Below are 125835 nucleotides of genomic sequence, written 5' to 3' on the forward strand. Positions count from 1 at the left end.
TGCTTGGGGAGCGTTCGGTCACCCCGCTGTCGCCTCTCCCCAACAGCGCACCGTCTAGGCGGACTACCTGCCGCCAAAGGCACCGATCTCCCTCTGCGTGCGGCTCCCCCCCGAGGTAAGTGCACCCGTGCCCCTTTCCTCCTGCCCGCCCTCCCCAGCTGCTCTGGCCCAAGTTGACTGGAGAAATGAGGCGACCACAGCGAAACCAGCCTGCGGCCCCTTACCCTTTCAAAGAGTGGCTCGAGGGCCCGGTAGGCCCTTCGGACGGCCAACGCGATCCCGCTGACCCCGGCCGCATCTGGGCCTGGTACCTCGGCGTTGAGGGGGTCAGGGCCGGCGGGGTCGCGGGTGGGGCAGCGCGGCTTCCCCTTTAAGGCCGGAGCCGCTCGTCGCCGTAAGTGTGAGGGTGTGTGAGTGTGCGGCGTGCGTGTCTCCTCCTCTCCGAGTGACACAGCAGTGAGAAATGCCTATCAGTAACTTAAACCCCCGAAACTCCACCTTCCGGGCGCGCGGCGCGGAGCCGGGCGGTGGGAATGGAGCGAGCGGATTGAGGCCGCCACTGCAGCGCCGCCGGCATGAACTTGGCCACGAGCTGAAGCGGCCGGCGGCGGGCAGGCGCGGGCGCACCGGTCGCTAGCCAGGGGGTGATCTGCAGCTAGGCCGGACCACTCGGCGGGCGTCCGAGGCCAGCCTGCCCTCGCCGGCGGCTGCCCGCCCCTCGGGCACTGCCCCCGCTGCCGCCGCCGCGGGAGCTCCGCAGCACGGTAAGGCCGAGGGCGGGCGCTGGAGGTCCGAGTGCTCTGGGGGCTCCGGGAGCACTTGCGGTCCCCACTTGTGGTCCGCGTCGTAGGGGAGGCAGGGGACCCCAAAGTTTGCTCCGAGCACACGGCCCACCTAGCGCTTCCCGTGGCCGCCTCCGTCTTTGACCAGGCGGGCCGGGCCGGGCTGAGCACAGCCCGCATCGCCCGGGACTGCGGCCTCTGCCTGCTGCCCAACGCCCACCGGGCTTCTGGAATCGGACGAGATCAGTTAAGTACCGGGGAGGGAAGGCAGAGGGGCGCTAGCCACACGGGCTTCCCCGGCCCTGCCGGACTAGGGGAAGGGCTCCCACTTCGACCCGGCGCCCCTCGGGCTGCTTGCTGCCCGGACACCCGCCGCGATGCTGCCTTCCGTTTGCCAGCTTCCTGAGCCCAGGCCAGTCGGCAGTGGGCGCTGGGCACGGGATTTCCCCCACCCTACCCCAACCCGGTTTGCCGCCACCGAGCGGGAGTGTGGAGTGTGTGCGCGCCGAGCCAGCTGCCTTGCGCTCCCTCCCTTGCCAAATCGTTCTCCGGGGAGCAGCTCGGAGTAGAGCTGGCGGCTCGAGGCAGCTCCGACTGGGCTCCTGCCCGGAGCTCCCGGCACTCACGCGCTGCGAGCACCCAGGCCTAGGGGCGGCCTCAGAGCCCGGCGCCGGCCAGGGCGGGCGGGAAGCCCCCCGGAGCGCAGCCAAATACTTTTCGTGGCCAGTTGGCTCGGCCGGCTACGTCCCGATGCAGTGTGTCCGAGGCCGCTTGGAAAGCTGGCTGTACCCTCTTATTTTGATACGCGATTAAATGCGGACTGAGCAGACACTCAGGTTATTAGGATTAGCCTGCTGGTAAACTGCCCTGAAGTCGTCGGAACCTGAGCAAACAGACGCACCTCGGGCCGGCGGCTTCGCCCCGCAGCGCTCCCGCAGCTGGGTGCGGCTCAGCAAGGCGTCCCGAGTGTGGGTGTGCGTGTGTGCACGGGCAGGAGCGCAGGATGGCTGGGGGACGAGGAGAACCACTTGCTGGGATGACTTGTAGTTGCGTTGGGCAGCAAAGGGAAAGCCCCTTGGGGCTCTGTCCCCACGGCGAGCGCGCCGTTTCGAGTAGCCGATCGAGGCCGGCTCCGGGACATTGTGAGGGCGAGCGAGCCGAGCGTACCAGAGGCGGCTGCGCTGGAACAAAGGCGAAAAGTCTCCCGGAGCCCGTGCAATTTCGAAAGAGTTTGGCTGGGAAGAGGGCCGGGGTCTCCCGGGGAAGGCCCCGCAAGAATCGCACCGCCCCCACCGGCCCCGGACCCGAGGCCCAGGCGAGCGTGTTCCCGGGCTGCGGTGAGCCAGCAGGCAGCATCGCAGCGGCACAGCCCAGTTCTAGGCAGGCGCCGGCCGCCAGCCGGGTGCCCACGGGCCGGGCGGGGTCGACCGCGCACCCGCGGGGGCTTCCCGGCCGCCGCCGCCCGAGGCTCCCGGAGGCCGCACAGCTTCTGCCCCCACCCCATCTCTTCTTGTCTTTATAGATCCCCCCTCCTTCCCACTCCCGTCGCCGCTGCCGCCAACAATCCGCTTTATAAAAAGCCCCTTTGTTTCCCAGGAGGCTAGAAAGAGGGAAGGGGAAAGGGACGCAGAGGCAGGGGGCGGGGGCGGGGGCGGCTGCCTCCCAGTGGCTTCACGCCGTTCGGTACTGGAGGGCAAGTGTAGGCGGTGGGGGAGGGCGCTGGGTTTGGAGGACCCTGTGCGGGAGCCTTGGAAGGCGTGGAGAGCCCCCGGCTTGTGGCGCCGCCGCGCCCCCAGCCTGCCGGCGTTGGCACACTGGGCCCCGGTGGCCCGGACGGCTCCGCGAGCGGGCGGGCGCGGAGGCCACAGGCGGCGCACGCTCAGCGGGGTGGGCAGACGCGGCTCGCCGCTGCGCTCGCAGGGCGCGGCCATAGGGGGCGCCCTTTCCTCGGTTTCGCTTTGCAGCCCGTGCCCATCGCCGCCGGCTCTCAAGGCGGCTGTCGCGCCTGCCGGAGGCTGAGTCGGCGGTGGAGACTCTGAGGCTCTCGCCACCCTGCGGCTATACTCCTCACACCCTCCCGCGCCCTTGTGCCCCATCCAGCCCCCCCTCAGGGGTTCAGACGCTCCGCGCGCCCCCTTTGTTTGGAAGCTGGTAGGGAGTCGGAATCACTGCCTGCGAGGTTCGTGCAGCCTGGGCGGGCAGTGGAGACAAGGGTGCAGCTCCAGAGCGCGCGTCGACTTGCCGCCTCTGCACTGACCCAGCGCCGGGCACTTGGGGTGCCCCGGACGCACAGGCTGCCGCCATTCGTTAGACTGAGGATTCAGCGGGCCCGTATTCCTTACACCTGAACTCTCCTCCCTCCAAATTTGTGGGAGCCCGGACTTGCGCGGAGGAATGGTAAACAGTGTGAGAAGTAACCTTTTGCCAGTCTCACAGCCTGCTCCGCCCCCGCCCCCGCCCCCGCCCCCGAGCTGTGAAGTTTGTTCGGAAAGGGAATACTGACAATAAGAAAAATAGACAAGGAGAAGAGGGCGGGGTCCAAACTTGACTGCTGGGTCTTGGAGCGAAGTCGGATTCCTCCCGATCTCTCGCCGCCTCCGCCACTTTATCCCATTTAATCTCATGGGAGCGTATTATTTGTTCCTTTATGCGTATCTTTCCCCTGTTCCGCAGCCCTCCCATCTCTAGAGGTTATGCCTAAGTGTCGGTCAAAATGTTCTCTGGTCTTTGGGATAGGAGGCGAAGCGTTAACTACCCCCCCCCCCCTACTGCATCTCAAACCACAAGAAAGTACTCAGAGGGTAAACCACAGGCTCTGCCTTCTCCTCCCCGCTCCCCCCTTTGTGTTTCCCTTCTGGAGCAAGATCGTTGGAAAATAAAGCTGCTGATGTGCGAGATGGAACATATGGTGCCTCCATAAGAGAAAAGCTGAAATGGCCTTGAACCTGCCGGACAGACCAGCTGTTTGCTGCCAGCCAGAGCAGCTAATGAGCTTCTTCCCCTTAAAGTAACAGCCCTCTTTTCACTTGATGGCCAGCTTGCATTTTAAATAGGATAGCCTCCAGAGGAGAGAGACGTGATGGGCTCCTATACTGCTTTGTGCTTTGGTGGTTCTCCAGCGCCTGACCCTGGCTCTGGGACAGCCTTGGCCTCTCCCCATGCGTCCCTCCAGTGTGTGTTTCCTTCAACACTGATGTAAGAATGTTACTCAAAGTGGTGCTTGGGAAGAAGGAGGCAGGAAAAGGGAAAGAAAGAGGGGCTGAGAGGTTCCCAGATGTCTGAGAGGAAATCTCTGTTTTGTTCCTACTTGGTTTTAGAAAAACTAGCAGTCCTCCTCCCACCCTTAAAAATATCACAAAATGCTGCAGCTCTTCCTTATAAGATCTAAAGCATCGTTCTCTGGTCATGACCATTTTCAGTTTGCCTTCAGTACAGTGTGTTTTGAGAGGGGAAAAAAAAAACAGTTTGGCGTTGGAAGAAGAAAGGCTTGAGGAGATACAAGGAAATTCCATGTTAGGAAATCATCAGCAAAGGGTGACTTTGTCTGTTTTCCTGCCACTGACGCTGACAGTGACACAGATGTGTGGGTTGAAACAGGAACGTCATTGAATTTTTTAACCTCAACCCGGAAATAGCCTGTTGCTGGACTGAGAGTGGGGGCTACACACACTCACTGCATCTTAAGGTAGGAGACTTACTGTTGTCCATCCTTTTCACCAAAGAAAGGGATATTTTTAAAACTTAGCCAGCATATTTAATATCATTTTTTGACTGTTAGGCTGATCACCTAAAGGCTTAAAATGTACCTGTCAAAAGACCATTCCTAGGAAACTCAATTGCTGTTTGGGTTTATGAAATGGGCAGGAACTGATTTCAGACAAGTGATTTCTTCTGACACTTGTTGGCTACTCTCCTTCTTTAAAGGGGCTTCCTATATGCAATAAACCTTTTCTGCTAAGATTCTGAATTTTTTTTCTAGCAGCAATGCATTGGAGAGAGAATTAACCCAGGAGTTGGCACAGTTGTATTCTAGTACACTCTTTCCACTAATTAGCAGAGTGATCTTGGGCAAGTCCGTCCTCCTTTCTTATTTCTTCCTCCCCCCTCCACAACCATAGAGTCTGACTGAGTCCCTTCCAGTTCTAACAAACACTGTGATTTGTGAATGAAATAGTCATTTTTTGGGCAAGTGAAACATCATTGGGAAAAAGAGATCTATAAAGAAATGGGGCTGAAACTTCGAGGGACAGGGAGAAGAAGGAATAAATACTGGCAGAAGGCCAATCAAAACAATATAAAAGTGGGAAGTGTTCCCTCTCTTTGTGTCTTTTGCCAGTGTGAACTCCTAACCCAGAAGCATAGATGTTGGAGGCTGGAAGGCAACCCAGGGGGCCTCTTGTCCAGTCCCCTTAATCCAGTGATCTCAGGACTTGTTGACGGCAGGCCTCCTAATCATTGGGTTGGTTTACAGATACCGGGATCTAAACTCTTTGAAATTAGATGGGCATGTTTCCAAAGGACTCATCTAATATAGAGCAGATTTTCTGCTTTACAGTTACTTAGTAAAGATTTCAAGGACAAAAAGGCTTTCCCTTTACGCACATGTGGCCCACTGTAGTCGGGGCTCTGAGCTCACTGTTAAATCTTTTCTTCCTAGCCCAGCTGGGTGCTTTTTAAAACTCCCGTTTCCAAATTTGAGGATGCAGCAGCCATGCGGGAATCTACTACTGTCCTGCTCAATGTTAATATACTGACTTTTTAAAAAACGGATGGGGGGGGTGGGAACATTATAAAGAAGGACCTTTTATCCTCTGAGCGCTTTGGTAATTATCTTGCTGCCATAAATGTTGATATACATATAATAGATGTAACTTAAAAAGCTCCTTATCCAAGCAGAAAAGGCTGAGCATTCGTTGGAGCAGATAGAATGCTGAGAGTATGAATAGACCAACCCAGATGTGGCTGGAGAGGGAGATAAATGATGGAGGAACAGGAGTCGGTTACTATGGATCAGCACAATAAACCAATTCCCATCATACACCTCTCACAACGCCACCAAGGGGTAACCTAGGCAGCACCAGTCAACTGTACGACAGGAAAAGAAGCCTCGTGAAGCTCGGTTGGAAGCAGTCTGATTTTTTTCAGACGTTCAGCCCTGAAACATCGTCGGGACTTGAGGAGGGAAACTTCATCAATCTGCCTGCAAGTGCCCGGGCTTTACTGCCATGATTATTTCTTGCTTGGTAGTCACTGCTGTCACTTGCTCTGCAGATGTAGCAGAGGGATAAAAGGCCCTGTGCGGCTGTGGGCAGTTAGGGGGTCCTGCGGAGGTGAGGAACTGCAGCTTGTGTTAGACTGCGAGGATGAGAATGCTCAGCCCCAGTGGGGTCCTGCTTCCCAGTGACCTCAGGAGCATTTTCTGCAGGGGGAGGGGATGGAAGCAAAGAGTTGGGTTCCCTCCCTCCTCTACCTGTTGCTTTCTTTTTTCTCCCATTCACAGAGCCTCCCTGATGTCCTTCAGGCCTCAAGACCCCTGAAATCTGACCTCTAAATAATCTCTAAAGCAATCAGTTTTGTCACAACTCCAAAAGTTCCCACTGGGCTAGGCATGTATCGAGGGCCTTTGCTGACTGTGCGTCCTGGAGGAAAGGCTTCCAGAGACAGCGCCTAAGAAGTGGCAGAAGGAAAAAGCCCTTTGCAAAGTCTTTTAGAACTTTCCTTCCCTAGGGGGTTTGCTGGACCTGTCTGGAACCCCAGCTTCAGACTCGACTTCCTCCCTGACCTACACGAGGGTGGACTTTCCTGATCCTGGGGGAGGAGGCTATCCTTTGCAACCCAGTCCTGTCCTGGCTGCTTTCTGACTCTGGGAGCCAGTGCCACTTTCTGCACAGCCTGTGTCCCAGCCTTGAAGTCCCCCCATTTCCTCGGGGTAGGGGGCCCAACCACCTTCCTTTCCCAGTGTACCCTGCTGCTTGCTCTGCCCAGTAAATACCCATTAAATGGGGTTTGAGAAATGCCGTTTTGTTTTGTTTTACATTATTAGATGCTCACCCCAACAAGTGTAGTTAGTCAACATAAAAGGCTGTTACAGAACTGTTAACCATATTCTGTATGCCCTACTTTCATCCCTGTGACTAATTTATATTATGACTGAGATTTTGTACCTCTTTATCACCTTCGCTTATTTCACCAGCCACCTCAACCCCTCCCCAATGGGAGCCAGCAGTCGCTTCTCAGGATCTAGGAGTCTATTATTATTTTATTCGTTTCATTTTGTTTTTAGATTCCACTTAAAAGTGAAATCATATGGTATTTGTCTCCCTCTGCCTGACTTACTTCACTTAGCATAATACCCTCCACATCCATCCATGTTGTTGCAAATGGCATGATTTCTTTCTTTTTTATGGCTGAATAATATTCCATTGTGTATATGTATGACATCTTCTTCATCCATTCATCTATCAATGGATGCTTTGGTTGCTTCCATATCTTGGCTATTATAAATAATGCAGCAGTAAACATAGGGGTGTACATATCTTTTCAAATCAGAGATTTTGTTTCCTCTGGGTAAATTCCTAGAAGTAGAATTACTAGGTTGAATGGTATTTTTGTTTTTAGTTTCTTGAGGAACCGCCATGCCATGCTGCTTTCCACAGCGGCTGCACCGGTTTCCATTCCCACCAACAATGCAGGAGGGCTCCTACTTGTGCACATCCTTGCCAACACTTGTTATTCTTGGCCTTTGGATAGTGGCCCTTGTAACTGGTATGAGGTGAGATCTCACTGTGGCTTTGATTTGCATTTCCCCGATGGTGATGTGGAGCATCTTTGCATGTGCCAGTTCTCAGAGAAATGCTGTTTTTGTAAGGCTGAGAATTGCTTTGTGAGGCCCAGAGGAGGATGGGGCTGAGCCTGCGATTCCATCATGCTAGAAAGGGATCTAGCCAGCTGGCTGTTTTCCCCTTTCTTCCACTTGTGGGAGTAACCTGGACACTGGGCCACAGAGACACATTTCTGCTGATGAAGAGGTCTGCTGGAGGGTGTGGGGCCTGAGCCAGGGAATGGCATTGGGGTCAGACGGCCTTCGTGGCCCCAGCTTGCAGCTTCCATCTTTGGAGGAAATGTGAGGACATTTGGGAACTAGAGGCAGGAGAGAAACTAAATCAAGCCACCCTGGATGCTTTGGGCAACCTCATGTCCTCTATCCAGTTGTCTGAACCCTGCCCACCCCCACCCACCCCAATGAATAGTGCTTTTATATGTTGCTCAGCATTTGAACCTGAAACCCTTACTCCCACCTTCTTTTGGGGGCTCAGTGACATGGAGAGGGTGGGGGAGGGAGACAGCTCCAGCTCTGCCTGCCTTTGTATGGCCCCATTATTTAGTTGACCACAGTTCCTGCACATAGTACACACAGATGCCCAAACTCACCTACAAACTCAGATGCTGAAAGACAGGGAATTTTCGAGCTGGAAGAGTAAATCCCGGTGACTTTATAGGAAAATGACACCCCAGGAGGGGCTTGACTTCCCTGAGGAGACACAGTGAAGGGGGTCCAAAGTACACAGACCCCTGGTCTCAGTCACCTCCTTGGACCTGGGGCACCCACTTTGCACCCATGGTCACACAGACCCCTTTGTGAGGAAGAGCAAGGGTAGTGGGGCTGCAGTGAGATATACTCTGTCCGGTGTCAGTGCAGGCTTTGCTTAGCGTCGCTAGGACAGCAGAGGGGCTCATTCCAGTCAGAACCCAGCCTAGACCTGGCTGAAGAGGGGCCGTTGTGCATTAAGGATGAATCTGGGACCCAGGCATTGGTGCCTCAGAAAGGAGAGCGTCTTGTCTCCAAGTCGCCAATGGCGAGTTGGGCAACCAGCCCCTTGGAGGGCGTGGCTGGGGGGGCTCTGCTGGCAGCTGCCAGGCTTGTGTGGGTTTTGCTCTTAATGAGATCTCAGCGTTCATACCTGCCTCTGGACGTTCCAGCGCCGCCCTCAGAATTTTGAGTGGGGCAGTAGTTTCAGCACGGTTGTCAATGTCACGTGCTTTGAGTGTGTAATTCTGAGAGGCCAGTGTGCATTATGCTGGGTTTGGGGAGGAGGGCACAGTATTTCTAAGCCACTTGTCTGTCAAGGATCAATTTAACCTCTAATTACTACATTTTCTTTGCAGTTTGCTGTACGAAGATGTTGTAACAAAAGCTCAAAGAAGTGCGCCATTTCATTTCACCACCACTCTAAAATTAATTTTGGGGATATGGAGTCAAATCTGACATTCTTGGTGTTAAAATAATTGTGCTGCCATTCAAATTAAAGAGAACAGTCTGGTTGTTTCTAGGGATTCCCCCAGCAGGGGGGTAAAGTGTTAGGTGCAGCCACGGCCCTCAAGATGAGCCCTGTACGTGTGGAGGGCGTCACTGCACTAAGCTCACTGGCAGCCAGAGCGCCCAACTCAGCCCGGGTGTTGCCCTTGGAGCGGGACTGATGGCCCGCGCAGGTGGCGACCTGGGAGCCCTTCCTGCCCTCTGATGGGGTTTTGCTGAGCTCTCATCCCACAGCAGAGGTGAGGCTGTTATCAGGCTGGAGGCTCCCAAGGGCCTGCTCCTGAGGCAGGACCTGTTCAGAACAGGGCTTCAATGAAATTGCAAGATGCACCTAACAGGGAGTCAGCCAGTGGGCTTCCCTTCCTGCATCCCCCAGAGTCATGGCCCCCCGGCAGCCCAGCAGACCTCTTGCACCCACCCCAGCCCCCAAACAGCAGCAGTGGCTGTGGGAGCCAGAGGCCTGTGCCCCGCTCTGGGTAGCTGGGAAGTCTGGCTTCTCAGACCCTGGGCAGGAGCCCTTCACAATGTCATTTGCTTTCTATTTCCAAGTCCAAGGAAGGAGACTTGTGGGATGAGGGTGATGAGCAGGTGAGCGGGGGGCGGGTCTTCATCTCCTCGCTCTGAGCAGCTCTGGAGAGCTGGACTTCGCGCTCACACGTCGCCCCTCTTGGCAGCAGACAAGCAGGAACCCGTTGTTCCCCCAGGAAGGAGAGGCACTTGGCCTTTTAGAGCATGTTTTGCCCCAGGAGTTGAGAACTAGAAGCTGACATTGTCTCTCTTATCCTCACCACATCCCTTCTGGAAGGTGGCACCCAGACAGAAGGCATTAGGTCTGAAGCCCTTGTTTCCCACATAGCAGGGGACAGGCTGTCTGGCCTTTTCAGCCACACCTTTGTTGCTGGCCCTTTGCAAACCAAATTTGGTTCAGTGCCCCCATGTTCCCCTTCCTGGGTCCTAGACCTGCCCCTGCCCCGTATCAGCCCCTCCCCTTACCCAGAATGGTCCCATCTTCAGCCCTTTACCCCTTCATGTGACTCTTTCCTCAGGAGAGTCTGGAACCTGTCTGAATTAAGGGATGCAAGAGTTGCCTTGCCTTGGAGAGCATCTGCTCTTTGGGGCCCTCTTGGACCTCCGCCCCCCACAAGTGGTACCATGCCCTGCATAAAGCTGGTTCTGTTCATGACACTGGGGGCAGCCAGGACCACCTGACTGCCAGGGCTCTTTTGAGCTTGCCCCCAGGGAAGCCGACCTCAGCTGGTCTCCTGAGTCTCAGATCGTAACAAAAATAATTCCTGTCTCTCTGGAGCAGAGGCCCTCTTTGCCTTTTGTGGGTTGTGGACTTCTTTGAGAATCTGATGAAAACTGGGAGTCTTTTCCCTAGACCACTGCCCAAGTATATGCAGTGGTGTGTCTAATTTCAGGGGCTCATAGACTCTTCTGGAAGCCCATTCATGGTTTCCTGGGGGACCCTTTGAGACAGGTTAAGAACACCTCAGTATGGTGCCTTGGGCTGTGCCAGATTGATTGTGCGGCCATGCCTGCTGAGCACGTGGGCCCGGAAACACTGTGATGTGGTGGGAGGAACAGTGAGCTTTGCCTTCGGTACAGGACATGGGCCAGCCGTGGGATTTTAGGCACGTCTGTGAACCTGCCCGAGCTGCAGTTTTTCTTCTGTTGTGAGATGGGCATATGAGCATGCCAGCCCTACCCAGCTTAGCAGTGTCGTGGGAGAGTCCAAAAAGCTGGTGTTGGTGTGGCGGTCTTGCTGACATCTGGCTCGGGGAGCGCTCTCAGGTTGCTGTCTTTAGTGGCACTGGTCACTCTTTGTTTTGCCTTCCCATTTGGCCTGAGAAATTTCACCAAAGAAAAGTAGATCTCTTTTGACATGAAAAGCTCTTTTGTCCCTTCCTTTGACATTGTGTAAGTTACACCCAGGCAAACTAGCATAAAAGAGTCTCTGGCATGCCGTGCGTCTGGGATCGAGACGGTTCCTGAGGCCATGCCTGGTTAGGGGTCCTGCTCACTCAGCCCACAGTGGGGCCAGAGTGTGTGTATCTGGCCCAGTGCATGGCAGAGGGTCCCCGCCTGCCGCCATGGAAGTTAGCAGGTGGGGTCTGAAACACAGATGCTTCCCTTTGGTTTTCCACATTCAAGAGATCAGAGTAGATCCTTGATTCTCCCCCTAAATAACTGAAAAGGTCCAGCCAGCTCCTTGTGAAAACCGGGGGTGGACCTGCCAGAGGACCCGGCTGGGGTCCTGTCCTGAGGGAGCGTCATGTTCTCTTTGGAGAGAAGGCTCAGTAGGAGCGTGTAGGCGCTTTGGTTGGGAGGGTCTGCCCGGGAGGGAAGAGGCTGGCTGGACTCAATTCCAACAGCCCTCCTCCACTGGCCACAGCCACCCTATGTGGGAAGACTTGTCACGGGAAGGCCAGGAGGGCCCATAAATCACAGATGGGGAAACTGAGGCCCTCAGAGGGGGCTGTGCTTGCCCAAGGTGGCTTGACAAGTCGGGAGCTGTGCAAGACCGCAGATGGCTAGAAGCCGTGTCCTGGGCCTTAATGGATGCTCAGGTCCCAAGGAAGCTTGAGAGAGTAAATAACAGGTTTGAAAAGCTGTTTGAACCCTCCAAGGGATGGTCCTGGTCTTGCTGAGCCTGTCGCCATGCAGTGCCATACAATTGTTGAGCCCGTGGCCCCACCTCACCAAGTTAACAGCCTTTGGAAGGCAGTGTGTTGCTAGGAGCTCGGGCTTTCCCCGTCCTTTGTAAAGAGACGAGTGCTGGTTTGCTTTGAACTTGCAAACAGATCAAGGTGTGCCGCCGTGGTTTCTTTCTTTCTTTAGACCAGCCAGATTTGCCAGGGCTGCGTAAGTGGAGAGCATGTTGAAAATCGGTATTCAGTACCGGGTCACTGTGCAGACTGGTGCTGATTCCCATCCTTTATGTCAGAGTGTCCCGGTCTTTGCCTCATTATTCATCTGGAGGGGGAGGAATCGTGCAAGTCACTTGAAAGCAGATGCCACCCAGTAATTCTAGGCGTTGTCAGGTCACCAGCCGGAGACAATGGTGGCCCGCACGTTGGAAGGTGTGGCAGTTGACACTTGCCCTTTGGAAGGTTCACTGTTTGTGGGACCAGCTTTCTGAGTCCAGGAGGGGTCCTTAGTGCTGGAGTGGGGAGAATGTCCACCCAGATTCAGCCTCCATGTCCAGTGCTGAGCCTCAGTTTCCTCATCTATACAATAAAGGAACTGAGTAGGGGCATCTGAAGGACTCCTCCAGCTCTGACATTTCATGATTCTCTGAGTTGCAAATTAAACTCTTTAAGCTGCTTAAAATATTTGAAAAGGATCAATCATAATTTGTTCTTTTTGAAATGACCAGAGACCTCCAAGGGTGGGGGTTTCATTTCGGTTGGTAGGCGGGGGCTGTGGCAGTTACTTAGATGAAAGCAGCCCTAGAAGTCTGGGTAAAGACAAAAAGAGTTGATACATATTCACTTACGACCAAAGAATGGGCAAAGCAGAAGTTCCCTTAGAGACCACCGGTTTGACACGGTAGGTGCTGGAGCTGGGACCGCTGCAAGCCGCCTGGAGCTGAGCTAGCCCCGAAGGCAGGCGTTCCGCCCTCAGCCCCACCCATAGCTCCCAGACCCTCACAGAGGCACCGCCCAGCTACCCCCTTCCGATGGGCCTGTGGCCAGCAGAACACAGGGCTGAGAGATTTTCATTTCCAGCTATCAAATAGTAGCTTATCAAAAAGGAATATTTGTCCCCCATGCCTGCCCCCAACAACCAAGAGTTGTTCTCAACTAAAGTAAATATTTAATTTTGTTGGTCTTGTACCAACACTTAAGTTAAAATAAAACAGACTTTTTAAATAATAGGAAGGGGTGGACCTTGGGGGCTTGTTTTTGGAATTATTTTAATTTAAACATATGGACTGTTTTAAGTTTGACTTCATATTTGCTAATTTTCATTATGAAAAAAAGAACCCAAACCACCCCACCCTTATTTTTGTAGTAAGTTTGCCTTGCCTAAAAGCAGCTTTTAGTTTCTCAACAGTTTGCACCAGCATAGTACTCAGCATGTTTGCTTATTTGTTTATTTTTAAGTCACGTACATGTGTTGACCACCTGTAACTCACAGGGTGCTTACAAAATCTGCCCAGCTCTTCCGCACGCAGCCTCCAGTTCTAGGGCTGTTTTTCTCCGTTCCAGCCCAACCACCTGTTATCTGTGCCCAGCCGTCCAGTCCTGTGGCCTGGAACAGGACCACTGCCTGGGAGGGAGGCAGCCTGGGTGCCAGGCCCAGCTCTGCTGCCTCCCTGTGTGACCCCAGGCAAGTGCCTTCCCCTCTCTGGGCCCCATGGTTCCCATCCCTATGATGAAAGCACTGGCCTGTCGGGTGGAGAGCTCTCTGACATTTCCTCTTACTGGGTCGGATGGTTCTATTTGGAGACTATGATTTTACCAGCAGAGTATATGACCCTCTTTCAAGAAGTAAAATTCAGTGATTGTCTGAATTGCTGAAAAAGGTAGGCAGGCTTTCAGTCCAAGAAAAATGAAATTGACCAGCGCTTTTAAGTGTATCTGCTTCTCTGCCCACGTGGTTCCTGATGGCTGTTTATTTGCCCCTTGGAGAAACATGTATTCCCTCTCCCCCACTCAGATTTGTTAGGGGCTTTGGCCTTGAAATCAAGGCAGACGTGGAGGTGGGAAAGGCACACAGACCCCAATACCCTTCTCTCTGCTGTGGACCTCGCAGGTGGTTAGGCACCATTGGGCTGCCTCTCTTCTCCCCTTGGGACAGGTCAGGGATTGTTATGAAACTGGAGCCCAAGTAATCCACAACTGGAACTTGGGTGCTGGTCAGTTCAGGAACTGGTCAAAAGCCATTCTGAAAAATTGACTCAACATAGATATTTTGTGTGTTTAGTATGTGCCCAGCACTGTTAGAGGATGGATGGATGGATGGATGATGGACAGATAGATGGAAGGAAGGGTAGGCCAGGTACATGAGCACTAAGACATAGCAGGCTACCTAACAGCCAAGGTGGAAAATCTTATGTACATTAAAGATGTGTCAGGGTGATGATACCAGAGTGAACAAAATAGAAACCTCCCATGACAGGTAGCCAGTGAGGCCAGCCAATGATAGACAAGATAAAGAAGTAAAACATACAGTATGTCCTAGGCATTCAGTGCCTCAAAGCAAAATTAATCAAGGAGGGGAGTTGCAGAGTGCCAGCAAGGGGTGCACTTTTAAATAGGGTGGCCAGCAAAGACCTTGCTGAGGAGGTGAGATTGAGCAAAGACTTGAAAAACCATTTATCAATGAGGCCAGTGCTGTCCAGTAGAAATACACTGCAAGCCACACATAAAATACCAAATTTTCTAGTAGCCACATTAAAAAGTAAAAAAAGGAGCAGATGAAATTAATTTAAATAATATTTTATTTAACCCCATCTACCTAAAATATTATTTCAACACGTAACCATCTTAAAGCTTACTGAGCTATCGCACATTTGTTTTATCATGCTAACACTGGTACCAGTTTAATCTAAAGATCTTAATATCAGACTCAGAGTTTTCTGACCGTACCAGTAATATCCTTTAGGGCAAAAGAAAATTCAGGACCATATGGTGCATTTGGTTGTTTAGGCTCCTTAAATCTGGAATGATTTTTCAGTCTGTGTTTTGTAGCATTGATACTTGTGAAGAGTACAGGACCCTTATTTTGCAGGATGTCCCCGATTGTGGGTTTGTCCGATGCTTCCTCATGATTAGATTCAGGTTCTGCACTTCAGGCAGGAATCGCGCAAGAGGGAAGCTGGGACCTTCTCAGTGCACCCTACATCACGTACATGGTGTCTGTGGGCCGTATGTGAGGTACACAGTGTCTGTCTCATTACTGGGGATGTTACCCTTGATCACTTGGTTCATGTGGTGTCTCCCAGGTTTCTCCACTGTCAGATCACTCTGTTCCCCTTTGTAATTACCTTATGGGACTAGATTTTGAAGCTATGTTAATATCCTGTTACTCGGAATGCTGTCAGTCACTGGTGTGGCATCCATGGGTGACCCTTGTCTGAGGCAAGTTTATTATACTGGTTGTCAAATGACTAATTCCATCATCCCTTCTATATTTATTATTTGGCTTTTTCTACTGTCAGTGCTTTCCTTCCCCCTCATTTATTTACTTCTCTATTTATTTATGTCAGGTGACCTTGTGGATTATAATTTCATTCAGTAAGTATCCTTTATTATCATTATTTTAATGCTGAAATGGTCACAGGTTTGGCCAGTGGAAGCCTCTTTACGCTGGCTCTTACTTCTTTTTGGCATGTTCCTAATCATCTCTGACCCTGGCCTTAATTTCTGGCACAACAAGATGCTCCAGACTCATCATGTATATTTTCTGCCAGAGCCCTAAAATTCAGCCATTTTTCAAGGAGCCCTCCTTTCTTTTAGCTGAGAATGGTATTTGGAAACCAAGATCTGGGTACCAGATGTATGCTCATTTCTACAGGAATGTCATTACTAGTAGACCCTCTCAGTCTACAAAGCTAGGAAATGAATTAACTTGCATCTACATTTCATTTTATTATTTTGTTAAATTCTGTCATTATGGTAATTTCTCTGTCTATCCATCTACCTACCCATCTGTCAACCGTGGGTTCACACTGATACGTCCAAATCATAATCCAACATAAAGTTCATTCTATCCCCTTTCCCTATTTGTAACTCCCATTTACAACAGTGAAAAAAACCTATTGTCCATAATATATTTACTCATTTACTGAATCCTAGAATACCAGAAAATAGTTTCAGAATTGCTAGCCCACAACTCTATGAAAAGAAGCCTGTTAACTGGAATACGATATTTGCTTAGAATTATTTTTGTCCTTAACTTAAAGGTATATTGACCAATGGCCATGTTAACAAAGTTACCTGGGCTGGTGCGCCATTCCCTGTCCCCAGTGTGGTCATTTGAATATGGTTCAGTTTACTTGTTTCTGTTCAGATTCCTTTGGGAGGGTTGTTTTCCCATATTTGTTAATTTTAGTTCTTTTCTCTTTTTTTTTGAGCATGTGAAATAATATTATCCCAGAAGTTAGAACTGTATAGAAGGCAACACCTCCTGTTACTTCTATGCTTTCCACTGCATTCCATTCATCCTCTGTAAAAATCAACCTCATTTGATTTCCTATGTTTCTTATTGCACAAATGAGCAGATATCTGAGTATTTTCCTACAGCCCTTCTTTCTTACATAAAGGGTAGCATATTATAGATACTCTTTGAGGCTTTGCTTTCTTTTTTTTTTATTTTGGTATCATTAATATATAAATTACATTATCAACACTGTGATTACTAGATTCCCCCCATTATCAAGTCTCCACCACATACCCCATTACAGTCACTGTCCATCAGCATAGTAAGATGCTATAGAGGCATTACTTGTCTTCTCTGTGTTATACTGCCTTCCCCATGTCTGCTCCCCCACTACATTATGTGTGCTAATCTGTAATACTCCCTTTTCCCCCTTATCCCTCCTTCCCACCCATCCTCCCCAGTCCCTTTCCCTTTGGTACCTGTTAGTCCATTCTTGGATTCTGTGAGTCTGCTGCTGTTTTGTTCCTTCAGTTTTTGCTTTGTTCTTATGCTCCACAGATGAGGGAGATCATCTGATACTTGTCTTTCTCTGCCTGCCTTCTTTCTTTTTTTTTATTTTGTTATCATTAATCTATAATTACAGAAAGAACATTATGTTTACTAGGCTCCCTGCTTCACCAAGTCCCCCCCACATACCCCTTCACAGTCACTGTCCATCTGCATAGTAAGATGCTGTAAAATCACTACTTGTCTTCTCTGTGTTGTACAGCCCTCCCCGTGCCCCCTACATACTATATACATGCTAATCGTAATGCCCCCTTTCTTTTTCCCCACCCTTATTCCTCCCTTCCCACCCATCCTCCCCAGTCCCTTTCCCTTTGGTAACTGTTAGTCCATTCTTGGGTTCTGTGAGTCTGCTGCTGTTTTGTTCCTTCAGTTTTTGCTTTGTTCTTATACTCGACATATGAGTGAAATCATTTGGTACTTGTCTTTCTCCGCCTGGCTTATTTCACTGAGCATATATGTACCACCTCTTCTTTATCCGTTCATCTACTGATGGACACTTAGGTTGCTTCCATTTCTTAGCTGTTGTAAATAGTGCTGTGATAAACATAGGGGTGCATATGTCTTTTTAAAACTGGACTCCTGCATTCTTAGGGTAAATTCTTAGGAGTGGAATTCCTGGGTCAAATGATATTTCTATTTTTAGTTTTTTGAGGAGCCTCCATACTGCTTTCCACAATGGTTGAACTAGTTTTCATTCCCACCAGCAGTGTAGGAGGGTTCCCCTTTCTCCACATCCTCACCAACATTTGTTTTTGTTTGTCTTTTGGATGGTAGTCATCCTAACTGGTGTGAGGTGATATCTCATTGTGGTTTTTATTTGCATTTCCCTGATGATTAGTGATGTGGAGCATCTTTTCATGTGCCTGTTGGCCATTTGAATTTCTTCTCTGGAGAATTGTCTGTTCATATCCTCCACCCATTTTTTAATACGGTTATTTGCTTTGCTTTTTTTTAATGTGGCAGTATGTCCTAGTAATCACTCCACATCAGTTCAGAGATCTTTCTCATTCTGTATTACAGCTGCATAATATAGCATCGTGTGGATGTGCCATAGACGATTCAACCACCGCCTCTGTATAAGCACATAGGTTGTTTCCAGCATTTCGCAATTACAGCCAGTGCTGCCATGAACAACGTGGGCCCTGTATATTTTCATTTTGTTAGAGGTGTGTCTTTCAGGGTAGATTCCTAGAAGTAGAATTGGTGTATCAGAAAGTAAACACATGCACAGTTTGGTTAGGTATTGCCAAATTCCCCTCTTGAAAGGTCTTACCAATTTGTATTCCCTTCAGCAATGTGTGAGGAGTCTTTTTCCCCTAAAGCCTTGCCAGCAAAGTGTTTGCTATACTTTTTAATTTTTGTAAATCTGATAGGTGGGAAATGGTATCTTGGTCATCTTTAATTAGTGTTTCTCTAATTATGAGTGACTTGGAGCATTTTTTCATATGCTGTAAAACCTTTCTGGGGTGTGTGTGTGTGAATTATCTGTTCATGTCTTCCTTTTTCTATGGGGTTTTTAGTCTTTTATCCTCAGATTTAAGAGTTTTTGTATTAAGGATATTAGTTTTTTTAATCTGTGATATGTGTTCCAAGTAATTCCTCCCAATTTGTTTGGTGTTTTTATATGTCACTTGTTTTTCTTTGCCATACAAAAGCATTTTTATACAGTCAAATATCAATCTTTTCTTATATCACACCTGGATTTTGAGTCACAGTTAGAAAGCCTTTCCTCATACCCAGGTTAAAGAGGACTTCACCCAATTTTCTCCCAGGGCTTGCAGGGTTTCAAGGTTTCACATTTAGATTCCTAATCCATTTGGAGTTCATTCTTGTAGACAGTTACACTGTATGGGTCTTGGCTTATTTTCAAATGGCTACTCAGTTATCACGGCCATATTTTTATAAACATCCATCTTTTCCCCAGTGATTTGAAATGTCACTTTTATTATATATTCAGTTTCCACATATATTTGAGTCTATTTCTAGGTGTACATTCTATCCCATTGGTTGATTTGTCTGTTCTTCCTCTAATACCACACTGTTTTAATTACAGAAGACTTGCAGTTTGACTTTTAAAAACTGCTATTTTGAGAACATTGTAGATTCACGTGCAGGAAATACTACAACACGGATCCCATGTACCCTTCCCCCAGTTTCCCCCAATGGTACCATCTTGCACAAATATAGTACACTATCCCAACCAGGACAAGGGCAGTGATACAATCCATCCACCTTATTCAGAGTCCATCAATCTTACATGTACCATGTACATGTGCATGTATTTAATTCAAAGCAGTTTTATCAAATATGTAGATTCACATGACCACTACTATAGTCAAGATAAAGAACAGTTCCATCACCTCAAGGATCATACATGTTGCCCTTTTGTAACTGAACCCATCTCCCTCTCACCCTGCTTCACCCCAAGTCCTGAACCTCTGTGGTTCAGGTGTGCAGTGACAGCTCATTGTCATTTGCATTTGCATTTTCCTAATGCCTAGTAACACTGAACAAATTCTTTACCTTACTTGACATCTGTATATTTTCTTCAATGAAATGTCTGTTCGTGACTTTGGCCCATTTTCTAATTGGATTCTTGGTGGAATTTTTTGTTTTGTGTTGTTTTTACTTTTGAGTTTGGAGCATTCTTTAAATAGTTTACGTACTTGTCCATGGTCCTATATGTCATTTGAAAATATTTTCTTCCAGTCATTAGGTTGTCTTTTTTTCTTCCTCTTAACAGGGTCTTTCACAAGATTAGTTTATGGACCATGCTTTTGTTCTCAAGTCTAAGAACTCTTCATTAAGCCCTAGATCCCAAAGATTTTCTATTATTTTTAAGTTTTATGGTTGTACATGTTACATTTAAGACCATGATCTGCTTTGAGCTAATTTTTGTATAAGGTGTGAGGGTCAGGTTGAGGTTTATTGTTTTGCCCCTGGATGTCTAAGTGCTCCAGAACTCTGTTGCAAAGGCTCTCCCTCCCCCACGGGATTGCCTTTACATCTCTGTCAAAAATTAGTGGGGCATATTTGGGTCGGTCTGTTTCTGCTCCATTGATCTATGGGCCCATTCCTCTGACAATGAGAGTCCTGATTAATGTTGCTACATAATAAACATTAATATTAGGTAGAATGTCTCCTCCCCTTGTATTCTTGTTTTTGAAAATTGTTTTATTCTAGGACCTAAGCCTTTCCATAGAAATCTTAGAAAAAGCTCATCTATGTCTACAAAAAAACGTTTCTGGGCATTTGATAGGAATTGCATTAAAATCATAGATCAATTTGAGGAGAATTGAAATATATGTTGAGTCCTCTAATCAATGTAAACACAGTATGTCTTTTCATTTATTTAGATCTTTATTTCTCTCATAGGCATTTTGTAATTTTCTGAGTACAGATCCTATACGCATTTTATTACATTGAATATCTAAGTATTGCATTTTCTTTGGAGCAATTGCAGTTTTATTGGTCAATATAATTAATATATCATACAGTTCATTTAAAGTGGTTTTTAGTATATTTACAGAGCTGTGCATCCATCGCCACTATATAATTTCAGAGCATCTTAGTCACCCCCAAAAGAAACCACATCCCACGAGCAGCAGTTCCCCATTCCCCCTCCCCCTCAGCCCCTAACAGGCATCAATTTGCTCTCAGTCTCTATGGATTTGCATATTCTGGATATTCCTATAAATGGAGGTGTACAGTAGGTAGCCTTCTGTGACTGACTGCTTTCCCTTAGCATAATATTTTCAAGTTTCACCCATGTTTTAGCATGTATGAGTACTTCATTCTTATTTATTGACAAATAATATATCCATGACCAGCTGATAGAAATTTGAGTTGTTACCATGTTTTTACTATTATGAATAATGCTGCTAGGAACGTTCATGTACAAGATTTTGTGTGGACCCAGCTTTCACTTCTCTTGGGTATATACCTAGGAGTGGGATTTATGGGTCATATGGTAGCTCCATGTTCAACATTTTGAGGAAATGCCAAATGTTTTGCAAAGTAGTTGCACCATTTTACAATCTTACCAACAATATGTACGGGTTCCAATTTCTCCACATCCTCACCAGTATTTGTAATTTTCTGTCTTTTTTATTACAGCTGCTGATGTTAAGCATCATTTTGTGTGTTTATTGGTCATTTGTACATCTTTTTTGGTGAAATGTCTATGCAGATCTTTTGCCCGTTTTTAAACTGGGTTATTTGCCTTTCTATATGTTGAGTTGTAATGGTTCATTATATATTCTGGATACTAAGCCCTTACTGGATATATGGATTGCAAATATTTTCTCCCATTGCCTGAGTCATGTTTCCACTTTCTTGTTAGTATTCTTTGTAGCATGCAAGTTTTGGTTTGGATGAAGTCTAATCTATCTAGTGCTATCTCTTGTGGTTTTGATGCCATATCCAAGAAACCATTGCTTAATTCAAGGTCAAAAGGATTTACTGCTGTGTTTCTTCTAAGAGTTTGACAGTTTTAGTTCTTACATCTTAGGTCTGTCTTCCATTTTGAGATAGTTTTGTGCATAGTGGAAAAGGGATCTAACATCATTCTTTTGCATGTAAATATCTAGCTGTCGCAGTACCAGTTGTTGAATAGACTGTTACTTTGTCTTAACACTCTTGTCAAAAATCATCTGAACATAAATTTAAGATTTATTTCTTGACCCTTACTTCTATGTCATTTATCTATACATCTATCTTTATGCAGTTTGGTTTTGTGTTTGTAATTTCAGTTTCCAGATGTTTGTTGCTAGTATATGAAGTATGTCATTGGTTTTGTGTGTTGATTCTACATCCTGTGACCTTGCTGAACTCACTTATTAGTTCAGGGTGTCATTCTGTCATGTCTTTGGGATTTCCCATGTCTTCAATCATGTCATCTGCAGATAGGGACAAATGTAGTTCCTCCTTTTTCATCTGTATGACTTTTATTTCATTTTCTTGCCTCATTATGCTAACTAGAACTACAAGGGCTTTGTTGAATAGCAGTATGGAAGCAGACATCCTTACATTGTTTCTGATCTTAGAGGGAAAGTCTTTTACCACTTGTGTAATTTTGCTGTAGAGTTTTTGCAGATGCTCTTTATCGAGTTGAGTTCTCCTTTTTTCCTAGTTTTATGAGAGCTATTTTTTGGGTTTTTTTTGTAAATCATGAATGGATGTTGAATTTGTCAAAATACTTTTTCTACATCAATTGATATGATCATGTAGCTTTTCTTTTTTAGCCTGTTAATATTGTGGATAATATGGGTTAACTCCTAAAAGGTGAGCCAGTTTTGCAGTCTGGGGATAAACCCCACTTGGTCATTGTGTATTTATTTTTCCCGGTTTTGATTTGCTAATGTTTTATTGATTTTAAAAAAAAATTTAAGTTCACAGAAGATACTGTAATTTTCTTTTCCTGTGTTGTGTTTTTGGTTCCCTGGTTTTGGTGGAAGAGTAATAAAATGAGTTGGGAAGTTTTCCAGCCATTTCTGTTTTCTGAAAGAGGTTGTATAAAAATGGTACTAATTCTGCTGCAAACATCTGGTAAAATTCTCCTGTGAGACCACCTATGTCTGGCAATTGCTTATTTTTGAGTTTTTACTGCAAACTACAAATTCATCTTAATAGTTACAAGGTGACATGGGTTATATATTTCATATTGTGTGAGCTGTGGTAGCTTGCTAATAATTTCTTAAGGATTTTTCACCTTTATAATGGACTTTGGTCTCTAGTTTTCTTTTTTGTGCTATCTTTGTCTAGTTTTGTATCAGAGTAATACTAACCCCATAAAATGACTTGGAAAGTGCTTCTTCCTCTTTATTTCCTGAAAGAGAATGTGTACAATTGGTATTATTTCTTCTTTAATGTTTAGTAGAATACTCCAGTGAAATCATCTGTGTCTGGTGGTTTCTGGGGAGAAGTTTTTAAATTATGAATTGAATTTTCTTGGTAGTGATAGAGATATTCAAATAATCTATTTTGGTAGTTTGTACTTTGCAAGGAATTAGTCCATTTCATTTAAGTAGTCAAATTTATGTGTGTAGTTTTTCATAATATTCCCTTATTAATCCTTCTGGTATCTGCCAGGTCTGTAGGTGGTAGTCCCTGCTTCACTTCTGGTATTGGTGATTTTATCTTCTCTATTTTTTCTTTCAGTCTTACTTAGAGGTCAATTTTACTGATCCTTCCAAACAACCAGCTTTTTGTTTCATTGATTTTTCTCTATTGTTTTTCTGTTTTCACTTTCAATAACTTCTTATCTTTATTATTTCTTATCTGACGTTGCTTTCGATTTATTTTGCACTTCTTTTCCTAAGTTCCTGAGGTGTAAACTGAGATTGTTGATTTATCTTAGATACTAATTTGAGATCTTTCCTCTTTTCTATTGTATTCATTTACTGCTATACAATAACCCTCTCAGCACTGCTTTAGCTATGTCCTACACATCTTTATAAGTTGTGTTTTCATTCTCATTTAGTTCATTGCATTTTTTATTTCCTTTGAGACTTCCACTTTGAGCCATGGATTCTTTAAAAGTGTGTTCTTTAATTTCCAAGTGTTTGGAGATTTTCCTTATTTTTTTCTGTTATTGATTACTAGTTTGATTCCACTGTGATTAAAGAACATACCTTCTGTGATTTCAGTTCTTTTAAATTTGTTGAGGTGTGTTTTAGAGCCCAGGATATAGTCTATCTTGGTATATATACATATTTTCTATGAACCCTTGAATGTGTCATCCGTTGGTGAGTGGAGGATTTTGTAAATGTCATTTAGATCCTGTTAGTTGAAGTGCTGTTGAGTTCTTTATCTTTGTTGATTCTGAGTTTGTTGTTTCTGTCGTTGTATCTCTTGCTGAGACTGGGGTGTTGAAGTCTCCGACTATAATGTGGGTTTGGCTCTGTCTCCTTGTAGCTCTCTCTGTTTTTGCTTTGTATGTTTTGAGACTCTGTTGTTTGGTGCATACATATTTAGGATCATGCCTTACTAGTGGATTGCTTCTTCAATCATTATGTAATGTCTGTCTGTCTGTCTCCAATAATTTGCTTTGCTCTGAAATCTTTTTTGATACTAATATATGACACTACTGCTTTATTAAAACTGTTTGCATGACAAATTTTTTCCATCCTTTTATTTTCAACCTACCTATGCTGTTGTATTTGGAGTATCTTGTTGATAGAATATAGTTTGGTCATTTAAAAAAATCTACTCTGCCAATCTCTGTCTCTTAATTGGTGTGTTTTTTCCATATCAGGTAAGGTAGTTATCGATATGTTTTATTACTTGTTTGTTTCTTCTGGTTTTTGTTCCTCTGTTTCTCTTTCCTTTCATTCCTCTGGGTTACTTAGACATGTCTTAGGATCCCATCTTGATTTCTATTTAGTGTTTTTAGTATCCTATTGTATAGTTGTCTTAGTGGTTACTATAATACAGTATACATAAGTAATTTATCACAGTCTATAGTACACATTTTGTCACTTTGAGTGAAATGTAGGAATCTTGCTTCCATTTAGATCTGTTATTAAACATCCCTTCCCCACTTTTTAAACATAATACTTGAAACAATTTCTTATATACACACTGAGTATCAGATGAGATAGTGTTAGAAATATGGCTTCATCTATAAAAGGTGAATTAAGAAACTTGTGCAGAGAAGAGTTTATTATACTTATCACTATTTTTTATTAAAGTGTCATTGATATACATTCTTATGAAGGTTTCACAAGAAAAACAATGTGGTTCTTACATTCACCCTTATTATTGAGTCCCCCCCATACCCGATTGCAGTCACTGTCCATCAATGCAGTAAGATGCCACAGAGTCCCTATTTGTCTTCTCTAAGCTGTCTTTCCCGTGACCCCACACACACCATGTGCACTAATCATGATACCCCTCAATCCCCTTCTCCCTCTTTCCCCACCCACCCTCCCCCACCCCTCCCCTTTGGTAACCACTAGTCCCTTCTCATAGTCTGTGAGTCTGCTGCTATTTTGTTCCTTCAATTTTGCTTCATTGTTATACTCCACAAATGAGGGAAATCATTTGGTATTAGTCTTTCTCCACCTGACTTACTTCACTGAGCATAATACCCTCCAGCTCCACCCATGTTGTTGCAAATGGTAGGATTTGTTTTTTTTCTTATGGCTGAATAGTATTCCACTGTGTATATGCACCACCTCTTCTTTATCCATTCATCTACTGATGGACACTTAGGTTGCTTCCATTTCTTGGCTATTGTAAATAGTGCTGCAGTAAACATAGGGGTGCATATGTCTTTTTGAATCCGAGAAGTTGTATTCTTTGGGTAAATTCCAAGGAGTGGGATTCCTGGGTCAAATGGCACTTTTATTTTTAGTTTTTTGAGGAACCTCCATATTGCTTTCCACAATGGTTGAACTATTTTACATTCCTACCAGCAGTGTAGGAGGGTTCCCCTTTCTCCACATCCCCACCAACATTTGTTGTTCTTAGTCTTTTCAATACTGGCCATCATAACTGGTGTGAGGTGATATCTCATTGTGGTTTTAATTTACATTTCCCTCATAATTAGTGATGTGGAGCATCTTTTCATGTGCCTGTTGACCATCTGAATTTCTTCTTTGGGGAAGTGTCCATTCATATCCTCTGCCCATTTTTTAATAGGGCTATTTGCTTTTTGGGTGTTGAGGTGTGTGAGTTCTTTATATATTTTGGATGTTAACCCCTTGTCAGATATGTCATTTACAGATATATTCTCCCATACTGTAGGATGCCCTTTTGTTCTGCTGATGGTGTGTGTCCTTTGCTGTATTACTTTTTAGCTTGATGTAGTCCCATTTGTTCATTTTTCATTTTGTTTCCCTTGCCCGAAGAGATGCATTCAAGAAAAAGTTGCTCATGTTTATATTCAAGAGATTTTTTGCCTATGTTTTCTTCTAAGAGTTTTATGATTTCATGACTTACATTCAGGTCTTTGATCCATTTTGAGTTTACTTTTGTGTATGGGGTTAGACAGTAATCCAGTTTCATTCTCTTGCATTCATTCTCTTGCTGTCCAGTTTTCCCAACACCAGTTGTTGAAGAGGCTGTCATTTCTCCATGTATATCCATGGCTCCTTTATCGTATATTAATTGACCATATATGTGTGGGTTTATATCTGGGCTCTCTAGTCTGTTCCATTGATCTATGAGTCTTTTCTTGTGCCAGTACCAAATTTTCTTGATTACCATGGCTTTGTAGTAGAGCTTGAAGTCAGGGAGCATAATCACCCTACTTTATTCTACCTTCTCAGGATTGCTTTGGCTATTCGAGGTCTTTTGTGGTTCCATATGAATTTTAGAATGATTTGCTCTAGTTCGTTGAAGAATGTTGTTGGTATTTTGATTGGGATTGCACTGAATCTGTAGATTACTTTAGGAAGGTTGGCCATTTTAACAATATTAATTCTTCCTATCCATGAGCATGGGATGTGTTTCCATTTATTGGTATCTTCTTTAATTTCTCTCATGAGTGTCTTGTATCTCATGAGTGTCTTGTAGTTTTCAGAGTATAGGTCTTTCACTTCCTTGGTTAGGTTTATTCCTAGGTATTTTATTCTTTTTGATGCAATTGTGAATGGAACTGTTTTCCTGATTTCTCTTTCTGCTAGTTCATCATTAGTGTATAGGAATGCAACAGATTTCTGTGTATTAATTTTGTATCCTGCAACTTTGCTGAATTCTGTTATTAGTTCTAGTAGTTTTGGAGTGGATTCCTTAGGTTTTTTAAATGTACAATATCATGTCATCTGCAAACAAGGACAGTTTAACTTCTTCCTTGCCAATCTGGATGCCTTTTATTTCTTTGTGTTGTCTGATTGCCATGGCTAGGACCTCCAGAACTATGTTGAATAAAAGTGGGGAGAGTGGGCATCCTTGTCTTGTTCCTGATCTTAGAGGAAAAGCTTTCAGGCTCTCGCTGTTTAGTGTGATGTTGGCTGTGGGTTTGTCATAGATGGCCTTTATTATGTAGAGGTACTTGCCCTCTTTACCCATTTTGTTGAGAGTTTTTATCATGAATAGATGTTGAATTTTGTCGAACACTTTTTCAGCATCTATGGAAATGATCATGTGGTTTTTGTCCTTCTTTTTATTGATGTGGTAGATGATGTTGATGGATTTTCGAATGTTGTACTATCCTAGCATCTCTGAAATAAATCCCACTTGATCATGATGGATGGTATTTTTTATCTATTTTTGAATTCGGTTTGCTAATAATATTTTGTTGAGTATTTTTGCTTCTATGTTCATCAGGGATATTGGTCTGTAATTTTCTTTTATTGTGGTGTCTTTGCCTGGTTTTGATATTACAGTGATGGCCTCGTAGAATGAGTTTGGGAGTATTCCCTCCTCTTCTACTTTTTGGAAAACTTTAAGGGGGATGGGTATTAGGTCTTCACTAAATGTTTGATAAAATTCAGCAGTGAATCCATCTGGACCAGGGATTTTGTTCTTAGGTAGTTTTTTGATACCAATTCAATTTCATTGCTGGTAATTAGTCTGTTCAGATTTTCTGTTTTTTCCTGGGTCAGCCTTGGAAGGTTGTAGTTTTCTAGAAAGTGGTCCATTTCTTCTAGGTTATCCAGTTTGTTACCATATAATTTTTCATAGTATTCTCTCATAGTTATTTGTATTTCTGTGGTGTCTGTAGTGATTTTTCCTTTCTCATTTCTGAGTCTGTTTATGTGTGCAGGCTCTCTTTTTTTCTTGATAAGTCTGGCTAGGGGTTTATCTGTTTTGTTTATTTTCTCAAAGAACCAGGTCCTGCTTTCATTGATTCTTTCTATTGTTTTATTCTTCTCAATTTTATTTATTTCTGCTCTAATCTTTATTATGTCTCTCCTTTTACTGACTTTGGACTCATTTGTTCTTCTTTTTCTAATTTTGTTAATTGTGAGTTTAGACTGTTCATATGGGATTGTTTTTCTTTCCTGAGGTAGGCCTGTATTGCAATATACTTCCCTCTTAGCATGGCCTTTGCTGCATCCCATGGATTTTGCGGTGTTGAATTATTGTTGTTATTTGTCTCCATATATTGCTTGATTTCTGTTTTTATTTGGTCACTGATCCATTGATTATTTAGGAGCATGTTATTAAGCCTCTATGTGTATGTGGGATTTTTCATTTTCTTTGTGTAATTTATTTCTAGTTTCATACCTTTGTGGTCTGAGAAGCTGGTTGGTACATTTTCAATCTTTTTGAATTTACTGAGGCTCTTTTTGTGGCCTAATATATGATCTATTCTTGAAAATGTTCCATGTGCACTTGAGGAGAATATGAATCCTGTTGCTTTTGGATGGAGTTTTCTGTAAATGTCGGTTAGGTCCTAGAAAACAACAGATGCATTTTTCTAATACATTGTTCATTGCCTCTGTGTCCTTACTTATTTTATGTCTAGTTGATCTGTCCTTTGGAGTGAGTGGTGTGTTGAAGTTTCCTAAAATGAATGCATTGCATTACTTATCACTATTTTTACCTATTCTGAATTTCTCCTTTCCTTTATGACATTTCAAATCTTTCTCTGCTATCATTTCCTTTCTGCTTAGAGAACTTCTTTAGCCATTCTTTAATGTTGGATTATCAACAACAATGTGTCTTAGTTTTTCCTTCATCTGAGAATGTCTTGATTTCCCCTTCATTCCTAAAGGATCTTTTTTGCAGGACATGTAATTTAGAGTTGACAGTTCCTTTCTTCCAGCACTTGAAAAATGTTATGCTACTTCCTTCTGCACTGCACGGTTCCTGAAAAGAAATCCCCTGTCATTTGAATTGATAGTGTTCTATGATTTTTTCTTTGTCGTTTAGTTTTAGAAGTTTACTTATGAAGTGTCTTGGCATGGGTTTCTTTGGAGTTTTCCTCTTTGGGATTATCACAGGTTCCTGAGCTTGTAGGTTTATTATTTTTACAAATTTTGAAATTTTTCAGCCTTTATTTCTTTGACCAATTTTTCAATCTCATTGTCTCCTCTTCTCTCGGCCTCCAGTGATACAGGTGTTGGATCTTTTGTTGTTGTCCCACACGTCCCTGAAGGCCTCCTCATCTTCATCCACCTCCTCCTCCACCTCTTCCTCTTTCTCTTCTTCTTCCTTTTTCTTTTTCAGTTTTATTTACTCTCTGGTCTTCAGATTGGCTGAATTCTGTTGATATGTCTTCAAGTCCACTAATTTTACCTTCTCTTATTGCCACTCTACTAAGTAACCCATTCAGTAAATTATTTTATTTTTGTCACTCTGTTTTTCAGCTCTGTAATTTCCATTTGTTTCTTTTTTTATAAGTTTTATTTCTTTGCTGAGACTTTCTGTTTTGTTTCAAGAGTATTCATAATTGCTTGTTGAGCTGACACTACCCCAGAGGGGATTGGGAGCATGCTTAGACTCCTGACACTTCTGGGCAGAGGAACCAGAGCATGACCATCTGCTTACATGAGGCTGGGGGTGGGGTGGGGTGAGGTGGAATATCAACTTCCCACCTTTGCCTAACTGAAACCACAGGATGGTGATGGATTTTGTATCGGTGTTGGGTGGAGTTGGGTAGGAATTTTCAAGAAAGTTTTCTGTCATTTAGGCCACCTTTTCCACAGTCCTTTGACTAGTGGGAAAAGGCTTTTATTGAAGCTTTTTTCCCCTGCTGTACCTGTGAGCAGTTTTTGCTTGAGGCTTCTGTAGCATCTTGTCCCAGATATATGGAAGCCACTGAGAAAACTCAGGAAACCCACAGCTGTGCTCTTCCTCAAGCTTCTAGGTCCCTAGGTTAACCACCATTTTTTTTTCTGCCTTCTAGAGTCTTCCTATTCTTGTTTGTAATATTATGTCTGGGTTTTATTTGTTTCTAAGTTTGCTCTTTTAAAAAATTTCTAATTGTGGTAAAATCCACATAATACGAAGTTTATCATCTTAGCCATTTGAAAGCACACGAAGTATATGCACACTGTTGGGCAATGTGCAGGTGTTTTAGTTGCCAAAGGAAGGACCTGGGAGGAATGGGACTGCTCCCATCTTGGTTGGAACCAGAAATATCCTATAATATGCTTTCCTGACTATTCTTGTATATTTATTTTTCTATATGAAATTTACTACCAACTTATCTGGCAGCATTAAACTTGCTGGTATTTTTTATTAGGATTGCATTTGATATTTAGAAATGAAGTTAGAACAGACAGCCTTATGATGTTGAGTCATCCTATTCAAGAGCAAAGAGTGCTTTCCATTTGTTCAGGTCTACTTTCAAGTCTTCCTGGAGTGTTTTAGCCTTTCCTTTATGGAGGTTGTGTACATGCTTGTTGTGCTTGTTCCCAAGGATGTTTTCTTTGTTGGCTGTTTGGGTACATGAAGTAACCCAGTGACTCTCAAATCTGAATCTTCAGCCTGTCACCTGAGCTCTAAACCCAGATTTGTGACCGTTCATCCCAGCTGCTCACTGGTTAGCCCTCTCACATCTTCAGTTCACTGGGGCAAGGATCAGTTTCTCCTCTCCCCTGCTCACCCAGCCCTCACTCCACTAATGGTAACCCTCACCAGAAACCAGGGAGCCAGTTCAGCTCAGCCATTTCCATCCCCCACCAGCTCCCTGCTCATTTCTGATTCTCTAGCGTTTTAGAAGCTGTAATCATGAAACCTCCATTAGATGGAATCATAAAGTCATCTAGCCTAACCGCACTTCTGATGCCTAAATTCTCTGTTCAGTGTCTCCATTAGGTGGTTTCCCGGCATATGCTTGACCATAACATTTCCAGGGGCAGGAAGCTTCCTCCCTCATGTGGCAATCCAGTTCATTTTGGCCATTTCTGACTGTGTGTATATATAGTCACTCACATTCATCACCTCTTTTCTAAACCCATCACCCTGTTTGTTCAGCACCCTCCCCCGAACCCGTGGTCATTGCCTGGACTGTCACTCCAGCTTGCGTCTTTCCCACGTCACTGTGGACTTCTGATAGGGTGCTCTTACGACACGGTTCTGGCCATTGCTCTGCCAGGCTCCAGTACACGCTGCCTGGAAGAGGAGTGAGAACACACTAGCTTCAAAGGCCCATATCCCCATCGGTTGGGGATATCCCTTCTTTCCCATTCTATCAGTGGAGGGCAAGAGAGCTGGCAGGATCGGCATCTTTAGTAGGAAAGCTGTCACTGATAACTGCGCCAGGGCATTTTCCATGTGGACTCAATAATGGATGCTCGGCAGCCATTTCTTACTCCCTCGAGGCAGTCGAGGTTTAGCTGTCACATAGGTTGCCATCAGGGACTTCTAGGCCACTGGGGGAGACAGGCCAGTGCATAAACATAGCATCAGTGACCATCAATACAAAGCTAACTGTAGAATGCTGCTTCCTTCCTGAGCCCTCCTAGCGTGTTCTGACTTTTCTAGTTTTGCAAAGCATTGGCTGCTTGAAGCCTTGTGATAAAAATAATTATTCCTAAAAGGTTATCTCCTTTAGGGCAGGGGCTGTCCTTGATCCATCTCTGTATCTTCCACTATGTATGAGAAAACATTCACTTGTTAGGGTCCCATCCAGATGCCGCTTCTGGAACCTCTCTCGAGGCTCCTTAATCAGAATTCATTCCACAGACGCTTCTTGAACACCTGCTCTATGCCAGGGACCATGCTAGGCAGTGATAATGAAATGCTGCTGAGAAAGCTGGGCTTTTTGCCCAGTAGGAGTTTGCATCCAGGTCCGGCTTTATCACCCTCAAAGCCCTCTCTTTGGTGTGCCACAGGCCAACCCCTCTCAGTGAACTCCAAGTCCAATGACCAGCCCACTCTCAGTGGGGTGAATGGATGGATGCCAGAAGAGTCCAAACCAAGTGATATTCAGGTTTAGGGAGAGGAGGGGGCATATGGTTCAGAGGTCACTTGGAGTGAAGAAGAGGTCCTGCAGGGCAGAAGCCATCGCCCAGGCAGCTAGGCCTCTGCTTAGGCCCTGAGATGGTGGGTTTGGGAGCAGCAGGGGACCCAGAGGGCTGAAGGCAGAACAGAGAAGGGCTGGCAAATGTGGAGCACTCCAAAGGTCAGGCTTTGGGACTTTCCTTGGAGGGAGTGCGGCACCTCCCATATTTGTGAGCAAGGAAGGTGGTCAGATCAGTGTTTGGGAAAGACCGCTGTGACTGCAGTGTAGAGGATGGATTGGAAAGCAGAGACTGGAGGCAGGGGAGGTCACCTGGGAAGAGGCTGTGGCAGGAGGCCAGGGGAAAGATGATGAGGATAAACCAGGGCAGTGGAAGGAGACAAATCTGACAGACGGCCGAGAGGCAGAAGCAACAGATGGCTATTACTCCAAAGACAGGCTTGACCGATGTTTCCCTCTTACGGAGATGTGGGCTAGAATCTGTGATACAGACGCTGTTACTAACAACCATGGAAGGTATTTAACTTGGGGGCGAATTGTATCAGGGGTTGATTTGTGTCACCCCAAACAATTGGTTGCAGTCCTAACCCCCGCAAGCCACGAGTGTGACAGTACTAGGAGATCGTCTTTGCCAGTGGAATGAAGTTAAGATAAGGTTATTAGAGTGAGCTGCAGTCCAGCATGACTGGCGTCCTCCTAAGAAGGGACAAAGTTGGACGTAGAGACACACAAGGAGGAGATGGCCACATGAAGATGGGGACAGAGGTGTAGCGATGTGCCTACAAGCCAGAGAACACCAAGGACTGTCAGCAATGCTAGAAGCCAGGAGGGGGGCAAGGACCAGATTCTCCCTCTGAGCCTCCAGAAGGAACCAGCCTGCCCACACCTGGGTCTCAGCCTTCTGGGCCCCTGAGCCATGAGAGAATTCATTTCTGTTGTTTGAAGCCATCTAGTTTGTGGTAATTTGTTATGGGGGCCCCAGAAAACTCCTACCAGTGGTATGGAAGAACAACTGATTGGGCTCTCAGGGCCTGTTGAGGGTTATGGAGGTACATTCATGGTGTAAAAATCTGGCAGTGGCTGTATTGGCAGTTTGGGAAGAGATTGTCTCATATTTTGAATCCAGCTTAATTCCATTGCTCAGTAAAGGGAGGCTCATTAGAAAAAAAACAATAAGGGCATTGCTCAGAAGCTGTCACATGCTATTGTCAGAGAAACAAGATGGTGGCCTGAGAGATCTACACGTTTGTTTTGCCCTGTGGCTGAAGTGGTTATGTCCTAGTCACAGATTGCAAGTTACCTGGGGAGGTTAGAACTCAGAGCTCAGCCCCTCTCATCTCATCCCTTAACTGTGACAGTAACACAGACTTCACCTAGTATACGTTCTAACCAAATTATTTTGATTTAGAAAGTAGAGAAAAGGCAAAGGTATTAAAAGTCATTGCAGTCCATATACTAGAATATTACTCAGCCATGAAAAGGAATGGAGTCCGGACACATGCTGCAGCATGGACAAACCTCCGAACCATGCTGAGGAAAAGAAGCCAGACACGCAAAATTTCATACTGTATGGTCCCATTTGTATGAAATGTACCAAACAGGTAGATCCATAGAGACAGAAAGCAGATTAATGGTTGCCAGGGCTGGGCTAGGGAGTGGGAGACAGCAAGTGACTGCTAATGGGTACAGAGTGTTTTTGGAGAGAGGGTTGAAAATGTTTTGGAACCAGACGGAGCTGTGGTTGCAGAGCATTGTGAATGGAGTAAATTACCACTGAATCATTATATATACACTTTAAAATTGCTAGCTTTTTTAGAAAATTGATTTACTTTTAATCGAACTATAGTTAACAGACTTACATTAGTTTCAGGTATACAGCATAGTGCTTCGACAGGTATAGACAGCATGAAATGCTCACCACAATAAGGGTACTTACCATCTGCCACCATACAAAGATATTACAACAGTATTGACTATATATGCCCTATGCTATACTTTACAGCCTCAAGACTTATTTAAAAAATGTCTAACTTTATGTGATTTTGCTTCAATAAACAAAGTCATTGCAGATTTAAAGCCATATTTTATTACTCAGTTTCTGAAAGTTTGCAGAACAGTGATATTCTCTGTGGCCTTGAGGAAGGCAGAGCAGGCTGGCCACCTTCAGCCAAGCAGCAGGCAGCGCAGAGAGCCCCCGTTGCCCACCTGGAATGAAGAGTAAGGTAGTGCAGCCCTCCTGAAAGCCACCTGCAGCCACCTGTGGGATGGGACATTTCATGCCTGGAAGTCTGACGTCTAGGCAGCCCAGCTGCGCCTGTGGCAGAAAAGGGTGAAATGGAAGTGTATGGAGGCAGGGCCCCACTGCACTCACTCCATCACTGCCAAAGGATCGCTACAAACAGTTGTGGTTTGCAAGAGCTTCCCAAGCAGTTTCTCCCTTGGCTATGACTTCCTGGAACCTTCCAGAAAGTTCAAGTGAAAATGTACTGGAGATTGTCATCCAGAAAGCTGAGAAAGCACAGACTCTTCAGAACAATGACAAAGTGCATGGGTGCATCATATGAAAGGTCGAAATCGCCCATATTCCCCTACTCTGAGGCTCGGGGGTCTCACCAAAAGGTGGAAACTGAGCTGCGCATGGGATGTTTCCTGCTTTGTTGAGGCACAGTGGACCTCAGTAACTGCACATATTTAAAGTACTGTGTGATCAGTGTTGACACAAGTGTGCACATCACCTTTGTCGAGATAATGTATGTCCTCCCCAGGGTCTGTCCCTCTGCACTCCAGTAATCTCTCCCTCTTGCCTCTCTCCAGCATCCCCAGGCAACCACTGATCTGTTTTCTGTCAATCCTGAATATGCAGTTTCTAAATGCAGTCGCACAATCAGGACTCTCCTCTGCCTTCTTTCATTGAGAGTCAGTCATGTTGTGCATATCCTTGGTTTGTCCCTTTGTATCGCTGAGTATCCTTCTACTCTGTACATGATGGCACAAGGCAGTTAGCCATTCGCCTGTTTATGGTCATTTGGGTTGTGTCCAGCTTTTGGCGACTATAAATACAGCTGCTGTCAACATAAGAGTACAAGTGTTTGTGTGCACATAATCTTTCATTTCTCTTAGGTAAGTGCCCCGCAGTAGGACGCTGGCATCGTAAGGCATATGCTTAACTTTGAAAGAAATCTCCAAACTGTTTCTCCAAAGTAGTTGTACATTCCACGCTGGTGTGATTTTTAAATCCATGGCTTTCTACGGGGATGGTAGAGGTTTGTGATTTTTCAGTTTGTTCTGCAGCAAATTAGGCACTGGGCTGGAACCATAAGTAACCTTTGGTCTAGTTCTGGGAGCTGTGTTGTGAAACCAGATTGGAAGGAGGGGTAGGGATGCAGGGAAGCTGGATGTGGGGGAACAGATGCTCTTTGGGGCAAGGGGAGTGTCAGCAGGAGTCAAACTGGCCCCTTTGATGGAAGACTGAGAATTTGGGGTGGCCTGGAGCCCACCTGGCAGCTTTGTTACCACTTGGATCTGGAGGCCCATAGCCCTGGGGCAGCATACACTTGGCCTCTAACTTGGAATAAGCCAGAGAGAGAGGACGTTGTGATGCTACCTCACGTTTTCCATCCGTGAGCACCTGCTCTTTTTCCTGTTCCCTCCTGAAAGGCCGCTTGGAGAGAGGCAAGGTGGGGAGGGAGTGGGTGATACCATGCCTCTCAAAGAAGTCCCTTGCCAGACATGCCTTGTCACTCCCAGACACACTTTCCTCTGAGACTCCCGGGGGGTTGTGTTCAGAAAGCACCTGGGGACTCTGGTGTGGGAGGGCCAGGGGAATGCTGGGCTTGGAGGCAGGGGACTCTGTTCTTGGGTGGCTGTGCCGGAGTACTTGGGCTGCAACCCTCCTGGTCCCCAGTCTCCCTGTGACCAGGACGTGGCTGAGGCCAGGGGGCATCTGAGGGTCCTTCTAGTACTTGACTCCAGGGCATACAGCTTGAGCCCAGCTGCAGAGCCTTATCCTAGTCCCCGAGTTGCAAAAGGGAGTTCATTGCAGTCATGTGGTAGGCAGTCTCTCATCTCCCCCTCTCAGAGCCTCACACCGACCACACTTAATGTGCAGTAACAGCCGTGGGCACTGATTTGGTGTTGAGGGGGAACACCACTGGCATGAAACCCACAGGACCACCAGCCTGCCCCTGCTCAGCCATCCCCAGGGCCTCGGCTGTGGGGTACCCCTTGGTAGAGTCTCCTGCAGCCACACTTGGGTTGAAAGCAGCAGGGTAATGAGAAGAGAAAGGTCTGACATTTATTGTGCCCACACTCTTAGCCAAGCCCGTGCGCCAGACGCCTCTTGCAGCGGCAGCTGCTGGCCCTTACCTAGCGCTCCCTCAGCGTGGGGCACGCCCCTCAGGCCTTCAGCTCAGTGGCTCTTCTTAACCCTTGAAGCACTTGATGGGTTGAGTCTATGATTATTGCCTCCATTTTACAAAGGAGGACATTTAGGCACAGAAAGGCAAAGCCCTTGCCCCTGTCCCATGGCCAGCGGGGGTGACAGAGCTGTTAAGAACAAAAGGAATTCGTGCAAGGACCGCCTTTCCCAGCAAGACAAAACCCCAGCACGCAAGTCAGGGAAGAAAGGCCGCTGCCCTCACATCTCCATCACCCCGCAGCCCCAGGGTAGAAATGACCTGAAACAAGTGTCGCCCCAAACCCAACTACTGCCGATCCCAGCCTGCAGCTTCGCTTCCTCAGTCCATTGATATACAGGTGCCCTGGGATCCTGTGGGTGCCTGTGGGATCCCTTGGTGCTCAGGCCAAGAGGAGGCGGGTCCCATACTCCGTGCAAGACCCACCCTGTTAGTATTCTTACATCAAGAGAGTAACACACTCGTTCCAGAATTTCTTTGTGGCAGACATTGGCTGGGCTTGGGCCCCACCAAGGGAGGTGCAGGCAGAGAGCAGAGCGGTCCTGGAGTGCTTCCCGCCTGGGAGGAAGGAACAGGCCCTTTCCACGGAGCAGGGCTTCTAGGATAGCCTGGAAGAGTGGTTGGGGGATCAGACTCAGCCTCTCTCCTGCCCCTCCCTCAGTCTCCCCTCCACGTAGGTCTCTGAAAGCTGCTCCTCAGCCATTTCCCAGGAAGGACTGACTCATGATCCCAAGCCGTCTCACCAGGGAAAAATGCTGGCATGCCCGTCGACCCTTACAGGCCATGGGCATAGCATCTGTCCGAACGGGCCTGGCCATCGTAAACAAACACAAGCATGCCAGTTTCTGGAAACCAGGCTTACTGCTCTCAGGAGAACCTCTCCACCGAGCCACCAAAGGCTCATGATACCTAGAGCCAGGGCCAGGGAGGCTGTAGATTCTACAGTCCTTACAGCAGTGGCGAAGCGTGATTTCTGAGCTCTCTGGGGCCAGGCCGGTCCTGAGCCTTCTGGAAGTACTGGGGGCTGGTGAACTCCAAGGCTGGGATCCTTAACCCTTTCTGTGCTCTGGATGTCTTTCTGGTGAAACTTACGGGTCTTTTTCAAAAGAAAAATATTTTTAAATGCACAAAATAAAAAACAGCAGGATCATGAAGGTTACCATTTGGATCGAAATAGTTATCAGCAACAAAAGAAATTTGTGAAATATTTATATAAGTGCTTCTTAACACACTAAGTAAGATCTAGCAGTAGCTCTCACAACTACTGTAATTTTAAGGTAATGATATTTAGAAATTCTTGCTTATGATCATTATGTGAAATAAAAATAACCATGATTTCTCTTGGTGACAAAGTCACAGGTTCTGTAAATATCACTGTGGCTTGTTGCCAACATTTATAATTGAAGGAAATGCTGTTTCAGTTAGAGGTTAGTGAAAATAAAAATGTAATTTTTTTCCCATTCGAGTTTATGGCTCTCTGAATTCTATCTGGGAACTGTAGGTTAAGAGCCCCCTACTAAGGCAGTACTGAAACCTAGTTAATTGGTTGGGATTTTTTCCCTGATTGCTCAGTTAAGTCAAATTGTTGCCCTTACATCTTTTTCTTATACTCTACCTTCTTCTTACTGCCAAAGCACAAGTCCTGGATTCCAAGGAACTTAGGGTCCAGTCCTGGCTCCCGCACTTATGAGCTGTGTGACTTTGGGTTAGCTGCTGAACCTCTCTGAACATCGTTTTCTCCTTTGTGTGAAATGAGGATAAGAATAGTACCTACCGCCCAGTGCTGACAGGAGGGTGACATGGGATAATGCTTGTAAAACTGTGTTAGCCCTTAACAAAGGTAGCTTTAACAATTATTATTAGGGGAAGACTTTATAACCCAAAAGGCAGCTTGTGTGTGACCATCATAGCAGTCTGAGTATTCTTGGGTGATTTATCTTTCTGCCATCTCTGTGGTCCCAGAGTAGAAGGCATAGGACGTACACAGACAGGGGAGAGGGCAGTGGTGTGCTGGAGCTGGCTCATGCTGGCTCCTGAAAGCCAGTGGTGACATTTTCAGGAATTCTGTGAGCTGCTTGTCATCCCCTTGGTACCTTGAAGCCAGCCGCAGTGAGAGGATTCACAACGGAATCATTAAGAGCTGCAACAGACTTTCTTCATCAAAGCTTTCTCCCCCTGGAGAGCCGCTTGTTAAACATTTGCCAGCACATCACTGGGAGGCGGGGCAGGGAGCTGCTCTGGCTGCAGTGATGGGGGACCACCTGTACTGTATCTGGGAAGAATGTGAAACATCGGCTGCCTTTCTGGGGAGAAAATGGAATATTCCTGTGGTCCAAGTTAATTTCATTTTCAGTCTATTGGTTCCTCTATCTACAGAGTTTTGGATCAAGGAAAGAACAGGTTTTTCTTGATAAATATTTTCAGTTCTTGCTACTTCCATTTCACCAATTCTACAAAAGGATCTGTTTTCAGATAAAGGGAGAAAATCTCTGTTCTCTTTATCTGCAGAGAACAATATTTTTACTTAAAATCCAATATTTCTGTATGCTGGTGACTTACTTCCATGTCAACCTTTCTCTATAAGATTCCAGTGCATTCTTCCCTGAGAGTATTGCAGAGGCACACAGTAGAAAAGTGAGTTTACTGATTGTGCAGCCCTGTCTGGTGGCATTACTTGAGTCCAATTGTTGGCTTGGGTGGTGTTTTCAGAGCTCATGAGTGGATGTTTATGTCTGCAAATGTAATCGCTGAGTAGCTAGACTTGCAGGGCCAATGCGGAGGAGTCAGTTCTAGGGTGGTGGTTTACTCAGACATTGGCATTTGGTTGCATGAGCTGTTTTCAAATACTTCTTTGCTGGCTTGTCACCGTCTGTGAGCCACTTGAATATGCCGCTATCCACCTGTTAAGTATGCTACCACGTGACAGAGAGAGGAAATATGGTGGGGACAGCCAGCAAGAAAACCTGAAACTCTGGAGAAGGGGAATCTGGCAGAGAAGGATGGCTATACGATCTGGAGCTCCCATCAGTCCTGGTAAGGACTGGGCAGCCACTTGTGGGGGTGCTCAGGGGTGCTCAGAAAGGGGAAGGTTGCAGCTAAACTCAGGCTGGCTTTGAGAAACTCCACAGAGACCTTGGGTGGCCTGCTGAGCTGTTTGTGTGCACTTTGCATACCCTGATGTACTTTCTCAGACTGTACCGGTTCTCATGAAATGTGGACACGAGTAGTTTGGCGCTGCACAGTTCCACTCCTTTCTTTCTGGGCCATCAGCATTACTGTGGTCCATGTAGCAGTTCGTGGCTCTGCCTCTGCCTCTTGTTAAAACTCCTTTTGATTGGATACCTCTGGCTGGCTGCTGGGCAGCAAGTCGATGAGCCAGCCTCACTATCCAGACTGGCCATTAGGATCATGATTGCCCAAAGACGACAAGGAGTTAGGGGTGGGGACTGTTGCTGCCAAGATGGGATCTGGTTTCTGGAAGCCAAAGGCATAGAGTAATGCAAGCCACTTGACTAGTCCAATGCAAAGCCACTTTTCTCTCATCTCTCATGGCCCATGCACGTTGGATAAAGTGGCCAGCTGACCCGCCTCTCCCCGGAATACGTGGCTCTGAGAAGCAAACCAAACTGCAGTCTCTATCTGTGTGTGTTTAGGCCTGTGGCAATTTCAAGTCATCCTTGTCAAAATGTGCCCATTTTCCAAAATGTTCTCTTTAAATGTAAGTTTCATATTTAAGAATGGGGATGGGGAAATGAACATGTTATGAAGTAAGCCAGAGAAATTGGCTCTCCTGTAACTGACATAGAAGTGCTGTGTGGCTGTTGCTGTCAGAAATTAAGCCTGACCTTGAACTTGATAGTAGTGAGCCCAAGCCTCAGAACCGGGTGTGTCCCTTCCTCTCTTGTTTTGCTACCGCTGTGTGTGTTCTGGGCCCTGATGGGAAAGGAACTTCCTGGAGGGCACAGAGCATGGTCCCACCTTACATTGTGTGTCATCCAGAGAGGACACTGAGGCCCAGAAAGGGGCAGGGACGGTGCGAGGCCCCACAGCGAGGGGGCAACAAAGCCTCTGAAAACCTAGCCTCCTGCTTCCTACATTGGCTCTCAACTCTGTCCCAGTGGAATGTGTGAAGCCTGCTTGGGTCTCTCTTGCTCTCTGTTACCCAATTGTGTTTTCCCACAAGTTAGTAATTTTGGAATGTTGGAACCCTTTCTAGAGCCATCCATAGCAGGGGGTGGTTCCCACACCAGCCCTTCCCCACGTGCCAGGCTGTCTTCTTGGGATGGGGCATCTGGCACGGGGCTCATGTTCCAGTGGGGAGAGACTGGACAGAAAAACAGTCAATGATGCTTTGCGCACCCTCACAGTGTTTCACCCACCCAGCAGCTCGTGCCACAGTGACTAGGTTCCCCTCTGCCAGGACCCAGGTGGGGACCTTAAGGAAAACAGAATATTACAGGTACCATGCCTTTGATCTCTGCCACAACACTATGGGGCAGATGGAATTATCATCAGCTCTCTTTTATGGATAAGAAAACAGGTGCACAGAGAGGTCAAGCAACTTCCCTGAGGCCACACAGCAAATCAGTGACAGAGCAAGGTTCAAACCCAGACTGTTGGGTACCAGAATCCATGTTTTAACTGCCCAGCTACTACACTGCCTGTCAGGATGGTACAGAATCTGAAGTCTAAACCCCACCAAGTTCAAGCAAGGTCCAACAGCCAGGCCAGGATCCAGCCCTAGGTCCTCCCAGCTAAGGGTATGCCAGCTGGTATCAACAGGCCTGGCCAATGCCCTGGTCCCCTTCCTCAGCCAAGCACCCTCCTCTGGGATAGGAACCCCAGCCCTGTAGGCTTCACAGAATGGTTATGAGGCTTCAAGGAGCCAGCTCTGATCACCAGTTTCTCCCCGCAAAAAGCTTATCAGCACCGCCAGCTCTCATACAGAATGATGAACTGTTATCTTGCGGGGCTACTGGGTGCCATCACTGCCTGGGCTTCGGAGCAAGCTTGCCAGCTCCAAGGCCATTTCAGCCTTTCACATGCACCATATCCCTCGGATTTGGCCTCCAGACCAGCTTACAGAAGTACTAGCTGAGGCCACTGCGATGAGCGGAGGAGACGTGCAAGCTGGAGCAGAGGCCGCATTGAGGCTGTCTGTCGATGTGTCTGATGCTGTCACCACGTCCCACCCTGCCCTGACCTTGAGATGGCCCTGCACACCTGCCCAGCGGGACCCTTTGCTGCCGTGGCAGCTTTCTCCAGCCCATTGCCTTCTTTCTGAACCCCAGCAAGCCCGCTGTTGGGAGCTGTCAGAGCCCCAGGAGTAGACACTGTGCTGACTGACAGGAGAAGCAGGTCGGCCACCAGCCAACTGAATCCACTTTATTTAACTGGCCTGTTTGCTTTGCAAATGGCATTATTTTGGGTCAAGTTTAGGGGGAGAAGTTTAGTAAATAAAATCATATGATCTAGAACCATATTAAAAGCCACAGACTTAAAAGTGTCCCCAAAAGTGTTCTAAAGTTAAAATGGTGTTAGTGTGTCCATACAGATCTTCACAGAAGGAAACACACTCACTCATTAGGAAGGGAGAAGTCCACTGGTCAGCAATTCATCAACACTGGGGTTCTATTTTGTACTTCTAGCTGCAGTAATAACGTGGGGGCTCTGAGACACATGACCCTGTATCAGAACACATCAAAACAATCGTGTGTGAGAGGGAAAGATTTTAGTTCTTGCCATAATCCCAGTGTCAACTGGGCAACAACGCGTGAAGCTCTCCCCAGTCCCCCTGGCACTGTGCCCTCCCCTGAAGCCCCTCCCCTTCCAGGCTCCTGCTGCCTCCTGACCTTCCAGTCACTGCCCCACAAGCCCAGCTCTCCAGCCCCACCCCAGGCTCCTGCTCCCCTTCTCCGCCAGCTGCCTGCCCATCTGCAGCCTCCTGTGTCCCTCTGACTAGTCCTCCCCCTGGTCCAGGTGTCCATCTTGATGGCAGCTCAAGCCCAACCCAGTGGACTCCACATGCACTGGTGGACTTTGTCGCAAGCCCATATGGGGCTGGGACAACTTCCCCCCCTAATTTGATTTCCTAGCCACTTTTCATTCCCTCTCTGTCTTTCTCTGTCTCTCTCATCAATAGCCTTATTATGCATTTGTTTTTAAATTAAAGGGAACACTATCAATTTTATTCCAGTTGCAAGACTCCTTTAGCTACCTGAGGCATCACAGATCCAACTTTGGAATTTTGAGGTATTCGTTTGCTGGTCCCTATATGTCTAGTTACTGCAGGTGATGATCCTCTCCAACCTATTTAGGGATCTTGAGAAGTCATCTGAGATGTCCTTTTGTTCACTGATCACTCAGTTGTCCCCACTTGGCTGATGTTGCACAGCATTTCTCGGATTCTTCCCTGCTGTGTAAGCATTGTATGCTTTCTGCTTTGGGCATGCAGCGATGCTGAGCCCAGGGCAACTTGTAGTAAGCACCCCTGCACATTTACAGGTTTCTCATGGAGGTGCAGCTTCCCCCTTTCCATGGCATCCGGGAATGTAAAGAGAGTCATGAGGCAGGGAAGACAAGAAGAAACCCTGTTCCACTGGCAAGAAACAGTTTGAAGTTCATCACACGAAGAGGAAGATGCCAGACCTCCTGGAGAAGTGACGGCATGTGATGGAAGCAGCTGATGCATCACAGTCAGGGGTGGAGAGCTGGGGTGGGGTGCCCCCAAAAGAGAGAAGAAGGCGAAGAGACCCGAGAACGCACCCTGCAGTCCCTGAAAGGTGAGGAGACTCGTCCCACTGGAGGAGGAACCAGGCTCTTTGGTGGACAACTTCGGGCTTCTCTGCAGAAGAGAATGATCTTTCACCGGCAAGTGGCAGATGGGCCGGCGATGCTGTTCAGCTGGGCTTGGAGGCCGTGAGGAATGGAGACATCATGGGAGGGCCTCCTGGTCACGGCTGCCGGAGCAAACGGCTGGCCAGGCACTGAGGGAGGGAGCACTTGCCTTTATCACGGGGCGTTAGGAATCACCCAGAACCTCACCAAAGAACCATAAACCCCCAGATGGGCACGGACTCCCAGAGTCCCAGAAAAGAAATTTCCTTCAACTGGGCATCTTATATAGCTACATTTAGCTTGTTGTGGCTCCTTGGGAAAATGGTAGAATGTGCTATTAGAGAAAGTGTGGTGAGTGCTTAGAAAAGGAAACCAGTACCTAGTGGGTCTAAAACAAAAGCAGGAGGAGCTGGCCTTCCTCAGAGCCGCTGCAGGTTCAGGTGGAGCAACTGGTCCTGTGGGAACAGTCCCCTTCCCTGTGGGAAGAGCTCGCTGGGCAGGCAGTGGGAGAAAACAGGCGAGCATCTTGGACCCCAGCAAAGCAGTTGGCAGCGTGTGGCGAGGAACGCTCCTTTATAGCCCAGTCGTGTGACTGTGACCAATCACAGGACTGAACCCAAAGGCAGGGGTGGGGGGCTGATGTCGTCCCTTAGAGAGGGAGCGCCCCAGGCAGGTTGCCGGGCTCCCTCCTGGCCCACCTCACTTCTCAGTGATCTGAATGAGAAGAGGGAAATCAAATCAGGTATTTGCCCCTGACAGAGTGCCAGAGGGTGACGAACTTCCAGTAGCCTGAAACTGGGACCCACAGGGATCCTGACGAGCTTGCGATTGTCATGGGAAATTTAACAGGGACAAATGGCAGGTCCTATATTTGGGTCCTGAGCCCATCTGCCCAAGTGTAGACGGGGCAACTGTGGCTTGAGAACAAACTAGGGGCTTCTCACTGACCGTGATCTCTGTGTGATTAAGCAGAGAGTTGGGACTGCCAGCAGTGTCACCATGAGCTCAGGCTGCAGTGCCAGCAAAGGCCTGTTGGGCATGAAGGGGACAGTGCTGCTGTGGCCACCCATGGAGCCTGGTGCTCAGGTCACATCAAGCGATAACAGGCAGAGGTAGACAGGGTAGTGAGAGACAAAGGGAGGAGGAGGCTCAAGTCACATGCATGCAGCCAGCGCCCTCCCCAAGCTGAGACTTGAACCCAGGGCTTCTGATTCCAACTTGAGAGATTTTAGAAAATGCCTGTGCAAGACCCCGTAGGCAGCATAAAAGTCTGCTGCATGCTGAGTACCAAGCCTTGGATTCATTTCATTCTGATTCTTCTGAGTAAACTGACAAATGCTTTGAGAGTTGGAAAACATTTGAATGGAAAGTGGAAACCCTATCAGCTTTATAGATGTATGCCTCCTAACTTCCAAAATCCAAAAGAAACTCAGCAGAGATAATCACTCACAAAAAGCAACTTAACTGAATTTGAAATGTATTTCATAAACCACCAGAGGCTTCTTAACTGTTTGAAAAGATTAGCATTATTAAAACAATGCCTTCTGGAGGCACCAAGGTTGTAGAGCTAAAAGGACTTCAGCGTACCTTGACTTCGCTGCAATACAGAATGAAGTTTGTCTCTTTTATTATACTTTCTCTACAACTCTCTCATATTTGCTTTGTATAAGCAAAAAGAGGAAGGGTGACTCAGTATGACACAGGCAACTTGATTGGATGAGTAAACGGGTGGCAGACTGGGTGAATGAACTGCAAAGTCTTGACACAGAAGTGTCTATTTGTAGTATTTCCAAATTCCTCATCAACTTTGTGCATGGTTGTGGGACAGTAATGGATGACACTGCATTGAAGCGTTTGTAGCTCTGAGGGTCTGTAATGTGTCATAGTAATATGCCTTTCAAGCTGGAGCTGTTTGAATCCGTAAGGCCTAGAAAAAAATGTTTGTACTTGATCCAAAAATGGAGTTACACATTTATCCTTGAAGGAATTAGAACAAGAAGGACTGTTGAAGTTGCAGAGGTGGTACTGATCTGGACTGAGAAGAAATTGGTCCAGAAGAAATCAATACCGTGGACAAAGTCAAGCTCAGGAGAAGCTAGAAGTGCCTGCTTCCTGGCTGGCTAGGACTCTGCCTCAGGTGCACACAGCTGGCTGGAGTCCCTGAGTGGAGAGAATAAGCCTGGAGTAGGACTTTGGTCCTTTTCCTGAAAATTCCTCCTCCTGGTAAACTAGCATCCTGCCCATGCGGCCTTCACGGTTTTAAGCCCCAGCCGATGGCATAGTTTGGATTTTTTTCTGACTCAAGGAAGACAGTTTTGATTAAGACAAGATATCTTCCTTGCTCCAGTATTAGCATTTGGGCTTATGGGATGGTGGAGGAGTAGCCAACTGACTTGCATCTAAGATGTGCTTGGGACTCGGCAGGTTCTCCTTTGCCCACAGCACAGCACCGCAGTGGAGCTTCCTGACTGAAGCTCCATAGACAAACTCAGCAGGGGGCCGGCAATACAAATCCACTTGTGTGGTTTAAACTGTGGAAATCAACTCTTGCTATCAACCGGAGCAGCCTATTCAAACTATTCGTGTCAGTTTTCCCTCCCAGGTTTTTCAGAAGCCAGAAGCTGTCTGTCTGCACAACATTGGTCTTGTCTGTTTGTCCTGCCATGCGGCTAAATGGCTGCCTACTGAATTGCATCCATCTTTAATGGCTGTTTGTATGCATCTGGTTGATTGTTCTTGAAGGGAAGTGTCTGGGAACTGTATCCAAAAGGCACAGCAATTTCCCCACTTTCATTGGAAACCAGAACCATTGTGCCAACTTGTGATAAATATCTTGAAAATTAGATTGTTTCCTCCAAAGCTGGTGGTAGCAGCCTTGACTGTTTTCTTTCATTTGTGAAATAATATCTAAAATATTTGCAAAGATGCATTTCCAAGCCTGGAGAGAATTTATTTCGTCGTAATAAGTACTGAAAGCACATTTCCTCCCATCAAATGAGATTTTACATGAAATCTCTAAATGCAACGCCAGGGTTTTTTTCCTATTATTTTAAATCCATCTCCAGGGTGGGATGAAGACAGCTTAAACATGAACTCCTCACAGATGTCTTCTTGCATCATAATAGTCTTTAGTTCTTTTAAAAAGTGGCTGTTCTCTTTCTTCTTTTCACTCACTGCCCCTTTTGGCCACTTGTTACCTACCCTTGCCTCCCGCAGCCACCCTCTTAGGCTTGGAGGCCAGGCTGGGCCCCGGGTACCATGCGTGGTGACAATGGCCCACGTTTCTCTCTTAGCCGTGCCTCTGACTCCTCACGCTTTCTGTTTAGAGGACTCGGGGCCTTGAGGTCATTGAAGAATTCCTGAGCATAGTGCTAATGAATGATCCAGGGCTCTGATTGCCTTGCTTAGAATCTGGAGTGTGGGGGAGTCACAAGCCTTTAGTTTAAGAGAGAAAGAGAGAACCCCAAACCCCGCCCAGCCCTCCTAGGAACCTGGAGCCAATCTAGGTTCTCTGCAGTAGGCACCGAAAGGAAGTCTGTCTGTTCCGGCTGGGGAGTCACAGCGGGTGGATGGCCTTCACAGAGAGTCGACGCAGAGGTGGCACCAGCTGCCGAGCCCCATCGGGGCCTCCAGGCCCAAGTCTTTAGTGTACTGGAGGAAAGAGCTGGAGAGGGGAAGTGAGGGAGAAGCTGAAGCATCAGTGTTGCTGGCACTTCTCTGAAGAGAGGCAGGGTCACTGGGCAGCCTCTGGACACCGAGCAGTTGCTTCGGACCTTGCTAGGCCTTTTCGGCCTGGTACCTTGCAGAATGTGGACCCGAGGGTCTGTCTGCGGGCTGGTCTGCTGCAGATACACCCCGACTTAGGACCCAGTGAACCTGACTTCTAGGGTCAGCTGTCTGGCCACTGTCTCTTGTGATCCTGGACAAGTCTTTGCCTCGATTTCCCCATCTGTACCAGAAGAGGGAGGAAGCTGCCTTATAGTCTCTAGTTTCCCTCCCTATATTAACATTTTCAGATGCTAACCATGCATCTTATGATCAGGGTGAGGAGGTAAAGAAAAGGGTTGTTGGCATTTCGCTCAGTTACTGGCTCCATTTCCTGAGCTGCCTGTAGCCGCTGTCTATCCCCTGCACCTCCGTCCCAGGGGCTTCCAGGCCCAGATTCCCATCTGACCCTCACACGATTCATGTGAGGGACCAGAAAGAAAGGGGATCTGTGCCATTTTGCCTGAGGCCCAAAGAGGCCCCGCGACGTGTTTAAGATGGGAAGCGGAACCCAGGTCTCTGGCTCCCATGCTGCCCCTGCTGTTTTTCTTAGACCACCAGCTAACAGTGCTTTGCAAACCTTTGCTTGTCATCTTTGGCCTGCCATTAGGGCTGGCATCTGGGCCTGAGTGGCACATGTCTGTAAGGTGTTTCTACACTCTGAAGCTGTCACCTGCTGAAATTGCTGCAAAACCAGGCCATTTATCCATTTCCCTCCTCCCTGGCCCAGCATTGCTGGTTATGCTTGTATGAAAAGTCTAGGGACAGTTCTGTTGTTATAGTCGTTTGAAGGGGAAAAGAGCCTTGCTGGCATGTGGTCTTCGGGGCCACAGCCAAGTGGTGGGCAGGGATCAGCAAGGAGACTAGCTGCTCTTCCCTTCCCTCCACCGGCCGGCGCTAGAGCCGCCCCAGGGCAGCTGAGCAGCAGCCCGAGCAGACAGAAGGTGCAGAGGCCAGGTGCCCACTGAGTGGCAGGTAACTTGGGGGCGGGGGGAGAAGAGAACGTTTTTCACATCAGTGGCATGCACACCAAAGCAACAGGAGGGAGCGCGGGGCATTCCCAGGGAGCAGCAGTAGTGCTGGCGAAAGGAGGGTCGGCCGGAGCTTGAGGTTCTGTGTCTGCACCAACTTGATGAGCTGTTTATTGATTATGTGGGTCACTGGGGAAAGTTCACCAGCACTGCTGTGTCAGCAATAGGAGAAGAGGCCCACTGACATCCCATCTCAAAAGGAGCCAGTCTTGCAGAGAGTGGAAGATGTCAACTTTTTTTCTCCAAAGGCTTAAAAGGTGCTGCTTCATCCTTTCTCTAAAAGGAACGTCTTTCTAAAACCCCAAGTTAGATTAAGGAGTGATGACAATTTAGACCTTATTTAAAAAGCTTAATTAGTATATCATTCACATGCCATCCAATTCACTCTTTGAAATTGTGCAATTCAGTGAGTTTTAGTGTATTCACAGGGATGTGTGGCCATCACCACAATTAATTCTAGAACATTTCATCACTCTCAAAAGAAACTTTGTATCCATTAGTTGTCCCTCCACGTTGTCCTCTTCCTCCCAGCCCTAGGCAGCCACAAATCTACTTTCTGTGTCTAGGGATTTGTCTATTCCGGACATTTCATATCAGTGGAATCACAACATGTGTGTGGTCTTCTGTGCCTGGCACCTTTCACCTTGCATAATGATTTCAAGGATCATCCATGTTGTGGCAGGTGTCGGCTGTTCATTCCTTTTTATGAAGGACTAATATTCCATTGTAGGGAGAGACCACGCTTTGCTTATTGTTTCACCTATTGATGGACATTTGGGTTGTTTCCACCTCTGAGTAATTATGAATAGTGCTGCTGTGAACATTCATGCACAGGTCTTTGTGTGGACATGTTTCTAATTTTCTTGGATATATACCTGAGAGTGGAATTGCTGGATCACATAGCTACTCTGTGTTTAACTGGTTCAGGAATCACCAAACTGTTTTCCACTCCCACTAACAACATATGAGTGTTCCAGTCTCTCCACATCATTTTGGGCTTTTTAAAGTTAACTTTTAAAAACTGAAAGTGGTGTTCTAGAATATTGCTATATTCATTAGCACAAGGCCATAATTATATGCCTTGCAGACTTGCAGATGCACAGAAATATTGGACATGTTATGCATTCCCAAGGACTCATGGGCTCCAGCACACCGAGTCATCAAGGCTCTAGGCCGAGGGGCTCCTTCAGAGGGTTCTAGTCTAGCCCTCCACCCAAGCTTGAATCCACTCTGCAGGTCCCTTCAGCGAACAGCTCCTGATTCCCTGCTGAGGGCTCCGAGCTCTGTGGAGCTGCAGCCATGTATATGGCTTGCTTCCTTCTCTCACGGGGCTTACAGTCTAGAGGGGGAGCCAGATGCTAGGCAAGTGCTTCCTGCCAAGGGCAACGGGGACACAGAGGGAGGTCTTCATACGCACCTGTACAAATGTTGGAGGCAGCCAGTGAAATGTCATCTGTAAAGTGCCATACCAGATGCCTGGCTCATAGTGGGCACCTGGTGGTAACAGTTATGTTTCTGTATAGACCTTTGCATGTTATACATGAGGAAACTGAGTCTCTATGGTCAAGCAGCTTCCCAGAGCCCCAGAGCCCATGACTGAGAAGCTGGCCTTCCTGCTTCAGGGACTGTCATTGGTCTCCAAAGCCCTGACTGCACTGACATCTGAAGCCTGGCCTTCTTAACCCTTGACCTGCCTGACTCCAGCCTGTGACTACCTGCCTTTCCCAGGTCTGGATCCTGCTGGACCAGGGCATCCTACTTGGCTCATGCCCAGCTTAACACCGAGATTGTTAGTGGCAGATAGTACCTGCTAACTGCTAGCCAGGCCCTTTTAGAGTGTGGGGAATCTGCTGTGATAGGAGCCCAAAGTGCCGTGATTGATGGCCACGGCTTGATGGCTCTGTTCCACACGCATCAGCAGCCCCACGTCCCTTCACTCCATCCAGGCTGGAACTGGGGAAGGTAGAGTGGCCTGAGCCTCCTGGTGTGTATGCAGCCAACCATCAGCCCGCGGGAGTCTTCCCAGAGGGGCCTCCTCCGCATCGCTTCCTCTCCACTCCCACAGGGCCACCCCCCAGCACACTTTTGCCTGCAGAAGTTTGTAAGGGGTTCATTTCTCTCTTGAATCAGCTGGACGGTCTAGGGGCCGGATGACGGGGACTTTTTCAGCCCCTCAGGGTTGCTCCCTTTCTTCCCTGCCCACTGCCTTCAGTTTACCTACTTTTCTTCCTCTGTCATGCCTGGAGCCGGGCAGCAATGAGCTGGCAGTTTGAAATGGATGGCAGGGATCTAGTAGAATCCCCAGGTCTGGGAAGCGAGAGGTAGGTACCAGAGGCCGTGGCTGACGTGGGGAGGCATGAGTCACTGATGACCCCAGAGGTAAAGGATGCCCTCAGCTCAGGCTGCTATCCCCCAGGAGGCTTCTCAGTGTGGGTGGCTGCGGGCTTCTGGGGGTGTGCTCAGAATCTGAGGGGGAAAGACAGACTGTCCACAGGCCTCTGCTCTGAACCGGAGGTATCAGTATACCCCTTGCCCTCCCCCGCACCCCACATGCACAGGCTACGAAGCCACAGAGCACAGCATCTCCTTGGGACGTCTGCTTACTCAAGGCTGGGGGTGTTTGCTGTCTGTCTGAAAGCCAACATGGACAGAGTATGAAATATGCAAAGTTGAATTCACGTGCATTTGTGAGGATGAAATCCAAAGTGCACGCGGCAGATGGCTTTGGGGTTCACCTACAGCTGTGGATTGGGCTTGGGTGAGGAACACGGCTGGGGCCACAGGCTTCCAGCACAGGAGCTCAGGCGGGGACGAGCCCACACAGGCCTCCGGGCCAAGGTGGCACACCCCTCTGTGGGCAGAAAGCCTCGCCCCAGGGCTGCTTCCCAGGCCCACGTTCATCCAGAGGGAAAGAGCAAAGAAGCCCGTGGCCAGAAGCTGCTTGTGCTGCGGGTGAGAGCCCCCTTCTGACACGGAGCAGACAAAGTTGGTTTCCAGGGGAGGTGCTCTCAGCCGTGTCCCCTCCGTTGGCCACGCTCCCAGCCCTGGGTCCAGCCTGTACCCAAGGGGGTGACGTGGTGGTGGGCCAGTGTGCTGCTGCTGCAGACCAGCGAGTCTTTTTCAGTTGACAAAGCTCTTGGCCACTACCCCCCAACCTGTCCTCTTCATGTTGGCTGCTGTAGCCACAAAGGAACACGGCAAGAAGTCAGCAGAGTGCCCTGGAGTGGAGTCTTCAAAAGCCAAAAGTGGTCATTTGTTTCTTTTTCTTTAGGGCTGAGTGGGTAGCTTGTCTGGTGCCGACAGGTTTTATGTTGCCAGCCCTTAAACGAGATCTGGGCCTCTTTCCCCACAGGCTCAAGATGATAGGCCAGGGGGTTAGTGACAGCCTCAGCCCTAAATGAGGTCCCTCTTTCCATTTTTATTTGGGCACGTTGTACATTACATGCCATTTTGTTTTGTCGGGGTGTCTCTAGATGCCAGTACTTGAGTGAGGTCACAGCTGAGGCCTTGGACTTGGCCTCTGAAACACTCAAGAAAGATTTGGTGGGAATTGTTTTTTAAAGAATAATGTACAAACGTCACTAAATTGCTTGAAAAAAGAATGCTACATGGGACGTGTCCAGAAGCAGTCAGAGGATGCAGCACTTTCCGAGATCTGGACAGGCAGCTTCTTATTTTGAAATAATAATAGATTCACAGGCAGCTGCAAACACGGTACATAGAGCCCTCCAATGGTGCATCTGATGTAACAGCTCTGCACTATCAACAATGGGAAACTGATACAGCTACAGGTTTTGTGGACACACACTTCCATTTCTCTGGGATAAATGCCCCAGAGTGTAGTTGCTGGATCATATGATACTTGCAGGTTTTCGTTTTATAAGAAACTACCAAACAGTGGCAGTGTTTGTGCCATTTTACATTCTCCCCAGCAATGTATGAGTGACCCAGTTTCTCCACATTCTCACCAGCTTTTGGTGTTGTCACTGTTTATTTTAGCCATTCTCATAGGTGTGTAGTGGTATCTCTTGGCAGTTTTAATATTCAGTTCTCTAATGGCTACTGATGTTGCACATCTTTGTGAGTGCTTATTTGCCTTCCGTAGAAACTCTTCAGGGCATGTCTTTTCATGTCTTTTGCACATTTTCTGAATACATAGTTTGTTTTGAGATTCTTTATTTATTCCGGATACTAGCCCTTTATCAGATAAGAGGTTTGCCAAGATTTTCTCCCGGTCTGTACCATGTTTCTTCATCCTATTCACAGGATCTTTCACAGAGCAAAATATTTCATTTTTGATAAGATCTGGTTTATCAGTACTTCCTTTTATGGGTCTTGCTTTTGGTGTCAAGTCTAAGAAAGAACTTTTTGCCTACCTCTACAGGCTGAAGATTTTCTCCTACTTTAAAAAAAAACTTGTATAGTTTTACATCTTAATATAACTCTGTGATCCCATTTGGAGTTAAATTTTGTGTAAAATTTCAAGTTGAGGTTGAGGCTCAATTTTTGCCTGTTGATGTTCAATTGCTCCACAATCACATGTCACCAAAGCTGTCAGCACCACACTGCACTGCTTTTTGGCACTTTTGCCAAAGACCAGTTTGGCATGTTTGTATGGGTCTATCTCTTGGTTCTATGTTCTGTTCTGTTCTGTTGATGTACGTGTCTGTCCTTCTGCCAATACCATGCAATCTCAGTTAACGTAGGCACATAGTAAGTCTTGAATCCAAGTAGATTGATTCCTCCCACTTTATTCTTCTTTGTCAAAATGGTTTCAGCTCTTCAACTTCCATTGCCTTTCCATATAAACTTGACAGTAATCTTGTCTATATCTACAGAAAAATCTTGCTGGGATTTTGATAGGAATTGGTTAAAACTGTGTATCAGTTTGTGAAAAATTGACATCTTTTCTATGTTGAGTCTTCCAATCTATGAACATGGAATATCCCTCCATTCACTGAGATCTTTGATTTCTTTCATCAGTGCTGTATAGTTTCTAGCATGCAAGTCCCATACATGTTTTGCTTGATTTTCAATGAAGAATTTTTTTAGCAATAGTTAAATGGTATTGCATTTTTAACTCCAGGGTCTATGTATTGATTATCACTGTATATAAATGCAATTGATTTTTATGGTGATCCTTGTACAGGCATATCTCAGCAATATTGCAGGTTCAGTTCCAGACCGCTGCAATAAAGCAAGTCAGATGAGGGGTTTTTTTTGGTTTTCCAGTGCGTATAAAACTTCTGTTTATACTATACTGTAGTCTATGAAGCGTGCAATAGATTATGTCTATAAACAACTTATGTACCTTCATTAAAAATACTTTATTGCTAAAAAATGCTAACCAGCATCTGAGCTTTCAGTGCGTCATCTTTTTGCTGGTGGGGGCAGAGTTTCTTACCTTGGTGTTGATGGTTACTGACTGATGAGAGTGGTAGTTGCTGAATGTTTGGATGGCTGTGGCAATTTCTTAAAATAAGACAATGAAGTTTGCTGCGTTGATGGGCTGTTCCTGTCATGAATGATTTTTCTGTAGCATGCAATGCTGTTTGATAGCATTTTACCCACAGTAGAAATTCTTTCGGAGTTGGAGTCAATCCTCTCATATACTGCTCCTGCTTTATCAGCTAAGCTTATGTGATACTCTCTAAATCCTTTGTTGTCATTTCAGCAGTCTTCACAGCATCTTCACCAGGAGTGACACCACTTTCTTTGCTCATCCGTAAAAAGCAAGTGCTCATCCAGTCCACTCCAATTCTAATTCTTTTGCTATTTCCACCACATCTGCAGTGACTTTCCCCACTCAACTCTTGAGCCCTCAAAGTCATCCACGACGGTTGGCACCAACATCTTCCAAACTCCTGTTACATGTTGATGTTTTGAATGAATGAATGTTCTTAATGGCATCTAGAATGATGTATCCTTTCCTGAAATTTTTCAATTGGTTTTGCCTTAGATCCATTAGAGAAAACAGTATCTATGGCAGCTATGGCCTTAAGAAATATATCTCTTAAATAATAAGACCTAAAGATTTAAATGACTCCTTGATACATGGGCTGCAGGATGGATGCAGTGTTAGCAGACATGCAGACAACATGAATCTCATTGTCCATCTCCGTCAGAGCTCTTAGGTGACCAGGTGCATTGCCAATGAGCAGCAATCTTTTTTTTTTCTGAACAATAGGTGTCAACAGTGGGCTTCAAATATTCCGTAAACCATTCTGTAAACAGATGTGCTGTCATCCAGGCTCTGTTGTTCCATTTCTAGAGCAAAGGCAGAGTAGATTTGGCATAATTCTTAAGGGCCTAGGGATTTTTGGATGGTCAGAAACACTGGCTTCAACCTAAAGTCACCAGCTGCACTAGCCCCTAACGAGAGAGTCATCCTGTTTTGAAGCTTTGAAGCCAAGCATTGACTTCTCTCTAGCTGTGAGAGTCCTAGATGGCAACTTCTTCCAATAGAAGGCTGTTTTGTCTACATAGAGAATATGTTTAGTGTAGCCCCCCTCATCGGTGATCTTAGCTAGATAATCTGGATGACTTCTCCATGAGCACTTGCTACTTCCCCTTGCACTTTGATGTTATGGAGACGGCTTCTGTCCTTAAACCTCATGAAACAACCTCTGCTAGCTTCCAACTTTTCTTCTGAAGCTTCCTCACCAACCTCAGCCTTTACAGAATAGGCTTTGGTTTAAGCAAATATGGTGGCTGATTTGAACTGTGCAGATCATTAAAATTTTCTCCGTATCATCTATAAGGCTGTTTTGCTTTCTTTTCATTTGTGTGTTCACTGGAGGAACACTTTTAGTTTCCCCCAAGAACTTTTCCTTTACATTCACAACTTGGCTGTTTGGTGCAAGAAGCCTAGCTTTTTTGGCCTTTCTCAGCTTTAACAAGCCCTTCCTCATTAAACTTAATCATTTCTAGCTTTTAATTTAAAGTAGGAGGCATGTGATTCTTTCTTAGAGGCCATTGTAGCATTATTAATTGGCTTAATTTCAATACTGCTGTGTCCCTGGGGCTAGGGGTCCTGAGGAGAGGGAGAGAGTTGAAGGATGGACTGATTCATGGTGCAGTCAGAACACACACAATGTTTATTGATTAAGTTTGTCTTAATGTGAGCAGTTCATGAAGCCCCAAAATATTTACAATAGTAACATCCAAGTTCACTGATCACAGATCACCGTAACAAATATGACAATAATGGAAAACTTTGAAATACCAAGAGAATTACAGAGACACGAAGTGAGCAGATGCTGTTGGAAAAATGGTGCCAATAGACATGCTCTCAACATGCAGGGTTGTCATATACCTTCAATTTGTTAAGAAATGCATTACCCACAATAAAGCAAAGCACAATAAAAGGAGGTGCGACTGTATCCTGAGAACTCACTTATTAGTTCTAGGTGTTATTTTATAGATTTCTAAAGATTTTCCACATAGACAGTTACATCAACTACAAAAAGAAATAGTTTTACTTCTTTTCTAATGTGCCTTTTATTTCATTTTCTTGGCTTAATGGACTAGCTAGAATTTCCAGGATGATGTTTTTGGTTTTTATTTGTTTGTTTTAAATTGAGATGTATTTGACATACAATATTGTTTAAGGTGTTACATGTTGATTTGATACAAGCCAAGAGGAGAGCAGACATCCTTCCTTGCCTTCTTAACAATCTTGGAAGCATTCAGTCTTCAATCATTGTGATGTTAGCTTAGGTTTACTGTGTAGAGGTTCTTTATCAAGTTGAGGAAGTTCCTCTCTGTTCCTGGCTTTATGAGAGTTTTTATCATGAATGGGTGATGAATTTTGGGAAGTACTTTTCTGTAGCAAATGATTGGGTCATATGATTTTAATTGAATTTTCTTTTGTCTTGAGATAATTGTAGATTCACATGCAGTTGTAAGAAATAATGCAAGTAGATCGTATGTACCCTTAAGCCAGCTTCCCCTAATTATAACATCCTGCAAAACTATATGGTACAACATCACAGCTGGGATGCTGATGTTGGAACAGTCTAGGTACAGAGCCTTTCCATCACCACACATATCCCTTATGTTGCCCATTTATGGACACATCCACTTCCTTCCTACACCCAACCCCTGCTTAATCCGTAGCAACTCCTGATCAGTCCATTCCTATGGTTTTGTCGTTTCAAGAATCCTATGTAAATGGAATCACACAGTATATACATTCGGGGGATTGCTATTTTTCACTCAGCATAGATCTCTGCAGATTAATCCAGGTCATTGTATCCAATGGACATTTTTATTGCTGAGTAGTATCCCGCGGTGTACATGTACCAGTTTGCTTAACCATTCATCCACTGAAGGATTTCTGGGTCGTTTCCAGTTTGGGGCTATTATGAACAGAGGTACTATAAACACTTGTTTGCAAGTTTTTGTATTGAACACAAGTTTTCATTCCTCTGGGATAAATACCCAGGGATGTAGTTTCTGGGTCATATAGTAGTAGTTGCAGATTTAGGTTTTAAAGAGACTACTAGTTTTACAGGGTGGCTGTACCAGTTTGCATTCCCTCCAGCACTGTGTGAGTGATTCAGTTTCTCCCACTGCTGCCAGTATTTGGTATTGTCGCTATTTTTTTTTTCATAAAGGTGAATCTTGCACAATTCAGTGGCATTTAATACATTCACAAATGTACTAAACCATCACCTCTATGTAGTTCCTAATAAGCATTTATGTCACCCCCCCCAATAAGACCCCATACTCATTAAGCGCTTATTGCCCATTCTCCCCTCCCCACATCCCCAGGGCAATCACCAATCTGCTTTCTGACTCTGCATATTTGCTTATTCTGGACATTTCATGTAAATGGAATCATGCACTATGTGGCCTTCTGTGACTGGCTCCTTTCACTTAACCTAATGCTGTGAAGGTGCATCCACCTTGTCGTAGCATGCGTCAGTACTTCATTCCTTTATATGGAATGAATAACAGCCCGTAGTGTGGACATGCCAGAATTTTGTTTTTCCATGTATACATCAGTGGACATTTGAGTTGTTTCCACCTTTCGGTTATCATGAGTGATGCTGCTGTGAACATCAGTGTTAGAAGGATCACTGTGTCTTGTTGGTGGGTTGATCCTTGTGTCATTGTGTAATACACCTCCCTGTCCCTGGTAATCTTTTTTATTCTGAAGTTAACTTTTTCTGCTGTTACTGGAGCTACCCCTGATAGTATTTTTTATTAACATTTGCAGGATATATTATTTTCCATCCTTTCCCTTTCAACTGGCCCATACCATTATGTTTGAGGTAAGCATCTTACAGACAGCATGTAGGTGGGTCATTTTTTTTCACTGCATCAATCTGTCCTTTAATTGGTATATGTAGATTATTTTCACTTATTCAGAAGTTAGTGCTTAATTCTGCCAACTTACCTGGTTTGGTTTGTTGTCTGTTTTTGTTTCTCCATTTTATTTGCCCTGACTTCCTGTGGGTTACTTGAACATCTTTTAGAATTCCATGTGATGATTCATGTCGTGTTTTTGCACGTACCTTTTTGTACACCACCTGGAATGGTTGCTCTAGGTATTACATTGTTTGTACCTGACTTACGATGGTCTACTGGTGTCAACATTTTACCAGTTTGAGTGAAGTATAGAAACACTACCGCTTTCCACCTCCTTAACCTGCCTGTTTATAATGTAATTGTTAAATATTTCTTGCACGTACATTTAGAACCACAGCATGCAAGTGTTATAATTGGTGCTTCAAACCATCAAACATGACTTAGAAAACTTGAGAGGAAAAGGAAGGTATTGTATTTACCTATATTATTTTTTCTCTTTTTATTCTTTCTTTCTTAGTGATGTCCAAAATTCCCTCTTTTCTGCTTAAAGAACTTCCTTTTCCCTGCTCCCAGGAGAGGTCTGTTCTTAACAACTCCTCTTAGTTTCCCCTCATCTGATAATGTGTTGATTCCCCTCGCACACCTGAAGCATACTTTCATATGCTGCAATAGGGAAGGCGGGGACAAAGTCCCCTTTCTGCCATGTGGGCATTGAAGTCCAGCTTCCCCACTCAGACTTCATTGATGCCAGGAAGGTTGGGGCTTCCTACTACTGCTGGGAAATGGTGGTAGTTCCAGATCTCCGCCAGGCTTCCACTGGTAGCATCCTGACTGGGATGGGTAGGAGGGCCTCAGTACTGTTCCCCAGGTGGTCTCCACTGACAGTGGCAGGGATGGGATGGAGACTCATTACCACTGTGCAAGGGCAATGGTCCTCTCTGTTAGAGCTCCTCTGATGCCGCCCTAGTGGAGACAGGAGAGAAGAGTCCTGACCACCATGCCCCACCGGGACTTTGCTGCTGCTGGAACGGGGTGAGACCACACTGTTCTCTGGGGTGGTCTGCTGAATGACAGCGGTTCCTGTGTAGCGATTTTCTGTCTTGGTAGGCTGCCCCTTTCCTGGTCCTCTGCTTAAAGAAATCAGGCTTTTGTTGGGGCCTTTTTGGGTTGCTCGCTTCTTCAGGCCCACATCTGAGATGTATGAGGCCACAAGGAAACGCAGGGGGCTCACCTCTGTGTTGTGCCTCAGGTTCCAAGGTCCCTAGCCAGGCTGCCGCCTTCTCTCCACCTTTCACGGTCTTTGGTTTGTGTTACACAGAATGTCCAGCAATTTCAGTTGTACTCAGTGGGAGAATAGGAAAAGTACCTCCATTTTTCCAGAGGCAGAAGTCTGGACATAGAAATTTTCGAGTCTGATACTGTCCTGCAAAAGAGATTTAGGAGGAGAGCGTCCCTCACGCATGACTGCTTTAGTGGGGCTCTTACTGCATGTCTACATCATGAAAAAAACAAAAAGAAATGAAAAATAAAAGCAAAATTGAAAAAATAAAACCAGCTTTACCTGGGTCTGCATGCGTCTGCTCATCTGTCACGGAGGGCATGTGGTGGGGTGGCCATGACCACAGCCTGCTCGGTGAGGTTTTGTAAGCCAGGGCACTGGGATTTCGTGAGCCCCTTCTGACATCGTTGCTTCCGCCCACCGACAGTTGGGTTATGCCCTGTTAGTCCGCCCACCTGGCTGGGTGCTCACGGAGCCAGAGTCGGGAGCGGCCCCTTCTGCGGGCCATAAAGCTTACCCTAGTGCAGCTGAAGGGGCCGGCAGCCAGCCCCTGACCCAGGCGCCATGGTTTTCATGTCAGAGAACAGAAGAGCCTTTCCCCAGGCCCCACTGCATTCCACAAAAAAGCAAAGCCAGACCTAGGACGCACATTCCCTGCCTTTCAGCTCAGTGTTGTTTTAGTCACACAGGCCGCTTCTCCACCCACCCCTCGGCTCTCCAGTAAACTGCTCTGCCCAGTGGCCAGGGACTGCCGTCTCATCCCAGCCAACTGTGGCGCAGAAGCGCCCCTCGTCCCCCGGGCTGGGAGGGGCTGGGAGGGGGGTGCGGTGGGGGGAGAGGCAGGAAAAGGAATGTGGCCGACTCCACCCAGACCTGTCCTCAGTGTGAGAGTGTGATTCACGGGGTCAGTGGTCTCACCTTCGGATCTGATAGACAGTGCACTTTTTGTCTCCTTAAGCCCTGTGTCTAGGTCGTTTGGGAAGCGCCTTGGAGAGTCAAGAATAAAAGTGCAGGTCAAACAATGGATGACTGGAAAAGTCGGCCTATAATCAAGAGCATGCCTCCCCATTTCGCCATGGTGGGAAATCGTCAGGAGCCCAGAAAGCTCCAGGAATCGGTCAGACAATGGGCTACTGGGGGGAGGGGGGTATTGAATGCTTCTGATCTTAAACTTGAACATAAGATGTGTTATTGCAATTCTCTGTGCAAACTTGGTGGCAGGAAACCAACCCAAATCGTGAGGAACTAGAATCTGACCTAGGAGATGAGCTGACCTTGCTCCCTTGTGAGTTTCTGGAAGAGCGGGGGATACAGCCCCAGTTTCCATCTGGATTCCCAGTCCAGTGATCTCTGCCCTTGTAGCCCTTCAACTAGAAAGAGAGGAAGGCTGAGAGGGAAGAGAGGTTACTTTTTCTCTGAACAGAAACCAGGAATGTGGGAATGACATTGTGTTAGCTTCCTAGCCCCGCTGAGAACAGGAAGCCAGCGCATAGTGCACGCAGAGATGCCCGCTCAACTCACTGGCCCTGGTGTCCTTTTAAAAACTCAATCTGACAGATTTTGACTTTCCTCCCTTGGAACGCAGATCTTCCATGTGTCTGAAACCAGGGTGATGGGAGGGCCGTGAGAGCCTGCCGCATCACCAGCCCACCAGGGCTAGCTGTGTTAGCAGGAGCTGCAGCAAACACAATGGCTGTTATCTCGGTGTATTAGGTCCACAGAGGAGTGGCCTGCTTAATCTCTAAATTAATAGAGCAGAGAGGAAATGGTTCTTATAGAGCCATGGGTCTGCTTCCTTCCTGATCAGAGAACTGGGAGCTCCGGGCTCTGAGGTAATGTCATTTCACATAACTAAAGGGCCTGGCTTCTCCAATCCTGAGCACAGTCCACTTTCAGCAGGTCACCTTCCTATTTAGTTGAGAATTCTAGGGTGTGCACAGGTGTGGAGGGACAGTGTTGAAATCTCACTTCTCTTTTTCCCTCATTGTCTACCACCAAAGATGTATTGCGAATGTGGCATTGAGCTGAGTATGTAGACATTTACAAAACTTTGTTTACTGGAGTTCCAGGTCTCACAGAGATGGTGGTCAGAGGGGATGGCAGAGATGGAGCAATTACTTGGCCAGTGGCCTGTCCTCCCAATTGCCCACCTTTTGGCCAGGCATCTTCTAGAAGGCAGTTTCTAACCTCCATCCTGGTTACCCTTTTTACTTCTTGCTTCTCTTTTATGATCAACAACTGAGTCAGTGTAGGAAAACCTCTGGGTAATGGAACCAGAGCCCATGGCCCGTCTCCGCGTGCCTTCTGAGCTCTCCTCTGTGTCAAGCTTCCTGCTGGTCCCAGGAGAATGAGGGTCCTCTTCCTCTGCTCACGCACCCCTCCAGAACCCTTCTTAAAAGTGTGACTTGTGAATTAACTGCTTTGATTTCGATTGGTGTAGATGTCAATGCCAAAAGGGTCTTCCTTAGCATAGGTCCTGGGCACTGGCAGCCGCGCACTCTCTCAGGAGAAGTGGCCATTGCTCACCGGGCTGGGCCTGTCTGAGCAGATGGCCGTTAGGCCCCTTTGTCAGCCTTGCCCAAAACTCACATTCATTGCTTCAGAGTGACGCCTTGGACTTCATCAAGATCAGCTGTTCTCCCTCTTCTCTGCCCTTGGTTCTGGGTGACCTATTTCTGAAACTCCAAACTGTCCTAGAAGACCAAGGATTTGCCCCAGCCGAGGTCCAAAAAACATGCCTCAGGCTCCAGAAGCAACTCTCACATGGGTCGAGTCCTCTTCACGGTAAAATCCACTTGGAATATGCATTTGGTCCCTGAAGGGGATGCTGTTGAGGAAGCCCACTCCTCTGGCTGGGCCCAACAGGTAGAGCAGAGCCTGGCCAGGCCCCAGCCAGCACAGCCCTTGGTAATTTTGGGGGCTGGTCAATGTTGGCTGCCTCAGGCAGATCGCGGTGCTAAGTGGAGCTCTGCTGTACATGCAGAGGGTCTCAGCAGCCTGGTTCTCCTGTCCTTTCCCTAAAAACAAACTAACAACAAAAAGAAGCATATTGCAAGTCAAGATCTGTTAATAAAATTATACCAGCCCCAAAGGATAGTGCTTTGAAAAAGCCCTGGGATTTCCATGTGAATAATTGGGAGCCTCCTCTCTGGAAAATGTACCTCTGATGTGACGATTATTCTTGGCCAAAGACCAGGGCACAGGACTCCTGGATTCTGGTCTTGCTTCTGCTCCTAACTATGGGGCTCTGTTGCATCCTTTGCCCTCCCTGAGGACAAAGATCAAATGAACCAGGAGAAAGAATAACCACCTTTAATTGAGCACTGACTAGGTGCCGGGCACTTGCTAAGCGTTTGGGGGAGGGGCATTGTCTCCTGTAATCCTTAGGGTAACCCTGAGATAAACAGGCTGTCTCCAGGAAGCTGAGGCTCGGAGAGGTTAAGCCAAAGCCACAGAGCTAACAAGTGGCAGAGCTCAGAGCCAGCCATCATTGCCTCTGTACTCCACTGTCTCTTAGCTCTAAAGCACACGGAAGGCCACAGAGCAGGACAGAGCACGTGTCAGGCAGGAGTAGTCCTCATGAGAAATCACAGCCACGCAAGTACCTCTTCAACAGTTGCTCATATATTCAGCAGCATGTGATCTGGAGAAAGGGGAGTGTCACCTTTTGAACACTGGGCACCCACCCAAGGTTAATAAGGCCCCCAGTCTCTGCAGTCCGCATGTGGAGTTCGGACAGGAGGCAGAACCTTTGGTCCTTCCCTTTGAGGGTAAGATCTCCATTCCTCCCTCGGATGGGTGGCCCGATTGATTACTAGTGTTATAATCTCTCAAACATTAGCACTGCAGATGGCAGTGCTACGGAGCCTGTGTGGAATTGGGACCCAGTATGTATGTCACATGTTGTCTCTGTCTCAGTCGATACCCCACAGCAAGTTGCAAAGATTCCCCAGCTCTGAGCAGCCACCTATGGTATTCATAAGGCAGCTCCAGACAAAATGGGGGTGTTAAGGGCTTTAGCCATATAGTTGGAGAAGGAAGGAGACACTGCTCTTTGCTCCTCATCTGCATTTCATCATTTAATGACAGTAAATGGCTCACTTTATAGATTACAGTGGTTCGCAGGAATGGTATTCCTTTTGAACTCCCCAGATATTCCTCCTCCTTATGGATGAGGACACTAAGGTCTGAGAAATCCAGTGACTTGCAGAAATATACCCATTAAGAAGGTGGGAAGCTACATCAAGGGTCCTCATTTGAGTGGCAGCCTGCTTTCCACCCACAGTATGACCAAAACCAACCCCCACCCGTTCTTCTTACTTCTAAGTGCAAGTGGGGCTGAGGAAGGGGGACAGAGGAAACCTGAGTGTAACAGGAAATGTGGAGATTGGGATGGCTGCAGAAACGCTGGCCTCGTTTCACCTGCCCCTCTTCTTTAGACTGGTGACCTTAGGAACGCCCAGCAGGTGGAGGTCTGTTCGCCTCCTGCCTTGGGGTGAGGATTTGTGTCCATCATCTTTGGAGGCACAGGCTTTGCCTTGCAAAAAGAGCATGGAATTCAGTAAGGAGACCTTGAAGTGGATCCCGAGGCTGTAACTAGCACTCGGCAAGACCTTGAGCAAGTCCCTTTCCTCTTGAGGTCAGAGGGCCTGTCTATCTCTGGCCTTCCATGACATTGCCCATGGACCTACTGTGTGCCCGGCCCTGGGCGAGACCCTCCCCTGGGACAAATCTGCCCTGCTGTGGAGCTGGGAGGAGCCACTTTGTGTATATCAGCTCATCTCTTCCTGTGACATGGCGATTAATGTTCCCACTTCACTGTTGAGGAGGCTGAGGCTCAGAGGGGACAGGGACATTCCAAGTCCTACATAGTCAGTAGGTTGGAAATTCAGATATCAACCCAGGTGCCCTGACTCCCAAGCTCCTCCTCCTCTGCTGCTTGCCCTTCTGGGATGAGCAGTTCAGACACTTAGGGCCTCCCGCCGGCGGGCAAAACGGCCCAGATTGCCTGGACATTCCAATCCAGCAGCAGAGGCAGCCCAGGCTGATGAAAAGCCCCACTGGGGGCTGGGCTGAGTTCTCCAAAGGGCCCTCTTGGAAGCCTGGAGAGGAAGCCCCGTGTCTGCTGTGTCACACAGGCGGTACACATGTCACAGGTGCAGGTCTGGCCCCAGGAGAGGGGAGCTGTGTGTATGGCCCACTTCCAGGAACCAGGCGGTCAGGGACCCGCTGAGCAGGGAAGCAGTGCTGTCCCTGACACTTACTGAGATCTCGCACAAGTCTCTGAGCTTCAGTGTCTGCACTAGTAAAACAGAGTGAACAATCTGCCCTCTGCCCACTCCTGGGTCTCTGGGACAACAGTGAACAAGCTGTGGTTATGAACATGGTAGGAGCCTCACAGGGTACTACTGCTGTTAGCGCTTTTTTCATGATCAGAGATTGGCACTTGCTCACAAGGGCCATGGGGAACACGTGTCCTTGGAGCTTAGGTATAAACACACAGGCCCCCTGAGAGAACCTCAGTCTCATCAGCAGCCCCACTGCACCGAGGAGAGCTGGATTTATGGTGTAGCTCTGAGCATTCTGGGTCAAGGCCTGCAGTGCATATGCGCCTTTCTATTTTGGGGATCCTCCCCATGGAGCTCGCAGCTGTTCACTCCCTTCTCTCCCTCCTCCTCCTCCTCCTGCAGTAAGGCCCCTTTTCTGTTCCAGACACCCAACCAGGGCAGGCCGCCAGGCAGAGGCCTTGCCTTCGGATGGAACTTTTCTGTAAGGGCTGAGCGCTGCTCCGCTTGCAGGACACTGCTGGGCTCTGCATCTGAGTCCTGCCCAGGTAGCCCAGTTCAGCAAGCCAGTGACCTGAAAACCACAGTCTGGTTGAAGGGAGGATGCTAGGAAAGAGGGAGAGCTCCATTTGGCAGCTGGCTTCCCCTGGCATCTGGGAGCTTGGCACTGACTGTTTCTGGACTTCCAGGAGCCCACACTGGCCTTGTCTGCATTCTTGCCTGCCTCTTGCCCCTAGCGTCCTTGACCTTAGGCCCAAGGTGACAGGTATTTGGAGCTTGAGCTCCCCAGGGAGGAGCATGGGCATACCCTTGGACCCCAGGTTGGGGTGGCAGGAGAGTCTAGCTGAGCTGAAGCTCAGGCACTACCCACTCTGGGGATGTGCAAACCATGGGGCCAGCCCTGGAGATGCAGGCTGGGGGCTCCCCAAACTCGGGGCTGGCCTGTGCCAGCCAAGACCTCTTGCTTTTGCTGAAAATCCCCAGCTAGAGAAAGTGTGAGTCTGCCTGCAGTCAGGTATTTGGGTCATAAGCTGCCCTGGGAGTGCGAGCTGCAGGCCTCGGGTGGAGGGCGAGCGGAGCATGTGCTTCTCAGGTTCAGGCCACAGATGTTGATTTCAGCCGTTGACAGAAGAATTTGTCAAACCCGTCCCTCCTCCCACTTTGCCTTTCCTTCTCCGCCCCTTCCTTCCTGCCTTTCCTTCTCCTCCTCATCTCCCTCCTCCCCTCTCACTAGATCTCCCACCCCCATAGTACCAAAGTTAGAAAGCCAGCCATGAGCCACGCTGCCGCTGCCTCTACCCCACCCTCCTGCCCGCCTGCCCCTCGCACACATGTGCCCTTGTCTGCCTCCCTCCGGGGCTGTGGGGCTCGGTCACTATCCTGATTCCCCATTCAGAGCTGCTTCATCAGTTCGGCTGCTCCCCAAGGCTGTCAGCCAGCGCGGAAACTCCCGCGACCCTGAGATTTCCTGCTCTGAGGACCCTCCGCCCATGGCTCCGTACCTGGCACATAGTAAACGCTCAATAAGCAGTGGCTGCCAGTCCTCTTGGCCAGAAGGTCCCTTAGGAATTGGGCAGGCCACCCCCTTTGTTGCACATGAGGCCAAGGATACACAAAGGAGAAGGGGCGTGTCCAAGGTCATTAGGCCAGTTAATGAGTTCCTCACAGTTTCTGACAAGTGGTTGTCCCTTGGCCTTGTGCTAGAAATGGGGAGAGCTGCATAATTTGCAGGAAACCTTTTGCTCCAATATTTAATTCAAATCTGCAGATGCCAGCTGAGCCCTGTCATGAGACTGGGTGCTCTGGGGCTACAGAGATGAGGAGGAAACAGCCCCTGCCCTGTGGAGGCAGAAAATGCACAGACCTAACATGGTGCCCTTGAGGTTGGCCAGAGCCCCCAGGCTGTATTGGCAGAGAGCCCCTTGAAGGCCTGAGGGAGGAGGGTGTGGCTTAATCTGCCGGACAAAGGCTGGAAGGGCAAGGCAGGTGAGCCTTCTGGAGGCCGTGCCCCCTCCTTCCTCCAGAACCCGCAGAGTGCCCTCCAGCAGGCATGCCAGAGTAGGAATGTCATCAGTGAAGGTGACACATGGCATCTGGGACTGCCGCTTACCTTGCCCGGGTCAGGGATGGTCACCTAGCTTGTACGGTGGTAAAAATCTTGAAGTTTTCCAGCTCCCACAGTGTTGTCTGCCACTCTCTGGTGAACAGTTGGCCTACGTGGCCCCGTACAGTGTGAGGGGGGCAATTTGGGAAGAACTCATTTCCCTTGGACAAGCTCATGCTGTAGGGCAGGGGTTGGCAAACGCCAGACCATGGCAACGCCAATTCCGGCCTGCAGCCTGTTTTTGTCAATAAAGTTTTATTAGTCCATAGCCATGCCCAGTCATTAACATACTGTCTACTACAGAGCTGCAACAGAGACCACATGGCCTGCAAAGCCTAAGATACTTACTTTTTGGGCCTTTACAGAACCTTGCCGTCCCCTGATCTAGGTCACTGGGCTTTGGTTCACTTTTCTCTGAGGCCATAATTCCCCCTAATAGGTGGGTACTCCCTTCCGTACCACTCGAAGGAGAATCGCTGATCCTAATACCTCCCCAGGTGTTCTGCCAGAGCTGGCTTGACTCCCCGCTGCAGGTCCTGTCTCTTCTCCACAGTCCTCATTCTTCCCAGAGCATCCATTTCTCCCTCTCCCATCATCGTCCAGAGAGACCTTTTACGAACGGGTTGAGCCAGTCATTCTTCTGCTTAACTAACCCCCGAGCCAGTGGCATCCCACTGCAGACAGGTTACAGCGCCCCCTTCCCATGGCCTGCAAAGCCCTGCGTGAGCTCATGGCTGCCTCCCTGGCTCACTGTGCACCAAACACACTGACCACCTGCCTGTCCCAGGACCACGCCAAGGGCTTTCCCCTCAGGGCCTTCTCGCTTCTGCCTGCCTTCCTGGAGGCCTGCACTTAGATGGCCATTTAAATGTCTCCTCCTCAGAGGAGTCACCTGGCTGCTCTGTCAGGTCACCCTTTCTTCTGTGACGTCCTCTGAAGAACACTGCTCACACTTTGTTCCTGTTCTGTCTGTCCCACTAGAATTCCAGCTTCTTCATCTGGTTCACCACATCTCTCCCTGGTTTATGCTCATTCTGGGAAGATTTCTGCCTGGGCCCCCTAGACAGCTCTGCTTGGTTCAGTTAGAAGCCTTCATCTCTAGAGTGGATAGAAGCCCAGGGCCCCTCTCTCTCTAGCTGCCTCTCTTTCTAGAATAAGCCTCAAGCACTGAAGTTGTCTGGTGTTAGGGCTGCCTCTGTGACACTGTCAGAAAAGTTGAACGTTTTCTTGTTTCTTTTCTCCTTCAAGTCAAGCCTTTGGGGTTTAGAACAATTAACTTGGCTGGTATAAAATACTTCCAGAAAGCCAACCCCCAAACACCTACACCCAACATCTGCTTTCTGAATATATGGCTTCAAAGAGCTCAGTGTACAGTAGCTAACTGCTGTCCATCCTATTCTTTTAGCCACATGACAGCTAAGGAACTTAGAAACGCCTTGCCCTTTCCTGCAGTTAAATCTGACATAAAATTACTTCATTGGCAGTATTTTAATAAACAAAAATGCCCTGTGTTTTCACCAGTAATTCAGCTTCAGCTTTCCAGGTGAGAAGAAGATAATCACGAGTGACTATGAGGACGTAGTTCTGCGGTTTCTGTTAACACCACATTCCACGCTTCCCCCTTTGGCCAGTCAGTGCAGCGTCTTACAGGGGGCATAGCGAGAAGGAAACACACTGCGGGAACAGCCCCTGCCCGCCAGCACCGCCTCGACCACCACCACCACCCGCATTTCTGCTACATCTCCATTTCCACCTCCACCCCCGCCCTTCCTCCGTAAGAACCGCCTCATCACCACCAGTGTCCCTCCTTCACTTCTGTCATCACCACCATCACCTCCACCTCTGTGACTTCCTCCACCATCACCGCCATCGCCACCTCCTCTGCCGCCCCCGCCTCACCACCATCTCTCCCGCCATCACTTCCATCGCTATCACTTCCTCCAGTGCCACCATCAGCATTTCTACCACCTCCACCTTCACCACCAGCGCCTCCACATCATCACTACCACCGCCTCCGTCAGTACCACTCCTACCACTTTCATTACCGCCACAACCGCTACCGCCATTATCACCACCTCCATCTCTCTCTTTCTCTCTCCCTCTCTCCTTGCTCACTCACTCTCTCTCTTGAACACGCACACACACAGGCTCAGGAAATTTTTCAGGTTATATGAGACATTTCAGGATGCAATCACAGACACTTTCCACATATAGTGAAAGAAATACATACCTTTAGATTGTCAGTATTTTCAATATGCAACCTACTCCTGTTGCTGCGTGCATTGCCACTCTGGGGCATCAGCCTGTGTGGGCAAAATCAAAGGAGAATTCATTACAAGAAAGGACAATATATTCCCAAGTGCACACCCTAAAAAAACGATAAGTTTGGATAAGGGATCTTTTACTTCATAAAAGGATGTGCTGAGGATCTCCTTTCAATAGCAAATTCTTGTTGCATTTTATTACGATTTGGTTTACAAAAATTAGCCTTGCACACATCTGTCCAGGAGTGCAGCCAATGAGTAAAGGCAGATCTGCCTTGAATGGCAAATGCTGCTTAGTAAACCATGTTAAAGACTATTTTAGGACCACCAAGAATGTGTTTGCATTTTTAAGAGTGGAAGGGGAGAGAATATTTATTTGGTATATACACCATGCTGGGTACTATGCTCATTTTACATTTCTAAGCTCATGTGATCCTTATAACAAATTTGTGAAGGCAGCCTCCCTCTCCCCATTTGATCACACAGCATTATGAATGTACTAAATGCCACTGAATTGTACACTTAACAAGGACATATTTCATGCTCTGTGCATTTTACCTCAATTTTGAAAAAAGAGGACCTAAATCATTTCATAATGTACGTTAAATCATCCTCTTGTAGACTTTTTAAAAAAGCACATTGTCTAACCTAAATACATACAATTTTTATTTGTCAATCATACCTCAATAAAGCTGAAATAAAAAAAGGACCTAGCTCCTGCAGAAGGTCTCTGGACTGACCTGATGCTCCTTGTCCCTTGTCCCCTCCCAACCTCCGCTTATGTGGCATCAGAGCTCTAAACAGCCTGGCTCTCAAACCTGCTGACTGGGTGGGTACATTTAGTGCATTACTGCATTTTAGGGCCGGAAGCTGGCGCTGGGCAGCTAAACTGTGCTTCCTCAGTAAGCATGTGACCTCCAGGAGGCGCGGGACAACCAGGTGTCTCTGGATTCTCCCACATATACGGCTACCGGGTTTCTCTGCAGGGGAGTTCCTGCCGTGGTCTAAAGCCTGTTGCCATTTCACTGATGCATTGTCTCCTGGTGCCTAAGCTTTAAGACTCATCCTCCAGACCATCCAAGACCTGGTATCTAATTATGTGCTTTTTACCTTATGTTCTCTTTATCACAGGGGGTCCCCCAGATTGCATAAGCTTCAGAGCTCTGTGCCTCGGTATGGGGGGAGGTACTGAGTAGTCAGTAACTGGTTGTCTCTTCACCCCATTTACACTCCTGGAGTTGGTGTCCTGGTGGCGGCCAGCAGTGCAATGTCCGACAACAGGGCACTGCCATCAGGAGGGACACTACTGCTGTGTCCACCCAGTCATAAGCAGAAGTCCTAAAAGAGAGCTGTGGCTACCCCTTATCATGCATGCTTTCCACACAGCTCACACTGCTCCCGCTAAAAATGAGCCAGGACTTGACTGTTTCCAGCTCTTGGATTATCAGTGGCTTCTTATTGCCCCAGCCAGGCTCTGCCAATTATGTCCCTGAAATGCTCCAACAGCCCCTCTAGGCCCTCAGCCCATCGGGGCCCAGTCTAGGGGCTTCTCCTCGGACCCCACTCCTAATCCCATTAGCAAGGAGCCCACTGCTGCTTGAGGGACCCTGCATCCAGAGTCCCAGCCAACATGGGGGTACTTGTGAAAGGAAGGCACATGGAACCAGGAGCCCAGAGACAAGGAGGAGGGGCATAAGCACCCTCCCCCACCCCCCACCTAATGTGAACTCATCAGCCTTGGTGGGGCCTTTGTGGTATGGAGGCTGGGCCTGCCAAATAGGTCCAGGGCCACTGTTGGGGCTACATTCCACCTTCCTGTGAATGCCTGCTGAACGGTCCACCTGTGCATGTCTGGGTAGAGGTGTGGAAAGCTGGGAACAGGATAAGTTGCAGCCAGGGCAATGGAGAGACGTTAACGTGACAGCCCACCAGCCTACGGGGGTCTGGCCTCTGCTGGCTTGCAGGGTGTCTGGGGTTACTGCTCGTGGGCATTTTCCCCTGGTCTGTCACTCTCCATGATCTCTAGACAGCTGGAAGCACCGTGGTGAGACAGATTTTGGGTGAAGGCAGTCTCTGTTAACTTAGTCGCCCTCCTTTCGCTTTGGATCACTTAATACATGCTGGACTCTGACCGTGGAGAGCCACACTTGCAGTTGGACAACACCTCCAGTGGCTGGAGAAGCAGTTACGGGCAGGTGGGTGTGGGGCACAGGCCCAGGTGACCGACACATAGCAAAGACTGGTTTGCCAAGCTCGCATTCTAAAGAGAGCTCCAGGAACAAGCTTTAAATTGACATCACTGATTTTCACACACCCCTCAAGGTGCTTCGGGAGCTGGCAGCCTTCCTGGTAACTGGTGACTTGGTAGGACTCTAAATAATGTGTAAGCACGGCTCATTTGACCAAAATCGCAGGTTGCCTTTTCTGATTCAACTAATGTAGAGCTGATACTCTCAGGATTAATACTGCTAGTCTACACACACACACACACACACACACACACACACATGAGTGTTCAAGTAATTCCTTGTTAAAAAGCCATAGAGATACCTGAGGAAGACTTTAATTTGACTGCAACAGGGCTGGGAGAGGTCGTGCTTTCTTTGAGACAGTAGTTGGTAGCAGTGTATAGGTCCTGTCCATGGATGGGGGAAAAGAGACTTCCTCTTTCCTCTACAGGAGTAGCCCCGGAGGAAGGCCATAGCATCAGCTTACCAAAGCTGTGACCCATTCACTTTACACATGGGGAAACTGAGGCCCAGCATAGGGTGAGGACCTATGAGAGGTCACATGACAAGGCCTTTAGAAGCAGAGCTTGGGGAGAAGTGAGGAGGTTAGGCTTAAATCATGTGCCCGGGCCCCTCTGCCTTCTTCCTGTATAGAACCCCAGGTCTGCCCAGTGGCCCTGGTGGCCTCTAGCCTCAGATCTGTGGCCTCCAACCTCACCTCTGCCTCCACTTTTCCCCTTATCTCTATGATTCTGGGCTCATCAGCCTAGTTCCAGTGAAGCACAGATGATGCTTGTAGCCCATCGGGACTGGGACAGGGCCACTGCCTTCCACAGGCAGCCCTACTCCAGCCCTCAGACCCCAGAACGGTGGGTGGCAGATGGTAAAGGTGGCCCTGCAGGCTGTCAGGCCAGGGCCGGCAGACCAGGCAGCTTGGCTCTCTCCACTCCCATCCCATGCCGCAGTCCCAGTGGCCATGGCCTGACTTGGTAGAGAGCAAGCTGAGGCCCGTGGTGGAGGGCAGGGGGGCAGCCTGGGGACCCAGGGCCTGGAGAATGAGACCAGCAACAATGACTGCTCCCGATACGCTCGCTTCAACAATGCTGCGAGGCATGCAGGGCAGACTGAGTACCCACTTTACAGAAGAGATTGAGGCTCAGAGAGGGGGACTAACTTGCACGGTCACACAGCAAATGGAGGAGCTAGGACTTAAATGCTAGTCCTTTGGCGCCTACTCCAGGGCTAGGGCTCTTTCCTCCACCTAGCCCGCCTTTGCCTGTGTTGGGCACTGAGCATGCAGTCTCTGCAGCTTGGCAGGCCAGAGGCGCCAATAAATCCCCCATTGTAGGTCATTCTTGCTCCAAACCACCTATTAACAGAGATTCATTCCTGAGACCCACTGACTCCTCTTGAAGTCAGTCAGCATTCACAGTTCCCAGCCATTCCCAGCTACCCTGGGAGTCCACAGAGCCTTGCATCTTGCAACTTTGGAAATGCGAAAATCCTCTTTGTTCTACAGAAGGTCAGTTTCAGTTTGTGGGTGCGTTCTTCTGATAAACAAACATGCAAATGACACGTATGCCCAAATGTAGGCAATTACACTGTACACATGGATAGTCATCTGGTCCCACACATATATCCAGACATATCCTCTCTCTTCTTTTCTCCCTCCTCCCCTCCCTCTCTCCCTGCAAAGCCAATCCTGATGAATCACAGGCTTATCTGTTCTGGGGCTACCTCCACCATGACTCCCTTCCTTTCTTCTCAGCAAGCCTACTGGGGACCACCCTTGTCTCAGAGGGCCTGAAGTCCAATCGAGTCAGCCAACATGAGGTTCTTGGAAACTCACAGGGGTACTGTGGGCCAGCACTAAAGACAATTGATGGAGTACAGATGTATTTGTGGAGAGAGACTGAGAGAACCAGCAGGCGGACTGGCCTGAGCCGAGCTGAGAGAGGAGTAGACAAGGAGGAAGGGGAGGCTCATAAGCCCCAGGCCAGTGCCACCCTTTTGACGGTCTTGCCCAGGGCTCATGTGCCAGGAACCTCTGGAGGGAGAGCGAGGCCCCTGAGCTCATCTCCTGGAGCTCTTCTTTGGCCTCCTGCACTCTTTCCCAGGAGGAACTGTGCCTATTGATGTTCGTGTTACACCTCCAGCTGGAGTGTCCAAAGTTAAGTGCTTAAACAGCCTGCCAGATTTCTTTGGGAAGAGTATATATAATAGATATAATAGTCATTATTTTTCTTATGTCCGTTTTATGAGCCTGGACTGTACTCTCAAAATCTAGACCTTTTCCAAGAAATCTCTGCCCTTTCTGCCATTATGGACTAAAAATGTAGAAAGGGAAGAATTGCCATATGTCATTGCTCACACAGAACCAGAAATAATATTGACTCCACAGCTGAACTTGGCCCCTGTCAGAAGGGTTGCCTTTGTTTTCTCATTATTTGCAGGGTGAGGAAGCCATCACGTGCTTTCAGATGCATTTTAATGATATTTATAAGGTCAAGGGGATCACATTGGTGGCCTTGTCTGCCTGGTTATGGAATAGGACTTTGCAGGCATTTGTGGGTGGAGATAAAACCATTCCTAAATGAAAGCTGCCAGCGCACCATCCCTCACTTCCCCTCCCCTCCAGCACCAAAGACTGGGCCTGTGACACTCAGTCTGCGAGTTGGGACCCTCGGGGGCTAGGGTGGTTGTTACCCCTAACTAGTTCTGTGACCACGAAAAAATTGCATCACATTTTGTTTTCTATGAAAAGAGAAGATTGATATATGCTCTCTAGAAATCATGCCAGTGTCTTGATTTGCCTGTTGTAAAAAAGAAAATCTCACAGTAGGTGAGACTGTGTGTAACACATGGCCTGAAGGAAGTAGGGGCTGGCTGGTAGCTGGGACCAAGACCCTGCTGTCATGGAGTCCACAGAGACTGGAAAATGGCACATATGTGAAGCTGGAGAGGGTCTAGAAGCTCGGTGGGGGACCTGCTGCCCCCGACAGGAAGGACATCGAGAGGGAAGTCATTCAGGTAGCAAGCTATCTGCTGCATTTGATCTAAAATGGTGACCATGGCATTCAGTCAACAACGCCCACCCTGGGCAGGCAGACATCAACCCAGCACCCACTGGCCCAGGTGACCTGGCAAAGGCACCAGTGTGGCCCTGGGCACACAAAAAGCCCAGCCCTTGACCTCATTTACGCTTGGCTGGGGTTCTGGCCACTCAGCCAGGGTGTTTGAGACTAGCTGTCGAACGCTTTCACCATATAATCGGAACCGCAGAGCTGCGGCCTCTGTTAGTCTCCCTCAAGTCCACTGAGAAAGGAAAGCTCAGGAGAGGCGCCTGCCTGCCCCCTGCTGAACCCGCAGCCTTGGCCAGTACCCTTCCTCCTAGGGCCAGCAAGGCCAGCCTGGCCCCTGCCTAGGCAGCTCTTAGGTCGGCATCCAGCTGTGGGCCTGGCCCAGCCAGGGTAGCACCTGCTCTCATAAATGGGACCCACCGGCTGTGTGGTGGCCCTCAGCACCCCGCAGGGGCAGCCTGGGACCTGCTTTGGGACTGAGGAGCCAGTTAGGTTCCAGACTGGGACCTGAGTGGGGAACACTGGCTTGGATGCAGTCATGAGGTACCTGGGGAGTTAGTTGTGTGCACATTGCTCTTACTTCAGAGAGCGGGAGACTCCTGCCCCTTGCCAGGGCTTCCTGGTACTACCTCTAGCATCCCGTGGTCATGTGCCATCTTCCCCTCCTGCCACCTTAGTCTCAACAGGTTAATGGCAGACCAACAATTAAATGAAAGCTCTGAGCCTCAGAATCTGCCAGGGATTCCAGGCCTCCGCAGTTCCCAGTCCCTGCCTACCTCCCTTCTGTTGCACCTACCCCATTCTTCCCCTGCCTGGCCCTACGTAGACGTCACTATCACCCATCTTGTGTTGCAGCCCATTGGGCCCAACCATTGCCAGCTCAGACTTCCTTGCAGGGGTCGTACATAAGACCCACCTCAATCATCCCTTATTGATCTATTTCATACATTCTTATGTTCAATATATCAGATTTCTTTGAGGTCTTGGGGAGAATGTAGAAGAGACCCAAATTTCAGTTTGGGACCCAATGACTTCTTTGTCAGCTGCCTCATGATTGAGTGCATGGCCAGGGAAACATGAGGCAGAGCTCCCTGTACGCATAGTCAGCTGGCCTGCATGGGAGAATGGGCACCCATAGCTGAATAGGCCTCTTCTCGTGCCTGCTGTACCCCTCCCCGGCCTACTCCTGCCTGCGCCATGCTATTTAGCCAGGCAAGTCCCCTCACTCCTTGGGGTGGATGAAGGCAGTGGGTTGAGAGGCAGCAGAGTGGGCACGGGGGGGGAGCCTGCATCTTCCTGGGCCCTGTCGCCCCCCAGCTGAGCAACTCAGGGCCAGCCCTGCCCCCTCCCTGGGTCTCAGGGTCCCTGTCTTTAAGTCCCTGCACTCCCTGGGTCCTTCCAGATCTGCCCTTTATAATGCCAGCTACCAGTTAGTGAGGGTCTCCTGGATGCCAGAAAATCTGCGTCCAGTTTCCTCATGCATCCGCAGAGAAGAACTTCTTATTTAGGTAGCTTTATACTTTTCTGGGGGTAGGGGTGGTGGGGTTGGGATTACAAGTCATTAAAAACAAACAAGCTATACAAAAACGTAGAGAATAAAAAAGGACTTGCCAGTCATCCCCAAGAGATGACTACTCCAAATGGTGGCATATACATCCTTCCAAGTTATTTTTGTGTGCACATTGCAGCGTGTGTGTGTGTGTGTGTGTGTGTGTGTGTGTAAATAAATGGAACCACGTTCCAATGAATGTTCTGCAGCTTGTGTTTTTCCCTGAACAGTGTACCTCAGGCAGCTGCTGCAAGGACACCCCCACATCTACTTCATCCTCTAAAGGCTCTGCTGTGTTCTTCTTTATCGCTACCACCCCTTGCATTTAACCAAGACAGGAAGCAACCAAAAAGTTCAATGTCTGTATTGCACTTTTCCTTTTTAAAAATGGGGTATCTGTAGACAAGTAGGGATTGAAAATATCTTAGCTGCTCCTAGTTTGCTCTCAAATGGCTGCCTTTGGCAACAGAGTTCATGTAGTGGCTCCAGCATAGCTTCGTTGAACTCCCCGTTAAGCCAGCAAAGAAGATCCTTTGCATGAGTTTCTGTGGTGTTTAGTATACAGACAGCACAATGCCTTATTTGAAATGCAACAAGACAGTTTAAATGAAACACAGCAACACAAAAATGAGCATTTTGGTTCCAAAAATAGACTGTATTGTAGTTTTGACAACTGTAAGTCTTGAAATGGAGAGATGTGTTTTAACTTGCAAGTTTCCTGTTCATTGGCTTTACTATGCCAAGCCTTTATAAAAATCCCTCTCTTTTTCTCTCTCTCTCTCTCTTTCACCCCTCTCTCCCCTCTTTCAGCCACAGGGAACTGGTAAGAGGAGACAGGAAGGAGATAGCTTCCAGTTTACAGACATGGCTGATGGGGGTTACCCTAATAAAATCAAGAGGCCTTGCCTTGAGGACGTCACCCTCTCTGTGGGTGCAGGCACCCAGCCCAGTCTGGCCTGCGCGGAGCTGCAGGTTCCTCATCTAACAGTAAACCCTGGCCCTGCAGCTATGGGAGTGGCTGGCCCTGCGTTACTGCTGGAAAATAATCCCATGAATGGCAGCGTAGTGGGCTCACCCTTTGTGGTGCCATCGACTGTGGAAATGAGCCTCAAAGGACCCGCTGTTCCTTACTATGACAAGTCCAACAGTGTGCCGGCAGTGGACCAGGAACTTCAGGAGCTGCTGGACGAGCTAACCAAAATTCAAGAACCTTCTCTGAATGACCTAGATCTTGAGAAGATACTGGGGAGCAAGCCAGAAGAACCCCTGGTCTTGGATCATCCACAGGCAACCCTGGGCACAACTCCCAAGCCTTTGGTTCAGATGCCACACTTGGAGGGCCTTGGTTCCGGCAAGGAGTTTGCTTCTAGTTGCAGCCAGGTCACCGGTGTGTCTCTTCAAATCCCGCCCTCCTCCACAGGGCTCAGCTACGGGATTCCCGCCACCAGTAAGAAGATGGCCTCACCCAGCTCTTCGACAGTGCAGGCCAAGACCCAGGGCCAGGCCCTGATGCCCACCACACTGCCTCTGCCTCCAGTGCCTCAGTGGCACCACGCCCACCAGCTGAAGGTGCTGGCAGCCAGCAAGCAGGGATTGGCCACGAAGCCTCCCGGGCCCGCTCCATGTTGGTCTGGTCCGCCTGGCCTGTCGCCGCCTTACCGCCCTGTGCCGTCGCCGCCACACCCGCCACCGCCCTTCAGCCCTCAGAGCCTCATGGTGTCCTGCATGTCATCTGGCAGCCTGCCAGGCAGCACCCTGCAGGCTTCCCCCAACGCAGGGCTCTCGGGCGTGGCAGCCAGCGGTGCTGTCCTCGGGCCCGTGCTGCCTTATGGCCCCGAGAAGTTGCCCAGCCCAGCGCTCAGCCAGCAGCCGACGTTCAGCCCACAGAGCTCCATCCTGGCCAACCTGGTGTCCTCTGCCGTGAAGAGCCCTCAGGGGCACCTGATGGCCGCCCTGCCGGCCAGCAACCCAGGGCCCTCCCCGCCCTACCGGCCGGAGAAGCTGGCCAGCCCGGGCCTGCCGCAGCAGTCCTTCACACCGCAGTGCGCCCTGGCCCGCAGCCTCACGCCTGCCACACAGCCGCTTGGCCAGCCACCGCAGCCCAGTGCCCTCTTCAAGCCCATACCCACCAGCGACCCCAAAGCCCTCAGCATGATCATGCAGCAGCAGGGGCTGGCCAGCCCCAGCCCAAGAGCCACAGAGCCATTCACTTTCAGCAACACCAAGCCCTTGTCACATTTCATTTCTGAGCCGGGGCCCCAGAAGATGCCCCCGCTGCCCGCCGCCTCTCGGCAGCCTTCCCTGCTGCACTACCTGCAGCAGCCGACACCGACGCAGGCCTCTTCTGCCACGGCTTCCTCCACCGCCATGGCTACCTTGCAGCTGCCGCCACCGCCACCTGACCATCCTTCGCTCCTTCTGCAGCAGATGATGCAGCAGCCCCAGCGCCTGCAGCGAGCTGGGGCCTCGGATTCTTTGCCTTCTCTGCCCCGACAGGTAAGACAATCCCAACTTCAGTTACATTCCTCGGTTTTGGAAATGGAGAACCATGTCTCCTGCTATTCATTCCTGGCTTTGGAGGCAAATCCAGGCTACAGTTCTCTCTGAGGCTGTGCTTGACTCTGGAAAAGCATATTGAAGCCATCTCCATCTTATGAGTGAAGAAGCAGGAGCTCAGAGAGTTGAAATGACTTGCCCACAGTCACACAGTTAGCAAGGGGCAGAGCAGTTCTTGCTCCAGAGCCTGTGCTCTTCTCAAAAGTACTGTAGCCTGTCCCTCATCTCCCACTGTCTTATTGATCACCAACTTCAGCAGATCCTTCCTAGATGGTATTGGTCACAGTGCCCACTTCTCCTTGCTCCAACCCCTGCCTTTGTTGGCTCTTGTCACTTGATGAATTGTGCCAAACATCTGCTGGAAACACCACACATAAATTACCTCGTGGTTTCTGAGGGTTAGGAAGCCTGGCACAGCTTAGCTGTGCCTTCTGGCCCTGAGCTTCTCGTAAGGCTGCAGTCATTTCAGGGCTCAACTGCGAAGGACCTGCTTCCAAGCTCACCCTCTGGTGGTTGGCAGAAAGCAGGTCCTCACAGCTTGTTGGGCTGAGGCCTCGGTTCCTCATGAGCTATTGGCCAGAGACCTCCCTCGGTGTCTTGCCATGTGGACCTCTTCACAGAGCATCTCACAACATGGCAGCCAGCTTCACACCCAAGTGAGCAAGAGAGAACATGCCAGCAAAAGAGGCAGGGGGAGTACCAGCAAGTCAGAAGTCACAGTCTTTATCATCTAGTCCTGAGAGTGACGTCCCATCACTTGCACTATATTCTATTCAATAGATGTGAGCATGAAGGTGTGACTACCAGGAGGCAGGGACCCCTGGGGGCCATGTCAGATGTCGGCCTGCCCGGAATACTGTCTGTCATGGTCCCTCCTTCCCATTCATCTTTGCCCAAGTTCAGGCCCTCATGAGTCTTTGTCTGAACTCATTCAATTAACTGTTAAACTGGTTTCACCCAATAAACCATCCATCACTGTAAGCATTACCTTGCTATAACAAAGACCTGATCCTGTTTCACAGTTGCTCAGAAATTTCCAGAGGCCCATACCCTGGCTCAACCTACCTCCTCAGACGCAGCACCTATCAGGTCCTAAAGTGCTTGCAGTGCCTCGTCCACTCTGCGCTCTCAGCCTTTACTCCTGCCGTTTCCTGTGCCAAGCCTCCCCTTCAAACTTTCCTCTCGCGTCCCACTCACAGCTCCTAATACTCAGGTACCATGCCCTCCAGGAAGCTTTCGCCTGACTGCCCTCAGTATTGCCATCTCCCACTCTGCCAAGGAGATGGCCGTAAAGAGCTTGGCCAGGGGCCTGGCCAGAGGGAAGCACCCGTCAGCCGGGGCTGACCTCTTCTCCCAGGGCCCTGGATGAGCGTGACTGAGGCAGCCCATGGAGGAGAGAGGCTGTGTCATGAAGCATAAGCAAGCAGAGTGCCCCACATGAGGGGCTGGTCCTCCCGTGGGGGGTGCCAGGGTGAGCCGCAGGCCCTTGTCCGCAGTTCAGGAGCACTTTGGTTTGATCTTGTTATAGGCCTGTTGCCATCTGTTTTCATGGACTTCCGCGGCTGGCGTGGCGGAGCGCCAGCAACAGCACTGGAACTCTTACCATAGCAGGCAAGATCCTCAGCTTGGAGACGTGTCACCATCTAACATTGTGAGCCTTTTTGTTTTTCTGTGTGTGTCTTCAATGGGGTGCATTTGTAGCCTGACTGTGTTGCCTCAGAGCTGCGTCAGCCGGCTTCTTAATGATTGGGGTCGTGAAAATCACACCCAACAGATTACCTAGGTGGGATTGGAGCAAGTGTTCAGGAGAAAGACCAAGCCTCCAGGCTCCTAGAGGCTGAGAAGGGCTCAGACGACTTCTGCCAGCAGAGGCGAGAGGCTGGTCTCCCCAAAGAGGGTGCCACTGCTGCTGTGAGAGCTGCCTTCCCTGCTTGTGTGGGCCAGTGCTCACAGGCCAGGCATGCAACCCGGTACTTCACCGGCCTCTGCTCATTTTAATCCTCAGAGGTAGGGGCTGTTATCATTCCCTTCAAAGCTGAGAAGGCTGAGGCACAGAGAAGTCACCACTCTTGCCCATAATCACACAGCAAGTCATGGCCAGAGCAGGGAATCTGGCTACAGAGCCTACACTGGTAACCCCACGCATGGGGCACTGCCTCTGGAGCCTTCCCTTCCTGTTATAACCCCCTAACTATTGCCTTTTCTGCAAACTGGGGGTGATGCCAGGTTGTTCAAGGATTAAATGAGTTAATACATCTAAAGCACTTCAAACAGGGCCTGACACAAAGTACCTGCCTACGAAGGTTTGCTGTCTCTGTGACTCTTAACTCAGTCTGTTTTCTGGGGGCTAAGATGTGGCTTTCAAAACCGGTGCTGTGCCAGGACAGGATGAGTCTGTCTCCACACCCCATGCCGGCCATGAGGCTGATGGGAGGTTGGGGGGGCCTGCCAGCTTGGTGGGCTCTCCGTCTTGCGGGCCCCACCCTGCCCAGCTAGCAGGAAGAGAGGCATCGTTGCCTGGCTCGCTGGGATTGCTTTCCCTACTCTGTCCATAGCATTCTTCTGGCCAAAGCACCCTGAGCAGGCCTCCACGCTGGGCACATCAGCAGCTCCACTGCGCCTTGGCTGTGCTCCTCTGTGGCCTTCCCCTGTTTGCTTTAAAGTCTGAGAGCTCAGCCCTGGTCACTCTTCCAGGGTAAAGAAAAGAAGAACAGAAGTACATGTTTCTGGCTTCCAGTGGGGTGAACTTGTCGCGTTTTACTGATGGCCAAGCTGGGCCTCAGAACACACATTACTTCCTACATGGTGTCGATAGCTCATTGCACTTCCGTGGATTATGGATAGTGTTTACCGCAGAGGGACTCGTCTTCCCTTGTAATCCAGATCTTAGCTTTTTTAAGGAGTAGTTTCTAAATGTAAGATGAGAAACCAGCTCTGGAGTAAGAAGAAATGCCAAGTCCAGCTGTCTGCAGAAGGCCATTCTGTTTGCAGACTAGTGTGTGTCCGCTTGGGGAATTTCACTTCACCGCTTAAGCAAACAATCCAATTCAGCGAACCACTGGCTTGTACTGAAGGTAAAAGGCAAATGCCATCTGTCAGGGTGGCAGTTCAGTGCAGCAGTGTGAGCAAGGGCACTGGAGGCAGACAGAACTGGGCTTCAAATCCGGTCACCAGCACACACCACGAGCTCAGTCAGGGTTAATGCCGGCTCCCAGTCCTGCATCTGAAATCGCTGCGATCAGACGTGTGTGTTTCCAAATCCAGAACATTTGGGACTTTAGATAAGGTGCATATACCCAATATCATACAACCTTCTGGTGGAATCTGGAGCAGCATTTTATTATTTTTACAGAGAAATATGAGGATTTAGGTCCAGGTCACATTTTACTCCCAAGTAAATTTTGGCACCGAATTTACAAAAGATAAAATACGCTTTCAAAGCTTTTTGGCCTTGAAATTACAGATGAGGGATGTGGACCCGGACTTATTAAGGGAGGGTCTTTTCAGAGTTACACGCCCCCCCAACCCTGGTGTGCTGGATTCTGGTGACCCGCAAACCTCTTCACCATGTTCTCCACCCCACTCCCAAGGCTGTTTTTAATCCAAGCGATTTCATGCTGTAATTTGCTGCCCCTTCCCCCTCCAAGACTATTGGACATACTCTGGGGGGCCACAGACCTCTGGGTGAGGATTTCGATTTCCATCAGCCCCAGCGAATGGAATGGCCCTTTACTCAAAGACGCCTAAGGCACACCTAGGAGAGTGCAGGCCACTTCACACAGCCCGGAGGGGGGCCGTTGGAATAAGAACAAAAAAGCCTGTAATGTGATCCTAGGGCCAGGCACAAGGGACGACAGCATTGGGACAGCTTTTGAGAGGGGCAGGAGAGCACAGTCAAGCCTGCCTGGGGAAGGCAGGGCTGGGCTGCGCTGGGCCGCTCCGGGCTTGCCGCACTTGCTGCCTGTAGCCATGAGCCTTCCATCTCCTTAGCCCCAGCGGCGGTGAGCACCCGGTCATTGTGGAGACAGTGGGCACATCCAAAAGAAGTTGACATCTTCCCTCCTCGAGAGGCTGGGCCTTGTGATGGGGTTCTGGGCAGCCCTCTTGCCGCCCTTGCCCCTGGGACCTGCAGGGAGACAGCACAGGCTGGTGGACACTGGGGCCTTGGTAGGGCATGAGCCCGGGGAAAGCTCCTGAAGTCAGAACACCAGTAACCCAGTGGAATGCATTTAGACTGCCTCTGTGCCCAGATTCCCCTCCAGCTCCCAGGGGTGGGCGATGGCTTGGAGGACAGGGGAAGAGGAGTGGTCTCCGGGCAGATGCCAGGGAGGACATTTGCCAGGTGGCTAAGGAGAAGACAAGTGGTGGACACAGGTTGGTGGCTCCAGAAAGGAGCAGAGCAGCTGAGCCAGGCTGCAGCTTCCTGAGCACCTAGCCAATGGCAAGGGGCACATGTGGGCTGCTCCTCCCTCCTAGCACAGACAGCAGGGGTGCTAGGAGCCACGGGGGGTGGCCCCATCCCCATATGGGAGCTGAGTAGCAAAGGGACCCCAGGACAATTTTCGGGGGGTGGGGAGCAGCCAGATTCTGCCTGTAGCCATCTTGGCCCCAGTCTTGCTGCATGTAGTAGGCTGAGGACTGCCTGCCGTTTCTAGATCTAGATGGAGGGCCCACTGCCGATAGGCAAAAGGAGTGAGTGGGTGGGAGAACCACTGGTTCTGCTGGGCCACTGGCTTTGCGGGCTTGGTGTTCTTGTCTGCATTGTTTGTTTGGAGCCTTGCTCCAGAAACTGGGCCCCAGAAGGATGCCAGAGTACGTAGAGTGCCCACACTGCTCTGATCCTTCACGGATGCGGCACCCCTTCTTTTCTGCCTCCTCTCCACCACTTACTCCCACCCCCAAAGCCTCCAAAAAGAACCTTTGCAGACAGTCAAGATTCCTTTTGGTTTGGATTTCCATGGCTGGGCTCACCTGCTCAGTAGGGCAGAACCTTTCATTACTGCTGTCTCAATTAGCACTGCAAATTACAATCTTTACATTTGCACTGTGCCCTCCCACTGAAAACACAAATGATAAAACCATGTTTGTTAGATCAAGAGAATTCTCTATTCTTGCCAAACTTAGGTCGGCCCCATATTCCACTAGAAAAAACAGGGTCCGGAGAGATGGTGGTGAGTGATCCTTCTGTTCTCAAAATTGTTCATAACATTTACAAGCAAGTGACCATTATCTTGCTGATATACCTGACCCCTCTGTCATCAGATGCACTGCATACTTTCGAGAAAGGGCCTGTGACCTTCGTCTTGCAAGTCCTTTCTGGGGCTTCCCTTAATTCTTCTCTTGTTTGGAGGGCAAGGGTCAGGGGGAGCAGCACTGCTGCAGGATTATAAGAAAAGTTTCTTTGCGTCTACCTTTTACAAATTCTGGCAGGAAGCATCACAAATTTCCTGCCAAAGGTGAGTCCTGCTGAAATGCTAAGGAGGATGCTGGCAGGAGAGGCAGGGTTGTGGGGTAGAGCCCAGACCACACCCCTGCATGCACCTTCTCTTCCAGACATGCAGGAATTTTCCTGAAATAGGCATCTTCCCTTTGTATCCAAGCACGATTGTACATACAAGCTTAGTTTTTCCTTTCTTTCTCAATTGGGCCTTAGAGAGCTATTTATCTGGGGGAAACTTTTTTTAGCTGCTTTGAGAGGAAGTAGCATTACACACCGTGTAACGCACATTTGGAAATGTTAGGGACCAGCGTCCCAGTGCTTACCAAGTTTTGTTTTAACCAAGTTGAACTGCCAGGAAATGAAACTACATGAGCTGCTGAATTTGGGAAACGCAGGCCCAGTACTCAGGACTAGTGTTACCAAGAATCAGGTTTTGTTCAGTTTCTGTTTTGGTTTCTGGGAAGCACTGATGATCCTATACCTCAAAGCTATGTTCCCCTTACAAAAAAAATTTTTTTAATGAGCTGCTTTGTCTAACGTTTTAACCGTCCACTTATTTATTTTTTGGGTCAGAAGTTAAAGAATGAGATGACGTGCTGTGATGAGGCTCATGGTTCAAAGGGTGGCTCCCAAATTTGACAGGGTGCAAAAAGCCCCCAGCACAGCTGCCTTGATAATAGAGAGCAGCAGATAGCATTTGGTAACTGCTTAGCGATTGACTTAAAACCTCCTATTGAGTTTTTTGCTGTTGCTTTTGTTTGCTTGTTGGTGTTGTCTTAACACACCTGAAGAGAAGCAATGAAGTTGGCTGAAGTTGGTGTGCCCAAAATGAGGCATCGTCAAAACCAAGTGTGTAAATTATTTTGTGTACTAAGTTCATTGAAACGATCTCCTTATTTGTCACAGTAAAGCAAAGAAAGGAATCTCATTTCCCTTTCCTAAGGGCAGAAGAGGGCAGAAAACAATCAGTGTGATGCCCTCCTTTCAACTGTAACTCCTTATGAATATGGACAAGCCCCGTATGTAGACCTCCACCCAGAGAGGTCGCCCAGTTCTGGGCCTACAAGGGATTTGAAAGGGAAGTGCTCTGCTACTGGTAGGACCCTGCGTGAAAAATTAGCAAAATACACAGAATGTCAAGGCAGATGGAAAGTCGTGGTGGACTTACTCCATTCAGCTGTGGCCCTAACACCTGAGTGCATTAGTGGATGGCACCAGAGCAGCGATGTGGGTCAGAGATGTGACCCATCTAGGTGAACAAGGGGTGCACACTAGGAGGGCTCCCTCCTGCACCCTCCCCAGCTTCCCTCTGTCAAATCCATGAATGGCCCCATATCACAGATATATGGAAACCCCTCCTGGGTTCACTTGTACTCTTAGCCTCTTCTGTCCCTTGGGGTTGACATATCCTATGACCTGGGCCTGGCTATTCTTGAGCTTGATGGGGCAGCAGAGGGCAGAACACTGCTTACAGTTAAAGTATCCACCCCACCAAAGAAGTAGTTTCTACTTTTTTCTAAGGAGTGAAAAAAGACTGGGTTTTTATTTGATCTCACTAATCTTGCCCACAATACAAATGCCCCTGTGTCTGTCTGACTGTGTTTTGTTGTTAGGTGAGGGCTTATCATGTTAGTTCCTTCCGTCAAAAGCATCAGAAGCCAGAAGCGACACCAAGGCCCAAAGAGATCACACCCACCCCCAGGCCTGTGTCTGGGGCAGAGCCTTCCCTGGCTCCTGGCTCCTGCCTCCCAGCGGAACAGCTTCTAAGACAGGGTGGAACAAAGGGACAGTGCTGACCCCTTTCTTCCACACTTTGGCCCTTCTCCCCATGTTAAGCAAGTTTCCTGTTAGATTAGAAAGTGTGCTGCTTAGAACCGCATGGATCCAGCAGACCTTGATTCGCTTATTGGAACTGAGAGCACGGGAAGAAAGGACAGCAGTAAGCTGTGGCCCAAAAGCAGCCTTGAAGGCCTGCAGACGCATCACCCTAGTTCATCAGAAAGTATGTCCACACTTACTTTCGCATGTGGGAGCTTTGGACTGTAAGGTAAAAGGCCAGGATCTGCCTGGCTTTTTCCCCCTGGCGTGCTGCCATGTTCAGCTGTCTTCCAGTTGTGAGCAGAGGGGGTGAGTGGAGTTGTGCGGACCCAGACATACTTGCAGGTCCCCATCTGGGTGGCACACGAAGAGAATTTGCCAAAGCCAGCCAGCTCAGTAGGCCAGTAGATGAAGATAGACTCCTCGTTGGCAATTTTGAGTAAAGATCATCTGTTTATTTCCACGTGACAAATCTCTGAAAGGTGTGGGAGACCCCCAGCCACCCCGGAGTGGGAACAAGCAGGAACCAGCCCATGGCCTTCCCCTGTCTCAGGCAATACTTTCAAAGAGGAGCTCTGGAAAACGAAGAGACAAAGCCCTCAAATGTGGCTTTCACATTTGTTTCATGTCCTCAGAAACCAAAATGTTGACACCCATTAGGAAGGCTATTATTTTAAAAAACAAAACTGTACATAACGAGCATTGGTGAGGTTGGGGGGGAGACCGAAAACCATGGGCACTGTCAGCGGAGAGTAAAATTGTGTAGCCGCTGTGGGCAACAGCACAGCAGGCCCTCCAAACCATAAGTACAGGGTTCCTGTGCATAGCCAGGGCTTAGAAGTAACTTTCCTGTAAAGAGAACCCAGTTTCTGTCCTTTTCTGAGCACTGTGGAGCATATTGGAGAAAGGACAGCATGAGAGAGGAGAGCAAAGAAGTGGCTATAGACAGGAAGGGACATTATCTCTGCTGCTGAATGGGCTGAGAAGCCCTGCTCGCCTCATGAGTTCTCTGGGCCATCGCAAGTCTGGAAACACTGTCTGTGACTAGCTTTCTGTGCAGGCTGTGCCTCTGGGGCAAGTGCTAGGCCCTGGGGTCAGGTTCTGGAAACGGCTAAGGATCTTGATGCAGGAGAACCCGCTCCGGAGGCCTTGACACTGGCACACAAAGTAGGAAGCCAGAGCCCCTGACCAGTGCCCAAATGACTTTGGCAAAGTTGACACACCTGGCCGTTATGTCCCCGCTGCCACCCCAGCTCCCCAGACCTTCAGTTTCTGCGTTGCAGGGCTAAGTCAGGTCCCCCTTTTGGTCAGAGTTACTTTGGTCTGGTCTGCACCCCCATGTGCTCGCCAGCCCCTCGGGCACAGGAAGTCTTCCCCGGCTCTGTAAAAGTGAGCTGAATGAGTAAATGAGAGGATGGAATGCATCAATACGTGAATCACATCTGCTAGCCTTTGCAGAACTACGCTCTGGAGACTGTTTTGAGAGTGATCATTGACAGAGACTCCCGGTCTTCAAGGCCCAGGAGGCCGATGAACTCCTGCTCACATGTTGGACTGAAGGGAGAACTCCACCTGGGCACGTAGGGCCACCACCCCCAACTGGGGTGCATTCTTCTGCTCCAGTTGGGGCTCATGTCCTTCTATAGCAGTTGGGCAAACACTTGCCTGCCACTCTACAAGAGCAGTGTCTGAGTACATGTGACATCCCCAACTGCCACCAGAGATGGGTTCCCTGCAGTGCTCATTTGCACTGTGGTTCTCCTGTGGGACTGGTGGTCATTTCATGCATTTTAGGACAAAACAGGACCCCTGGCTGCCATGTCACATACCACAGTGACAGCCCCCTGACCCCACCAAAATAAAAAGCTGGCTTAGAAATTCAGGCCACTCTTCCCATTGCGTTTTTCCCCACTCAAGATTTGTTAGTGCTGTTCTGGCCCTGGTGGCACCGATATTCCTAAAGAACACCAGTACATTTCCCCCAGCCCTGAGAGCAGTGAGTGGTCTGCACTCACTCGCAGTGTATTTCAAGCCCTGCTCTTCCTGACTAGCACACTATCAGGTGAGCACGCTTCGAAGGTTATTCAGCGTATGTTCTCCTGTCAGGCTTCAAATGTTAACTTCTAAGAACACTTGGTTGTGTTTGAGTAAGCTCCCACCATTTGGTTTAAAATATTTTAACTGCGTTAAGAGGTTTATTTTATTGGTTCATGAGCACAGATTTTTATGTCCTTTGTGGAAATTATCTTTAGGGGATTTCATTTTGATTTGTTGGTTTTTGTCATTCTGACAGCTATATTGTTAGTTTCTTTCATTTGCCTTATTAACTTTTCATTTGAAACTCATTCCTTAGCAGAATAGTAACATTTCAAGGAGATTCCTTCCCACCCACCCACCCCCCAGAGAGTTCTCCTGACTTCCTTGCTGTAGTTCAAGGCTGGAGGTTGGTACCAATCAGAGGAGCAAATGGGGTTGAAGAGAGCAGCCGCTGTCTGGCAGTGGCCCTGACCGTGTCGATTCCCTCCGAAGTCCTGTACATCTAGAACCTTATGGTCTGTGCTGCCTGGCTCTGCCCTCAGCAGCTGTGGGCAGCAGTGCCCTTCCCAGCTCTGAACTTACTCCATACTGCGAAATGGCCCTAGCGGAGGGCCCATCCCTTGATAAAACTTAGCCGGCTTTCGGAGTGATGGTGTGGCTTCGGGAATTTACCAGACTCTCAAGTCTCTGCTGCAAGCAGATAATCTCCTTCTGACTTGTCAGAGCTAGATTGGCATCCAGTTTAGAGCTTAGAGTTCTTGTCCATGCCCCATTTTTGAGTCGAAATCTTGAGGTTAATCAACAATCTAGTCCACATGCTCCCTAGGACCTCAGAGCCCTTCCGAGATGTGTGATGTTCCCACTGAGTCTCCCCTCCCCTCCCCAGTGCTTTGCCCCCCCGTGTCCTGGCAGCTTGCCTCTGTCTGAACTGAGCACGGGGCATGGGAGGGAGCCCCTCTGCACAGCTGAGCCTCTGCTACAGTGACCCAAATGCTGCACGTGCAGCCGGAGCTTTGCTGCCGTGTTCCCAGCGCACGGCTTGTTCCAGCCCGAGCCTCCTCGCCCGTCTGTCTGCCCTGCGGGAGCTCGTTGTCCAGGCAGACTCCAACCCCCACCTGCCCGCTCCCGGAAGAGGTTCCTGAGGCTGTTTCTATAGAACCTGTGCTTGGTTCATGTCTATTTCCAACTCTCCTGGTAGATAAAGCGTTTGATCTAATATTGATCTAGCGACTGAGGAAAGTGAGTTGAGCCCTCATGATTGTTTCTAGAGCCATCAGCATCCTGCTCAGCAATACCTTTTACAGGCTTTTAATTTTTTGTTTACAGGATTACCTCTGACTTCAAATCTTGACTTTCTGGTATGTTTGTTCTTGGACTTTTCAAGGGATTTAAAAATACAGAAACTTGGTGCCAATAATTGTTTTGAGAAGCAAGCACAGCTTATTTTCCATAGATGAATCCCAGTTTGGATGGTCAATTATTTTCTTCACAGAAACCTACAAAGTACATATTCGAGTTCGCTTTGGAATTGAGTATGATCTTAATGTTGTTAAGCCAGGCTATTGCTTATAAAATGTGTATTGCATTCAACAAATGCAAAATAGAGCATTCAGGAGCTTGAGTACCACACTTGAGGTGGCAATGAAGAGCCCAGGGTGGCGATATTTGGTCTACACTGAATGTGTTTGCTGGGGCATGTTGTATAGACAGTTCAGGTGTGTTAGGTTTTTCTTTCAACTGCTCTGTGAATAAAGGAGTATGACTCAAGGCTGAACAGGGTTCAGCAGGCCCTGCCCTTCATCATTGGGAATGGGGTGCTCTCCAGCGTGAGGCAGGAGGGGTAACATAGACCTCAAGAGCTCAGAGGTCTGGGGGCCAGGCTAGACTCTATCAGTTAGGCCATATTGCTCTGCCAGTAGCAGAAAAACTTGTTCACACCAGCTTAAACAATGAAAGGAGCTTACTGAATCCTGCAACTGGACATCCAATGGTTGGGCAGGCTTAGGGATGGTTTCATTCAGCAGCTCAACAGTGTCACCAAAGATGCCGCTTCCCGGCTGTCTGTTTCTAGGCTGCCTGTCTGCCATTGGCTTCATCCTGAGGCCGGCTCCCCCTTGTGGGCACACACTAGCTGCCAGCACCTCCAGGGGCTATAAGCTTCCTCCCGCCCTCAGTCAGGGGAGCAGGAGAGTAGCTTCCAGAAGTTTTGTCAGAAGAGCAAGGAAGCTGCTTTCCCAGAACTCCCCCCGGGGAACTTTGGGCATAGTGGCCTGAATGGATCACATGCCTACTATGCGCTTGTAAGTACCCCACCTCTAGAACCCTAGGTGGAGCCAGGTTCCCCAAAGCATATAGGCAGCAGGGGGCAAGTGAGGCTGCCTGAATGAAAACTGGGAAGGGTACCAAGAGAAAGAGGACTAGCTGTTGGCTAAGCAACCAGCCGTATTTGCTACGATCAACTTCTTCGGCCAGCCACAGCCGTATGCTCCCTCCTGCGCATGCATCAGCCTCCCAAAAGCTCACCCCTACAGAAAACCTATTTACTTTGCCCAAGGGGCTGCCACTGTGATTGAGAAAGTCCAAGTAATGTGCTGTGTGCTCAATATGTAGTTTCTCATTTCCAGGGCCCTTTGGCCACCATGCTCACCTGGGCAGAAAAAAAGCAAGAATTCAGGAAAGAAAGGGAGCTTTGGATTGAACCAGTGGTTCTCGCTGGCAGGCAGGAGCAGGCCTTGGAGGGCTATTAAAGTGCAGATTTACTGGGTTCTACCTCCAAACTTTCTGATTCAGTGGGTCTCAGTGGGGCCTGGAAACATGCGTTTCTAACACGTTCCCAGGGGCCACTGCTGCTGCTAGTCCAAAGACCCCCACTTTGAGAACCTCTGGTATAGATAACTCCAATGGGCCCTTCTGATTCTGACATTTAGGACTCACATTTTGTTTGCTATCACTTTTGCTTTCCATTGACTTAAAACATATTGTTCTATAAACGGGGTGCACCCTACTGTGCCATATGAAGGCTAACAATATCTTGGCACTCCTGCTTTGGTTTGTCATATAATTTTCAACAAGTGGAGCTGACAGTGAGGGACACCTTAAGGCTTCAAGAAAGTTAATGATGTCCTTGGAGTTAATAAGTTAGGAACGAATACAAACATTGGTCCTCCAACCTCCCTGCCCCCATTCACTGTAGCATGGCACTCTTTGGGATGAGTCTGTGTGATTCCAGAAAGCAGCTCTTTTGCCAGGGAGAAACAGTGTCCTTAGGCCTCATTTTGCAAGCATTGTCCCTATGTCATTTGAGTATCTGTCAGGCCTTAGAACAGGAGTGGCCCTGGGCAAAGCTGTGAGGAAGAGCAAGTGGATTTGAGAACTTTGCCAATTTTCCACCCAGGGCCCCTCACCTGGCCAACATCTATTGGTCCTTCAAGACACAGCTTCAAGCCCAGCTTCCCCAAGAAGCCTCCTCTGACCACCCCCACCCCAGCCTAGGCTGGGTTCTCCTGTTACTTGTTCCTGCATAGCACTTAACACCCTGTATTACAAACCCTCATTTAAAGTGCTTCTCCATTATATGCATGTGGCAGCCCTGAAAGACCAAGGACCGTATCTGCTTTGTCCACTAATGTTTTCACAGCACGGGGCCTGGAGCAGGAGTTGCTAGTAAGCAGGTGTTGCAGAAGGCTGACTGAGCAGATTCCGGCCACAATATTTTGTTAGAGTGGAAAACTATCAAATAATCTATACTAGTCATTCTATAAAGTAGGATGATGGGTGCCCCAGAGTAATGAAACCGACGAGCCCTCAAAAGAAACAAACACACCGAAGGACCCATTCTCTGAGATCCTGGCACTGTGGGCACTCGGGATCTCCCTCCCAATCAGGCACCCTGGACCTCCTCTCTCCGGACGGCAGCCCCCAAGTACCCAGCTGCCTCCCTCCCTCCCAGGCCCATCCAGTTTGTAGACAGGCACCTGGGTGGAAGTGGAGGCCCGTCCCACTCAGTGCATCACAGCCAGCAGGGCCTAGAACCCCAATCTGGGTGAGCCTCGCACTTGCCCACCAGGGCTGGGGGAGTCCGGCTGGGCCATGAAACGCCTGGCACCAAGTAACAACCTGAGTCTCCTGACTTTTGGCTCAGACTCTAGGCACATGAATTCTGTGGCAGGTGGCTTCCAACCTGGGAACGGAATGTGAACTTCATACACTCTTTATAGTTTATCACCATTGCTATAATTCTCTGCTGTTGAATATAATTTTATAACTAAATCAAACTGAACCCCTCAGTAATTTATTTAGAGAAGGCAGATTATTACAGTGAAAGTCCACAAACTAACATCTTGCAGATGTTGGCTTTGGCTGCTGGGCCTGTGCAGGTGGAGACAATCAGAAAGACCTAACTAGAGCCCAACTTGGCCAGGAACCCTGAGTAACTAGACTTGTCTGAGGCTTCCCCATGACTTGCATTGTCTTTTAAAACAACCAATTCCTGATTAAAGTGAGGAAGGAAAATAACCGAAAAAGATACCTAGCGCAAGAAATCTATAGACCTCCAGTAAAGCTCAGACCGAAATTAAGTCTCTGAGCCAGCAGCCAAGTATTTAAAGGAAGAGATGGAAGAGTGCTTCTCCTGTCACTCCCGGCTCTCTGTGGTCACTCACTAGGGCAGTGTGGGGGGTGACAGGAGGTGAGGACAAAAGGGTTCCCTCTATGTTTTTGGCAGAAAGAAGAGTTAAGTAGCCAAGTGCTCCTTTGTGTGTGGGGGGTCTGCCAACAGGCAGACATCAGGACGCGGTGTAAGGCTTTCCCCCCAGTGCAATTCTGTGAGGCTGAAAGGAGAGGGAGCAAGGGAAGGTGGGAGAGCCCCTAACCATGCTGCAGGTGGTCCTTGATGATCAGTGGGCAGACGACAATTGGGTGAGAAGAGTCGGGGACCACAGTGCAGCTCTGGGAAAGGTTCAGCCAGGCCAAGGCAGAGTCCTGGAGCCCAAGTCAGCATTGGAAGAGACCTGCGCCTCACACGGAGTGCAGTTCATTGGTTGGAGTGGGGTCCAGGCCAAATGCAGTGACAAATCAAGGGGACAGCTTCTGGAGGCTCCGAATTACACTCCCCATGGCAAGAGTTCTGAACAGCCGTCAGCAAGACCACCACATCCTTCCTTCAGTAGCTATGGCTGGCAAGGCTCTTCCCAGAGTCCCTGGAAGACAGTGGATAGCTATGGGAACAGAGGCATGGTTTAGCATTCAACTGACTACTTAGGAGAACAAGGCCAAGGCCAGCTTGACTGGTTTGTTTGTAGCTAAACTGTGCTTAGTCATTGTTCACTCAGTGTTTGGATTCTTGATCCTTCTCTCCCTCCCCTCACTTGTCCAGTTTGTCCTCTGACCCCAGGTCTAAGAAAATAAAACTCTACACATTTGGGAGAAGTTTAAAATGAATTAGCTGGCAAGCTTTAGTTCCCATCCTAAGCATCTAAGCGTTACCATGCCTTGGAAGTGGGGTAGACTGAAGAGACTAAAGTTACATGAGAAATAAGCAAAATGAATATTTAACCCCTTCATTACACTAGGAAGAGGCTAAGTTTTATCTTTCTGGTGCCTAAAAATGACTATTTCTTTGTTGTTTTAGTGTCACAAATCAGAGAACATAAATATTGAAAGACACATTGGAGGCTCTCTAGTTCAACTACATCATTTTACAGATGGGGGGACACTGTAAAATGGGACTTATCCCAGGAATTCAAAGCTGGTTCAACCTATGAAAATCAATCAATGTAATAAACCGTATTGACAGAACAAAGGACCAAAACAAAGCAAAACACAATAATCTCGATAGACACAAAAGGGAAAGGGACTTTCTCAAGCTTAAAGCTAATGGCAAAGCCCAGACTAAACTCATGTCACCTGACCTCCAGGCCAGAGCTGTTAACAGTAGTGTGGGGGTGGGGATGAAAAGTGGAACTACCCTTGCACATGCGTATACTGTGGCTAACCTGCTTCCATTATTAGTTCTCAGATCATGTATCACCAAGCCAAATAAATGGGCTTTTACTGTAAGTGGATGGGAGTCTTCCCCAAATTCTCTGGGCGAAGAACACCCTCCCCTGTGTCAGTATGTGACAACGCTTGGATCCCAGGCTGTTGACCTGCCTCAGTGTGACTGGGTCAAGTGGCCATTTGTGTAAGCTAATGACTAGACCATCTTTGTGAGGTCTGGAAAGAAGCAAGTAACACTGGGGCAGGCCAGAGGCCAAATGACTGGGAGATGTGGGACAGTCGGGGTAGGAGAGGAAGGAATCTGTGCTGTCTCCTGGAGAAGCCAGGGACCAGGCTGGCTTGGCCTCTGGCAGAGCCTGGCCCACTGAGCACTCTTGCTTCCTGATGGGACAAGGAAAAGCAAGCAGATATTTCAGAGAGTCAGAGAAAGAGAAATGCTACTGAACAGGACTGAGTAAAGAGTTCACCTTTGGCTTGGTACCTGGGCAGCTCAGATGGAGCTGTTCTGAGGGTCCAGCTTCCTCCAGACATGCATGACGGAGGCCTTGCTGGCCCCGCAAGGAGTCCTCCTAGTTCCCAGTCATGATTAAGAAGACTGCATTCCAATGGCCAGCTGCCTGGGATTGCCCTGCTGTCACTGTCAAAGCAGTGGAGGGGACCGCATACTGATGCTCCACCACAGTGTTACCTTGGCCTCCTGAACTCTTTGTCTCCTCTTCTAACAGGCACTCTTCAGAGGCCCAGGCAGAGGTCCACCCAGAGCCAGGCACCGAGGCTGTAAGCCATGCCCAGGGGCACGGCCCTGTGTGCCCTGGCGGGGGCAGTGGCTCTCAGCAGTGTGCAGAGCAGGGCTTCCCCAGCACAGTCCCACTGGTCCCAGGAGTGTGGGTGCCCTTTTTACTTACTGTCAGTGAGGTTCACAGAGGGATCCAAAAAGGTCAGCTCTGTGTGGGGCCCTCTTCTCTCCTTCATGTCATTGCTTTTTGTGCAGGTGTGTGTCTTCCAGGCCCACCCCGAAGCTGCACACTCCAGCTTCTTTTGCTTCTCCTTTCCTGGCATTCAGACCAGGGAAGGCGGCCTCCTTTGGGATAAAGAGGTTGCCTGGGAATGGGGAGTGCTGAGGCCTAGTCTGCTCTGACTTGGGCCAAGGCCCTGCCCTACCCCAAGCCTCGAGTCCCTGCCCCCTGCCCCTGCCAAACTGGGGAGGTAGATGCTCTCTGTAGGTCTCTCCAACTCTCTGTCTTCAGGTTGCTTGGCAATTATTTTCCCGAATTTTTCTATCGTAGTAAAATAACACATAACATAAAATCTGCTGTCTTAACCATCTTTAAGCTTCCAGTCAGGGACATTAAGCACATTCACCTTGCTCTGCATCCATCCCCACAATCCATCCACAGAACCCTTTTTATCTCGCAAGACCGAAACTCTGTCCCCACTAAACACTAACTCCCCATGACCCCGTCCCCCCTTCCCTGGTGGGGGAGACACCAGGATCACAAAAGCGGTTTTCCCAGGGCAAGGCTCACCCATTGCTTGGCCTTCTTGTGAAAACCATGGACCTCTCCTTCCTCTGCAGAGGGTGATGGCTTGAGGAGGTGATCTCTCGTTTCTCCTGAGTTAGAAGGGCTAGGGCCATAGGGAGACGACTCAGCCCCAGGCAGACAGATGGGTCAGAAGAAGACAAGATGAGACCTTCAAGGGAAGTAGAGAGTGGTGCCCCACTCCATAAGGTAGGGAAGGGGCGGGGACCGGAGAGGTAGCCGTGAGAAAGAGGAGCAGCAGGAAACTGGGTTCAGGCGCCATCGGAATACCTACTTGTGCGCCTCTCTGTGGACAAAACCCGGGGGAGGAAGGCAGGCCAACCCTAAATCCCATGAGGAGTGTGCTGAGCTGGGTCCCTGCTGTCTTGACCCCACCCTGATCCCCTCTGAGGGAACAGCTCTAGAAAGAGCTGGGGCTGGCAGCAGAAAAGAAAATGAGATCAAAATCCCAAAGTGACTTTTGTATTCTAAATAATGGTGATTTTGCATGAACTTGAGTTGTTCCTTTGAAGTAGCACTATATTTTCTACTTAAATGATTCCTGGTTGATTCATATCCCTACAGCACATTCGGAAGAGTGTATAAAACATATAATAAAACCAACACCCATGTACCCACCAACCAGATTAAGAAATTGAATATTCAGAATATCTTACAAGCCCCCGTGTAGCTGCTCCTTCCTACAAATAACAATTCTTCTGACTTCTGAGAGGCAGCTCTGGGCTCCCCGGCGAGCTTTGAGCTGATCCTTCGTAGATGACGCACATCACCAATCTCTCCAAGGAGCTGTTTCTGCACAGATTTCCACAGATGGCTCATACCATCTTATTTTGTGTTGGTCTTCATTAGTCTCCCTTTCAGATGGGGACCTTGTCTTTTTTTTTTTCATGATCTTCTGGTTACAAGTGTGGACAAAACACAACCCCTTGGGATAGTGAAATATATATGTGTGCTATATAAAAAGCCAGGGATAACCACTGGCAACATGTTGGAATGCAATATTTCTTTTTTTTCTATGTAGAACTAGTACTAGCATCCAGCTGTATATATAGCCTTTTCCTTTCATTGTGAAATACAGCACAGATACAGAAAAGCATGCAAGGCCTATATGCACAGCTTAAAGAAGTGTCAAGTGAACACCTGTGTCACCATCAATTAGGTTGAGAAATAGAACATTGCCATTCCCTGAGTAGACCCCTGGTCACATCCTCTCCCTCCCCTGAGACGTGCCCGCTATGTTGATTCCGACATAACAATTCTCTCGCTTTTCTATGTAGTTTCACCACTTATTAATGAACTTTTAAACAAGCAGTCGCTTCGTTTGGAAGAACTGAGTGTTGAGCACAGCCTAGGCATGCAGGCAGCAGTCACATTTGATGAAGGCTGCCAGAAGGAGAGAAGCTGAGTAATCCCCGGTAGTGTCTGTCCCCAGTTCCCCTTTTCGGGAGGTCAGAGGCTAAGGCATGACGGAGTGGGGGATGTGAAGAGCCCACCACTCAGGATGCTTGGCAGTCGTGGAAATGGGGTTGGGCCACCCTCAGTGCTGGCTTTCAGGCGCACCACAGCCTGCCTCCAGGTCCCCCAGCTTCCAGGTGTAGGTCAACGCAGGACACTTCCGTGGTGTGAAGTGAGCGTGCCAGTTGATGTGGGCAGCAGGGTACGGAAGGCAGAGCAGGGAACTGAGCAGCAGTGGTCTAGCCAGATTTCTGCCAGGGTCAGGGAGAGGCAGAAAGCCAAGGACATGGAGCCAGGGAGGGGACCCGGGGGTCTACCCCCTTACGTGGTCATCCCCGTCCACTTCACCTCCCAGTTCCAGAGACAACTGGGGTGCCTGTTCTGAGCCTGATGAAGATTCTGCCATCTGGATCAAGCTGCTTTTCTGCTTTCCTTTGTGCCGTGTTGTGATTCAGCTTCCTCGGGGCTGTGCAGCCCGTTCATTCCCAGGGTAGCTAGCTACTCCTTAGCTGGGGAAATTGTGATGTGGCTGTCTGCCTTCCTGCTCTCCTTCTCCTTGTGGGATTGTCCTTTAAACACGACACCAGACCCTTGCTGTACTTACAGGGCTCTGTGAAGCAGTGAATTGACACACATGCCTTGAATCTGCCGTCTAAGTCCGGAAGTCTCTCTGAAGGAAATCCTGCCGCTCCCTTCCTTGGGTGCCCCCACGCGCCAGTAGCTGGATGAACCTGGGGCCTGTCGCTGTGCTTACCGTCCCCAGTGGGAGACGCTGTTGAGGGAGGACGCAGGCAGGCATAAGCATAAGGGGTAGGCTTTGGACATTGAACTTGTAGTATTTGTGTTTAACAGTGCAGATTTTGGAGTAAGTCAGACCTTCTTTGACCTCTAGCTCTGCCACTTACTTACCATGTGACTCAGAGTGAGTTACTTTGCTTCTCTGAACCTCATCTTCCTCATCTGTACACTGGGGATAACAGTGGTGACCATCTTTCAGGGTTGCCATGGGGATTAAATGGGATAAAACTGTACAGCATTTCACTCAGTGCCTGGCATGCTGTACATGTAGCTGTTATCATCATCACCATCATTATCATGAGACTGTAGGAACCTTCTAGAAGCTGTCAGAGCAACTAGTGCTACAGGCCTCTCCTGGCTGCTAAGGCTCTGACTCGAGAGCCTTGATGCCCTCCCCTTACCCAGCTGCTGCTCCTCCCGGAATGCCTTCCAGTGGCCCACCCAGCCTGACCACACACACAGCCTGACTGCCGCATTCGCCTGCCGTTACTGGTGACAGGCACGGCACAGGCCACTCTACAGAAAGGCCCCACAGAAAACGGCCAGCCCCAGCCTCAGGCCTGCTCCCTGCCTAACACTATGGGAGGTACAGGAAGCGTGCCACTCTCTATCCCAGGTTGTCAACAGGCCACTTGCTTATTCACTGGAATTAATGTTGCAGAAAAAAGGTATTTATTTATTTATTCCTTCATTCTTTAATTGATTCATACATTGTTGATTTTACCTTTTTATATTCTTGGGGCTTTTTTTCTCTTGGCAAAGTTACAATTGACCAGTTCTACTTAATCCTGTGACTAAATTCCAAGTCTGAGAAACTTAAGATTGACTATATAAATTTGATATTGGACCCCATCAATTTTAGTCAGTGCTAGACATTTAAACTTTGAAATATTAGTCAAATTATATACATGTATACAGGAAGAGATGCAGAACAGCTCAGGCCCTTCCAGCTCTTGCATGGGGGATACCCTGCTCCAAGAAAGCTTGAACAAAATGTGGATTCATGGAAGAGGGCCACCAACTGGGTGGAATTGGTGCTACGCTAGGGTTCTGTGCAGAACCTTTTTAGGGAGCCCTATCTCCCCCTCATCCCCTGGACCACATGCATCACTTGGAGTCTGCCTCAGCTCAGGATACACCTGGGTCACACAGCAGTAGCCAGCCCAGCAGCCATTGCACAGCTGTGGAACCTGAGCGGCTCTCCAGAATCTTCTTGCTGCTGGCCTGCTTATTGTAATAACAAAGGTTGGGTGATTTGATCAAGCAAAACTCAAAGTCAGACAATATCTAGTCCAGGCTTTGGCAGTAACTGAGGGGTGACTTTGCAGAGTTGCTTGAACTCTGTATGCCTCAGTTTCCTCATCTTTACAGTGGGATCACAATAGTACCTTCCTCATAGGATTGTACTGAGGACAATTAATTAATTGAAAGGACCCAAAGGAAGGGCTGAGCTCAGTGCCTTAAACTGAGTCGTTCTCTATAAATGGCCCTAATTTTAGCATATGATCATTTTTTTTAGTATTAGTCTATTTTCCCAAAAGAAAGGAGAGGTGGTGGCCCTGATGAGCTATGTTGGCCAGACCACAACTAGAGCAGCACGTCCAGTTCCAGGCTAACCTGTGAAATTTGTAGGACAGCACCTGGTGTATCGTGAAAGTGCTCCATACATGGCAGAGGTATTATTAATTAAAACCTCTATTAACTAGCCTTCAGAGAATGCACACAACCTGCAGGCACCACATAGGTATTGACTTGATCCATCTGTACAACCCCCACCACTCTACAGATGACACACACCTATTACCTCTCCTACAGACAAGGAAATGAAGGCACAGAAAGACTGTGCCTCCCCATGATTACAAAGGGACAAATCCATGTTTCAAACCAACACCTCCTTTCTCCAGAGCTGTGCTCTGTAGCCACTAGTCCCAAGAGCTGTGCTCTCCAGTACTATAGCCCCCAGCCACGAGGCGACTTAAGTTCATTAAAAGTAAATAAAATTAAGAAATCTCTTCTTGATATGCACTAGCCATATTTCAAGTGCTCAGTTGCCACATGTGGCCAGTGGCTACCATATCGGACAGCGCAGGCATAGAGCAGTCTATTCTTTTTCTGGGAGGGTGATTCAGCATCATCTCAGAAAGTTCTGTTGGGCAGTGCTGCTTATAGAGCTTCTGGGATTCTACTCTTTGCAGAATCTCAGCCTTTAAGTTGTTCAGCTTTCTTGTGTTATTAATAGACACATGGTCATGATAGGTTGAAATCCCATTGACACGGCCAAGTAGGGTAATGGCAAGCGAGAGGCCAAGAAGTCTGACTCACATTACATTTTCCTGTTTTCTCAATGCATTACTTCAAATTTACAAAATTGTTTCTTGATACCTCTGTTTGACATGGAGGGAGATTCACCGATTTGCCCAAAGATCCAGCTGCTTCCACAGCTCAGCCTTGACCTCTTTGGGCTATCTGGGTATCATTCAGTGCCCTCACATGTTTATCCTCCCAGCGCCTGGAACAGCTGGGGCTGGCTTCTGATGTCAGCCCAGCCCTGAAGGGCCTTGGGCTCTGAGTCTCTGGCGCATGTGCTAGGTCTCACCTTCCCTCTTCCGGGCTTTCTCTCCTCACCTCTGTTACATGATTAGTAATGACCAGAGAAAGGAAAGAAAGAAGTTCAGGACTCGTTATCCTGGATGATCAAGCCGAGAAATCTCCCAGCTCCCAGAAGCCAGTGGAGCTGTCGTATACAACTGTAACTTTGCAAATGCATGCATACCTCTCCTGAATCTCCATGGAGAAGATCAGACCAATGTCTGATCTGGTCAACAACTTATAAAGTCAGAGCAGTCGTCTACTTCTTGCAAAGTAGCTGAGTGTCTGTGGGGTTAGTCATAATCTTAGCTTCTTGCACCCAAGCCCGTTTGAACTACGGTGATGTCACAGAAGAGGGTAGAGTTAATCCAGTGTGAATGTACAGAGAAGGAGCCTCTGTCCTTCCAAACCCAGGAGCTGCTTGGGTTTTAGTCACTCTAAATGAGATCCAGGTCTCTACCCCCACCTTTTCACTGTGCGTCCTGGGGTAAGCCTGCCTCCACGTTCTTATCTCATAAATTAGGGACAGTCTCCGAGGCATGTGTGCAGAGTTCAGCGCCCAGCACACTGTGTGTGCTCACTAAGTGTGTGCCCTGGTGTGATTTTCATGGTGTGGTTATGATCCTTCTCTGTTCTCTTACTTGTTTTATGACCCAACCACATTGTAAAGGTTTGAGTAGCTGTGCTTCAGTGAGGGTCAAGGCTCACTTTCTCCCAAAAAGAGTCCGCACAGTGCTCACCAGATGATCGACTTCCAAGTGCCTGGGACATCACACCAAGCTCACAGCAGAGTGAAGTCAATTGAATTTTCCAAGAATTTTCTGAGCCCCTTGCCTGTGCCAAGCACTATGGGCACCAGAGGGATTTAGAGATGATTACAGCTTGGCCCAGCAAGGATGTTCAGTCAGCCAGAAGTGCCCAGCCACAGGAGTTGGACCGAAGGACAGGCAGGATTCCCTGGGTGGAGGAGCTGGGTCTCGAAGGACGAGCAGCATTCCCCAAGTAGAATCTTGGAGAAAGGGTGTTCCAGGTTGGGTGAAGCACAGAGGGCCAGATGCACGCGGCACCCTGGCTGGGGAGCTGGGAGGAGAGGCTATGACTGAAGGGAGAATGGGCATCACTATCAGACACTATCCATCCCATGGTCTAATTCGAGGGCATTTGGAATCACATGGAACCAGCCAGTCCCAAGGGCTAGAAATCATGCCCAACCAATTACCGATTGACTTGCTTTTCTGAGACTCCCAGTGATTCCAAAGAAAGGGATGTATTTACCTTACTTTTGAAAACTTACAAGACTCAAAATGACCCTAAAAACCTCTTATTGGGAGGTTGGGCCTCACACTTACGGGGGTTGTGATGAGCAGTTGCCCAAATTAAATGCAGAAGACAAACGAGCATCAGCTCTAAAGCTCCTAGTCAATCAAGAGTCAAGATTGAATTTCAGCTATTTTATTTATTTCATTTTTAACTGGGATTGCATTGGCCAGCGAAGTGCCCACTCAGCTCCACTGACTGAGCAGCTCCAGGCCCACCCCCAGTGGCCACTGAAAGGGAGCCACGTGCACTGTCGGGGCATCTTCACTGCTGGTAACTTCCACGTGCCATCTGCAGTTCTTTTCTGCCTGCGGAGCTGCTCAGGCACTGCGAGGGTGTGGGAATGCTGACAGGGGGCCTATTTTGTGACCCATCACTAACATCTTACCAGTCACATGAAGCTGTCGGGAGTTCCTGAGCAAAAGCTTTAGAATGCTTCAGTCCCCTACAAATACTCTCCATTCAGCTTTTAGAATGTGTTGTCATGCAGTAGGCAAGTAATCAGAACTGAAGTAATATTTGCATTTGGGGACTGTGAAAACTCTAATGAGGCTATGAAATAGTGTTTAAAATTATCAAGGAGCTAGATATGCAGGCATAAAGAATTGTCCATTTTAGAAAGCGACGTTCCTGCCCATGTCCCAGATGACCTTGTTCCGAGGGCCAGTTGGAGCTTGACATAAAGCTGCAGATGGCCGGTGAGCTCAGCCCTGTCCTAGTGAACCCCCCCAAGGAGAGGGCCCTCTGCAGTTATCCCATCAGAATGGCAAAGAAATTCTCTCTCCCCAGTACTTTCTTACTAAGTATTTCATGTTGTTTGATTTTGATTTTGGTTTTGTTTGTTTGGGAGGAGGGAGTGTCATCTTTCTAGTCCCATCATTAGGTATTTATAATTTGTACTTAAAAAATTTGCCTGGAGGCCCCTTGTGAAACCTTGCCTCTACTTTTCTTAGTAGCCCATTTTACAATTTCTACATTTCCACGTGGCAAGTTAATGACTGAACACACACATGTACCCACACCATGGCAAACTACATGTGGGCTGGGGAACCATACAAACCTGGGTTCGCCTCCTGCTCTGCTTCTAACTAGCTGTGTGACTTTGGGCAACTTAGTTAACCTCTCTGGGCCTCAGTGTCCTCATGTGTAAAATAAGGACAATAATAGTTCCCACCTCATGAACAGCTGTTTCAAGGATTGAATGAGACCGAATATTGAAAGTAGTTCGATTAGTGCCTGGTGCATAGCAAATGCTCAACACATTTAGTGGTGGGGATTTTATTGCCGTTTCAAATAATGCACTCAAATGTCTACTGGCCTATCTGCCATTGCAGAGACTTGCCCACAGTAGGTGTCTATCAAGTGTTTATTGCAATTAATTGAATTGACTACAACTGGTTAGCTTAGTTTGGGGGATAAATATTTACCTTCCTACTGGGATGTTTGAAAGAAACAGATGATAACTCGCAGCTCAAGTGTTAAAAGCACAAGGGTGAAGAGGCTGTTTCACATAGAAAGAAGGCTGCCTCGCCAAGGCAGGTTTCCCTCCTTCCGGACATCACTGTGGCCAAGCTCTCGGTGTGCCGGCCAGTTTGGCAGGGCTTTATCAGCAGCTCCTTCGGGTCTCCTGGAGATCAACTGTGAGGGTTTTTTTAATTGCCTTTGGCTGAAGGAATTGGGTCATATGTTCAATTCTGGTGATGTCCTTATCTTCTAGAACATGGTGGGAAGGGGAGGTCCCACCCACACGCAAGTCCCAATACCTTGGGGCCCCGACGAGGTGAAGTACAGTGGGGTCGCTGGTCAGGACTTGGCTGTTGTCATTTACACGTGCCTGTTTGGTTTTGCAGATTCCCCAGCATGTCTCCCCACACCCCCGACAAACCAGTGTAGAACTGTGTGCTCTGCTCTGCAGAGTAGGAGGGCAGGTGGGGGTGCGGGCTGGTCAAAATCATTGCCGAGGAACCAGCTATGTGACCTAGCTTTCCTCTGTGTCCAACAAGGCACTGATTGATGAAGGCAGAGGGTCCTTAACTGAGAGCCACGATGGGTATTAAGTGGTCCAGAAAACCCTTGAAATTATATGCAAAGTGCTGGTGGGCTGAAAGTGGGGTGGGGGGCAGCACTGTAAGTGCTTTTTCTGTGGAGAGAGACCATAGCTTTGAATGGATTCTCAAGGGAGTCTGTGACCCAAGACAATAAAGACCGCAAAGCTGTTTGGTTTTGTTGCCCCAGAGCAGTCGGTGTGTATGACCACAACCCCCAAAGGCCCCAGCTAGGCAGGCGGTCAGGGTAGTGACAAGATCAGTCAGAGCCATTCTGTGGCCAAGCAGCTGATGGATTGTTCACTCGGTTGTTGTAGACTCATGTAGACAAGGCCTGCAAGCTTGGGGAAGCCAGGCCCCCCCAGGTCAGCCTCGGGCGACAGCCCCCATCCTGCCAGGCCCTGGGGAGTGAGTCCTTCCTGCCCAGCAGCTCCTTTGCTCATGAGCTGGCCCGAGTCACCTCCTCGTACAGCACCTCAGAGGCAGCGCCCTGGGGCAGCTGGGATCCGAAGGCCTGGAGGCAGGTGCCTGCTCCACTACTGCCTAGCTGCGACGCTGTAGGTAAGTCACTTCCCCTGAGCCTCGCTTTCCACATCTGTCAACCGGGGCGCAGTCCCCTGCTCAGCCTGCCCGCCTGCCTCACAGGGTTGTTGGGAGGAACGCAGGAGGTGACAGCCCATAAAGCTCTGTACACCAATGAGGGACTTCTAGTGCTTTCTCTCCTGTCACCTAAGCAAGCAGAGTGCTCCAGGTGCTGGAGCCTTACCTCAGCTCCCTGCCTTCCACCTTAAAGCACCCCAGTTCCTTCCCTGCCTGCCTGTCCCGCGCCATCTGACTCTAAGCCCAAGGGAATGGGGGCTGTGCTTCCACACCTCTGAATCCCCCCCAGTGCCCGCCTGCTCCATACCTAGTGGGCACTTAGGGACTGCCTGTCCCGCCAGTGATCTGCTGTGGACCCCACAACCCAGGGTGCTCCCTGACCCCACCTAGGACTTGTGCACCCTACAAGTGGGAAGTTGGATCGCCCCACTGGAGGACTGGCAGCCTGGGGAGGGCAGAAGGCAGGAAGCCAAGGCAGCCTGTCCAAGATGGCTGAGAGTTGGGTTCATACCCTGGAATCTAGAAGGAATAGCTTGACTGGCCCTGAAGAGTCCCATTAGTGGTCATGGGAGCAAGATGGTGGATGCCAGCCCAAGTGGGCCTTTGCAGAGAATTTCATGGGAATTGTGGAGTCGTTCTGGCACATGAAATATCAGTGTGCGCAGGACATCTTCCCTAACTGCAGAGGAAACTGGAGAAATGTGCATTTGCTAAGTGATAATGATCAGAAGACGGTCACAAGATGAGAGGGCGGCCAGGATTCTGGCCTTTAATGGAAATTCTGCTTTGGTCTGTACAGCCTTGTTCTCTCCGTCCAGTCTGCCCCAGCCTGGAAGAGCAAGCTGTACTTTCCATCCAAGGCCTGTTGATTCTTCTCTGTTTTCCCCGTTTCTCTGTGTGCTCTCAAGAGTCACAGCGTGCTCTTCAGCTGTTCCCTCTGCAGCTGAAACCCAAGAAATCTTGTCAAGCTCAAAGCTGCCAGGGAAGCAGAATTAACAGAATGGATGGGGACATTGTCCCCTCTGGATGTTGCTGTGTTTCCCCCCTGATCTGCCCTGACTGTCCCCGTCCTCAGAAGTCCAAACAAGACGATGCCAGCCAGCTTGCCTGGTGAATTCCTCTCCCCTCCCCCATCTATATCTCCTCCCGAGCCAACACCTTCCCTCCAGCAGAAGAGGGTGGGGCAGATGCTTAGCCCCCAAATCTGCACTAAGAGGCTTTGGAAGTTGGGCCCAGCTGGGGAACTTGAAGGGACAGGACCTTGCTCAGCCTGTGACTCAGGGAAACCAAACTCAGTGTGAGACGGAGGACACAGGCAGCACGGGGGAAGAAGGAAGGCGGGCTGCAAAGACGTTTGTTTTCCCTGCCCAGGACCTTTCCCAGCGTTTAGACCAGGCATCCCCGAAAGCAGCGATGCAGAGGAGCAGTCTGAGGAGTTCACACAGTCAGAGGTCACATGGAAAAGGCAGCAGCACCAAAGCTGGCCTGCAGCTCTGCCATTTGCTTTGATGGCACTGATTTTGTGAAGGCCCCAGTGATAGCCCCAGACCGGTGCACACCCAAGGGCCACACCAGCACCTTGTGGGAGCACCCAGGTCCTGTGCCAGGGCCCAAAAGGGCAGAGAACGACGCCGGCAGCCGCGGCCGCCCTGGGCTTTGCCTAGCTTACACGATGGGGTGGCAGGTTCTGAGCTATGGTCAGGCCCACACCCTGACCCACGGTTGCTGCCCTGCCCACCCACTCGGGACCCCGCCACTCTGCCGTGTCTTCTTTAGAAGGTGTCAGCATGTGCAATGATCTTCTTTGATTTTACTTGTATCTTGTGTGTTTCCTCCTCCGTTGTAATCTGTGTAAGTGTGGAGATGCGCACAGCTATCCCTGGCCTGGGCCAGAACTGGGACCGTTGTACGCCCGTGGTATTTGTCAGAAACCAGCAATGTCTGTCAGCTGACTGACAGAGGGACTTAGCAGGCGGCTAAGTAAACCCTGCCTTCCCGTCCGGGATTTGGGGCTCCAGAGTCAACAAGGCTCATCTCGCTGGCTGCCCTCTGGTCTTGCCTCCTTCCCTGCCCAAAGGGCAGGTGTTGGGTCGCCACCCCCAGATCTTGGCCTCAGGCTCACTATGGGCCTGCCTCCTCTGGAGGCTTTATGGAAAAAACCAGAGAGTCAGGAGGGGCTGAGGAAACGCTGAACTCTGCCCGTCCTTCACTGTAGGAAGCCCTTAGGGCTGAGGGACATTCTGAGGAGACTTGCAGCCTGGAGCACCCACCTCCCCTCAAGAGGGCTTCTGGTGGGAGTGGCCAGCTGCATTGCCTCTATCTGTTGCCCTCGGGTCTCAGGGGATGCCACCCGTATGGGTGTGGGAGCCCAGAGATTTCAGGTCTATCTTACGGTCTCCAGGAAGAAGGCTGTCTTCCTGTCACTTCAGCGGAAAAGTCAGAGAGGTGGGTGAGTTATTTCCAAACCTGGCTTCCAAAAACTACAGAAGAAGGTGCTTTTCCTAATGGAGTAATAACCACACACACACTAGCATTCCTTAATAACCTTTGAGCCTTTAACAAATAGCTGAGTGCCTTCTGCTGCATGGCAGGCCGGCTCTGGGGGGACACTCGCTGGGCAGTGCCTGCTGGGAAAGGAGGCAGAAATCTCCCCCTCCCGCTGCCCCTCGCCTGGTATGCTGTACAAAACAAGGCTTTGGGTCCATCTCCTGCCCTCCCCAGTCAGTGGTCCACTGGAATCCCCTCCTGGCTAGGATGCTCTCCTCCTCCTGGAGATCCTGAGTATCTGCACAGTAGTTTTGCTGGTCACCTGCCCTTCTGCCCCTCCCCTCCCGCCCCCCATCCCCATCCAGTGAGAGTCCCTTTGCTGTCGTAAGTGGTAATGAGTCATGAGCCCATTCTTCCCCTTCAGTGATGAGAGGAAGCATCCAGGTGTTTGCTCTGGGGCTTACAGGAGACATTCGCCCATGGTGGATGAAGGGTGACGCTGACGCAAAGCCTGGCCTGGCCTGCGGGGGGGAGGGGCCCTGTGCGGGGCTTAGCTGTGCCAGGGGGCAGTGGTGGTGCTCGGGTGGGCCTTTTGCCTCTCTGCTGCCTAACACACAGAGATGAAGTGCGGGCTCTTCCATGAGCCCCCCCAGACACGGGCTTTGCAGCTTCTTGGGAATCAGCATGAAACTTCTTGGAAGGCAGCTCCAGGCCATCCTGGCTGAGACTATTTGTGAATGTAGCCCCTCCGTCAAGCAGGACTGGGAGGAGGCGTGACGGGGAAGAGCCCAGGCCCTAGTTCTCTGGGAGATGGCCTGCTGCTCCCAGCCCCACACTCTCGGTGGTGAACACCACAGGGGAAGCACACCGAGGCCCACGCTGGGCTCACCTGATGCTGCCCGTGTCAGGGTCACCGGGCACAGTAGGACCAAGAGCCCTGACAATTGCAGCCCTAGAAAAATGAGTCATTTGATGACCTCCTCTATAACTGTGCTTATGAAAAGCCACCATGGCCTGGGCCATCCTTCACAAGTGTCTGTCACTGAGCAGCAACTTTCAGCCACTACTTCCTCCTGGTCACTGAAAACATTTGTCATTTCCTGTTTTCTCCATTTCCCAACGATTCTAATTGTCAGTGCCAAAAGGCAACAACTGTTTTCTTGGGGCTTATCTTTGGAGCACATTGATTCAGAACAAAGGATGGGGGCCTCCGTCTGCAAAACAAAGGAAGCAGCCTCCTGGGGAGGCCCAGGGACAGCAGGACCAGGCCAGAGCACAGGGCTGGCAGTGCCCGAGGCCACCAGAGGCCCAGCCCCACAGGCCCCGTGTCAACATGCTTTTTGGACTGGGAGTTTCTGGAGCCATGCTGCTGAGCAGGTTTTCCCTTCCATTCTGCGTGCTCCGGATTTTGTGCGTCCTTAGGTGAACGCCGGCCAGCAGCCCGTGGCCCCTGTAACGCTGGACTGTTTGAGAGGCCCCCTCTTTCGTCTGGTTGACACCCTCCGACCCCTCCCCCAGCCCTGCCCGCCCTTTGTTTCCCTTGTCCTCTCTACCTCCTTCCCACTGGACTCTTCTGCCCTCCCCCTGATTTTTTTTGGTCACACCCCCATTCCTGTACAACTGTGTTTGATGAAACTCATGGGGCAGCCGGTGGGGACAGAGTTCGGGTGGGTGTAGACCCAGCTGGCTGCAGGAGTCAGTCCCCAGAAGCAGTGGCCGGGGAGGCAGAAGCGCTGGGTCTGCAGCTAGGAGACGGTGTGCTGCCTAGCCGCTTCAAGCCACTTAACCTCTTTGAGCCTCAGGGGTCAGTGATCTGCCCAGATCTGCAGCTGCCCAAAGGGGCCGAGGGAGGAGTGTAAGTGAGGGGCTGCCTTCGGAAATGCCTGCCAGCCCCAGCAGCTCAGGCAGACCCCAGTCCCACCACTCCCTGATGGCATGTGGCCCCTGTGCTCCTCAGAGCCCCAGCCAGTACCACTGGACCAGCGCTGGTATGGAATGACGGGTGTGGGAGTGCAGTACAGTGAGCCTGTGCCAGGGCTCGGCCAGGAAGCTGCCAGGGCTGGGATGGGGGAACTGCTTCTCCTGTAGCCTGCCCTGCCATGTGCTCACCCGTCTTCTCAGCCTGGCAGGAACTGCTGCGAGCCCAGGACCCATCCCAGGTACCAGCCCCCCACCCCATTCCAGCCCACGCCAGCCCCGAGTGCAGAAAGGCAGGCTGTGCGCCTACAGCTGGGGCCATAGGATCAAGTCTCCGGCACCTGTGGGGACACAGCTCGGAAAGTGGGAGGGGGAGGGGGCATCCTGATGGAGCTGCTTGGGTGTCGGCACTTTAGCAAGCAGGCCTCTTGGGAAGGGGAGAGGCAGAGCGGCAGGTGAGCACTGAGATGTTGGAGCCAGATCTCGGTCACAGCCTGGCACTGAATGGCGGAAGGTCTTGGGGCAAATCGTGACTTCTCCGGGCCCTGATCTGGTTCTCTCTTGGCTGTCTCATTGAACCACTGCCAGACTCAGTGCTGGGACTGCAGCCCTGAAGCTTGGCTCCTCCCTTGGCCCACCCGGCCCACCCTGAGGAGGAGCAGGGAAGCTCACCCCAATTGCTGGGCTGCAGCCAGGCAGGAGAACAAAGGAAAGTTGTCAGTGTGGCCATCTGACCATGTGATCATCCTACCACTTATGCCAGGACCACCCGGAACAAGCCTGGGCTCTTGCCCCGTGACAGCCCCACAGAGGCTAGGCACCCACCACTGAGTCTGCTGTGTCCCAGCCACTGAAACCCTGGTTTGCTCAGTCACTCCATATCTGCGTGGTTTGGAGCCCAAGCCCTAGTCCTACCTCTTAGTGTCCTCGGAATATAGCCAGTTCATCTGGGTCTCCCTGAGAGTGGTGTGTCCAGACTCTTGTCAGCACTGTAGACATGGTCTGGCCAAGGCAGAGTAGTGTAGGACTGTCACCTCCCTCCTTCTACATACTCTGCTTCTATTAATGCAGCCTAATGTTACATTTGCTCTCTTGGTGACCACGTCTCACTGCTGACCCATCCTGAGCGGAAGGACATCCAAAATGTCTCAGTCTTTTCTTCTATGTGCTCTTGCTGTTACGCTCTGTCTCTCCTGCCCCATCCTATGCTGTTGCAGTTGGTTTTTTAACCCAGGTCCAGAATCCTACTTTGATTTATACCTGTGCACTTTTGCTCGGGAGGGTGGGGCATGCATGCAAGTGTGTGTTGGTGTGTTCACTCATGCTTTCTGCTACACCAAAGCCAAGTTCTGGGTTCCCACACAGTGATTCCCAAGGCTAGTATGTCTTGATAGCCATAATCTAACACGTCTTTCTCATCTTCTATTTAGCAAGAGAAGCAGAGATCAGGTCTTACGGCAATGACCCCTGAACAGCGGAGCGCATGTATCGCCCAACAGATGAGTCAATTTCAAGGTGAGCAGTTGAGGTCAATGTTCCCAAAGGACTGGGCCAGGAAGTGTGTACGTGGGGGCAGGGTGAGAATTCACTTTAGAGTAAGCTACTGTAGGTGATTTTGAAAGCACTGAGGGAGACAGGGCAGGTCTGAGTGAGTTAAGCAGCACTGGCTTGAATATCTCACATTGAAAGCTTAAGTAGGATCCCAGTTGAAGGCCAGGTCTTAAGCACTGCAAAATCACTGTCGAATTCAAGAGATTTACTAAACCAAGTCAGGCCCCTTCAATCAGTTGTTCTCAGTGGGAGAAGGCACACCCCCAGGGTTGTGATCCTGCCTGTGCCCGCCTCAGCCACTGCTGGAGGACCCTGCACTGTAATGGCTCCTGAGCCATCTCTTGGATGTCAGCAGTGGAAAGGGGGTCAGGGAAGCTCTTCCTCAAAGAGGCTGTGTCAGGGCCTCCCACAGATAGCAGGGCTCCCCACCCTGCCATGGCAGCTGTGAGTGTAATCAACATTTATCAGCCAGAGATACAGCAGTTAGCAAAACAAGCAGGTATGCTCCCCACTTCACAGGGCTTCCAGACTAGCCGGGGAGACACATGTTAAGCAATCCTTCCCAGCCTGTGCAGTGACATTGGGCCAGACAAGGGTACTGTTGCCTGGGGCTCAAGAGATGCTCCCTGTCCTGCAACAGGTGCTTGGCATCTTTATTTTAGCCCACTGCTGCTCTTGCAAAATTACTGTTCCTTTGGGCCTGAAACCAGGTGAGTGTCCCACCTGCCCGGGCTGGAGTGCCACATTAGGTGTGCTTTAGCTGCAGTGACAGGGCAAACAAGCTTCTGGAAGGCCAGTGTCAAGGGGTGGACATCTGTCAAGGGGTGGGAAGTGTCAGACCTGTGTATAGAGTACTGAGTATAGAAACAGACCCAGCTCCTGGCCTCATGGAGCCTACAGTCTACCTGAAAAGAGTCAGATATGCTGACGTTTTCAGTCCAATGTTTTCCTTACTGGGGAGGGGAACTGTGCACACAGACAAGGGGGTCTAGGAAGGCTTCCCAGAAGAACTTCAGTCCAGGCTGAGGATGGAAGGACAAGGGGAGTTGAGAAGAGTTGGGGAGCAGGACATGCTCAGTCGGAGCTAAGGGTAGAAGGCAAGGGGTCAGAGGTCAGTGCTGGGCCAGTACCTACTCACCAGCAACTGCAGCCCAAACTGCAGACAACTTGGGAAATGACCCTCGCTTCTCTTCTTCTGTAGCCATCCAAGAACAAGTCGCCTCCAAGTGTAGCTGGACCAAGGCAAGTCCCCCATCCAGTCCCCCATCCAGCCAGAACATGATGTCACCCACCAGGCAGCAGAGCCAGGATGGCATGGGCATAATCTCACTGGCTGCAGGCAAGCAGGAAGGAATTGTCAGCTCCAGCGCCCCGTTCCCCCTGCCCTCACACCAGAGTGCCCCAGGCAGCCTTGGCACCGCCTGCCAGCGTTTGCACATTCTCAAGGCTGCCCACTCGGGAGTGCCCCTGCCCGGGTTCTGTCCCAGCCCCTTGAGCAGCCAGCCCCTGAGTCCCCACCAGCTGAGACAGCCCTGTGTGCCAAGAATGCCCAACATGTTCCGCAGTGCCCCATGGGCGGTGGCAGCAGCTGCATCCACGGCGCTTGCAGGGGAACCACCCCCAAGCCAGGTGGGTAACAGCACCCAGCAGCATTTTGATAGCAACTCGATCTTCACCAAGGCACTGGTGAGAGGGCCCCTGGTAGCCCCCACATTGCCATCTCAGCAGGCAGTTGTGTCCCCCCATCAGGTGGCCCTGGGAGGCAGGCCTGGCCAGAAGGCATACGCTGCCCTGGTCAGCCCCAGCCTGCTGGGCCATCAGGGCCTCAGACAGAGCCCGGTGCGGGGTCCTGTGCCTGTGCTGAGTGCCTCCAAGTCCCTCCCGCAGGGCATGGCCGGCTTTGGTCCTGTGAGCCCCATACAGGGCATTGAGCCACCAAGCTATGTGGCCGCTGCTGCTGCCGCAGCCACTGCCTCTACCCTCACTGCCAGCCAGTCCCCAGGTCCATTCAATAGGATAGGTACCCCCCCTGAGCTGCCACAGTCTGACATTTTGCCCCAGCCCCTGCCCCAGCTAAGTGATCTGGGCTCAGCACCTGACTGCAGTGAGGTGGATTTTGTTGAAGCTCTGTTGAAAAGCCCCAGCGTCAGCCCAGCTGAAGGCTGGGTCTGCGACCTGAGGCTGATAGATGACATTCTGGAACAGCACGCTGCTGCCCACAGTGCCACAACCCAGAACACGAGCAGACTTTAAATGCCCAAACAAACCCCCATGTTGACATCCCTCTAGGGAGTGGCATGGACCTACAGCAAATTCACAACTGACCCCAGACAGGGCACAGTTGTCTCCTCATTACAATTTGAGCGGCATCAGCCCATGTACATCCCTGTCTCTACCTGTGACAAAACGGAAAGCTGGTGATTTTTCAAGCTACCTGTACATATTTGAAAATTTTGTAAATGTTTTTCCTAAACATTGATGACAGAAGTATTTATACTTCGTTTTGTGACTTTGTAAATAAAGTGGCGGCTTCCGTTTCGGTAGAGTTATGTTTATTACGCATTGTTTGTGTTTGTTATCCATTGTCGCAAATACACAGACTTGTTCGCTGCAGCACTACCTTGTTAAGCTCCAGCTCTACCTTAGAAACCAGGTGCCTGACTTGCTTCTGGTCTCCATGCAGAGGTGGACGTGATCAAGAGGTCTTATGCAAACTGACAGATGCCAAATAGAAAACCACTTGGCCATTTATTTCCATTTTCACTAAAAATTCTATTGCCTTGTATGATTCTTAATCTCTTTTGCAAACCTTTCCGCCTCCGCTAGCTCTTTCCTAATGAGCAATATTATAGCAGCAGCCATTGTATCATAAATGTCCTGCAGAAGAAATTTACCAGGAGGCTTGAAAGCGTCCTGTAGGTTTGGAAGAGGTGAAGAGAGAGCATGTGTGCTGTCTGGGTCTGAGCTGTCCACCTTGAGGATATAAAGGTTCCTCCCTTTATTGTTCACACGAACAGAAACTCCCCAGTTTGCACTTCTCCAGGGGCACCCTTGCAGGATGGAGGTGAGATGTTCCTGGTTTAAAACATTTCAGTATTTGTTTTAATATAACGGTGTGTGCTTTGGAGTAAAAGTCTGTAAACATTAATAGTTGATTTGGGATTTGTCTTTGATGGGTTCCTATCTGCAATTTTTCTCATGTATATTTAAGTGTCCGTTATAAAAAAAAAAAGCCAAACCCACTGTCCTGTAAACTTCTTTGTGTCCAGACTCTGTAATCACGTTTTAATTGCACTTCCTATTCACCTCTACATTTGAAATCTGGCATCTGTTTCAAGCCAGTGCGTTTTTTTTTCTTCATTCTGTAATAAACAGCCAGAAGAAAAGTGCCTCTGTTTCCATTTTTCAAGGGAGCATTCAGAACCTCCAGTGCTGTGTGGGCTGACCCGCTAGTGTCCTTGGTCTGTCTGCAGCCACTCCTTGCCCTGTGCACCTAGGGAAGCCCTGTGTGTCCATCGGCTAGTTAAGAAGTTTGTGTGGTCTGCACATCACAGCATGGAAACGCATCATGTTTTCCTGCAGCCCCTTGTTTTGCAGGGAATGATGTAGAGGGGAGGGGGGAGGAGGTCACTAAGGTAACTGCACTGGGGGCAGAGCAGACTTGCCCTGAGAACATAGCCTCGCCACACTGCCATCCTCTCTCCACTGAGAGGGTGACAGACCCAATTAAAGATCAAGTCCTCTCATGTGAAGATACCCTGTACAGTGGCTGGAGGTGGGGGGCCCTGAGGCAGGCACATGTGTGTTGCACAGGAGAGCAAGCAGACCGTGGTGAAGCCACTGGGCCGCTGAGCAGGGATGCATGGGCCCTGGGGAAAAAGGGCTTCCCCCTTTCCTCCCCCATGGCCCGGGCTGAACCCAGCCCTGTGCTTCCTGACAGCTGCAGGCTATGTTCAGAGTCCCCACGACTTGGCTTCAGGTCTGCCATCAATGATCCTTGATGGCAGTGGCAGGAGTGTTCTCGTTCCAGGTGGCCTGCACTCCCACCACCACAGAGCTGCTCCCCTCCCCACAGCAGCCCCTGGCCCTTTGCATCCCAACCTGCTGCCCAGTCCCACCCCTCAGGAGGCCCCACCCAGCCCCCCATCCCGCAAGGAAGCTGAAAGCTAAGAGCTCTGCCCTACTCTTGGAGGTGTGAAAGCCCAGAGCTATATGGAGGGCACAAGGTGAGACCTGGGCCCACCTGGAATGCCATCATGGAGAGCAGTGCAGGGAAGGGTGTGACTGGAGGTGGGACCTGATGACTCGGCCCAACCATCAGTTAGCCAGGGTAAAGCTTGTTGCGCCCTTCTGAGGGGAGGCTCGTGAGCAGGAAGAGAACTGTCAGGTCACCTGATGAAGCCACCTTTTCCTTCGTACATGTGAGGGGTTGCATGGGTGTACATTTCCAGTCCCACATAGGCAGCTGGCAAATGCCAGACACCCAGCTCAGAAGCTGAAGGGCGTGCGGGCTTTACCTCTCTAACACTCAGGAGGTTCGTACTTTGACGTCTTTTTCACACAGGAGGAAGCTGGCACTCAGAGATGTAAAGTCACTTGCCCAAGGTCACAGAGCTGGTGAAGGTAGAGTTGGAGCACTCCCATGCCCTCACTCTGGTGCCACATTCCAGGTGCCACGGCTGGGGTAGTCAAAGACACCATCCAGATGTGCTGCCCCACCCAGGCACAGGCAGGTAGAGCCACCACCCACCCACTCCCGCTCAAGAGGCTCAACTTTGGGTGGTGGTCTAGAGGCAGAAGAGTTACAGTCAGGATGGCGACCACCACCCCTCCCTCATTCAATAATAAAGAAGCTGCAGAATGAAAATGTAGCACCTACACTGCGGCCGGGGAAGTTGCTCTGCTTTCCCACAGCCCCCTGCCCCAGTCCATGGTGGATAAGCGGCTCCCTCGGGAGTGCAACCTCTGGGCCAGGGTGGGGAGTGGGTAGAGACCCTGCCAGGTTGCCTGTCAAGGGCGCTGTGGTACTGCCAGCCTGACATGGCAACAGCCTCTGCCGTGCCCTGCACTGAGGTAAACAAGTGGCCTCACCAGGCTAGGAGCTTCAGAGGCCAGTGTGCATCTCACCACAGCCCACAGACATTGCAGCTGCAGGCTGCCCAGCTAGAACACAGCACAGGGGTGCAGTGGGGCCTTGCCAAGTCTCAGGGCCAATGTGCTCCATTCTGTTAAATGCCCTTGCTCCAGGGCACCCATAATGGACACAAACAAAGCCCATAGGCGTGGCCAGTGTTGATGGTTCTTTGACTCCGAACTCTAGCAGGCAAATCCCTGGCGCGCACCCCACATGGTCACAGCGCAGTGGAATAAGGGGCATGCTTGTAAATGTCAGCAAAACAATTCTGTTATCATTAAAATGGCCTGCTACAAACCCTAAGAGGCGGGCAACAGCACAACATCAAGACTCCAGGCAGTCACCAAAAATGCTCCTGGATAAAGCAGATCTTCCGTTCACCCAAGAAGTCAATTGGCCCCCCTCTGTGATGCTTCTGAGGTCCATGAATGCCTTCAAGACATGGTGGCCATATTCTCCAATCCACCAAAGAGACCCCTGTTCTGCTAGGATGAAACCTTTACAAGAACAAGGGCCTGGGACACTTGATGTTGTGCTTCTGACTTGAATTCACTGCCAACATTTTTTTTAATGGAAGATTTCACCCAACAACGCTGGCAGAGATTTTGCCTTTGACCTAAAATATCTTTGTCTCAGAAGTCACCCGACGCTGGGGTGGGCATTTTTAATGGATGCCTGGTGGGGTAGAACTGGAAAACGGCTTGCCCCTCTGCCAGGTCTTACCCCTTTTCAAGATCCTTACAGCAGGTTTGTTCTGGTGGCTGCAGAGCCCCAGGCCTGGCTCCCCGTGGCTCTGGGCACGTGAAGGAAGGATTGCACAGAGCCGGACAAAGGCTGTCTCTCTTCAAGACTCTTTGACAGGCAGAGCGGAGTCGGACTGGGCTGGGCTCCAGGCTCCAAGAGAGGGGCTCGTAGGTGCCGGGGATAAGCTGCCCGAGAGCTGGGGAGAGGAGAGAGGCAGGGCCTGGGAACCTCGCCGGGGCTGCCCCTGGAGCATTCCATCGTCTCCCAAACCAAGGCTGGAATAAACAGAAATGAACATGCGGCACATTACAGGGCCCCCAAAGTCACATTTTGCCTAAGAACATCTTAACAGCTGAAGCATTTTTAGCTATTCCTTGATATTTTGCATTTCCTCTGGGGAACAGAGGCCAAGTGGCACAGAAGAAAGGCTGGAGGCTCAGAGCTCCGTCACTTTCTGGCAACTTAAGTGACTCAGTCAAGGTTCCCCAGCTAGGAAGGGCCAGTCCAAGGAGCAAACGTTCAAAGCCATGGCTCCTATCTTTGATACCACAGGGCCAAAACAGTATGGAGGGTCCTCAATAAATTAAACATAGAATTACCATATGATCCAGCAATCCCACTTCTAGATATACACCCAAAAGAATTGAAAGCAGGGTCTTGACCAGATATTTGTACATACGTGTTCAAAGCCGCAATCAGACTGGCCCTTGTCCTGGCTGACCAAGCCCCACAGGCCAGACCCACCCAGCTTTCTCGCTTCATCTGCCACGCTGCCCCACGTCCACTGGGCTCCAGCCGTGCCAGCTCACCTCCTGTTTCTCAACACCCCAAGCTGAAGCTGCTCCCCACACAGGGCCTTTGCACCCATTGGTTGGTCTCCCTGCCTGGAGTGCTCTTCTGTGTCCTTGCATTCTGGATTCTTCTTGGCATTCAGATGTCAGTTTAAATGGCCCCTTGTTGAGGACACTCCTGACTACCCAGTGTACTTATCTTCAACACATCACACCATGTTTGGCCTCCATTTGGGACTTCCATTTCCCCCAGCTTGTTGTCATCTCCTCACTAACACATCAACTCCATGAGGCTGTGAGCTCGGGTCTGTCTTATTCACTGATGTTTCCCGCCACGTGGAACAGTGCCTGGCACATGGAGGCCCAGTAAGCAAGCATTTGGAGAGGTGAACAATTGCCCAGGTGTAAAGACTGGGCAAGACTCTCATTCCTGAATAAGCACAGGATTAAGTTTCTAGGGTCTTCTCCCTTTTAAAGAAAGCAGAACATTTGAAGAATGATTTAAAAGGTCTGGGCATGTTTAGAGGAGAGATGGCCCAAGAGCAAATGGCTTCTCCTTCAAATCTCTCATCCGCATGGTGGCCTGTGAAATCACACAGGCTCCAACTTGCTCTATAAACTTGGGCAGGCTTCCTTCCCTCTCTGGGCATCAATTTCTCCACCTACAGATGAAGGGGTTGAATCCCACCTTCTGGTTTTTTTCTGGTGTCAATACTCACCTCGGCAGAGTGATTCTATGCTTGGGCTCTGGAGCCAGGCTGCCTGGGTTTGAATCCAGCCCCCATCAACTCACTATGTGATCTCAAAGCTACTTATGTCCCCTGAGCCCTAGTCTACTCATCAAGAAAATGGGCCGAATAAAAAGACCTGCCTTAGAAGAGGGCTTCGATGATAACTGAGATTCCCCAGGACAGAGCAAGCAGCTGGCCCGGAACCTGATGTACTCAGTGCTCAGTGAGCGTTAGCATCCTATTACTATGAACTCTTGATCGTCCTTACATGCACTTACCACCCACAGGGTCACCAGAAACCCTGCCAAACTTAAAACCTGAAGCTGCTGCGCAAGAGAGGCAGCCGCCCTTTGCAAATCCTTGGAGAGGGATCCGATCCACATCGATTGTATTTTTCAGAGCACAGGACCTGGGCCCTAGAGAACCCACTACCCACAGCTCTCCTGAGGCCCAGGGCAGTGTGGCTGGGCCTTGGCATGTGGGCACTTGGCTGGATTCTGTATTCCCAGGGATGCTGTTTCTTGATACGGAATTGATTATTCTAATCAAGGCACTTCAGTGTTCAAGCTGTGAAATATAAACAGGTTCGGGTAATATGAAAGTGTGGCTGAAGGACTTCAGTCAGAGCTTGCTTTCCTGAGATGAGCCTAAAATAAGCACACGGCTAGCGTGCAGAAATGGAAACAACAGAAGCCTCGGGCTCAGCCCGGCACAGGCCCCGGTGAACAAGGAGGCACGTTCCCAGGGAAGGGCTCCACATGGTCCCCAGGCATTCACTCTTGGAGATGCACTTTGGAGGCCTCCAGCAAACCCAGAAGTCTGGGCCAGAATGTCATCTCTCCCAGTCTGGTGAATACCAGAAATGGGTGGGACAATCAAGTATAGTAAGGGTGCCCACAGGGACCTAACCAGTATGGACGCTCTGGGGCTGTGGGTGGTAGAACAAAGGGAACCTTCTCTGCATGGGGGCCACCAGACCACCCTTCTGGGAGAAGGGCTGCAATACCAAGATTAAGACTCTAGAACAAACTGGGGAGTTCAAAGTGGCTGGGGTGGGGGTGGGAAGCTTATAGGAAGCGGAAGACCAAGGCAGGTGAAACGGCAGTAGGTGGCCCTGAGCAAAGATATCCTGGGAGGGCGGTTCTGGGGGTAATCACTCAAAGTCGCTCTCCCCATTCCCTCCAGTGGATGCCAAGTGAGACGCTGCATCTCATTCTCTTCAGGTGCTAGGGAGATACAGTGGCAAACTTTGAGAAGCAAAAGCACGGTGAGATAAAAGGTGGCCTTTGGCCTCAGATGAACTTCTGCTACGGGTTGAGCTGTGTCTCTCCCCACAAAGTCACGCGTTGAAGCACCAGCCCCCAGTACCTCAGCATGTGACCTTACCTGGAAACAGTTGTTGCACATGGAATTAGCTAAGTTGGGATGAGGCCACAGTGGGTGGGGCGGACCTAATCCAGTATGACTGGTGTCCTTATAAAAGGGGACATTGGACATAGACATGCACACAGGGAGATGCCCACTTGAAGATGAAGGCAGATGTTTCTCCGAGCCAAGGAACGCCAAAGGTTGCCAGCAAAATGCCAGATGCTAGGAGGAGAGGCCTGGAAGGGACCGACTCTGGCAACTCCTCGACTTCAGACTTCCAGCCTCCCCCAGGACATTTCTGTTGTGAGCGGTATGTGGGCCTTTGCTACAGCAGCCTCAGGAAACTAATATGACCTGCCTCCACAGCTTGACATCACCACTGAGAAAATCCCTGGGTCCTTGAGCAGGAGCTGGTACTCCTTGGGGATGATGCCACCCTCCTTAGAGGATAAGGGACTAAGGAAGGACAGTGGGTGCACACAGCCCTGCCAGGCGCATGAGGCAGACCCCTCCCCGTATGGAGATCAGGGGCCGGCATGGCTGTCAATCTCCCTCTTGGGGTCATGGAGAGGCCAGACCAGGGAAGGCTGACCCAGAAGCTGAGGTGGCCATGGAGGGGAGGAGGAGGGCATCTCTCCAAGGGTGGGAAAAGCGAACCAGCAATCCGTGTCCAAGCTAGAGCCTTCCTGGGCCCTCAAGGCACCCCTCCTCTCCTCCCCAAAGCCCTAGGGGCCCCTTAATTTCTCCCATAGCTGGAAGGAAGATGGAAGATGATGGAAACTGTGGGGGTAAACTGCTCAGCCCAGTGCCTAGCACAGCGAACACAGCAGAGACTCAGGAGTGGCCCGCATACAATAAGAGAAGTCAGGACAAGGCTCTTCAAGCAGTGCAACCTGGAACAGAGGGCATTCCATCCAACCCACCTCCGCACTGGATCGTCAGGCTAGCGGCCCCAGGCAGGGCTCTGCACAGGGCCCACTGTCCTTCCATAGGCTCCATCCTCCTGCCTGTCTGGAAGGCAGGTGTCACGGTCCCCAGGTGCTAGAATTGCCTGCTTGAGGTCCCAGCAATCTCATCAACAGGGAGGTCAAGCTATGGAGGGAATGGGATGGGAGTTCCAGTCTACCTGATGCCAAAGGCCACCTTTCTTTACCCCAGTGTGCTAGTGCGGGGTCTCCCTAACCCCTGGGGAGAAGAGAGGGGGACCTCCAGGATGGTCTGGGGGCACAGCCAGAAGTTGCCCTTTGGCTACCTCATGTTAGAACTCTAAATCCATAAGAAGTTTGCATTCGAAGGCATCTTGATCCATGTTTGGTTAAATATAGCAAAACCATCTTTACATTAGTTACCAGTTAAAGCAACAATTTCTCCCTAGTTTAGAAGTAAAATTGACCCTCCAGGAAGATAGGCCATAGACTATACAGTCCCAGCTTGAGAAGCCTCATTTCTACCCAGGGGCCATTCCATACCAACAAGTGCTCACTGCTTATCCCTTCCCCAGGAAGCAGGAAATGCCCCTTGCACACTGCCTGGCCTGAGGGCTGAGGGCTGAGAGGGTCGTGGCTCCCCACAGCCGACCTGGTTTTGCTCACCCACCCCTCCCAAAGCTGGCATCTGTTCCTCCAGTCAGCCCCAGGCTGTCCAGCAGGCCCTGTGTGCCCCCTGCCCCTGGGAGGGCTCAAGGCCTTGCATATATTTCAGCCAGGCAGCAGCCCAGCCAGCCGACATGCTCCGGTGCCTGGCAACAAGCTCTGCCTGCCACCACTTGAGATGCCAGGGCTGTGCCTGGGGAATCAGAGGTATTTGGTGGGATTTGCATGGCTCATCTCTCCTGCCCTTGAAGATATTCTTGACAGAGGATTGCTAATTCATTCAACCTCTGGAACATTTACTGTATGCCAGGTACTTCTTCAGGAGCCAGGGTGTAAGTGACAACAGGAAGTGGTCACAGGGTTGAGGGGGAAAAGATGTGATGGTACAGGATGGTAAGTGTCTTGGCCAAGGTAAGCTCAGGGGACTGACCTGTGGACGATCGGAGGACCCAGCACCCTTTCCAGCTGACGATCTCCCCATACCTCCATGAGGGTTCTGATGCTCCCAAGGCTGGCAGGCTTGCATCCTAGGATTAGCACCTGTGAGTACATCAGCCCAGCCTGTGCACCCATCTGGCTGCCAGCTTGTCACAGCAGAGCCCCCTTGGCCCAGGTTGATGGGTCCATGGGAAGAAGAGAGGGTGTGGCCTGTCTCATTGAAGGGGTATTCCCCCTAAGTCCCCACGCCCATACCCATGGCCAGGGAAGGTGGCTGCTATGGACAGAATGTTTGTGTCCTCCCCAAATCTATATACGGAAGCCCTACCCTCCAGTACCATGGTGTTAGGAAGTGGGGCCTCTGGGAGGTGATTAGGATTAGGTGACATCATGAGGGCAGTCTCATGAATAGGACTAGTGCCCTGATAAGAGTCAACAGAGAATTGTTTCCACCTTCCCAGAACAGCACTACGTTGGCATCCTGATCTAGGACTTCCAGCCATCAGAACTGTGAGAAATAAGTTTCTGTTGTTTATAAGCCCCCTAAGTCTATGGTACTTTGTTATAGCAGCCCGAATGGACTAAGAGGCTGCAGGACATATATATGTGGGATTTTTGTCAATCAAATGCTCTCTTCCCCTCGGCCATAGTGACTGTGATTGATTCCCAGGGACTTAAGGTTCACAGTGGTGGGAGGAGCTCTCCAGCTGCCTGAGTCAAGTCCCAAAGGGTGTACCCAGAGTGGCCCCAAGAGGGCCTCCTGGGCTCAGGACTGTCCCGCACGTGTGTACATTCCATGACGGAATGGCCAAGAGCACCACCATAGCTCTGGGAAAAGCCTGGCAAAGAAGGAGGAGCAGGAGGCTGGCATCATTGGCTTCTCCCAGCGGCACCAGTAGGTGTCCCAAGGCTTCCCCTGCACAAAGTGTGGGAGCCATGGGGGCCGGATCCAGTCCTATGTTGAACAGGACCCCAGTGAGATGTGAACGGATTTGTCTTGGCGCACTTGGTAGAAGGGGCGGGAGCAGAATGTTTCCCTCATCCAGCTCTCCAGATACCGAAGGGCCACAACTGCACCATGAGGGCAGAGACTTGATGGGGTCTCCAGGCCCGGCTCGGTGCCTGGCACATAGCAGATGTTTGTCACATGAATGAATGGGTGGGTGGATGCATGGATGGATGGGGTCAGGAGGGTAAAAGCCAGGCTGGGAGATGAGAGGAAGAACTACAGAAAAAGTGGGCTTGCATTCCAAAGGTGTCCTCGGATATAGGGAGGAGTACCTAGGTGGCCCACTGAGCACTTACCGGATGCTGGGCAGACACTAGCCGCTCGGCGTTCACGGGCCCGCTCGCCTCTCAGCAGACTGGTCACACAATCGTCACAAGAATCCTCTGAGGCCAGGACTCCAGGACTCCCCCTGCTCTCTCCCTCCTCATCACAGATGAGACACCGAGGCTTACAGAGGGTACTGGCTCAGGGCACCAAACCAGTAAGTGGCAGAGCTGAGATTTGAGCCCAGGCTGAGTCTCAGGGTCCATTGTGCACAAGATGGGGAGCTGAGCGGACCAGGTTCCTGTCCCCAGCTCCCAGGCAGAGCAGTTCCATCATGCTCCATCTTTCTGTGGGGACTCACCCAACATTTCCCTTGAAAGAGGGCCTGGCAGCTTTTGCATGGCACTGCACTCTGACTTGGGCCTCAGCTAAGATTCTTTCTCTCCCAGAACAGAAACAGACTCACCACTGCTCAGGCAGCAGCCCTCAGTCTGCTCCTGCAACCCCAGTGCCCTGCGGGAGTCAGGGTGATGATTCTCATGTCACTGCCTAACTGGTAGTAGATCCAGCGCCTAGTGCAATCCCTAGCACAGGGCCTGGTGCTGAGAAAGCACCTCCAGAAACGTGCAGTTAGCATGACCCCTGAGTAGTATTAATAAGCAGACAGAGGGAACCAGTGTGTGTGTCAAATCCAGAGGGTGAGACAAGGACAGGCAGGCAAAGGAAGGATGAAGTCAGTGGCCAGGAAAGGCCTGGGGCGGGCGGTGTAGGGGATTGGTCAGACCTGGTGGGGGCCCAGCTGCTTAAAGGAGCCACACCAGGCCAGCCCCTCTGGCCACCCAGGGCTCCCAGTGACTGTGGCTCAGGGCTTGCAGATAGGAGGGACTCAAACACAGGCACATCCTGCTTCTGCTCTGGCCTCTGCGCCCCAGAACCGGCCTGGTCACAACGGCCTTCCCTCACCTCTGCTCACCTACCCTTACCCCATGCTCACACTACTCAGCAGGGCACCTGCCCACCCACTCCTCCACTCCTCCCCCCACCCATTCAACCATGTGCCAGGCAGCTCTTCTAGGATGCCCCCAGGCCACAGAGCACCCGAGAGAGCCCTCTCCCCCTCTCTGCCATCCTCCCGGGAGCTGAGAGTAAGTAAACCTCACTGACCACACAGTGGCAGCAGTGCTGTGACAAGAAGGCCCAGGGGCTGGGGCAGCTCTGGGAAGGGACTGGGTGGGGCCTAGGGACAAACACAGTTCCACAGTTCAGGGTGAAAAGCGAGAACCTAGGTTTGAGCCAAAAGGCACATGGCATTTCCTTCCGGGACAGTCACTAGTCCAGGGGTGAGCCCGCGAACTAAGCCACTCTCGCCCAGAATGGCTGTCGGCAGCCAGCTGAAGGACATACAGGGAATCAGCCTTTGGATAAGTACCATGGATTACAGCAGAGAAAGGCAGAAAAAACCTGAGGTTGTGAGGGTTGTCCTGTCTTTGGACTTCCTGTTATGAGTTAATAACTTTCCTGATGATTTAAAATGTAAAAAGTGGGCGTAAAGACACTGAGAGCTGAGACTGTGGACCAAGGCCAGGAAGCTGGGTTGGGCATGCCCCACAGGGCTGAGCTGTTAGCAGTGTGACAGGGCCTGCAGGACAGCTTTAGGGCGCTGCAAAGCAAAAGCCAGAAGGCCGCTACCCAGTCCACTGAGGGCAGCTCAGGGCAGACCTGGAACACATCTGCTCTGGCTTCACTAACCGGGCCTGTTGTCTTGGGGCTCTAGCCACTTCTCTCTAGAGCTGGCAGCCTCTCCCAGAAGTGGCCAGCCTCACCGGGCCCTCCAGACTCCAGTGCTTGGCTTGCCAGGGCCCATTCCTTGCTCCTCCATTCCAGATCCACCAGCTCTGTTTGGAACACTACCAAGCTCACGCCTGGGAAGGTGGTAGAAGGGAAGAGTTGGGGGAGAGTGTCAGACAAATGGGAGATGAGACTAGAGCCTGTGGGATGAACCTGGGGTCTACACATGTTCTGAAACGCAGGCTAGGGAGCTTGCCTTGGGTCCAGAAGATAAGAGGGAAGCCCGGGAGAGTTTCAAGCCAGGGCCCGGTATGTTCAGATCTGTGCTTTAGAAAGACCTCTATGGCATCAGGAGGTGTGATTGAAGGCTTTGTTAATTAGTGTATGAGTTAGTCCCTCTGTGTTTCCAAACTGGATTCAAGGCAGAGTTCCAGATTCAGGGCAGACCTGGGCTAAGACGGGCCCTGTTGGCCTGAGTGGGTCAGAAGGATCTGCCCAGTCTTGGGAGATTCCACCTCAGAGTTGGGCTGAGGACTTGGCTGGGCTCTCTAAGGAAGGTGGCTTTTGAGGCCTGCAGCAGCCTGAATGCCCTGGGACCTTCCCTGGAAAGGAGGCCCCTGGACTTCAGGAAGCCTTAGGGAGGAGCAGGGCCTAGCTCAGTAGCACTGAGTAGCACTCTTCTGCTACTTGGGTACTAGTCAAACCATGCTTCTGGACAGTTCCACATGCTGGGGGCTTGGAGCAGAGATTGCTCTCTGAGGCAACTGTGCACACTTCCCAGCAGCAGCTGTCTTTTGCTATCTTCCATTACCAGATTACATGCAAACCTTTCCACACTTTGGCTGTGTGCCAGCCCCAGAAATCTCTTGGGGGTTACCCGGATGTGAAAAGCCACAGGAGTCTCTATTCACATATTTTTCTGGACACTGGCTCATCAAAGATATAAATAATAGATATTGATTTGGTTACCTCTTTAAAGAATGAGATGCCAAAGGAAGTTATCAGACTGGTACAGGGGGCCCTCATGTGAACTGGATGGGCACTAATGCTAAGGCCCAGCCATTCCTGGCACGCAGCTGCCTGCCATTTTCCTGCCTTCACCTGAGACTGAACCCTCACTGGGACTTGCAATTCTGAGGTCTAAAGGACCATTAGGTAGAAAAGGCTGCTTTTTAATTTTTTTTAATAAAGGTGAAATTCACATAAGCCATTTTGAAGTGAACAACAGAGTGGCATTTAGTGTATTCACAATGTTGTGCAATCACCATCTCTACCTGTTTCCAACACATTTCCATTGCCCCAGAAAGAAACCCTATGCCCTTCAAGCTGTTTAGTTTCCATCTCACTCCCCCGCCCTTGGCAGCCAGTAATCTGCTTTCTGTCTCTGAGGATTTGCCTATTCTGAATATTCATATAAATGCAATCATACAATATGTGGACATTTGTTATCTGACTTCTTTCACTTACCATAATGCTTTCAACGTTCATCCATGTTGTAATATATGTCAGTACTTCATTCCTTTTTAAAATTTAGATATAATCGACATACAACATTATATTAGTTTCAGGTACACAACACAATGATTCAACCCTTCATTCCTTTACATAGTTGGATAATATCCTGTTGTGTGAGTGACAATTACCAGGAGCTGCATCTGAAGAGGGCGTTTGCCCTGAGCCTGGTCTCCAAATCCCAAAGGGGCAATATGAGCTGGGGGAACCAGGGAGAAGGACCTACCCAAGAGGCTGCCACAGGAGGAGTTACAGAGGGGGACAGGAGAGGAGCAGTCAGCTGGTGAGCTGGTTGTGGGGCAGTTGGGGTTCCTATGGCCAGGATCCTCACTGAACTTAAACCACCTGATGACGTAACTGGCCTGTTGCTGGGCTACCGCCTCCACACCTTTAGGCAATGAGCTATTATTGCGCTATATAAAGGGCTTGGCCCATTGCTCTGGGTGGAGGCAGAGACACTAGTGCTCGACCTACTGCCGGAGAACAAGCCGGGTAATAAACCCTTTGACCCCAAAGAGCATTTTGTGGTCAGTTTCTTTGGTCACACTGTATCCATAGCAAACTTGCCCGGGCTGAAACCCATTGGCCAGATAATTGGCGAAAGTCGGCAGGGTTTACTGTTGACCAAGGGAAAAGACAGGCTGCCCTTGTGGGAGGGGTGCTTCAGCAGGCTGCCCCTGTGAATGGGGAGACAGTGGATCATCCCCCAATGGGTATGTGGTCTGAGGTGGCTTGCCTCCTAGAGGACTGGGCCCCACCCCAGGACTGGAGGCAAGTGGAGGTGACACCTGAGGCAGTAGGGGTGGCCCTTGGTATAGTAAGCAGATCCTTTGAGAAGCAGAGTGCCCAGGAGGCAGCGGGGACTGTGGGTTGGCTGCTTCTCACAGTCTTAAAAAGGTCTACAGAGGAGACCCAAGAAATGGCGGCACAAGAACATGAGCTGCAGACTTCTGTGGATGCCCTGAGGAGGGAAATGGTATTGATGCGGGAGGAGGCGGCAGGAGAGCACGGGCAGCAAGGAGCAGTGCTGCCAGGTGTTCCGAAGGCGGGAGAGGCCATCGAGGAAAAAGACGAGCTCCTGAGGGAAGCACAGGTGGAGGTGGCACGAGAACATTAGCTGCGCAGCATTGAGATGAAGGTAAGAGACCTTCTGAAGACTGAGCTGGCATTGCTGCGAGGCACAGTAGAAAAGGTAAAGGTTGTAGCAGAGCAGGCACTCGGGGGAGGGGAGAGAAAGGGGCCATCAGCCCCAGAAATGGAGGCGCTGGAGAAGGATGAAGGGGTGGTGCTGGAGGCACTGGCCCCTCCTGTATTGAAAGCACGCCCAGTGGTTGTAAAGAAAATAAAGACCCAGAAGCTGAAAGTTCCCCAAGGAGAGGAGGAGCCCCCTCCCCAGGTCGTGGAGCACTCTATGGTCTGCCCCTGTACTCAGGCTGAGCTGGTGGATTTGGGCTCCCAGTTTAGGCAGAAGCACTCAGAGTCAATATCAGCTTGGCTCCTGCGTCTGCGGGACTTAGGGGTGGATGGG

General features: G+C 49.4%; 1 protein-coding gene and 1 long non-coding RNA gene across 8 annotated transcripts; one reads left to right on the forward strand and one right to left on the reverse strand.

Moving 5' to 3' along the window:
* The first annotated feature begins 496 nt into the window (after positions 1–496).
* Positions 497–112325, forward strand: MAMLD1 (mastermind like domain containing 1). 7 transcript variants are annotated; one of them, XM_036908388.2, is made up of 8 exons: positions 497–764; positions 59237–59395; positions 75599–77284; positions 78873–78995; positions 102699–102942; positions 105383–105426; positions 108816–108900; positions 110138–112325. In XM_036908388.2, the coding sequence occupies exons 2-8, from the start codon at positions 59300–59302 to the stop codon at positions 111187–111189; spliced, it is 3330 nt and encodes a 1109-aa protein (XP_036764283.2). In that variant the 5' UTR covers positions 497–764; positions 59237–59299; the 3' UTR covers positions 111190–112325. The 7 variants fall into 7 exon arrangements, with proteins under 7 accessions (XP_036764283.2, XP_036764285.2, XP_057351304.1 ...); XM_036908390.2 differs by lacking the exon at positions 78873–78995; XM_057495321.1 differs by lacking the exon at positions 59237–59395.
* On the reverse strand, positions 91674–98929 carry LOC118924010 (uncharacterized). Its single transcript, XR_005029423.2, has 4 exons — positions 94163–98929; positions 93542–93717; positions 93118–93273; positions 91674–91837 (listed from the first exon to the last, which is right to left on the reverse strand). It is a non-coding gene; the product is annotated as an uncharacterized LOC118924010 (long non-coding RNA).
* Positions 112326–125835: the final 13510 nt, after the last annotated feature.

This window comes from Manis pentadactyla, chromosome X (genome assembly GCF_030020395.1).
Source record: "Manis pentadactyla isolate mManPen7 chromosome X, mManPen7.hap1, whole genome shotgun sequence".
In the NCBI taxonomy this organism is placed as follows: domain Eukaryota; kingdom Metazoa; phylum Chordata; class Mammalia; order Pholidota; family Manidae; genus Manis; species Manis pentadactyla.

Coding starts and splice junctions, on each gene's coding strand:
- MAMLD1 (XM_036908388.2), top strand. CDS start 59,300: ATGGATGACTGGAAAAGTCGGCCTATAATCAAGAGCATGCCTCCCCAT. Junction 78,996..102,698: donor ACGTGTCACCATCTAACATT/GTGAGCCTTTTT, acceptor CGGTTGTTGTAG/ACTCATGTAGACAAGGCCTG. Junction 105,427..108,815: donor TCAGCGGAAAAGTCAGAGAG/GTGGGTGAGTTA, acceptor TCTTCTATTTAG/CAAGAGAAGCAGAGATCAGG.